The following is a 141,243-nucleotide window of genomic DNA, read 5'->3' on the forward strand; positions in this document are numbered from 1 at the left end:
ATCATGCAGATACACCAAACCTTTCATCAACCAATTTATAATTATTTTTTATAATACTTGATTAAGTTTATAAATGATAAAGCTTCCCTTTGGTAAAAGCTGAAAACATCTTTAAAGTCACTCTAAACTCTGCAGTTATAAGAAAAACAATGACATTTTTGAGCAAGTGCCTGTCGCTCATGTTGACACAAACACCATGCCACAAAGCTGCACAGTGTACTTCCTCCGGTTTAATAAAGGCAGAACATACAGAGTACAGAGGGACAGAGTCACAGGTTTACTGCTTCCACAGTGATATAAAGTTTTTTTTTCTTTGTTCTTCACCAGTGAAATGAAAGAAAGCACAACTCCACAATGAGATGATTATTATATGACCTGGCTTTTTTTTAAATACACATATATGGAGATGTGCAGTATTTCCCCACCACTTCCTCGAGGTGTGGGGTGGCGGTTCCTGCTTCAAAGAGTGCAGCAGAGCAAACAGGTGAAGACGTCACTGGACCCGGCAACAACGCTGTGCTCATTACTGTAAGTGCAAAGAAACCTGCTAATAGCAGTGAAGCTAGTCCTGACCAGAGCACTAGCAGCCGCTGATTACGTTACAGTTGCACCCACAGCAAGCACAGGACGGGCTTTGTCCTGCTGTTCCTGGCTCTGCAACACTAAGAAAACTCAAAGTTTTATCTGCACTGGACGTTGAAAGGAAAGAAAACAAAAAGATAAAAAGCAGAAATGAAAAATGACCGTCAGTCAAATGAAGGGAAACAGTGACACGCACACACTGGAGCAGAGTTTCTTCTGACATGCCCCAAACCAAAAGCAGATCTTCATGCAAGATGGATATCGTCCACACCTCAAAATTCGCTACAATTTTTTCCCTAAAATAATAATAATAATAAAAATCATATTCACATCATATAACTTCATGTGTGTTACGTGGTTGTCCATGCCATACCAGTGGGGCCCGCCCCACAGTTTGAGAACCACTGCACTATAGTCTCCAGAGATGTGAGCGTAATCTCAACCTCTGCTGTGGCCATGGGACAGTAAAACAATGAGGTGTGTTAAAAATAAAAATTCTAGCAGAAGTCTTTGCATCAAGTTAAAGAGGACCAAGAGCGCTGCGAGACAACCATCATCTGCGAGGTAGAACTTCATCTGACCCCAGCCTTGATGTCTGATGGTCTCATATTCCTCTTCCAAATTGGAGGGATCTGCATCACAGAGAGAAGAAATTATTTTTACGGATGCATTTCTCTGGATCAGTCCAGGGAAAGGTGTGCATAGTGTTACGCAGACTGGACTTTACAGGAACACATAACAAGGCACAGTGTCTGTGTATGCGTTTGCATTACTCGTGGGGGTACTGAAGTCTCTAGATGCCGTCCCAAAAATGATAAAAGTCGCCTCCATATCAGCCCACTGCCCAAGAACATGAAACCTGTTACCAGCCAGAAAGCGCGGGGGTCCTGTAGGAGAGACACACAGGCAGAGCAGTGCATAAATATCTGTTCATAAACATTAAGCACTAGTTACAACTATTAAAAGTATTGATCAGAAGTTGTCTCACATCTTCGAAAGCTGTTGTCAAATTCATTCCAAACGCCACACCTATTAGGCCAAATAAGGAAAGGGAGAAGGACCCCATGGTCAGCTGCAGATTCAGTCGCATCATCACGTTCCGGTGGCTGGAATAAAGCACACAGTGCTCTCAGTGGCTGCAAGAAATCATACAAAACAAGAGAACGCCTGATCTGGCAGAGAGGTGTGGGATGCCAGATCAGGCGCCCCCCTTCCGGCTCTCTTCTCTTTTGTCTTACTTCTCGCTATCACCTTTTCTATCCCTTTGAAGAAGTGAGGCTCTTTAAATATTAAAGAGGTAAGTATTACTTTTGTTTTGCAGTGAATTGATAGAAGAAAATAATTTAGAAAACTAAACAAAAGAAAGTAGAAATAACAGTGACACACTCCTGATCAACCCTCGCAGGGCCTCCTTGGATGAGGGTGTCTAGTGATAATGGCTGAAACACCCAATGAATCCAAGGTCCACCACTGATGATGGGTCCCAAGTTATATATTTCTGTAATTCAGACACACTGTTGAAATAGCACTTCAGTTTTGTCTCATTTTATTTATTTTGTAAAAATGTGTACTGAAACTTCTGTACTGTGGCAGAAAAGGTAGTTTTGCTGGTTTTCCTTATGAGAACAAAGTGGGTTGCATGTCGCCCTCGATATAAAATGAGTCTCACATTCCTAACCTAGACGATATCTGACATCTGGGGGAAAAAAAAAAAATGCTAATTAGTAACAAAACTGGGTATATATTAGAAAAAAAGAAAAAAAAAGGCATCCCACAGATGGTAAGTGTCTCTGAAATAACTTCTATTTTGAAATAATGGATGCCATCAGCTTATTATCAGCAGGCGTGCGTGCGTGCGTGCGTGTGTAACTGCACATGGCAGGAGTAACGAGCACGTTTGTGAAGGCGCCACTGTTTCTGAATCACATTTACAGTCCTGTGAAAGAGGAACATTCTGACAGGCGACTATCCAGTCGTGCGCCCAAAACTCTCCTTTCACATGACTGTACTTATTTTGGAGCAACATTTACTGCAATTCAGATAAAAATCTTTTAAATACGACCTTGCCTTCTTCAGGATGACAATACCAAACCGCAATCTGGACGTGTTAGAACATCCCCCTAGCTCACAAAATTCCACACGAGTACAAAGATGCATCAATTTTTAGTAAATTTAATTTTTCTTGTTAAATTGTAGATGGCAAAGCATTTTTTTTTGGGGGGGGGGGGGGGGGGGGGGGGGACTGAATAAGATCAAATTCAATCTTCAAAAATAATGGCTTGTTAAGCCTCATTATCAGTGTTTTGAGTTTGTTGCTTCTCAAAAACATCAGTCTATAGTGTGCATGTATACATAATGTATAGCCAATTTGTACGTACCTGTCCAGATTGATAAAGATTACACTCTCAGAGTCGTCTATCAGACCCTTCAGCTCTCTGGCTCTGTTCCCAAGTTCCTCGGCCTGTGTGAAGTATTTCACGGTCAATATGACAACAATTGTACAACCTACACCTTACTGACAGCCCATCACAACTGCCACAGGTAACATGTAAAGTGTTTCAGTGCTTCGGATATTAAACTAAAATAGAGGCAAAGAAATAAGTAATCACCATAGCAGAAGCATAAATGGGTATAAATGCTTAGATGAAAATAAAAAAATAAAAACATACGAAGTGGTCGTGGCTTGATGAAATCTATGACAAATGTGTCCTATACAATGTGTGAGCATGCAGCCTTTACCAAGACTTTTGCATAATTGCAATATTTGTTGATCATGTTAAAACTCGGGAATTTAAAGTACAGCTACCTGCATATAATAATTCTCCAATAAAAGCTCCATCTCCTCAGCGTGGTCAATACCCAAACTGCTCTCTTCACTAAAAAGGCAGACAGACATGAGGTTATATACAAAATAGAAGCACACAAGTTGAAGAGAATGGATAGATGGATGAAAAATAGAAGTACAGCTGGGCCTGGCAGTTTGGGCAGAATTAATTTAATTTGAAAAAACAAAACAAAAACCCACATACACAGAAAAAGGTTAACCTGTAACGTATGATCTGCAGGTGAGTGAAAACAGACTGGAAACAGACTTTGATCCTTGGGAACTCAACAAATTCGTGTCTTTCTTTTTCAACATGCTTCACCACTGACTGGAGATTTCCAACTATTTTTAAGATACTGTGTTCAGCACCCATATACATGTGTCTGAGTGCATGTGTGACATACAAAACTCTTGGGTCTGTCCATTTTGTGAGACAGAACTCTTCAACCGTCTCATCCTCATCCAAGACCTTCAGCATGGAGTCCTTAAACATTTTTATGTCTGTCTCCAACTCTGATAAGCTGTAACAGGCGTGAGAGAAGGGAAAACTTACAAGACTGTAAATCTTTAGGCTGAAAACTTCCATTTACATATATGCCAGATGCCATTAATGACTTCTTCAAATACAATTACATGTCTTGAGTGATTCATTACCTCTTGCTATTCTGCAGAAGTACATGTAGTTTACTTCTATCAGCAGAAAGGATTTTAGGGTCTACGAGGGATTCCAGCGTATCCAATATGACTGGTTCAACTTCATTCAAGCGGGCTTGCAGCGTGTTTACCTGTTGACACAGATAATACAAAGCTTCAGGTGTGTGTCCTTGACTTTCATTCAGGCTTTATCTAGGTTAGACCACGCTTAATTACACAAGCACTCTGTCTGGTCTGATCGGTTTCACCTTGTGCTGCAGGATGGCTTCCAGTGCTCTGAACTCGAAGGGCAGAGTGTGCGTCTGTGACGCTAGCTGGGGGGCGAGCTCCAGAACTAACCAGCGCTCCAGTCCAAGACCACGAAAATCCAAGACCATAAGAGACTCCGGGGTCAAGATGGCTTTCAAGGCCTGAAAAGACAGCGAGTGGAGGTTATGGGCTAGAGCTTAAACAAACAGACGAGGACAAAATTATTACCCTCCCTATTAAATATAACAGAAATTTTCTGTTATATTTAATAGGGAGGGATTTTCAGTATAACATTTCCAAATACACCAATTGTCTTTTTACTAAGTATTAATTATTACTAGCTCCACACAATAAATTATTTCAGAAAAAAAAAATATTAGTGTCAATATTATTAGTATTACACACAGAGGATGCTTCAGAGTGTGTGTGGAACTGGGAATTTCGTCAAGGTGGAAGGAATTAAGCAAAAACAGAAAGCCTCAAGCAGTCACCAGTAAACCTGGGTCTTCCAGCAAAACATACGTTCTCCTGGTGAAGAACAACCTCCAGAAGACTAAAGTGAACATTACTGACTGGCTTGTAAAAAGCTCCAACTTGAACGCTAACGAAAATCTGTGGGGTGAACTGAAGACAAGGGTCCATAGCAGAAGATCATTAAATCTGCAGGAGCTTAAGAGATTCTCTAAGGAAAAAAATGGGCTGTGAGACTTACTCACAGGACACAACTGACTATTAGCATCAGTGAGACTAGTAATTTTAATCCTGGTTTATGTCAATAGTTTTATTTCTTTGTGCAAATTAAAATAATGTAAGCAACCAAAATGAAACTAGGACGTTTCCCGTGTTGCAATTTCCTTGCTTTGTTTAACAGCCCTTGGGAAATGCTGAAAAATAATAATAAAATTTCCACAGGGAGGCCAAAAAAGTCTGTCCTCATCCACATACTCTGATCCAAAGAGTGAATGTTTAAAATATGCTTTTTTGTTAAAGACTCCATGGCTGAATTTCCTTTAAAGGCTTTGGAGACATGACATGGCGCCCGGTTAACGTTTTACTGTTAACATGTCAGTGCTCTGTTTGACTCTGAACTGTAAATATTTGTGGTTAGAGATTTGAAACTTGAGCACCAATCAGGATCTAGTTGTGCCTCCCTGGTCCTGAGTCCCACTTAGATACCGCCAACATACAACTGTGAATGGTCAGCATGTCACAGCCTGCAGAGACCTCACGACGACATAACAGAGCTGAAAACTTTTAGTTCTTCAGGTAATGAAGCATTCTGTGTGTGTACATTTGTTTATGTAGCACATAACTACAAGCTTGTATTGCAGTAACTGCAGTCTCAGTCACTTACTGATCACAGTCCTTGCTTATGTTTGCTTTACACTTTATTTCCTCTAATTTTAGACTGAAACATATCTTCTGTGGTTTCTACCCTTGTACAGTCAGGACTAACGATGGCTGTGAAGCTGTCCCATCTCTTCTTGCTGCTGGTTATGCCGAGTTTCAGTTTGACCAGTGGACAAAAATGCTCCACATCTGACTCCAGCTGCAATCAGTGCATCCAATCCGGCCCTGAGTGCGCTTGGTGCACTGCCCCCAACTCTAGCATTCACTGTCATACTGTGAAGGGGCTGCAGAGAGCTGGCTGTCATAAAGGTCATATATATAAACCTCAAAGCAGTGTGCAGGTCATCAGGAATGACAGCAGGTAAGCTGTTTTAAATACCTCTTTAGTCATTAAAGGACACCTGACAGTTTTTTAGTGTTCCATACAAAAAAAAAAAAAAAAAAAAAAAAAAAAGAAATTAACCTTCCAAAGTTTTCTTTTGTTTTTATTAATATGAAAGTTTCAGATTGGATTCAAATATATTTTGGAACAGAAAAGGGCCTTTGTTATGATTTAAAAAAAAAAAACTTACAATGTTATTTCTTGTGATTCTGAACTTCTGCAGAACAGACATAGCAGATGCCAAAACCATCTTCCTGCAGCCCCAGGAGCTCGCCATTCATTTGAGGCCAGGTGTGAGCCAGTCCTTTCCTCTGTCAATCTCTATGCCAAGTGATCATCCTACCACAGACCTGACTCTAGACACCAGCAACGTGCCAGCTGGTCTCAACATCACATTCAGTAGCATAACTACAGGAAACCCCTTACTCATGCAGGTCAGAAAAAGAAATCCTGTCCAACACAGTCTCTTGCAGAAAGAAAATGTTCCTTCTTGTTTGTCCCCCAAAAATCAAATTATTCGAACAACAGTTCCTCTGGCGCTGCAGGTAACTGTGGAAGCAGCACAATGTCCCAGTAAGAGTGACATCTCAAACCAGAACAGCACTGGACCCTGGTCTGTCCAGATCACACCCAGAGGCTTTGCAAAGAGTGTGGCGTTGGAGGTAACTTTGCAGTGTAAGTCTGCAGCAACCTAAAGCAAGTCTTCATGAGACTGTTAGAAAATTGAGAGTTCAATAATTCAGCTAATTTTTCTTCAGTGTGATAATAACATTAAAAATCTATTTGCTTCACCAGGTCAGTGTAGTTGCACTGAAAACAGAGAGGAAAACAGTCCCACCTGCAGCAGCCACGGGGCGCTCGTGTGTGGGCGTTGTGTGTGCTATCAGCCTTATGTTGGAAACCTTTGTCAGACTGACATAACTTCCTTTGAGTCAGAAAATGAAGACTCCTGTCGCTCACGCCCTGGCGCCCCGGTGTGCAGCGGCCGGGGTGTGTGTGTGTCGGGCATGTGTCACTGCAACCAGCGGGAAAATCCAGAAAAGATACGCGGACAATTCTGTGAGTGCACAAACTTTGACTGTCCATACCACGAGAACAGGTAAAAACAAAAAGTTGCCACGAGTTTGTATATAAAATATACCGATATAAAGTTATCACACAGCTTCACAGTTAAAACACTACATTTTTAATCTGACAGAATATGCGGAGGCAATGGGATATGCGAGTGTGGAATGTGCCGCTGTTATGCGAACTGGACAGGTAGTGACTGCAGCTGCAGCACGGAAACTGCTTCCTGTGTGGCAAAAAACCAGCAGCTGTGCAACGGTAGGGGGAACTGCGTCTGTGGAAAGTGCCAGTGTTTGCCACAGTACCAAGGGCCGACCTGTGAGGACTGCCCTGTTTGTGTAGCACATTAGAGATGGGAGCAAAGATGAACACGTGAGACTGGATATTTATTTACTTCTTATACCGTACGATGTTTTGCAGACACTATCATTACTACAAGAAAATGAAGATATAGAAACACACCATCATCTGAACACTTTATAGACAAGAGAAGCAAGACTGCTTTAACACCGTATCCTCTATTTGTCTTCCACAAACTCTTCACAGAGCCAACATTGTGAAACTTTAACTTTAGTTAAAACTGTTTGCTAGACTTTCTGTATCACTGCTGGTTATGATGAATGAGCAGAGTGTGCATCTCCTCCTCTGAGTATAGTTCTTGAACTGACTGTGCCTTCTCATTCGTCATCAGGTGTGACAGAAAGTGTGGCTACCTCATCGTGACAACGGTGGAGATAAAATACGATGTGCTGAGAGAACAGAATTCATTCATTCTGTAAAATGATGAACCATGATGGTTCCAGAGGATGATAGATTGTAGGTTGGACTAACATATATATGATAACAGGATTTTTACTTTTCAAAAACATGATAAAGATCATCTTATTTTGATTGAAAGCAACATCTGAAAAATTAAACTCCAGTTTTTCGGCTCAGGTGCGGCTCATGCTACGCCTCCTGTGGTGTAAGAGGAGCGTGGCAGACAAAGGAAAAAGAAATAAAACATACCGCCATTCGTAAAATAATGCAGTTATTTCTAGCAGTGAGGCTGGTAGTGTGTTGGAAGCGTAGGTCTCTGGCTTGAAGACTTAACTCCTGGCAAAGCTCCGTCTTCTTTTTTTCTTGAAGAGAAAAACAAAGAGGCACACATGTACATATAGTTGGGCCAATCTCTACACATGAAGTAGAGGTTGAAATACAACTGATTTTTACTCATGGATAACAGAAGTGAGTCACTGGTGGTAACACAACCCATTAGTGGCTGCTGCACAGGGGAAGTAACACAGAAACACAGCAGTGATGGACAAAAATGTGGTGCATGTCCAGTTCCACACATAATAAAAAGGATACGGAAGAGTACTTCAGGGACATGTTAAAAAAAAAGAAAGAAGAAAAGATCCCTATGCTCTGTCACAATGCCAGAGATAAGAGAATCATCAGTCTCAGTGCCAACAACATGTAAACATTAATGAGGTTAATTTCCTCACACTTACCAAATGACGTCACATTTCCCTCTTGGTCAAACTTCATCTGTCAAAGAAAGAAAACATGAAGCTGATTGGTTACATCAAGCAACCACATCTTCACTGCATTTTTGCACAGCGTTGAAACACAATTGTGTGAAATGTAAATAATAACAATAAATTACTTGAGCATTCCAAATGCTATGCTTATTTGTTTTTTTTAAATATCTATCCATCTCCACACACACGGCTGATCAAATGACAAGTTTGTTTGTTACTGTTGGGTTTTTTTGTTTTTTGTAACAAAACCTTATTTTTGATGCCAGCACCAAAATAATAAACAAATAAATAAATAAATAATGGTGTAAGCTGATGACAGGTCAGTAACCTCACAGGTGCTGAGTGTTTCTAAGGTAAAGATGGGGAGGATGTATGTTAAATTATAAACGTGTGAATGAAATCTACAGGTTTTGTAAACAAAATAATAAGATATTGTTTATTGCAGCAAGACAAAGTGACAAACCACATCCCAAAACCTTTCAAGTAGTATTAGCAACTATTAATTAATGACTGCTTAAATTAATTTCTCTCTTACCACTACAAATGCCGGAGCTACAGTGGAAGGAGGGGCGTCTGAGACTCTTCTGCAGATAAAGGACACTGTTCAAAGAAAAGACCAAGTTAAACCATGTGTGCAGGAAAGTATTTGACATGTAACGTTGAGCAGTACCTTGGACTACAGCAGAAAGACAATAGCTTGGTTCTCACCTGTATGTACAGAGCTTTGGGTCGGGATAATAAAGTTTAGAATTACAAACCTTAGCATACAATTCTTCATTATTCTAACTTAAAATGCAGTCAAGTGGAAAAGAAAATTTTAAAGGGAGACTATGTATTCCTGTGAAAAACTCACTACATCCCATGATGGGCAGCAACAGTTGCTTCTCTAAGATCAGTGCTAATGTGTTTTCTTCTTGGCACTGTGTTAATATGCATCTAAATGCTCCAAACCAGCAAACTACCATAACGTCTGCTTTTATAGGGATGCTCACGCTTGCTGATGATTAGCTAATCAAATACATTTGATTAGCAGCAGCTGGCTGCTCATTACCCTCCTAACTCATATGAAAGCAGTAAAGGTGTAATTAGTCTCTTTTTTTACATGCTGTAATAGATAAAACCTTAGAATTGAAAGAGACTATTTTTACCATGACTGTAAAGACAACTATAGGTCACGTGGAATACTTGTATACTGTGGTCAGTATGAGCCAAATTAACTACATCATCTTACCAGGCCACACTACGCCTCTCTGCAGCAGGTTTCTCTCAGTTCTCACTGCAGCACACTGAGGTCTTCTGGTCTGACATGTGGATAAAGGCAGTGCTTGACTGACCAGTGAATTCAAGCAGACATCACTGTAGTTCCTGCTGAATGATCCCAGTCTTACATTTCCCTGTGGCACAGAGTGTCCCGTTGGACAGAACTCTGCAGCTCTGCTATAATAGCTGAGGGTTCTTGTCCCACCAAGTCGTGAGGAAAAAGGACCAAGAGAGTTTAAAAACCACTTTGGATGAAAGTTCGCACAGCCGGCCAGCAGTAACTTGTGCATTTTGATCTCCACACCAACGCAACACAAAGCCTTTACGCAGACCGCCATACTGGCGCTGGAGAGCTGATGTTCACCACAGGCAAGGGATTATACCAGGCACAGCAGCAGGGAAGGGAGGAGGATGAAATTAAGACACGCTTTAACTTCCATAAGCAAAGAAAGCTGCAAGCACCAAGTGTTTACAATCCTCTCATTAGTGGTGCCTCGGTGCCCTCCAGATGTTTGCCAAGCTATGTGTTAGACGAGACAGTCCTGACCCACAGGTACAACAAGAGTGAAAACTTCCGTTACATACGTTACAGTAACTTCACAGTACACATAAGTATCTCTCACGCGTACATTGCCTCGCTTTCACCTGCTTTTATAACTTTCTTCAACTTCGTCTCGCGGCTGTTTGTTATGCTAACTATCTTAGCTGCTGCAGTATAACAAACATGCTTCACTCACAACAGCCGACAAGTTTTAACGTGACAGTAAACGCAGACACGAGTATCACAGACAGGTCACCTGCCGATGCCTGTAAAGTGTCCCGAGTCTACATGTGCGGCTGTGTTTCAACCTGAAAACACAGCTCCCCGGCTTAACGTGATGACAGGAGGACAGAAGAGCACGGGCTCTCTGGACCATAATGCACCGCGGCGGCAGCGCAGAGCGCCGAAGATCGTCCATGATTGAGGTGATCACTCCGACTGAGAACCTTTCCATCAAACACACCCGTGGCTGTAGAAAAAGGTCATTGAAACACACAAAGAGGATTAATAAATACTGAGGCCACGAGCGATCCCTTTGCATTACATATAAAAGCCAGTATCCGCCAGGGAGAGACAAGTATGGGAAGTAAATAAAGGAACTAAATGTATGGAAGCTTGTTTCTGGAGAAGAATTCAATAAAATACATAAAATAACAGGTCGACTTACTCTGTAAGTTTGTTTTGCGAAACAAACTATGGTACGTCAAAATGCTGAAATTAGTTAAATACTAATATATTGTATTTTTAATAAATTATTAAATTTAATAAATTCTAATTATAATAAACTAGTCAAAGGCTGCCACAAAACGATTTAAAGTTTATTTGTTGTTGTTTTTTTATTTGACCGTTGTCTTATTTGAAGTATCACATTAATACTTCTGTTTCATGTATTGCCAGCTGTAACAAAGGATTTCATGAACTTAGCTATACATTTAATTGTTTCCTAACTGTGGACTTCTCTGTTTTCATTTAAAGTGATCTTACCACTAACATGTTAATTAGCTAGGTGAAAAAGAGCTTTCGTATTTCCACCCTAATATTATTATTTCTGTTTCCTTTGGAGAAATTGTTTCCATGTAATCTCCCGGCATAAATGGCGCTTCGGTCCTCTAACGCAGTGAATAAAACTCTGAGTGTAAAAGCAGAAGAAAACATATTTTCTCGCTCTGCAGTGATTCTGCTTTTCGTGCATGTCTATAATAATGTTTTAATTAATTATTTTTCTCCTTGTGGGCTCAGTGGTAAAAGCGGTGTGGGCGCAGCCGCGGAGGTTTTTGTCAGCATCAGCATCTTCTGCTGGATGCGGATAACCGGAAGATGGTGAATCAGAGAGGAAGCGTGGGGATTGTATTGTTACAGTTACAATCCCGAACCAGACCGCGTCCATTTTAAAAAAAATAATTTCTTTAAATGTTCAGTATTTTGCGGGTGAAACTCTGAGTCGCTTGGCTGCCATGTTCCCGTCTTGTTACTCCAAACCTGCGGACAGCGGCAGTAAGAGGAGCTCCATCGCTAAGCTGCTGCTCGGGGTGTTTGTGGTTTACATGCTCCACACCGCCTGGCTGTTGTACGGTTTCCTAAACACCAAATCCTGCGATGGAGGCAGAGGAGAGCACTGCATCACCTCCTATCTGGCAGCCAGACCCAGACTACAGGTTAGAGCTTGTCTTATTCCTGATGGCAAATCTCTGAGATCCAGATCCATAGGTTTGAAAAAAAATCTGTCCATGTGCTGCTCAGCAAGAAGCCCTTATTGCTAAAGTGTACTGTCTACATGGTAGTTAGAGAAAAATATGATAAATTGTCATTTGGCATTTAGGTTTGTGTCGTTTTTGTGCACATCTACTTTAAAACTATGGCATTTTCATGCATTCTCTTCATGAAAATATTGATAGATCGTTTTGTTTGCAGGTGTTTACTTTGTGAAATCTGTAAAACAGACACACATTTGAAGCACAGTCAGGATTATCTCGTCGCTTTCATTTTGAAAGGAATCTCAAACTAAGATGGAAACCTTGTTTTAACATCTCGTCTTCTCCTTCATTCAGATGAGTGTTTTTACCTGTCTCGTGCCAGACAACAGCCCCCTCGAGCTCGCTGTAAAAATAGACCCGTTCGACCCTCACTCGAGATTTGAGAGGTGGGTTTGACATGTTGATAGCTGCACAGGAGCAGACCAACAATCTGAAAAATTATTTGTTTATTTTTTAACATAATGGTAGCAGCATCGCAGTTATTGCAACATAAATCTTTAGTCATATAAATATATAGTCATCAAAAGACTTTACCGACCACTGATCACAGTGACAGTCACAGTATGCTGCAAGTACTCAGTAATGATTAGCATATTTGATTGTTTATGAAGGCCTAAAACACGCAGTTTTTATTTTTTATGCCTATCTCTCTCTCCACAGAAAGGTGCATGTCTCTCTGCCAGGAGAGACTCGGGCTAATGGCACCCTCTTTGCAGTTGTTTATGTGCACAAGGCTGGCGTTTCACCTTTGGAGGACAGCAGAGAGGTCCACTATGCAGTCCAACTCACCACCTACATCACCCCCTCACGCACCGACGTCCAGAAAGACAAGGAGAAGGTACATCATCACTCAGGACTGCTTCATATTTCACCCAGCATGTTGCCTTTACATATATTCGATATAATGGGGCCTTTTTATGGGGCCCAGCTGCCTTGCACAGTGCATTATTTATTTATTTTTTTGGTTCCACCCAGAAGCCGAGATCTGAGAACCCTGTATCCCACTGGAGACCCCACCTGTCACTCACTGTCATGTCAGAGGACTTCACCTTCACAAAGGCTGGGCTTCCCAGTGACGTGCGCCGCTACATGAGAGTGTAAGTCAGATGAAGCTTTGGAGGTCAAAGCCAGGTGAGCTGTCAGCGTACTGCTGACTTCTGCTGTTTTGCTGCTGCAGTGGCACCGAAAGGCTGAGAGGAACAGATACTTCTGACAGAAAATCAAACACACTGGTGTTTTGTTGCAGGTGCTGTGTTATTATTCAAAGGGCGCAATACATATTGAAAAACATCTAGAAGAAAGTCCGCTTTAGATACAGTGTCTGGTGCAGTAAAAGTATCATCACAAGGGTACATAAATAAATAGCCCTTTGTCACTGCTCGCTAGCCAAACAATTCTTTAGTCTTTAGTAGATATTAATTTATATTAATTAAAGAAAAATAATGAAAATGGGGAAAAAAGTCTCTTATCTGTAAAAGATGATCCTCTAGATCTGGATCACAAGTTACAAACAGCCACTGGTAGACTCTGTAATCTCTCAGCAGGCTGGAATTTAAAGGCAAAGTAAACCTGTTAGACCTCTCAGCTGCTACCATTAAGGTGCCTCAGGGTAAGGTGTTTAAGTGTATGGATGTGTACTGTAAACGTGTTCACAAATTTCCCGGGGTGAAAACAAGGATCACTTTGAATTAAAGAACCTTCCTGCTTTTCTCTGCAGCTCTCAGGAAGGCAGACAGATGATGTACCTCCCTCTGCTGATGGTTAATGAGCTCAACTTCAGAGTCAGAGACCTCATGGTATAGGAAGCTTTTTCTAGTAAACTTTAACAGACACTTGCTTATTTTGATTATTACTATTTTTTTTTTTTGGCTGATTTAAAATGAACACATATCCGTTTATCCATTCACCGACAGGAGATCAGCAGCGGCACCGTTCAGCTCCCTCTCACTGTGTCCTATGAGGGAATCTCTCTGAGAGGATTCAGGTTTTGGGTCCACCTACAGGACATGGTTTATTCCCTGCAGCAATTCGGTGAACTATTTATATAACAGACATATGATTTAAGGCATTATAATGATTCATTAATCTTAATTATATCATATTAATTATATGTGGTAGCTTTTATTTGTACTCAAATACAACCCAAATAATACCTCAGCTCATCAAAATGAGCTCATCCATTGCTTCTTTGTGTCTCCAGGCTTCACAGACGAAAACATCGATGAAATTAAAGAAGCTCTGGTGGGATCCAACCTCTACCTGTTAGTGCTGACTGCTTTCATCACAGCTTTGCAAGTAAGAGAGCATATTAACACGGACTTTGTGGAAGGAAATGTAATTTCTTTTCTAAATGCTTTATTTCCTTTTTTTCAACAGCTGATCTGTGAGTTTCTGGCTCTTAAAAATGACATCAGCTCATGGAGGAAAAAGAAGAGCATGGCGGGGATATCGAGGAAGACAGGTGACCATAATCATGTTAGGAAAAAAAAATATGCGTGGCATCGGTCAGCTCAGAAAATGTTAAATTCCTTTTTTCGTTTTCAGTTCTGTGGCGTAGTCTCGGTACTTTGCTGATTTTCCTCTATCTTCTGGAGGAGACCAGCCTGCTGGTGCTCCTTCCTGTCGGACTGGGAGCGTGTGTGGAGGTAGTTATTAGTATATCTGGTGTTGCTCAGACAAATTAGAGTCAAATAAAGATCAAAACAGAGAGTTATAAACCAGTAATCGCTTATCCCACCAGGTGTGGAAGGTGTTTACAGTATTTAAGATCCAGATACAGTGTAAAGGCAACAAGCTTCATGTGAGTATGGAGCACTTGCACATCTGTGTTCACAGCAGTGTGGAAGAATGCATCATACAAGTTGTGATCTCTAAGTGATCCGTCTTACTCTATAGGTTAATAAACTGGATGAAGAGGAGAGAAAGACAGTGGAGTACGACACACAGGTATCAGTCTGTTTGTTTTATGGCTCCTTTAATATTCTCCCTCGGGCTTTCTTTCATTTTTACATTTTCATCTTTGGCTTTTCCCTCGAGGCGTCCAGATACTTGTCCTACTTGGTGTATCCCCTGTGCATCAGTGGAGCCGTTTTCTCTCTGGCCTACTTACGCCAAAAGAGGTGAGCCAATCATCAAATTCATCTCGTCGCTACTTAATTTGTCATTATTAAAGCGGTGCCAGACTTCACATTTGTGCCAACCTCCTTTAAAAAGTCACCTTTTAAAGATTCTCGTCAGATCTGAATGTTTCTTACATTTTAGTCTTATCCATAGCTGCCTGACATCCACGTTGTCTATTTTTAAAACTCATCTTAAACGCATTCTTTCTCTTTGGCCTTTGACCCAACATTAGACATTGATCTTGTTCATTTTTTATTGTGTTATAGCTGTTTTTACCTTTCATAGTTTAGAGTGTATTTATCTATTTTTGTGTATAGGACTTTGTGTCTGATGTAGCTTTTTTAAAAAGAGCTTAATGAATAAAGTTGGTATGGATTGGTTATTATGTATACCCTGAAAAGCCTCTGATTATTTCATTGACAGTTACTATTCCTGGCTGATCAGCACTCTGGTGACTGGTGAGTTTTCTTGCATCCATTCTCAAAGATTATCTATAATAAGTACAGTACTTAATTCTTAATAATCTTTCTTTAAAACTAACCTTACTACTCCCTATGGGCTCATTTAAAAAACAAAAACAAAAAAAAAAAACAAGGCATCTTATTTCATTGTTATGCTGACGACTCACAGATTTGCCTACCACTGAAAAGTAAATCTGTGAGTCCTCTGAAGGGTTTACTAGATTGTTTGGAGGATGTTAAGGCATGGGTGGTTTTAAACTTTCTTAACTTAAATGAACAGAAAACAGAAGTCATTTTGTTTGGTCCCTGTGACCACTACGACTTGGGCCCTTTAGAAGTTTATTAAAAAAAAAATCTTTGCGAGGAACGCAATCTAATGTTTGGTAAACAGATCAATGCTGTAATCAGGACCAGTTTCTTTCATCTCCGGCTACTTGCAAAAGTGAAGCCACTCCTCTGTTTTAGAGACTTTGAGAGAGCTATCCATGTCTTTATTCAGGTGTCAGTCTGTCATCAGTTAACCGACTGCAGCTGGTCCAAATCACTGCAGCACAGTCACTAAGGCTACGTTCACACTGCAGGCGAAAGTGCATCAAATCCGACTTTTTTGACCCTATGCGACCCATATCCGATCATGCTATGACAGTGTGAACGGCACAAATCCGATATTTTCAAATCCAACCTGGGTCACTTTCGTATGTGGTACTGAATCCGATACATATCCGATGTTTTAGAAAGCGACTGCTGTTTGAACGGTCATGTCGCATTAAATCCGTCTTTTACGTCACTGACACAAGACAGACGCCAATTATCAGCGCCGGAGAAGACATCACGAACACTTCCTGGCCATCCAGTGTAGATGTCAGTGAAACTGTTGGGAAGACAAAGTTGGAGAAACATGAACATTTTATTTGTACTGTATAATCTGCAGATTCTGACAGAAATCTGCAGCTATCCTTTGAAGCACCGCTCCTCTAAAACAGCAATAAGGATAATAATTAGGCCATATATAAATAACAAAATAACTTTATAACTTAAAGCAAAATTGGGAAACGTAAAGTCCGAAACAAGCCTTTATATTAAGGGCCATCAGTCAAACAATATTGTTTGCTCTGGGTCTAAACAGAGCGCGTTGTGTGTGACGTCTTCTTTTGTGCATGCGGGCCGCTTTGAGCGTTCACACTAGAGCGCGTTTGCTGTCGCATTTTATTTGTAGTGTGAACGAGCAGACAAAAAAATCGGATTTGATAAAAAAAATCGGAATTGAGCATTAAGACCTGCAGTTGCAGGACTACATATCTCTCATACTAGCATCCTCACACTGGCTGCCAGTTAGTTTTGGAATTTATTTTATTATTTGTTTTTAAGGCGGTTAGCACCCTCATACCTTTCTCATCTTTTGAATTGGCACACTCCTGCAAGATCACTGAGGTCTGCTGATCAAATGATCCTAGCTGTCCATTAAAGCACAGAGGAGACCGGGCCTTTGCTGTGACTGCTCCTAAACTGCGGAACAAACTGCCGCTTCACATCAGGACCTCTCCAACATTAGACACTTTCAAAACCCATCTGAAAACCCACTTTTATTCCTTAGCTTTAAATCAGCTGAGTTTGCACCACTTTTATTTGTCATATCTCCTCATTTTATTCTCCGCTTCTTAAATTTTATCATCTCTTCCTATGTTTTTATCTCTTTTGATTATCTTACATTTACAGAACCTTGGTCAAGAGTTGTTTTAAATGTGCTATATAGATACATTTGACTTTGACTTTTACTATTATTTACTTTTGTATTTATAATACCTGCCTCCTCGCCTCAGGAGTGTACGCCTTTGGCTTCCTGTCTATGGCCCCTCAGCTCTACATTAACCACAAGGTTTGTGTGGCAGCTAAACAGCAACACTTCAGAAATATTTTCTTTGGCTAAAATTTCTACGTTAAAAATGAAAACAAACCAAACCTCCTCCCCCTCCCTTGTTTGTTCACTTTCTACTGTGGGACAGCTGAAGTCTGTGAGTCACCTGCAGGGGACAGTGTTGATGTACAGGGTGAGTATTTCTTGAGCTCATTCACAAGCAGCATCAGCAGGTTTCCTTTGTGCTGCGTTTGGTGTTAAAGCGATTGAGTTCGGTCAGCTATCCTCTCTCGTCTCCAACAGGGAGTCAACACGCTGATTTCAGATCTGTGCTCCTGTGCCTCCTTTTTTTCCTCCTCTGGATCCTTCTCTTCCTCGCATCAACTTTCCTGCTTCAGAGATGAGCTTCTCTTCTTTCTCTACCTCTACCAGCGAAGGTACGATGACCCAAAAATAATACCACAGTCCCAAACACACATGGAGCAAAAACACTCACTGGCCTCTTTATTAGTTACACTTTGCTATTAAGTTGTTTTACCCTCTTTTTCCTTCAGAACTGTCTAAATTCTTTATGGCACAAATTCATTAAGTGCTGGGAACATTAATGTGATATTTCAGTCAATATTGATATGATAGCACCACAGATTTGCTGCAGATATGTCAGCTGCACATCCTTGATGTGAATCTCCCATTCCACCACAACCCAGTATATATATATTGAGTATATTGTAGGTACTCCAGTACAGCTGCTTTGCTGATTGTATGTCACAAATACAGATAATCAACACGACATTCAAATACTACAACAATATGCATACTTATATTCAAGATAATCCCAGTGACTTTAAGTTGTATTATTTTCAAGTACAAGCCATATTCTGACATTTTAGACACTCTTGAGCCTTTCTTCTTTTCTGTTTGTGTAAATCCATACTCACAAATCAATTTGTATTTCCAACATAACAGCAGTACTCTCTTGCTTTTGTCTCACTCATGTCTGCACCAGCCGTTTCGCCTCCAAACCCAGAAAACGAGAGCCCGTCCCTCACACCAAGAAAGTGAAGACTCAGTGAGGAGAGGACAAGCTCATCTTTTCAGAACTCAAAAGATCAGCTCAAAAAAAACAAAACAGAAGTGAACTAATGAGCCTTGGGGATGTAAAACAGAGACACAGGCAGGACACATGCCCACATGTGTGCCACAGCAGCTCCTGACCGATTCAGACTCTGCACTGCTGCATATTCGCGGCGCTGCTGCTGCTTTTTGCTTGGCATTGATGAAGCTTCCCCTTGACTGCTGCTTTGACTCGGCTCCTTCATCTATCAACATCTCTGCTGTACATTTTATGCTGGGTGACCTTTCACAAATGATTTCTGCAGCATCACATCAGCGCTTGTAACGTGGATTTATTTGCCGGATCCTTCTCTTTATACAAACACGAGGGAGCTGGAGTGTTTGGGTACGCTGCGAAGGATTAATCCTTCAACTCGGTGATTCAACAATTAGTCTTTCTGTCACTGAGCTTCACATGATTCACAGTTCAGAAGAATCCTTATGCATCTTGCAGGGACACATTGTCCCACATCAGCTCAATTTTAATCTCAAACAGGTTATTTTAGCCTTTTATCTCTCCTCATTAAAAGCCAACTTTCTGCAGAATGCAGTGCCTGTTAACCCCGCCTCATATGCCATCGGAGAAAGTCCCTGCCAGCTGGGCTGCTAGGAGGCACCAATTCTGGAAACATATTAATCAGACTACATAATGCAGCTTCAATCACAATATGGAAACAATGGGGTAAAATACAGAGAACTGGATCATTTAAACTGCTACACGGTGAGATGTGGACTTCTTTTTGCACATTTTTCCATAAACTAAACATTATTTTCCTTATCAACACACAATCTATCTTTATAACAACGATGAGAAGAATCGATCTGCAATGTTTGGCTATTTTTTATTTGAAGCATGATGCTGTGTTTTAGCCACACCCTGGATGCTGATTGGTCTGTGTTAGAGGTCAAGTCCAATACATCATAGGGCACTCTAAGTCACCTCCAGTGATGCTTCTTTTGTTCATCTTAAATGGCATGAGATAAAGTCTTCCTATTCACTATCAAGTTGTACATGCCGAGTTAGTTTTCCTGTCAGTTTACTGCAAACCGATTTGAAAAAGACTATCTTTGCCAAATTAGCACATAAAAAGAAATATAAAAGATAAAAGCATACAGCACATCTGCTTCATTAAAAGACGTCTATTCCTTCTCACACGGCACTGTCAGTCCATCTGAAGCTTTTTACTGTGCTCGCAGGCCCGCTGCATTAAACTCAGTGCTGATTTCTGACTGAACTGCTCGAACACAAACATTTACTTCAAAATTGCTGTTTTTTATGTTTTAGTAATGCACTCTGCCTGTTCATTGTTTTGTTTTGTTTCAAATAAACTGGAATTGTAAATGTAAATTGACTGATTAAGCCCTTTAATCGCCACTATCAATGTTACACATACATGCAGTAAAATAGGACCCCTTTCGACCGTACTTACATTGCACAAACATGACGTTGGTAAGACAGGTCAGAGTGAGGAAGGATGGTAAGAAAAACAATGAAATACACACTATATGAGGGAAGAGGAGGGGAAAAAAGAACTCCACCCACACTGAGCTCCTAATGGGAGAGCATTTTGAGAACAGGAAAAAAAACACTCAGCACAATGAACCACATGAATCTTCACACCTTACATTATGAAAAACAAAACACGGGACTGTATATCTGTGTCTGAGTACATGTTGAGTTGTAGTTCTCCAGCCCTTCTGAAGCTCTTCACTGCTTTTTTACTCGCCTTCAGTCCAGTCCTTGTTCCTGACCATTTTCAAGCCACTCAACACACGATTATGAACACAGAAAGGTACCATCAGATTTTGATCCACTATGTAATACCATCTGGAAACCATCTGATTGGCAACATCTTCATTGTTCGTCATGATGATGATTCCAAACACACTGTTAATGCAGTAAAAACATACCTGATAGAAAAACCCACAGTGAAACACCCGAACTGCAACATCATTGAAGCAGCGTGGAATCATTTTGACAGAGAATAGAACAAAAGGCAGCCAACAGCCAAAGAAGAGCTCTGTAGGTCCTATATTATGTTTCATCGTTATACCTATTAAATGTAAAGAAATCATAGCAGTACTGCATATTTTTAGCTTTATTAAATAAAATCCACAGGAATACTAGTGTACTGTTTTTCCTTAGTGGTAAGAACTCATATGTTTATAGATTAAACTTTGAAAGAGCAGGATTTAGAAGAAAGCCAAAAAATTGTGGGTAATGTATTCTGAACGATGCACTGTTTCTAAAATTGTGGTTTCAATGTAACCACACCTTCACTCATTAACTTATTAGGAGCTTATATTTACATTAGGTTGTTTCAACCGTTTCTCCTTTTCTATAGTTTGATAGAGGTGATTGTTCGAGAGAAATGAGAGTTTCCTCTTGGTGAAGGAAAAAAAGCCAACAAATCCTCAGACTGTACTTAAATTATGCCTCAGCCAGCAGAGACAAAGTTTCACTGCCTGACGTTAAGTTGGTGTCTGTGATTAACAAGAGAAAGATAAAGAAGATAAACAGAGCAAGTATCTGTGAAACCAGCAAAAACACCAACCCTAACCCACATAGCAACAAACAGTAACTTTTATTAAATGCTTCCTGTTTCATGTAATGATGGTGTTAATGTGGGTGGAACAGTTTCACCACACACACACACTTTTTGGCACGACAGCTTTAACTGCAGACTGCAAACATTCCGGTCGGGAACAGTTCAACACCAGTTAGGAAGATGCTGCTTGTGCTTGGGATCTTCTTCCTGCTCTTTTCTCCAGGTACGTAATAAACATCTGACTGCTCGAACTGTAGGTCAAAGGTCATGGGAAAAAAATTTTTTTTTTCAAAGTCAGGGTGACAGTTCAGTAAATCTGAAAAATACATATACATATATACTGAAATTGCCAGAATGACAAATAACTTACGAGCGTGCAGTGATGAGTTTCAAGCCTTCTCCTTATGAAAAACAAGTATCTCACGCTGTCGTTTCCAGACGTCTGTTTTTTCTCCGTCGACAATGTCACCTTTACCCAGAAATAAGAGGTTTGTAATCAGGTTGGCCGGCTGTGTTGCTGAAGGACATGTGGTAAATATCAGTGTTAGTCTCCGCTGATTTATCTTGATTAATAATTCACTAGTTTCAGACGTTTAACTCTAATGCCCTTCACCATTTCATTCCCACAGCAGGTTTATGGATTAACACCAGAACCGTACTCAACTGCCCTTCACAGTAACGCCTGATTGACAGAAACATTACTAGTCCTCAAACCAGTAGAAAAAGAAATCTGCCTTTCAATCAAGTTTCAGTTTTTGTTGTTCCTCACATCTGCAGCGCTGCCACTGAAGTGCTACGTGTGCAGCTCATCGGCAACCAATGAAGAATGCAACCAGAGTACCCAGGAGTGTAAAACACCTCTCAACACATGCATGACTGTCGTCGACACTTTCGGTAATTTATCTCACAACATCAACGTGCAATCAAGAAACCTGACAGAGGTTTAGTAGCACGTATAAATGAATCTAAACATTCTTCTAAAGTTCCTTTGTGCAGTAGGATTTTTATGAAGGGCACTTACTTATTAAACTCAGCTCTTGGTCAGTCTCAGTGTAGAAACTATAATCCCTGCTGTTTGTCTGTGTGCTGCTCAGATACAGCGACAGCCATAACAAAGCAGTGTGCCAGCCAGGCCACGTGCAGAGGAGCTGCCTCCACCGCCTCAGTCGACTCCAACGGAAACGGGAACGCCGTCAGCTGCTGCAGCAGCTATGACTTGTGTAACTTCAGCAAAGCCGACTCCATCAACAGAAACAACAAACTGCTGCTCCTGACTGTCGGTGTGGGATTTCTGCTGTCACGCTGAGCTCAGTGGGATGCGCAAACCGTACAAACTGCACCGCTACAGTCTCCGCACTACCTGCAATCTTATGCATCTTGTAAATACTGTTTATATTCGAAGCTGTTTAACAAAAAGCTTTTAAAATATCACTGTGTACTCCACATGCACAATTAGATATCGTAGGATTTATAATACTGACAGACAGGGCTAGTTGTTACACGTTAAAGGGTTCAAAAATTGACTTTAGCTTTTAATTCCACAAAAGGTAAAGGCAGTAAGCTTATATTAGCTTAATCTGACAGAAATCTGTGGATTTCTGGTTTTCCTGGATATTTGATCGTCAAAAATGTCTATTATGCTCAAGAAATGACGGCCCAGTTAAAAAAATGAATGAATATAGACATTAGTTGCTTAAAATGTTTATGATTTTCCTTAGTTTACTGTAGTTTCATTTTAATTGAGAGAGAGAGACAGAACAAGAAAATAAATATATTGATTTGCATGTCAGTGAGTGAAAGTATTTGATCCTAAAACATGACTTAGTACTTGATGGAGAAACCCATGTTGGCTGCACAGTGGTAAGATGTTTCTTGTAGTTGGTCACCAGGTTTGGACACATCTCAGGAGGGATTTTGGTCAGGCGGATGCCTGAGAGCTCATTTTGGTTTCATCTGACCAAAGCTTTTTCTCCCAGGGCTTCTCTGAATCATGTAGATGTTCACTGGTTGGTACATGCACCTTCCAGAGCAGGGATCTTTCAGGTGCTGTAAGATTTCAGCCATTTCCACCATCATATCTCCACTGAAACTTCAGCAGCCCATCCTTAACACTAAAATCCATGCTTGTGCAAGCAACAGCATTGTTGTACAACAGGTTATTATTGTTATATACAGTGCAATGTGTCCTTTCTTATTGTGAGAAAGTCTAATTCTCTTCTTTATGATTTTCTGAATGCTCTTTAAAAACATCTACGCCAACATTAACTTGAAATTATAAATATTAATCCTAAAAGGCACTTTAAATAAATCCCAATCAACTACAAAGTGGACAGACTTATTTCATTTCATAATTATTTTTATTCCATTGTTTTTTTGTTTCCTCCTATTTGACAAGATGGCTTAATTAGCCCAGAAGACAAAATAAATACCAGTGTTTACTAGTACGAGTTCTGTACAATTCACCAGTGATACACACCAGTATAGCTTACAATATACCAACATGAGCAGATTTACGCAACAACAAGGAAATAAAATAGATTGTTTCGTTTGGGGTCTTTTTCTCCTCCGTTTTACATTTATTTTATCCCTATAACACCCAGATTGATCGATCTGATAGTTTCGTTGCTGGCTAAACATGGAAATCACATCTGGATAAAACGGGTTTAAAAAATAATAATAATAATAATAATAAAAAACAAACAAACAAGAAACAAAAAAGGAAACAACTTAGGATGTGTTATTTTGGTGCTGTGCAAATATGCTCTTCTTTATACCAGTATATCATGCTATACCAGTACAGTCACCAGTATATTTCATATAGCAGTATGTGACACTCCACATGGGGTCAGTATTAACAAAGACAAATGTGATTTTCAGTTCAGTGTTTTGTGTCTGAGAAACAAGTTCCAGTCATGTGGCTCCACATTTCATGTGTTTGGTTCCATGGGGACTATTATTAAGTCAGGGAGGGGGGGAATTTTTAAAGTGTTACACCTGACAAGAGAATTGGAGTCATAAATGTGATATGAGGTTTGTTCAGGTCCCCGGGAAATATACTTTAAGTGTCACTAGTGGGTGATCGGACAGTTAATGTAATCTTATATTATGAACGTACGATTCATATTGGGACTATATGTGAGGAGACAAAAAAAGGAAAAGGAGACACGAACCTCACAAAATTAGCGACCACTCTGAGACGTGTCACTGTCTTCTTCCTCGTGAACCAATCGGAAGCATCCTGCCACTCACGCTGAACACATTTTTTCCAATTCTTTTTTTTTTTTTTTTTACACAGCAGTCAATTGCTGGGGTTGAAAGTTCAACATTTTTCAGTATAGAGGACGAAGATTCCTCAAAACAACACAAAAAACATGGAGCTGATCGATAAAAAGAGCAGACTGAACTGAGTGCGAGTAGGGGAGGTTTCTGTCTGCGGTGATTACCCGCACAGAGCTGGACTCTTCACATTTGGAGTCTTTAAAAGTGGCTCAGAGAGGAGCTGAGGAAGACTGTGGGAGTAGGGGAGCAGTAAGGGTGAAGGAAAGGAAAAGTGAGTGAAATAGAGAGAAGAGGGGAAGAGAGTGTTTTCTTTCCTCAGGCAGTAGAGTGTTACTAGACTGTCCTCGAGGCGTATTCTGCTTTTTTACGTTCCTGCCTCTGTTTCCTCCTCTGCAATTTGAGTCTATAAATAAAACATGGTGAGATGGAGGAAACAGAGAAAGAGAGATGGTAGGAGGCATGACGAGTCGGAGAAGACCAAACCGAGACTGTTGTTACTGTACCACCCCAGGCACCAAAAAAACAAAACATAACAAACATGTGATGTGTATGGCGATGTAGAGATATTTGATTGGAGAAAGGAGCTCCCATTCAGGAATCGGAACGTCAGCAAACGGGGGCGGCCGACGTCTAAGATCCCACAGTGAAGTTTCATGCAGATATGTTGCAGATCGGGTTGCAATCCGCCCGATCTCACCAGCTTTCATGATAGCGTTTCTGTCGGAAGTTTTGAATCCATTTAAAACTCTAACCTGCAGAATCTGGCTCATCCCAAATCCAGATTTACAGCTTAAAAAAAAAAAAAAAAAAAAAAAAATCACGAGTAGATTTCTTTCTTCCTCCTCTCGTCACTGTATTCCACTCTGAAGAGAGCGAAGCTGCCAAGTCCCTGATTCAGGAAGTGTTTCTGCGCTGTTCTCGTATACAGAAAGTCACAGTGGTGGAGATTTTAATCCCAGTTGAACTAATTACCTCGGCTATAGCGGGATTAAAAAATTCTAACGATTCATCGCGGACCATTATCAGATTATCAGAGCCACTGCTCTCGCCGTTGATTTGTAAAGCAGCCCCCTCCGTCAACACATCAGGACTGACGTCTGGAACCCAGGAGTCTTTAGAAGTCACGATGATGCCACCCTCTCCTGTTGGTCAGCTCGGACGACATGGGGCTAGTGTGGGCGGGACTGGGCCATCATCTTGAGCCGGGATTGGTCGATAACATCCAGCAAGTTCTTGGCATCAACAGCAAGAGCATGAGCCGCCGTCAACATCTGCTTCTTGTAGTCCTGCTGGAGGCTTGGAGCATCAATACAGAATATATGCAAGATCAGAGTTTTAATAGTTAGTGCAGTATTAATGATCATATGTGCAGACGTGACAGCATCAAGAACGTGAGCATGACACACACTCTCACTGGCCACTTTATCAGGCACATCTGTTCAACCTACTTGTTAGTGCAAATATCTAATCATCCAATCACATGACAGAAACTCAGTGCACTTAGGCTCATTAGTACCAACTAGAGATGGCACGATACCACTTTTTATGTCCGATACCGATACCGATATCATAAATTTGGATATCTGCTGATACCGATATGAATCCGATATAATGTTTTTTAATCAACAAAACTGTTTTTTAAATATCTTGCTGCATTTTGTATAAGTTCATACTCAAGTTTAAAACAACAACTACACTAAAGCTATTCTGTTATACCTGTATGCAAAAAAAATATTTCATAGTTCAGCAATACTGATCAATCTAATAAACTTAAACCTACACCATCCTCCCTATTCTGGTATTTTAAAGAGTACTTAGCATAAATATTAAGCAACCTAACTAATAGGGTTCCAACTCCCAGCAACAACAAAAATAAATAAATAAATAAAAAATAGGGAACCACCCCTCACGCTCCACCTCATGATGCTTAATCGACGTAATCAACCTTAATTTGATGCAGTGTGGAAAAAAATGCACAGAAATCAATTATTTTTCAAGAAATATTAAATAGATTCAACATCTTTCTTCAACAAAATTGCAGACTGCACAGATGGTACCTTCCCAAAGGAAAAAGTACTATAGCTTACTAGGGTATATATATTAGACTTAACAGTTACCATATGCAGTAATGGACTTCTATACATTTTACATCAGATTAAAACTTTGGGTGTAAGATTCAGATAAATATTAAATAATTAAAAGCTCAACATTTTAAATGAGAATAAGAAAGAAAAGTATGTCTTTGTGCCCCCTTTTCCCTGTTAATGCCCTATCGGCCCCCCTGGCTAAACTTTGCTAGATCCGCCCCTGCACAGTTACCAGCGTCAGCTACGTAGAAAAAGATCCTGGTGTAGAAAGTAATATTAAATAAATTCTAACAACAGCTGATCAAGCTTAAATGTGCTGCTGTTGTTCAGCCGCTGGTTTCCTCTTTCTGGTGCAAAGTGGGCCAAAAACAAACAAGAGACACGGACTTGCGACAGAAAAGCCGATCAGCAGTTTCATGATTGAAGTAGCAGCCGGAGAGCGAGAGGCAGTCGCTCGTTAAGCTTAACGCAGGAATGCTTTACAAACATTCAGAGATGGACTTACACACTTGCTTTACTTCTCTCGGGGATAACTTTGTCGGAGATGAAATGCCGGGTTGCTAGCGAAGCTCCAAATGCTCAACCATACCACCAACAGGTCCCGCATGCCACAGCCGCTCTATCACGTGATGCATACTGCTCCGACGTGCTAACGTTCTGAGGTGAGTTAGGGCGTGTTGCAAGTTTTGTGAGGTGCTTTCGTGATATTTAATGGATCGGATTACATTTTTTATTTTTCTCCGATATCCGATCCAGTAATTTAGGTCAGTATCGGACAGATACCGATACGTAATATCGGATCGGTCCATCTCTAGTACCAACTGAGCATTTTTTAAATGGCATAGCCCACCTAAGTGGCAGCATAATGCACCAAGTCACAAAGCTCAGATCCAGTTTGAGATGACTTCACTGTACTCAAATGACGTTCACAATCACAGTCTTAGTCCACTTTTGTAATGTGGTAGAAAAGCAGATTCACATCATGGATGCACAGCTGACAAACCTGCAGCAGCTGTGTAATGCTGTCATGTCACTAAGGACCAAAACCTCTGAGCAATGTTTCCAGAATTAAGGTAGGTAAGGTTTACCTAACAAAGTGATGCTTTTAGTTTGTGCACCTACCTGGTCATCACATATTGTTGGGCTAACTTCATCTTTGCAATCAGTTCTGCCAAGTCAGAGTTCAGCAGCTTCTGTGCCATCTCGATCTGGTGAAGAAAAGCGTAACCGTATAAAATAAAATACAAGCTGGAGCAGCTGTGTGATCAATAATGTGCTTTAACGTGATTTATTAACAATCATTAAACTGTTTAATAACATAAAGTGAATGCTTGTTAGTAAAAACGGTGTCTACCTCTCTGTGTGTACTGGCTGGAAGTTGAGGTAGAGTCTCATCTACTGTGGCCAATAATGTCCTCAGTGCCAGACCCACATCCTGAAACACATTTTTTTCACAACAGGACAGCTTACATGTGGTATCAATTAGGGCTGCCACGATTAGTCGACTAGTCACGATTATGTCGACTATTAAAATCGTCGACGACTAATTTAATAGTCGACGCATCGTTTGAAGCTTTGTAAGATCACAAAGGACGCAGGAATGAGTAGTAGGATTTAAGAGTGTAATAACGGACTGAAACAGAAGATGGCAGCACTGCATGTACAAGGATGCCAGCTGCCGTTAAACCCCGAAGAAGAAGAAGCTGTGTCCCAGAATTCATAGCGCAGCCCAGCGCAGTTGTCGACAATGGCGGCAGCTAGTTAGTTTTAACTTTACTCTTATTATTCTTTCTGGGTCACAAAATAAACGTTTAACATATTTTCAGGCGAGAATGTAGCTGTGTAAACCTCAAATATCTGCTCAGTTTATCAAGACACCGCATATTTTCAAAAGCGCTCCGACGTTTTCGGAGACGTCTGTTACCCACTAGCTCGATAGCTAGGCGGGGGCAAGGCTAACTAGAGCCGTGAGAACACCGGACTCCCGGCAAATAGTTTTCAAACCCACCGCTGTCTTTTGCTAGTCAGGTTAAACATATATATAAGTCACTTAGATAACTTAAAAATGTTAGTTTGGCTTTCTTTAGTATTTTATTTGTTCCTGAGTAAATCGGTTTGGCTGAGATTAAAGTTATAGTTTTTGCACAGCTAAAACTGTCAAGCAGACAGCTGATTATCAGAAGTGTGAGACGCTGGAGAATATACTCCGGTGTCCTGTTATATTTTAGAAAGCAAGGAGTTTATTAAACTTCACCGAAACAATCTGCAAATTTCATTAAAAATTAATAAACTACCATCTTGTCTTTATTTTTAGTTAGCACAAACACTTCAAGCTGTAAGCTAATGATAGTTATATAAGACCAGATGCTGCTGGTGCAATAAGCTGTACGCTGTACGTCCAATGGATGATGATCTGATTAGTCGACTAATCGCAAAAATAATCGGTGACTAGTCGACTATCAAAATAATCGTTTGTGGCAGCCCTAGTATCAATAATTCACATAGTTTGTTTTAAATAGTCTAAAATCTGAAATTTCTAATAGAGAAGACAGAAACGACACAGTGCTGTATTCCCTTCTTAAGGTTAGCAGCTTGGCTAAACATTCTGGAGTTAGGGATGAACACTCCAATGTTAGCTGTACGGGCTGTTTGCCCTGCTCTTCCCTTTCTACCAACGTGAAAAAACCCTTTGGAGAAATAAAATGAAATGTATTTTTGTCAAAAAGACTCACAGGAAAACTAATTATTAAATCCCTTTGGTGAAAAGCTGCTTAGGCTATCTGCAGAGTCAGGTTAATATATGAAGCAAAAATTATTCATGAAGGAGCAGAAGAAGTGTCGAAATTCCGTCCTTGGAAAGCTGCACCGGCCAATTAAACTGAAACAGTGCGTCACAGTGCTCAAGGACACAGCGGTTATTAAACTGCACAGAGCTGCTTTGATCTACTGTGCTGAGTTTTTAGCTCAAAGCCTGCAGCTCCACTTCAGAGAAATAACAAACTGCCGTTTGTGCCTCTGTTACCTTGACCATGGGCACGTACTCCTCGGGTGGAGCCGGCTGGATCTTGCTTGACATCTCGATCACAGCTTTGACCAATCCCGTCACGTTCTCGTACACTTTGTCGTTTGACCGATCCAGATTGGCGGTGGGAGGCGGGCTTATCTCCTGAGGCTGCAGCTAAACCACAGAAGAAGACAAAAAGCAGTGAGTGAGAGGTTCTTTGAGTGAATGTGTACCTGGGAAAGAAGTGTGGGAGACTGATGACAAAAACCAGCTGAAACAGTGTGGATGAAAAAACAAAACATTTGTTAAAACATTTACCTCCACAAATCCTGCTAGATTGTAAAGACGTTCATCCGCCTTACACACTAGATACATTTAAAGGTCCAAAGTAAAGTAATAATAATCAAGAGAGTTAAACAAGTAGATTAATGAGTGAATTAATATCTACTATGTTTCTACTTATGTTAAGTACATCTGATATACCCATGTTGTGATGCCATTGTTTTGCGACATGGAAACACCATCACACCATCGACCCTAACCATAACACCGTAACCATAGCCATAGCCCTAACCCTGACCCTCTCCACCCACTTATTTGCACTTTTTCCTGAGTGGACATCAGCAAGTCTTGTTTCCATGTCGACGATGACATCATAACAACATCATAACATTGATTTGTCACTTGCAATGTTGAACCTGGGCCAACATTAATTATGATGATCCAGGAACAACACTATGTCTAAATGTAGAGGTATTCTCTGGCCACTAGATGGCAGTGTCACACTACCATAACCTGTGCCGTAAACCTATCAGTTGAGGATTTTAATTGAATACAGATTCCCCGTAGGAGGTCACATCTTCCTGAACCTGCCATATAAACCAATCATCATCTTGCACTAACATAAAGCGCTTTCTCATTTCTGTCTTTCCATTTTCTTCACCATCTCTCTTGCTCAGTGACATCACCTGACTACTACCTGCAGGTATACTTCCCACATCTTGAATACAAAGACTTTCTCTCGCCCGCAGTCATGCATGCATGCATGTATAAACTCTAATCCTCTTTGCAATTTCACTTCATTTTGCACATTTTTTCTGCATTCCCCTTCACGCCCTCGCTTTTCCAGTCCTTACTGAATTCTGGGTAATCAGTAAATCACCGCCTACAGTGAAAACAATACAACGCTGTGCACACAATGACCTACTGAAACCACTTGAAGCATTTATCTAGAAAAAATAAGCATTTGAAAACTAGCTGCTTTATAATCTGTAAAAAATATGACCCTATTTTACTAGGATGAGGAAAACCTTTTAATTCTTAACCGGGGAAGAAAAAAAAGATTAAATCTTATTAAAGACTCACTTGTCTACTAATTACAAAGAGAAGCATATAATTAGTGCTCAAGTAAATAAAAAAAAAAATCTATAAAAGTTAAAAGCACTTAGATCTGAGAAAAGGAGAGAAGACAATATAAGCAGGAAAACAGACAAGGGGAAGTGCAGAGATGAAGTTAATACTACAACAGAATGTGATTTGTTGGACAAAGAAATCAAAGGGCTGATGGAGGAGTAGGACAACAATATGGAACAGGAGACAAGACGCACAGTAAACACACACAGACGGTGTGCTGCTTACCCGCCAGGGCTAGGGGTCAACAGTAAGGCAGAGTGCCGGAGAAGAATGGGGGTGAGGGGGAGGGGAGAGAGAGAGAGAGCCGGAGCAGCCAAAGGAAAGAAGATACAAGGGTAAATATTAATGCTCCAAGCATTCAAAACATGCACTGTGTCCACTCGGTAAATGTGTCCCTCCATGTGCTACTGGAGGAGCATTTCATTCATTCATTCATTCAGTGTGTATTTCTGCTTGTACTTTTGCTTCATGCATTCATGCACGTGTGTGTGTGTACCTTGACTCCATCATTGTAACTGTCTCCAGTATTTAGACAGGCCAGGCTGCTTACTTGGCACTGGGCCCCAGGTCGAGGGGGTTTCTTTGGCGGGGCCACATGCTCTGCAGGAAACAACATACGACAACGTGTGAAGTACAAAAATATTTCTACTCACAATTTATTCCTAAGAAGTGTGGGCAGATGCTTACTTTGGTTTCGCAGCAGCTCAGATTATAACACAGATTATAATTAACTCCAGGCTAATTTTTGCCAAACAAAGCGTCACCTCGTAAGATTTGGTTTTTATTTGAATTGTATCTATGCTTTCTACTTCTTTTCACACCTTTTAGCCTCTTTTTCTCTTCTGCATTTGATGATGTTCTGTAAAGAACATTCAATTGCAAAGTGGTATTAAAATTGTCGTATGAATAAAGTTTTGATTGATTTATAAAGTCTCCCACAAACTGTTTCAAGTATGAAACGTCTCTCTTCCTCTACATTAGTATCTATCAGGAATCAGGAAACATTAAATGGACAAAAACGATATTCCATCCTGGAAAATCATCCCCCAGCTGGCTACTATATGTTTCTGTTTTCTCTGTATATTAACGCTCTGAGCACTGAACATACTGAACATGACATGCTGTTTGAGTCCATATAACCAGAGGTTGGTGTTCTCACTAGCAGGCCAGCAGGTTCACAGCTGGATCTGTCTTACTGTGACCACAGACTAAACCCTGCAGACAGACGCTGACCTCAGAGATACACAGCGTGCTACACTGTGTGATGGTATATGTGTAAGTTACACATCTTGGGAGAAAGAGAAGACAGCATATAACAATAGTGGTTGCCCTCCTGTAATTGTGGCGGAGTTGAGGCCCCATCTATTACCTGGTTTGCCAACGGGCTGGTATATGTGCTGGTTTCCTGTCTGCGCAAACAAACAAACAACAAAACAAAGCACTGGGTTAGCGATTGCACAGACGCAGACATAATCAGAAGCTTTGCAGGAAATTAGAACTTCACAGCTTTAAACCACCAGCGGCCTCAGCACAGAATCCAATTTACTTTGTCATGTGACACCGAGCCTCAGCTCGCACACAGCTAGCTCACAGTCATTTGCGGCAGAGGAGCTGTGCCTGTTATTTTGTGCTGTGTGGTCCTGCGTTGGGTAACTTATGGTAACAAAAATATTCTGTTTGTTTTGTCATCCTCTTCCTGTCAAAGTGTTTCTTTTGTTAGAGCTAGCATTTTAAAACTGCAGCATGTTTACATGATGTGATGGTTGTAAGAACAAAATGCCAGGAATGTTACATATTTAAATTTATTGTATTTTTACTGCATCCCTGTTGTTTTGTGTGTGTGAGAAAACAGCACAGAAGGACTCAAAAGCCATGGTGCCATCATTGTGTTGTGGTCTGACAACCACCAACACCCAAAAATACTCCACCAAGGCACACACACACACACACACACACACACACACACACACACACACGAACGAGGGAGATTTTCCCACCACAAACCACAACCATTCAATGGGAGGAGGAGGAGGACAAGCAGTGAGATGAATTACAGAGACGGAAATATCTAACTCATGGCAACTTCAGACTGCTGAAACAACTTCTGCTGGCATTGGGGAAATAACATCAACATGCAACTCTGCGTTCAGCTGCAGAGATTCCAGCTTTGGGATACAGTTACACACACGCACACACACACTAGATATTACAACAGGAGGAAAGGGGAGAAGTTGCAAGATGCAAATATCTCAGCAACTCTGTGTTTTGTGTGCAACCAAAGGGCTGCCAGCAGTGCCCAGATCTTACATCCTTTACCAGTAACGTTGCTTCTCACACTCTGAAGTATTTATTTACAGATGGACAATCACTAAAATCGGCCACCAGGACACTCTGGGACTGAGTGCAAAACCCTTCCATTAATATTCAGTTTGTGAGAAACTGCTGACCCCACATTGCTGACTTTACCCTCAACAGGTCACTTCCTGTCCCTGAATCAGTCAGTTGAAAAGAAAACAAACACACGCCGCAGCAGTGAGTCTGACCATAACACGGACGTCCGTCAACATTCGTCTTCATCAGACATCCTCCGTGGTTAAAAACACAAACACTTCAGGAAAATAACTTCCCATTCATAAAGTGGCGGGGACAGCAAATTGGACAAGATTTGGACAGTGAAAGTTTAGAAAGAAAGAAACAGAGACAGTTCAACTCGCACCTGTAGGAATGTTTGTGAGTTATTGTCCTGATGTGAATGGGTATAACTAATTAATGAGAAACAAGAAGAAGGAACTTACCGGTGGCTGGAGTCCACTGTCTTCTCTGTCCAGACTACCTCTTGAACTTCTCGTGTCGGGTTTCTAAGCAATCACAAACAATCAAACATTACATCTCCATTTACCAAATCCATATACATATACTTCGATTTGCAGTAGGGATTTTTTCAAATAATCCAAATGTTTCACAAAAAAAAGAGATAGACTTCATGGATAAATGATGAAGCTGTGGCAGAAAAAAAAAGCACAACTGTCCAAACACAAAACCTCCTATGAAGACTGGAACGCAGGATACACAAAGGTGTAGTGTCCAAAAGGCTTTTTTGGATCCTCCACACAAAGTTAACTTAAGAAAAATGTTTCTATTGGTGCTGCCATGCAAACCGAAATAAAACCACACACAAAACAACCACAAAGTCCCACTCATTGCCCTCTCTGACACACACATATCCACTCATACCAGCTTTCCAAGACAGGACTTGAAGACCAGCATCGCCGCAGAGTTCATCAAAGAAGCCTGATGTGTGAACCGTTCGTGTGAGGCGTTTAGTCTCTGCTGTTATCTCGGGATCTTTCCAGTATCTCGCACTGTACCCTCTGTTACTGTCTGGTTTTCTCTGTAACCTTGTCAGTGCTGCAAGTTTCATCCAGAGAAGACTTCAGATTCAACTCCAGCCTCCACCACTCTTATGTCTGACGGTGACGCACAGAGAGAGGGAAGGAGAGGAGGAGGGAAGAAGCACGCTGCCAACAAGCTGTCAGTATGCGAGCGTGTCTACCCTTCTTTCCCAAAACCTCCTGCCTTTCTCCTCCCTTTCTTTCCCACCCCTTTCTAGTCCCTCGCTCAAGTGACAGTCTTATAAAAACCAGGCAGCCTATAAGAAACACCCCCCACCCACCCCTACACACACACTTTATACCTCCCCATCTTTTCAGTAATCTCGCGTGTTGTCATTTAGTGGTTGTGGGTCAAAGACAGACTGTTGACTGGGCTGTCAGATTCTGTAAGCCTATCATTAGCCTGGAATTTGCACAGGCCACACCTGCCTACAAACTCACTCTCTCTTACATGCACGCACACAAACACGCACTATAAAAGTCTTAAGCAAAAAACAAAAAAACCCAGACAGTTCCTTAATTCTGTGTTCACAGAAAAGTGCATCCTACATTAAAAAAAACCCTCTTTGCCAACCTCTTCTTGTCATGTCAAACCCTGCGCTCACTCATCTTCGTCTGGATGAGTCTTACCAGAAGAACTGAGTGGTATCCAGCTACCCATTACTAACAATCAGAGGAGACACGTTTTCTTCTTTGTAAATTCCAAACCAGAAAGTGACTCACAGGAAGTATAGATTAACTTTTTTTTTTAAACTGTGAAGACATGGACGTTATTGTCCACACACTTCACCCATATATGTCAGCACATGCTATGAATGAACACAATTGATGAGACTTATGTGATGCTTATGCATATCCTGTGCAAAAAAGCAAAGTGTAATTAATCTACATTTGCACATTGCTGCAGTGCCGAGGCTTCAGCAGCATGGTATTAAGGAGGAATGTAAGTTGATGAAATACTGCACAGTAACTGTTTAACAGGTCATTGTAAAACTCTTTTGAAGACGACAGTCATTTTTATAACCACATAGGAACTAGACTTTTGGAGGCATCCTAACTGATTCTTTCTCTAACCAGCACTGACTGCAGCACATCAGAGCAGGGTCACTGTAATAGCAGCCTTAAGGTTTCTAGCTCAAAGACGCCGCAGCAGACAACTCAAACTGCAGTGCTGTTAAAAAAAAATATAATCAGCTTGACACCACTGACACCTTCACCTCAAACTTCAAATGTCTGTGGCTGAATTCAGGCTGCAGAGAAAAGGGTTTCAACTCTGTTTTTCCCCCTTTTGCTCTTATGCGACTCTTAGTGAACTTTTTTTTATTACAATGTGAACAACACAAATCACATTTGACATCTAATATTCTCACGTAGCAGATTTTCATTTTTCCCACTTCTGTGTGTGGTTGTAAATCATATACAGGTCAGATTTTTCAGGAGTGTGACCACGTCACAGCGAAATCGAATACAGCTCATTTCCCATCACAGCTACGAGACTTCAGTAACTTCAAGGCAATATCAAACACGCTTCTGCACTTCTTAATGAGCATTTCCATTAAATTCCTTTCAGTATCTGGTGGCATTTTCTCACTTTGCAGCATTTTATTTGTCTTCGTGTTGCATACGTGCTAGGAAATTAGCGAGAATGGTTTCCTGTTGGTTTGATTCGCTTGTGTTTTCTTAAGTTGCAATGCACTGAGCTCTCAGGACCACGGTAAAAACACACATTTAAGTGCAATAGTGTTTTCAAATCAAATAATTTAAGAGCTTAAGTATATTTATGTGTGTTGACACAATGATAAACTTTTTAAAAAATGAGTCCAAACTAAGTGATTACACTTTCTGAATACGGAATTACGACAGCATGCAAAAAGACGGCAACTAAACAAGACATCTTTTCCTTACAGTGAGCACTGACACAATGCACCATACACAACCTCTCAGAAAAGCACAAAATAAATCCAACAAGAACACGTCAAACTTCCTTAAATGTAGCTGCTTTTCCTTTATTGCTGCAAAGAGGCATGTTCAGGGCTGCACAAATGCGCTAGTCTTTAGACATTTTTGTTTACCCCACACAGCTGCTTAAATCTAGCCAACCATACAGAAGCAAGACAAAGTAAATCTCAATTAAATGCACTGTGACAGCATCCGTAGTGTGCATGTGTCAGTTGTGCATGGGTGTGCTTTACCAGCAGCCTTTCCTCCTGCTCCAGCCACCTCTGATCCTCCTCCATCTGCTGCTGTTGTATGATCAGCTGTTCCTCCATTAACAGGCACTGCTGGCCTACACACTGCTGCATGTCTACTGCCCTGTCCTACACACACACATACACACACACAAACGTGCAACAGAAAGTCAAGCATAGCATAACAGACATGCACACCAGCACGGGGACACACAGCCAGACATGGAGATGAACACACATATACACCAGACTGATGAGAGGCTGAACTGAGGTGGTGGACGCAAATACTAAAAACAACTGAGGTGTCAGGGGGGTGTTTCTGTGAAAAAAAACTGGTGTGGAAACTGGAAAACTTTTGCAACCCATTAAAAAAAACAACAACAGTGTGACTGGTGTGTAACTGCCTCCACAGAAGAAACAATATGTTTGTCACACTTGAAAAGATGATTCGTGGCCACTAGTAGAGTTTCAGGTTGTCTAGGTAACCTTTTAATGTATTTATTAGCCTGTCAGGTGTTAATCAATGGTATCCTGTCCTCTCAGTGATTTCCACTTCAATTGCTTTTTTATTTTGGGACTCGCTTTACACTGAAAGCAGAGTTTTCTTGAAGTTGCTGAATTTGAATGCCTTTCTATGACCTCTGGTCACATGACTGCGTTTCACTTATTGTATACATGTAGCGTAACAGCCAGTGACCACAACCAACAAACAGCACAAAACTCACATCACAGCTTAAAATGCTTCTTTCCCTCAGCTATGAGACCACTGAACTCTCAAGGGGATAATTAGATGAATTTTTCTATGACTGTTGATTTTTGGACAAATGTCCTTGTTATTCTATTTGTTTATTATATAGGTTTTTTTGTTTTTTGACATCATAGTTTGCTAATTTGTGCCTGCGTCACATCTTAGTTGAGTTTGCAACTAAATTTCCCTTTTTGTGTATTAATAAAGTTGTCTGAGTCTGATTTCAGAGTGAGTGAGTGAGTGAGTGAGTGAGTGAGTGAGTGAGTGAGTGAGTGAGTGTGTGTGTGTGTGTGTGCGCGCATGTCTATAAGAGTGAAATTAGAGTCCTACCTCCATCATAGAGCCCCACAGCGCCATATCCTGTCCGTGAGGCTGGGGAAGGAGCTGTGCGTGTGAATGGGTGTGGACATGGTGGCGGGGGTGTGTGTGTGCGTGGTGGGTGTCCAGCATTGCCGCCTGAGGTGGGTACAAGGCGCTAGGCACAGAGGGGAGTGTGTGAGGGCCTGGATAGCCTGCCATCTGAAACCGAAGTGAAGACAGGGACAGAGACACAAGGTTGTCCTTAATGTTTTGATTCTGAAAAATCTCAAGACGTTGATGCAATTATAGCAAGTACACATGCAGTGACAGAGCTGTTGAGTTCGTCTACATACCTGATAGTGTCCAGGATGCTGGGGACTGGGGTAAAAACCTTCACTTGAGCGAGGACTGGGATAGCCAGGTCTACTTGGCTACAGAGGCGGAAAATGAGAAAAAAAGGAAGAGAAAGACAGAAAGAAAGATCAAGGAAAGGTATTTTGAGATACAGAAAGACAGGTGGGAAAAGCAAAGGTGCAGTTATAACACTTTATATTTGTAACAATTATATTTTCTCCAAAGAAATGTTAGAAGACACTTCATTCAGACAATCAACACACAAACCCCCCCAGGAGCTGTTTGTGTGGCCGGGTTAGCTGTCAATCAAAACAGGGAACACCCACTGGGCTGCAAGTACAGCAAGCTGTTAGTCGAACGACTACAAACCACGACACCCATGGAGAACTGCTAGACAACTATGAGACAATCTGCTGCTCACATGTTAGATGTGATGCAGGTGAGTTACATGTTCACCAAGACCTCTCTTTCAAGCACGCTTATGAACTATAAAAGCAAAAGGAGTTTAAAATATTCCCAATAAGCAGAACAATCATCTGCTCTGTGTTGTTGGCCAGAGGAGCAAAGTTTAGTAGAGATCAGCAGCTCTCTAACACAGGATACTCTTCCTCTCACTTGTAGTTTCAGCTATAAACAGAAGTGCTTGGTGAACCCACGGTGTTGTTTCCTCTGCTGCTGGTTGATGCACAGTTGATGAACTGTTTTCTGGACACATTTTTTTCTTAATGATTTGAACTTCTCTAACACATTGAGCTCGTTTCCAGCACGGCAGTGTTGTAACCTCTACCTTCCACAGTCTCTCATAGTAGCTTTCTCTGGACCACACCTCCGACAGCAAGACGAGAGACAACGACACATGAAGAGGGAGGCAGAATGCAAAGAAAGGCAAAGTGGGATAATAAGGAGACAAGGAAAGAAAATAAAAATGGGAAAAATAAACAGAAAGGGAGGGGGAGAAAGGACAAAGAGAAGCAGACAAGACAAAGACACTGAAGACGAGACAAAAACTGGCTTCAAATGTTCAGACACAGTCAGGGCAAACGATGGAAACGTTCAGCCTGTTTGTGGACAGGCTCACACATGGAAGGGTTTACATGAACAAAACTATATCTTGGAAGGTTAATTTTCCTTTGGCAGTCAATCCACAGGGAGGGACGTTTCCCTGGGAATACCCAAGATAAAAATAGGAAGATAAACACACAGGGACAGACAGATGGGAAATTAATCACACCGGCTAATAAAGCCAAACATTGGCTAATATCTGCAAAGCTTTGGGTGAATAACTGAATTTCATCATTAATAACCAAATAAAGAAAGGATTTTGGATTAACTGCACCACCTAATGTAAAAACATAATAGTTACAGGAGTTTAGACCATTTGAGAAACAAATAAGCTGATGCACTTCTGACGTTCATGCAGGTTCTGACCATTGCATCCATGTGCAACCAGCTAAGAGGTTTCTATGACCTTGCTCGAAGAGTTGCTTTGAATTGAAAAGGTTTATGTACATGAGCAGGAAATGCCTTCATAAACACCATAAACTTTTTTTGGTGTTTGAGGTAATTGTTACTACACAAAACTGCAATAGGCGCATGCGGATTTGGTTTGTTCTGTAAAATGGTGCTTGATATGCCTAGAAGCAATTTATCTTCATTTTTCAAACTACCTTTAGCATTTACAGGATACAGCACTTAGCGTTTATATGAGATATTCAACTCAAGCAGCATCAAATAAAGCACATAGAGTTAAAAGCTCATAGTGGGCCACCACCATGGTACAATCCAAATCTGTTCATCATGTTAGTGTTTGTGAGCCTGTCCCTCTGAAAGTGCTGAGGTGAGATTTGGTCAGGCCCATAAGTATTTGGACAGTGACACAATTTCTAATATGTGTCATAAACATTTACAGGAATATTTTGTTAAATCCCTTGAATTAAAACTGGATTTGAAATCAACTGTGTTCCAAAAATGTACAGATCGAGCACTCTTAGTGGAGTGTTCGGCTAGTGCGCCTTTCGTGCTATTTACCAAATTTATATGCACTCTTTTCATCTCAGCTCCGTATGATAGCCTGAAAACATTTTTGCTGCTCTTCTCTTTATTTTCTTTAATCTAAATGAAACAAAAAAGGAGAAGGGGGGATAGATGTGGTTGAAATGAAAGATTTTTTGGTTTGAGATGCTGCTGATGTACGGTTCAGAGGTTCTGAAATCCAGTTACTACACCTTTGAACAGAGTGTGTCATTTAAAAATACAATTTCTGCACAGCACAGTTTGGAAAAACAGTAAGTGGAATTTTTATTTATTTATTTTTGAATCAATTCAATAATTTTGAGAGACATGCATTGTTACAAGTGTGACGCCATGGCAAAGCTCCACAAGAAAGGAGTGATTAAAGCTTTTCTCAGTGTAGTGATTCACACATTACCTAATAAACAAAAGTTCCCCAGTTCGATCTCAGGAGGACATATAATCATGTCCAATAACAGGAGCTGATCCTGGTTGTGGTGAGGATTGAACTTTTCAGCAAAGAGCCAAACAGGCCAATGTGAAAGCTTGTTCCTCGCTGATTTCTCACCTTTAGAGAAATTGTAGCCATATATATTTATTTTACAAGAAGCCATACACTTCAAGACAGAAAATATGTGAATGGTGTTTGTGTGCTGCCATGAGACTGACCTTTTACCCTGAAAACAGGATTACCTAGAGCTTGTGTGTACTACTACTACTACTGGCTGCCACCCATAACCTGGTTCAAGGTGACAGAGTGTACACATGTGACACACGCAGGCCTTTTACCCTCATCTGGTATTTATAGTTACAGTCTTCACATGTTCATCTAAACACTAGTACTTTGAATATCTTTTCTGCATAGATCTCACTTGAAAAAGATCTCAGTGAGACAACCTGATTTAATAATATTATGCAATAAAGGAATGTGATATAGTACAATGCATAAGCAGGTCCATATGCTTAGAGGGTATTTAATCACAGTGTGTTACTGTGTTACATTTGCCTCTGGACCTCACCAAAACTGATCAGATATTTGTGTTTTTTGATTTAACATGCACTCCACAGAAGTGTTATGTTTGTTCGATTAGTCAGTGTTAGCCCACTGGATTAAGGATTCATTGAAGGCATTCCTGAGCAAGCCAGAAATAGGGTGCATTAATCCGAGGACACGTCAAAACTATGCCCGACAGACGCAAACACAAATATATGTGGCCGCATTCAATCACAGAGTGCAGAGGACGTTTCAACGGCCTGTCCTGCGAGAACAAAGCATGCAAGCAGTCTTAGCATAAACCCATGGAAAAAACTCCCTCCTGCACAGTAATTATGATAATGGTCTAAAGATTAGAGTTTTACTTCTCAGTGGAGAGTATTAAAAAATGCTGCAACTCTCATCCCACTTTATGTTGAAAATGGAATTTAGATTGTGAAAATCAATGTTCACATAAAATAATGTTAAAAAAAGTAACTATTTACTTATGTTGAGCTACCCAACATGCATCACTAATGGGACTGTTGCAGCGTTTTTATTTTTATTTTTTTAAATACGTGCACTCACATTTGTTCCTGTTAGTAGAAAAGCTTTAGTGTAGTTTAGCAGCACACCACCTGCCTTCAATGGTGTAGACTTGGGTCTTTCAGAGCAGAGGATGGAAAAAGGTACGTGGGTAGTTATGGGGAGGTTATGCATTTGGCTGGATGGGTGAAGGTGGGTAGAGGACAGATTACAGGCAGATGCTACTGTGTGTGGGGCAAGAGGGGGGAGCGGGGACTTCTCACATGACTGCACAGCAGGATGGCAGGTCTGGGCGTCAAAGTGCAGTTGGAGTGGAGTACTGCGATTAGTCTGACGGTGGGTATGAGAGCTGCTGTTTCTGTGCAACTGCAGGGTCTTAAGATCAAAATTTGACTCGGGCTGGATGCTATGGAGGGTGTGGGGACAAACATCTGACGTGCTGAAGGGCAGAGAGTTAAAGTTGGGACTGGACTGTGAAAGGAAAGGAGAGAAATGCCGGGGATGGAAGTGGGTGTTGTTTGACTTTGAATGGGAGGAAGGGAGCAGGTGGCTGTTAGTAGGTGGATTTGTCTTTCGTGGGCAGCTGCTGCTGGACAGGCTGTCCAAATGTGTGTGAAGTGGAAAAAAGACATTAGTTTGTTCTTGAACCAACAGGGAGGAGTAAGATTTGAATTCACTATTTAACTCTGGGTTGCAGGGAGACAAAGAGCTGCTGTAATAACTGCTGTTTTGAGGGGGTGACTCAGGCTGAGGGCTGGGAGAAGAGGAAAAATGCTGCAGACGTTTTAGAGATGATAAGTTGAGAGGATAAGTGGGAAGGTGAGGATGAGGGTTCCCAGTGCAGAGGGAAAGCTGCGAGGCAAAGCACTGTTTTTGATGGCAGTGAAGATGAGAAGGAGCAGAAACACAATCCATACTGAAGGTGGGCTGCAGGGAGGGACGGCGGCTGGGCTGCAAACAGAAACACAAAGGTAGAGGAGGGACATGTCGAAATAAAAGTGTCACAGTGTGACAGCCGGGAAGAGATAAAGCATAGACAGAGATGTACACAACTGTATCCTAAGTCATGCAGCAAATAAGCTTACAGATTGTACTCAAACCAATCCTAAAAAGTTGATTGTGTTCATCTGGACGTAGCGTTTTCAGTAGCAGAAACATTTTATTGCTCATCCAACTGACTTCTTCACTTCACTACGTCCAGATGAACAAAATAAACTTTTTAAGATTCCCTTACCTGAATGATTGAGCATGCATCAAGATTCCCAAACCAACAGCTTCAATTCATTATGTTGCCAATGAACCAGCTGTTTACTGGCAAACAAAACTAGCCTGACCCTAACCCTTTAAAAAAACATATCTCCATCTCATGAACTTCTGCTCGAGACATCTGGCTTTCATTGCAGTCGAAGGAAGCAGTTAAATCAGATGCTAACAGCAGGGTAGCATAAGGCCGTAAGTGAGGATAAAGCAACCAGCAGCTGAGGCAACAAGCTGTGAGGAGTAATGGTAGCAGTTGGGGGCTGGGTTTATGGATTAGCAAACAGAACAGTTAAAGAATTGTGCATTTGTGAGAAAAAATAAGAGACAAGTCTGGTTTTCAGATTGGATGATGACAAAGTAAAGGAAAAGAAGAAAGAAAAAAGTTTTCTCTTGCTCTTGTCTTGTGTAACAGGGTTTGGTTGTGGTCACGCATTTGCACAGTCATCACAATCATCATAGTGAAAAAGCATAATAGGAAACTCTGGCATCACTGAAATACAAACGGCGATTTGAATGCAGAAAGAAAAATCAAAAATCAAAGACTATATCAAGTTAATCCATTCCTTCCTTTTCAGTGTTAGCATTTTTACAAGGAGGGACGTGGTCACACACACACAGACACACACACAGACACACACGGCACTCCTTGAAAAGTCTGTATGAAAGAGCTTAAATCTTTTTGTTTTGACTTCTGCTATGACTCGTCTGACTGCATCACAAGGGTGCAAACTGACAAGTCATCATGTGAAAAGTGTTAACATAAACTTGCTGATTTCTCCTCTTTAGACTTAACAGTGCTTAACACTTAGATATTTGGGTAATACAACAAGTTGGAAACAAACCTATCACAAATCCAAAAGAAAGAATACTAAAAGTCTGTAATTGTGGCTATAAAGCACTCAGTGTTTGCAATGATCAGGGTGTCAACAGCACAGAAAACACCACTGTGCACTCGTACGAACACAAACGCACAGACACACAAACACATGTGGTGTGGTAGTGTCTTACTTTTGGTGGTGCTTCATCAGACCCTCCAGAATCCCACGAAACAGTGACCTGTCTCCTCATCTCCATCCTGTTTCTCTCCTTCTGCTGGACCTTCTCTTCCTCTAATATTGTGCTAAAAGAAAGAAAAACAAACAGCAGGGTACTTGCATACACTCATACTCAATGATGCATAAGCACATATGTAAATAGGCAGGGGTGACTCTGTCACAAATATGATAACAAACACTTGAGCCTGTTTATTAGAATGCAGTCCCGTGTTACAGAGGTCCCTGGTATTTAACTGTGAATAATGATGATGTCCATCCACGTGCAGCATCCAGAGGCACGTAAATGAAACAGTTACTCCCACTGCTGCAGAAAAAAGGCTTTTGCATTCAGTGTAGAAATTTTATCTCCGCTCATATAAACGCATGCTCTTAGACTAACACACAATTCCCACTTTTTAGGGTCTTTCCCCACTGGCGATTCTTTACAAGCACGCTGCTGGCTTAAGTGGTTTTCTGCCTCCCCCTGTAAATATGAAAACTTGCTGTGAACCCCATTTAAAAGGCACACACTGTCCTCAGTATTAGTTTTATTACACTGTGCTGTGTACCCACTAAAAGTCATGCATTCCTCGCACTCTGTTTGTACAGACTCTCCAAGCAAAAACTACTTAAGTGAGAGTAAAATCAAATATCATTTTGTTATGAAATGCCCTACTGCTGCTTCTTTTTGCCTCCACAGTTTATCCCACATAAATCACTCTCATGGGGCAGCTACTCTAACGCAACAAATTGAATTTATTAGAACTTTTGCCTAATAAAAATCATCACCGTCTCTCAATTTTCAGTCTTTGTCAGTTCTTTGCTGGCCAACTGTGCCAGCTCGCTAAAGCACTTAATCATTGACTCGCATTGCTTAAGAATGGACTGAATCACTCACAGTTTAAGAAACATCCCACGCCCCAAACCCAACATTTTTAGGTCTAGCGTAGCCAAAGATACCACATTGAATTTAAGCGATAAAATTACTGACCCGTTTCCTGGGAAAGCAGCAGTTAGATGAAGCCAAGCCCCGAATCCCAGAGGGAGAGCAGATGGTTTACTCTTTTTACAAAACAGAAAACTGAACTTCTATTGAACAATCCAGCACAGCACCCTCTCCGCACCGCCACGTGCTCTTTCTGCTCGCCTTGCCTCAACAAGGGCAGGCGCTATTTCTAGCAGCATCGTTACGCTGTTCCTGTTCTGTTGTCTCGTCGATTGTTTGCGTGTCCTTGCACCTGCCCGAGTCAGTCTCCAGTCTGCTCTGCTTTTCTATCACACTCGAGATCCCTCTGACACACTCAAACACGGCGTAAACATAGACTTGTGTGAACTGACAGTCAGCAGCTTGATTATTGAGCTTTAAAACCCATTATTAATTACAATTATCTAAACTTACAGTAGAGGCAATCCTTACTTTACTCAGCTAAAGACCTCAGATAAAGTTAAATCCTTTAGCACCAGTTTTTCAGCAGTACCTTTTACTTCATAATAATAAACAGTAGTAATCCCAGCATGAACAAATACAGATACAACACACACAATTACTTTGCTAAAACTAAACAAAACAACCTAACTGTTCGCGATTGATTTCCCAGTCTTTCTCTGATTATATATTTAATGTGTGTGCTTTCTTTTTTAATGTAAGCAGTCAGCAAATGAATCTGCCAGTCTTGCTTAGCAGTTGAACAGTAAATGACATCGCATACATGCAACAGCAATACCATCAACACCTGGCAACATCAACACAGACCGTCTCCTACCCCCACCTGCACTGCACCACCTGGAATAACAAGGCCTCCTCAGTTTATTTACGCAGGCCCTGCGGACTACATATTCTTAGGGTTTCGAGCAACACATTGCTCTTAATCTCACATACTCTAGTTCTCACCTGAGAGCTCCCAGTATGACCACGACTGAAGATTATCAGGATACTAACATACATATGGCATCATGATGACTTGATGAGTGTGAGACTTTGCTCAGTAAAGTCTATAGTCCATATTTAAATCCTCCATCAAAAAGGAGTCACTGCTGTCACAGCATATTTATGCTTTTGTGAACGAGCCAAGTTCTCTAAAAAACAAAATACTGGCAATAAGCCTTCAGACTGAAACTCTGAAGACAAAAACGTCAAAGAGCATCAAAGAGGAACGCCAGAAGAACAACTCTGGTCAAAGGGATACTAATACAAGCTCCTCTAATAGCTGATTATATGCTAAATGAAAAGAGTTCTTCAAAGCCTGACATCACAACACTTAGAAAAGTCAAATGAGATAGAAGTGCAAAGAGATCAGACAATACTCTACCTTAGGGAAAAAAAAAAGTGTCCACATCCGCCCGAGCACCTAGGAAGAATTAAAGCAGCCACTAGAGGGGTGATGGCCCGACAGCAGTCAGCACTAATACTTTACTGAAGGTCACCGTGAACTGCAGAGGATATTAGCATCACTAGAATCACAATGCCTACTTCTTCATATGGGATTGCATAAACCTGCTCTGTTGCAGCTCAGATACGTTTCGCTGCTGGGATAACGCGATCTGATCTTCGTAGGCTAGCTTTGACCGTGAGGAGTGCAGCGTTGCAGTAACTCTGCTCGGCTTTTTCCATTCTTCTTTAATTCTATCTGTCTTCTCTCTCCCTCACTCTCTCCCTCTGTTCTTTGGTAAACTGTGGCTCATGGCAGCTGCACACTGTGTAAACACACACACACGCGCACGCACACACACAGACACACACACACACTAGTAGTAGCTGAGAGTTGCATATTTGGCAGCAGGGACCTATAATTGATATTATGATATAAAAGCCAGCCAGACTGAAAGTAAACCAAATCGTATAACCTTATATGGCTCCACTTTCTCCTATTAATAGCCAGTGACCACGTCGAACATGGTCAATATTGACTTGGTAACCAAGACACTGGCTGAGGCCCACCGAGGGCTCCTTCGCTCTCAGCCATCCCAATTTGAATAAATGCACTTAATTTTGCCCACTTAGCAGCCACACTGCACATGCACTTTTCCACACTATGTTCTCACCCTGTTAAAACATACAACCGCAAACATATGGAAGCATGTGTCAAAGTAACGAGCGGATTTCTGCGACGTGAAGGCCTCCAACTTGCTCTGAGCCAAAAGGAGGAGATGGTAAAAAAAAAAAAAAAGCATAAGTCAAGGGGGGGGGGGGGGGGGGGGGGGGGGTGTGTGCTGGAAAAGGTGGTAAAGGGAGCCTAACAGAAGCAGAATTACAGGAGAAGCAGGAGAGCTGACACGTGAAAAGTGGAGGTGGAATGTGAGGTGTGAGTCATGCTGGTTTTAAGCAAAACTCATAAAACCACAGGAGTTAAATATGCGCCCTCATTTTCCTGTTTCTGTGTAAGAGAGTAAAAAAAGGTTAAGGTAGAGAGAGAATGTGCACGCTGAAGGAAACAATGATGGCATCTTGTTCCGCTGCTGCTGCATGCTCCACATGTTTCACACAGTAAGAATGTGACTTAAAATGTATAAGGTACACAAACTAAGTGCAATATGTTTTGTCAGGAGGGATTCAGTCAGTTGTGGAAGCTTAGCTGTCATGAAGAGTTCATGAAATGACTAAGGAGGGCCTGTCTAGACTAAATAACTGATAGCAGCGCTTGCAGACTCCTTTCATAGCTCTCTTAAAGACTAATTTCCTGTAGACTATATGCAAAGGACAAAAATAAAGGCGAAACAATGTTGACAAATTAACCTGAACTCTATCTGCAGCATGTTCTATTGTTAAGTGACACCTGGAGAACCAATGTCACGATTACGAGAAACAATGAGGATATTACTTCAATGAATATGTATACCAAGCATCGTCTTTATAGATTTTAGAGGTTCAGACTGCACTCTAATAAAAGTTTCATATCAGTCTTCCTAATCTCATAATCCATTTCTTTCATTTCCCATAAGGGGCAATGCTGAAACATCGCTTCCAAAAAACTGCAGGTCTGTTCATGCCAAAAGATTATGAACTGTTGAGTAATGACGGGTGGGTAAAGCATTGTCCTTACTAGCCTCTACCTAACCCCACTGTGTAGCACAATGAAAGAAAATATTCATAGTATATGTGGTAATAGAAGAGTCAGATTAAACTAAAGCTCCTGATCTGCTACACAACGCCGAGCAAGAGGTCTTAAAAAGTGCTGTAAAGCATGAACATACTGTAGCTTAAATAAATAATTTCAACTTGTTTGTGTGGCTGTTTTTCTGCATGTGATGGCTTATAAATTCAGTCTCTTTCTTTGACTGTACCTGAAGATGATGACAGCTGACATGGTGACCAGATTATAGGCACACCCCTCTACCTGAGACTGTGCAACTGTAATGTCTTGATAAATGATAAATGGTGAATATATTCGAGCCTTCCCATTAATAAGAGACACACTAGTCTGGGGCTCGGACTCGGGGAATTTTAAAATTACCAGCAGTGATGTCTGGTACTGCCTTATCTGATCGCAACACGCCCGGGATTTCGCAGAAAATGCGATCTATCCTTGCAAAACCATCTCCAGGCAAAATCTAGTAATGAAGCCGTGATGTATCATCTAACAAGGAAAGGCATGACTGAAGTTGCTTACTTGTCTCTGTCAACATCACAACTCTGTTACCATGGCAGCCATAAAGTCATCAGCCCAAACAGAATGCAAAGTGCACCCTGCTTCATACCTGAACAGGTTTGTGTTACATCCTGAGCAGTAAAGGACCCTTTTGTGTGCACTCAGTTAGGCTGTGAAGACTATTAATATTGTCAGTTGGATATCCTCTCACTGGTAAAAAAATAAAATAAAATAAAATAAAAATAGGTATCTGAAAATATGTAAACAGTATACTTTGTAACATATCAAGAGAAGTTGTAATACTTGCTAATACTAGCATTATCCTTAGTGCTGATTAGTTGCAGAAGCTGTCTGTGCATATATATAAACTCAGGGAAGGAGGACCATGGAGGCTCCCTCACTTTCATCAGCACCAGTATAATCATTCCGTTGCTTGTATGGGTTTACAGCTGGATCGTTTCATCCTCTTTGAGCCATGGATTTAGGGACTCTGACAGGTGGTCAAAATGACCTGCTCAAGATCAAACTGAGCATCAGAATAAGGAGGAAAGTTGATATGTAGGATCTTTTACTGACTTGTTGATGCCAGAGGTCAGAGGAGAATTGCCAGACACTTTGAGCTGAAAGGAAGGCAAACCTAACTCAAATAGGCACTCGTTACAACAAAAGCACAATATGTTGATGGGCTACAGCAGCAGAAGACCAGACTGGGACTTATGTTAGCAATTCACACAGGCTCACCAAAATCGGACAATAGAAGATTGAAAAATGTCACCTGGTCTGATGAATCTTGACTTCTGCCAACATTTGGATGGCAGGATCAGAATCTGCCGTAAACAACATGAAATCATGGATCCCTCCTTGTATCTATAGAGGCAACTCACTGTCAACTATATATATTCAACTTTGTGCAATGTACTGGAAGTTATTTGCACATATTAGAGCCATTTCATTATATTTTATTACTTTGTAACAGATTGTAATATGTCATTACTGTCTCTGGGATTTATAAAGTATTGTGATTCAGGCTGACTGTGATGTAATGATGTAATAGTGTGGGGAAGTTTTCTTGGCACACTTTGAGCCCCCTTGGTACCAATTGAGAAATTGTTGCCCATGTTGATCAAGATCAAGACAGTTTTGAAGCCAAACCAGCAGTACAGCATACCTAATGAAATGCCAGTGAGTGTGTGCTGGAATACAAATGTTACCTATAAAACAAGTCTACGAGACCTACAAACTTGTTTAAACAAGCCAGAAAAGAAATACCTAAGCTTGAATGAACAAAGAATCTTTCTTGGCACCCACAGACATTTTCACAAGTCAGACTGTCTGTGGTTAATATTTCATTTTGGTCTGATGTTAAGTCATCAAGAAAAACAGAAAACTACAAGACCACAGTATGTTTCAGACTTTCAAAAGTGCATCTACAGCGTTTCCTCGTTTGTCCCACTGCTAGTGACACTGCCGTGATTACAACAGACTGAGAGTGACACCTGCTGTCAAGCAAGTGTAAAAATACTGACGGCCCCAGTGGTGGTCCTCAGCCTCCTAGAAGGTGCAGCTATGGTAATCAAAGGTGCGTCTTGAGTTATAGCATTCAATAGATTCTCAGAAAACTTGACCTCTGATCTTGAGGTCACTGAGTTTTAAACGTTTCTAAAAATTTTAATAGATACACCTGTGGTATCAATTTGCAGAAAGTAGAACAGAAAAACATCCACTGGATTTCACAACACATTTTCACCTATAAATGACATAAAAGTACTTTTACCTTTTCAATGTATTCAGATTACCTATTGTTATTTTTTATAAATCCAGATGGCAATTGGCAATTTAAATGTACATAAAGGTTCTCTTTCTAATACGATAATGTAACAACTAAGTAAAATAAATGTGCCACTGCAGTCATTCTTCAGCTTTCTTCACCAATATCATTTAAACCAAAGCTTACTAAAAAGGACGTGGATGGTACACATGAAGTTGGGTAAAAAATACTGACGGATCTGAAATACAAATATTTGTGCTTCTTTGGATTCTGACCCTATATACATGCGTCCTGCCAGCTCACGTGCTGTAGGTGCCACCCTTTTTGTACAGCTGAGTCTACTCTAATAAGTACTACTCTAGTAAGAGTATTTAAGGCTAGAAAAAGGGGATCTGTAGAGCCGCAGAGCATTTTTGTTTCGCAGCTAGTGAGCTGTGTGTGGTGGCTGCTTACTCCTGCTCTGTGGGCAAGTGTGTGTGTTTTGGTGATTTAACCTTTTTGACTTTTCTGATTATTGACCAATTCCTGGGTTTGTTTGTTTGTTTTAACCTTTTTTTAAAGGTGACAGCAACTTGTCTGTTTCTTTCAGTTTAATTAGGAACAAAAATATTAATAAAACCTTTTAATTTAAGAATTCTGACTCCACATCTCCTTTTGTTTTGTTTTTAACCCGACACCTTTTGTGACTTTTTAACAAATGGAATATAACATGTTATCAGCATAACACCACGCCATCTTCAGACTTATTTACATCTGTCAGAAGTGGTGCCAGTGGTAAACCTGCATGCTGTTGGGCTCTGAGCACAGGTCCTGCTAAAGGACATTGAGCCCTCATGATACCATAACGGAGTCCAATCCTTTCATTCTGATTCAGATGGTCTGTTTAGGATTAGCCTGCTCAAGGTCATTGTAAGGTTCTGCTCCTCCTGTTCCTCCATGCATAAAGGAGCAGATACCGGTCCTGCTGCTGACGGTCCTGTAACAACCTCCCTCCTGGTATCTGCTCTAGATTTGAGACTGTGCTCAGAGACAAACCTTCTCAGAATGACACATATGGATGTGCCATGTCGCTAGAGCCGGACTACCTGTAACCTGAATGGTCTGTGGCCACCGCCACAGACCGCTTTGTTTTTGTTATCTCGATCTCTGAAGTTTAACTGACTATGTCATTGTCTTCATGACTGTTTCACTCGTTTCTTTAGGGTTTAATTGAGACGTGTCTATAAAGTAATGATGGTTTAAGGTTCCTGCAGCATAGTTCATTCAAGCATTCAAACAAAAAAAATCTATTTGCAGAAAATCCACACTCAAAGTGCCTCACACACAGTCACACACAGTCTCTCAGATCACACGCCACTGACCTCAGCTGTGTTTTAAGTTCATTAAAGCGTGGCCTCTTGCTGGGATCGTACGACCAACACTTTGTCATCAAGCTGTAGAGAGTAGGAGGACACTGAGGGGGCATAGCCAGTCGCTCGCCATTCTCTATCCTGCCTATGACATCGTTGTTCTTCACACCCTGGAAAGGCTTGATGCCATACATCAGAATCTCCCACATGCAGACACCTAAAGAAAGACAAATAACGTGAGTGAGAATGAGACAGCTACAGCCTACAGGGGTCGTAAAGCAAAGACACAAAGCAAGGGTAAAACAGAAGCAGACTGGAGCGGGACAAAACTGAAGCAGCACAGACTTAAAACATACCAAACATCCAGACATCACTGGCTGTAGTAAATCTTCTGAAGTTGATGGATTCTGGAGCCATCCATTTAATAGGCAATTTACCTTTAGATGCTGAAAAACAGAAATGAAGAAAACTGTGTCAGGTCTGCTGTGAATAATAATGGAGCTTCTCTCTGCCGGATCACAAAGAAAGTAAGACAAAGGTGGCGATGCTTTTTTACATACCTTTATAATAAGAGCTATCCTCCATGTATCGCGACAGCCCGAAGTCTCCCAGCTTCACACAGTCAACCGTTGATACCAGCACGTTCCGCGCTGCGATGTCTCTGGAGACGTCAAAAAGGAATTAGAGGAAGAGAAAAACTCACTGATATAATTTTTTCTATTCAAATTCAGTGGTCGCATTCATATCTAACATGCGTTTTCTTTTTTGACAGAACAACAGTGTTTCAGTCCAGTAGGTGACAACGCCACCTACTGGAATTATATTTATTTAGTAATTATGAATATTTTGCTATATTATTTCTGTATGGCTCTTTCCTACCTGTGTACAAATCGTTTGCTCTCTAGATACGCCAACGCTGTGCTGAGCTGGTAAGAGTACAAGATGAGAGTAGCCAGATCCAGACTGTATTTCCTCACCTGAAGAAACGACCGAAGCTGTGTAGAAAAACACAGGGAGATACTATATAAATAAAGCTGAAACGAAACACAATGAGAAAACAAACCAGAAAGCATATACATGAGTTAATGTATAACACCCATAATATTTAACCCTGGGGAATGTGAGGAAATAACTGACAGAAAAGTGTTTATCATCTGATCTGTTCTTAAACAAACACACAACAGGGTTACAGGTCACGTCTCAAAAACTCTGATCTAATTTATAGTTTCCAGTTTTTAAAGAAATATAGAAAACAGCAGGGCTCACATACCACATGCACAGGGATGTAACTGTGCTTTACACAGATGCAACTTATACATATTCTTATTAGTGTCATACCTCTCCAAATGTACAGAGCTCCATGATGATCCAGACTGGATTCTCAGTGATGACTCCCATCAGCTTCACTATGTGAGGATGATCAAACTGACGCATGGTCACTGTAAGAAACACAAGAGGGAGGAGTCAAACAATTCCCCAAAAAGAAACCTTTTTTAAAAACTATTTAGAGGGTACTATGATTTTACTGCTATGAGGTCAGCATCTTACGTGCTTCTTGGAGAAATTTTTCCCTGACACTGTCTGATGTTGAGTTTTTGCACGTCTTCACTGCCACAGACAGAGCTGGGTTCTCCTGCAGGAAACGCATCCAAACAAGCAAAATCAGCATCATTTCAACACCAACACGCAGCATATTCACTGTCTGCTCCACAGAAGTCACAATCAAACTCTAAACAGTTTGCAGTTTTCACTAAAGGGCCTTTAAAATAAATACTGTTACCTATTAAATTTGTTCTACAAGACCATCCCTTTATGCTTCTCTGGTACAAATGCTTTGACTGTGCTGTGTGTCGTTACTGTGATATGACTGAATCAGTTTAGCCTCTCTTGAAAGTGAGTGTGCAGAGAGAGCGCGAGAGAGCAAAGACAACAAACGTACCGGGCTGATGTAAATTCCTTGGTGGACGTCTCCGAACTGACCCTCGCCTATGCAGCGTCCCAACTCGATACGATCCCGCTGAATCTCATAGTCCCGCGCTGGATGCACAAAATAAACACGAACACACACACAGATGAAAATGAACAGAGTAAGCCTTCAGATCAAAACATACACAGATTAATGTCCACACACTGGGCTTGCATTAACCAAGCTTGTCAGAGCACTTTATAGTATTTTTACAGCCTGTCTAAACAATCTGTAGGTTAAACAGCTTAAATACGCATGTTTGAGGTTAGTTTCAGACCGCACCATGGAAATAAATTGAATTCTGTCAGATGCAATATTTCAAAAATCTGACCTACTCTGACAAGCTTGAATTTATAAACAAGCTCACCATCAACAGCATGCAACAAGAGCATCAGCAAACCACAGCCAGACATGCCATGTAACACAGACAAACAGGAGCCAATTACAATGAGCATGAATTTCTATGTTGATTCAAATGTAATATGGATAAAGTCAGGTGGTATATGGTGAAAACTCTCAAAAGGCTCACAGGCCAACAGAAAACCTGTTGCTTTTGCTCGGGACGCAGATCACTGGAACTGTAGCAGCTCAATATTCTTTGTGTTTTCTGTCCAAAGTGGTTGGTAAAAATGAGTTTTTTTAATCTTTTGTTTTAGGTTGGTCTGTGAGATGCAGGCTGTTGAAAGCTGACGTTTGCTCATGACACTGCTGACCTGACTTTGTCCATGTAATAAGCTTATGAATAAAGCACACGTGAAGCCATAAAGGTCACTTTACTGTATTCTCTGCACTTTTATGACAATCATGGCTGTTCAAGCACATGGGCGACTTTTAGAGACAAAAGTTTCTGGGCAGTAAAACGTAGCAGCGATGACCTCAATGTGGAAACAGGCTGCATGAAAAAGGGAACCCTAATTATTGCTTTTGCTCTGTTCTCTGCCTCTAAATGTCACCCGTGTGGCTGACGCTTTCAAAAGTCCAGTGTTAAATAATGCAGTAAGACTATCCTGTTTGTTAGTAGTCTGGGTTTAAAATGTTCCAGCGTATAAATGTATGCATCTATTTAAAGCCGTCCCTCTCACTGCACTTACTCCTCCAGGCAAAAATTGCAATAAGGAGGATGCTCTGAATCAACTTGCCTGGTTACAAAAATATTTCTGAACGCCTGCCATGTTTCTGTTACTCTGAGCAGTGAATAGTGTTTTAACAGCGGTTGACTGTTTATATTATTATTGATTTTTCTGCAGAGTAACCTAAGCTCATTCTCAATTTGTTCCACCTTTTAAACACAGACAAAAACAAGATCCAAGTCCATTTGGGTTGTCTCACTTCTGAAGCTACCACCAGTTTAGCAGAAAGTCACAGCACATCACACATGAGCAGAGGGGTGTTTGGTGGTGGGGGGAGGAGGAGGGGGGTCAAATCAACAGGGTAGAGGTACAGACAGAAACTTTTTTTTTTCAGTCACAAGCAAACGTAAAAGGGTCACAACAACCACCAAGTCAAAGTGCCATCACAGTACAACCAGAGTTATGGTACTTTTTCAATCATTACCTTGGTCTAGTCCATAGTATTCTGGGAAAATGGGTTAGTGATAAGAGACAGAAATAGCTAGCTGTGAGTACAGAGAGCCACATGTTGTTACTGGAGTCTCTACTAATTAGGTCAGTGTTACTTCAACAGCTGCAGCGAGTGTGAGTGTAACAGTGATGCTGATGGATTAGAGCTACTGTAAGTCAGAAACAGTGTTATCACATTAAATAACTAATAGGTAAGACAAATAGATAAAAACCTTCCACTGTATAACTGCTGCAGTGATTCATATGTTTTGGTGGTCGACAGGTTATTTAACTCTATTTAACCTTAACTGAGTAGCTTTTAATGTCTTAAGAAACCATATCAGAAAAAAACATCCCGGGGTCTTTAAAAAGCTGTTACTCAGTTTCAGGGTCAAGCTCCTTGCCTGCTTCAAGCAGATTATTAAAACTACTAAAACTGGGTTAAGAACTGTTCAACGGATTAAAACCTGGAAGGACAGCTGTGAAACATCACCAGAGGAATGTGGTCAGGAGAAAAAAAAATCTTGAATATGATGTTTAAAAGTGAAAGTAAGAGCATTTCCACACGCACAATGTGAAGAGAACTCAAGGGACCAGTGGTAGTGACTTGCCAGTGAAGCTAATTTGAAAAAAGGCTTCAGTTTGGTGGAGAGCACAAAGACTGGACTCTGGAGTAATGAAAAAAGGTCATGTGATCTAATAAGTCCAGGTTTACCCTGTTCCAGAGTGACGGGTGCATCAAGGTAAAAAGAGAGGCAGATGAAGTGATCCATCAATCACGTCATTGTTTTGCTTACTATAACAGTCCGTGGGCGCACTGTTATGATCTTGGGCTGCTTCAGTTGGTCAGGTGTAGGCTCTGCAACATTATGTGCCCAAACAATGAGGTTAGCTGGATCTACTGAACGACCTGACAATGTCAGGATTCACTGGGATCAAAGCGGGAAAGAGCAAGCCTAAACCCTGATAACAGTCTTTGGGATGTGCTGGAGAAGGCCAGTCCAACTCTTCCATCGTCAGTACAAGATCTTGGTGGATAATCAAAGGAACACTGGCTAGAAATAAATGCTGTGATATAGCATACAGGCCCGACAAGCCCACAGCACATGTCATCACTAGCTATATTAGAAAGGTGCAAGTTACAAAGCAAGCAACTTGCTAGCCAAATAGTGAACTGCTTGGAAACCTGCCGTTAACACAACCAAAATACTTATTAGCACACTCAAACTACCCAAGTACCAACATAAACAGCTGAACTTGACCTTTTTGGAGAAAAAAAACAAAAAAAGCTGAATGAGCCACTTGCAGTTCTGATGCAAACGAATGTTTCAATGCTTTTTGAGATTAGTAAAAAGCATTGCTGCTGTAGTTATTACTTTGGTACTGTGTTTACATGTGTAAGTCCAGAAGACTGAACTACAAAACTATAATTTATGAATGATCAAAAAGCAAAGCCATGTTGGGATTCAGCTGCATTCTGCTTACATGGAACGAGTGCTTACGATATTCAGGCAACATTTTATGGCAGCTTGAACAGGCAATTTGTCAAAACAGCTTAAAAAGAAAATACACTCCATCTTCCCATCCCACATTAAGCTGATACTGCCCGTCTACTCTGCCTTCTTATGCTGCCTATTCACCACAGCCACACAGCATCGAATTCAGCTTAACATGAGTCTTAAGCCTGGTTCACAGGCATCGCTCAGCAGCAACAGCAGCACAGCAGAACCTCTTCATATATATTTCTTATTTATTCAGCAATGTTTTAATTAATGCAAAGAACTGTTCAGCCTCCATGTATGACACACAAGGTCAGACAAATGCCTACGCTGATGTCTCATACTAAAAATATTACCAGCCTTTCACACTGAGTGCTATCACGGGAGGAATCAGTCATTTGTAAATGTTCACTAAAAATGCAGACAATGCGCGCATAATACGTCAAAAGAATCTGAGGAAGCTGCGGCTCTTGCCAAATCTTGTGGAAACTCGTGAAAATAAATATAGACTGCGAGTGTAAAAATACACACAGAATATGGTCGAAGTGGCTTCCCCCTTTTAAATAATAATAATAATGTGACCACGGAAAATGTGATCATTCACACAGGAGTCTGACCAGATCAAAAACCTCTTGGAACATATCTAACTGCACTCAAATTCATGCTTTAAAATTATGTCAAACAAAGGAATCTTTACATCAGGTCTGCAAGGTGACTTGATTTAATTTCAAGTGCTGGGTAAACTATTTAAGAATAAAATAGTGTGCAAACGTCTTGAGCTACCCATTTTTCTTTATATTGTGCTTCCAATGATCCAGACTTTCTTGTCTGGGTGATTTATTTATTTTTTATTTACTTTATTTTATTAAATTGTGGGCATTAGTTCTCCAGGCTTTTTGAAGGCCTGACCTATGAATGATTCAAGCATAAAAAGGCGCCCAACTAAAGGGATGAGCCAGTGTTGTGTTTACACAAAAACACAACTTGATCTATTACAAAAACACAAAATTTGTTCCCATTTTATTAGTTGAATCGATGAACGATAGTTGAACGATAACACAGTTTGAGAGGTATATAAAAAAGAGAGCTGTTAGCCAGAAACTTTGCATATATTGGTATGGTGTGCAGTGTGACTTCAAAAAATTTGAGGAAACTGGACAAGTTGATGACAAAAGAAGTGGCCTAAGCATATGCAGCTAATGAGCAGTTTTTTAAGAAAGCAAGCAAAGAACCTCAGAGATCCATGAGACCCTTGAGTTGAAGCCTCATGAGAAATGGTGTCAGTGGAAGGATGGCTGTAAAGATTCTTAAGGGAAACAGAAATAAGGGTGAGGTACGCCAAATTACTCAGAAAACTGACTGAAAATCTGTGACAACAGGTCTGATGGAGCGATGAATCTAAATGTGAATTGCTGTTGATTTTTTTGAGATAGTGTAGTAGTGAAGAGTAGACAGGAAAGCAGACAGAGAAGACGAGGAAGAATCCTGTATTCAGCCTTGCAGAATATATGGTCATCCTGAACTACATTAGCACCCAGTATTGCTAGAGTCTTTTTCACCATACAGCACCATCTGAAAACTTGTATTTCCATGTATGCATGTTTCAATAAATCACCGCTCCCATTTTCCAGTTTCAAATCACAGTATATACAAATGAAGGGGTGGCTCAAGACTTTTGCACAGTACCGTATACCAAGACAAATTAAATAAAATACAAAGATTTTCACAAGTGAACGTGTGCTACAGTAAAGAGGTTCCTGACTCCAATCTCATCCAAATTTAACTCCAAAATTCATCTAAAATGCCACCACACTCAGACAACATGCCTGTTCATGGCTTTTAATCTTCATCTATAATGAAATCAACAAAAAGAAACGGTGAAGTAGACAGAGTGTAAACAAAGTCCCTCTATAAAATGCCTCTGATACAAGTCTGACACGGTCCACTGATAGCGCAGACACAAACAGCTATCACTGCCTCGCCACTTGTCACTTTAGCTGCCCACAACATTTATGGGTATGTGTATCAGCGTATGTCTACTTACTCGAAGGCATGGTGTAGGTGTCCTCCTCGTCTATGATCTCAGCATAGTCGTCGGTTTCTGCAGAGCAAAGAAAAATCAGGATGAGAAAAAGAGCCGAGAACAAATCAACAAGTTCTGAGCTGATGACAAGCTTGCATCTAAAAATCACTACAAAGTTCTCGGTATCAATGATTTAACTGTATAACATGTCACCATGTCTAAGACCTTCCAACATCACTAAATAACTGAGTCCGGTGAGCACACCTTCACCGAGACAAAGACTGCAATTTGCAACATTAAGAGATGCACCATGATCAGAAAGAGCTACCTTGCCAAAAGCCCGTCACCATACCCGACTCCAAACACATGCACAACAACTGAAACGTTCGTGTACTACAGTGTGGCCTCACACAAGGAGTGACACGGAACAATTGAGAGGGAGAGAGAGAAGAGGAAAGGGGAGGGATGGAAATATTCTTTCTTTCCAGAGAAACAAGCTGGAGAAAAACAGGTTTAGTCATGGAGAGAACTAATACAGAGTCGAGCAGGGACAGAGAGAGTTAGAGAGATATTCTCCACACATACGGCAGCCTTAATGAAGATACAGAGCAGGAATTCCACTGTTACTAATGAAGGAGGTTTAAAGAAAATGCAGTTTACCATCGCCACTAATGTGACCTGCAGAAGCCACAAGCAGCATGAAACACAAACACCGGGGGAGAAACATGGAGAGAAGCATTAGTTTTACCGTTAATGGCTCTAAAAGGTCTTTTTTAAAATGTCATTTTAAGTACACGTGAATGAATCTGAAGTCAGTCGACAGCCTGAGCAGAGACAGAGTGACAGTGACTAAAGCTCTCCACCAAGACATCTGGCCAGACAAGGACTCTTCACTGCGCACACAGATGAGGCTTTATGTGGTAACAGCACTCGCACACATATCTGTGAACCCTTTATCTAACTCTTAGCCGTCACTGTCATTCATGACATTTAGAGCAGAGGACAGAGAAGCACAGTGACAGAGGAGAAATGGACTGGCTAGCAAGAGGAAACACGATGGGGGGGGGGGGTTATACCTGAGACGCAAACTGCTCGAGTTCGTACTCCGTCCATCCGCTTTTCCATCCGCTTCTCATGGTTTGAAACTCTGGACCAGAGAGAAGAGAATTATTTTGGGGATTTGGCTCACATTGTCTTAAGACAGAATGAGCTGCTATTTGCAGCTACGAAGACAGCGGCGCAACGAGGGAAACGAAGAATCCTCCCACATCCTGTCATGTGTGCTTCTTCAAGTGTCAAACATTAAAAACCAAAAAGTTTCTAAAGTTTACAGAGAATATTATATTTACCTTATAAGCAATTCAAGAATCCATGGATTTGAGACATGTTTATGCTCACTTTAGTTTCAGAGTCATAACAAAATGCGTGAAACCCATAATAACCACCCAATCAATCAAAGAAAAGATAACAGGCTCCACTGGTAAAAGAAGGAAGAAGATAGCTTGTTTTCACTTAACACAGCCCTGAACGAGCATAAAACAAATTAGTAGACTTACTTTGGTATAGATGGCAGAGCTCTGTCTCCCTCTGCAGAGACAAAATCCACAATTTAATTGGTCACAGAGCAGACTGACTTCATGCTAGAGCTACGATTTCACAATTTCTTTGTAGCCATAGCTATTTTTAGGAAACACTAGCCAGACACCATCTGGTTAATCAAAGCGACAAGCATAAAGCCTCACTAGTCACAATCAAGACTCCACCTCAGTCTGAGAGATGACTTGACAGCGATTTCAATGCGGTACTATTTACAGTGTTTTCTTTTTTTTTAAGCTACTGTTAGGATAGAAACAATAGAAACATGACCACAATCATCATCTTTGCACAATCTTACCGCTACAAAGCTACAAAAAACAAACAAACAAAACCCAAACAAACAACAACAACAAAAAAGTGAAACATTAGACTATAATATAAAATCTGCACAGCTGAACGTCATACCTTTGTGGACCCTGACGATGAAGGAGTGAGTAACTGAGGAGACGAGCCGACAGTAACCGTCAATCAAGTCGGCCATGTTTTCTGCCGTAGTCAGCAATGCTGTAGTGACAGTGAGGGGCTATACACACACACCCACAGAAGGATTAGTGTAAGAACGGGACAGAGAGCTACTTCACAGTGACACAACGAGGGCTTTATTAGGAAGAAGGCCTCCTATTAGTGCGTGCACACACACACATATAGTCCCATATAGACACATATCCCTGCTCCAATACTGTGGCAGTGACACGTTTTCTGTAAGCCTGCTGCAAACACACAGTCAATATGAAACTCAGGCTCCTCTCCTTTTTCCTGCAGCTCACCTAGTTTTTCATGCGTTTTAATATAACTTGAACTATTATGTTTAAGTAATTCTATACACAGTCTATTTTATAAAGTAAACAGTGACATTAGCATTCATCAGCTGGATGGAAATAATCTCTGTGACAAGTGTGATTTCATCAGCAGCCAACACAAGCAGGAAAACAACATCCACTTATTGGCACAGAGACTTTGCATTATATGCATTTTCAGTGAGAATGTACATGAGCCACATGTTTGAGAGGAAACGCATACAAATAAGTGTAACTCAAATTTAAACAGCAATAGGTTGTATTTCACATTGTAACACACACAGAGAGCCAGGTGAAGAGTATACAGGGTGTGTGTTTTTACCTCAGGAGCTCCGGCCACGTTCAGCTGCAGCATGCCTTTCCTGTCCTTCTCGTCCAAAGCAGAGTACTGGATGGACTGCACCTGGTTAAAGTTAGCTAAGTGTGTGGGCTGCAGAGACAAAGGCAGAGTCACAGTCATTAAATACATCTGGAAATAGTCAAAAAGAATCTTTAGATATTTAAAGCCTAAGAATTATAAGAAACTATTCTGCATTATATCCTGTAACGTTTCAAGCAAAAATGAAAATGGATGTCAGTCAGCTTGTAGCACTGGATTGTATTGTCTACCTCAAGTTTCTAACATTGCTTACTACGAAGCACAGCATCAGTGAAACACGTGGCATGTGAACTAAGTGAAAGCGTCAGAAATATGACTGCTGCACTAAGCAAAGAGGAGCTTTCTCAGCGTCAAACCATGTCTAGACAGAAGGTCTCTAAGGAGGCTGTGCACCGCACTCTAAAACACTTTACAGAAACTTTATCAGCTGTATCCAAAGTACAGGCAAAGTGACCACAACATCAGAAGATCAATACATCAAGTTTGGTTCACTGACAGATAGAAAAGCAACTTCATAACAGACATTGCCTTTAAAATATTTTTAAAAAATGCAAGACTCCAGTCAGAGGAGTAGTGCAGAAAGAAGATTATCTGGATCTCTTCTCATCTGCACGAGTTGAGGTCTATAAACCGTTTCTCAGGAGGGGAAACACAACAAACGCTTGGTTTGGCATTGGAAAAACTCCTACAGTATTTACTCAATAATCAAACGTTTGACATGACTGCAGTACCTCACTTTAGCTGCACAGCGTAGGCCTACTTACATGAAGGCATGGTGTAGTAAGGATGTGCTGAAGAGAGTTATTATAGTTGTGAATTTTCTAATTGGTTACTATTTTTATTAAGCTTTGACTTTCTGTCTGTAGTTTAGTTTCAGTTGATTGTTTGTTTAGTTTAGTTTTAGTTTCACTGTTTTAACAGTCTTTTTTTAAATATTACTGTATGTATAGAACACACCAGAGGTAGGATTTAGGAATATCAGTATAGGTATTAAAATAAAAAGACATAACTTTTTGAAAAAGGTTGACTCGCATTCTTGTAAATATCCAAAGTCTCAATAAACGTGTCCATTAAAGGCTCAAGACAAGTTGTAATAACAAATTAACAAGGACTAAAACTAAGTCTTTTGTTTCTATATTTTTATTTTATTTCAGTTTTCCCACTAACAAAAACATATTAGGTTGTTTTTGAAAAGTTTATTGTTGTTTTTATCTTTGTTAACTAGAATGCTAGTTTTAGTTTTAGTTTAGTTTTAGCTAAATATAAAAACATTGGTGCTAAAGCAAACAAAAATATAGAGAAGAACACCACAGAGTGTCAAAATTCAACTTTGAGGGTGTTTTACTGACTACCCTGTGAACAGGGCGAAGCGGCACTCCATTCCTCAGAGATATGCTAAACCTTCTGGTTTCAAAACAAACAGACATTTTCAGCGTGTGACCTCAACCCCATTAATAATTTAAGGGGTTCTGAGAGAGACAAGAACTTCTTAAAATAATAGAATTGGACGACCTTGAGTCCACATTAGCCAGAAAGCATCAAGTCATTAAAGCAAAAGAAGTGTAAATAAACTTTTTGCTTAAAATGTGAAGTTGATCATTTATGATTTATTTTAAAAAAAACAAACAAACATTAAAGTTAAATCTTCACTTGTGGTCTCAGATTGGTGCTTTTTAAAAATACATTTTCATTAGTTATATATTCTTCAATGACTGCCTATATTTTTACTTACTGCCAATAACAGTTAGTAATGTTATCACAGCTAGAGGTAGAGCAAGTCATCTACCAACTGGAAGGTTGGTGGATCAATTCCCCGGCTACCATAATCATGTCCTTGAGCAAGATACTTAACCCAATGCTGAAAACTGTTCTGTTTTCCTAATCCAACTGTGATCTGCATGCTGTTTCCCAGCTTTTTCCAATCTAACTGTCTTTTCCGACCTATTCTAACTTGGACAAGTGAGGAGATGAGAAAAGAATGAAAGAAAGGAGGCAAACCAGTAGAGGGCAGTATGGTGAACTGTTACTGTGACCTTACACCTAAGGCATACAGCAGTACACAGATGTGCTGGAAGCCTTCTAAAGAGGCAGGAAAAATACAGAAGTAATGCTAACTTTCTGTGGTGAGTTGTCTGTGTGTACACTCACCGTTGAGCCCTTATCTGTGAGGTAGCTGATTCCTTCCTCTGGTCCGATAGCTAACTCTACTGATATTACCCAGCTAGACTAGAGGGGGAGGAGAGACACAGTGCAGAAATGTAAATTTTGACACGTAGCTCATATTTCATCACATCATGTACTTACACAAATTTTATAAAAGCTCTAATATACTCCTTTGTTTTTGATGTCTAATGGCATTTATAACAGAGTTAGGTTTGAAGTTAAAGTAACTGCTGCAGAAAATAAAGTAATAAGAAGAAATACTGACTCTACAAGACCTGAAATAAGTAAGTGTGAAAGCGAACACTACCCCGTGCATGATAAAGAAGCTCTAGCCTCCCACCTCATGACTTTGGCTATATTTCAGTGTATGGCTAATACATTAAAACATGTCATTATTGATCTTTACATGTAACATTATCTCAATGTACCGAGAGTCCTACCCCTAAAGCGCATTTGAAGCACTCCTTGTCGAAGCGGTAGATGGGAGAAAGTATCTCAAAGAACTTGTGGATGCTCTGTTCATCATTGAGGTTAGCAAACTGCTTAAAGGTCTGCTGGATCTGCTTACGAAGAGCCTTCGGCTGATAGAGAGAGAGAAAAGGGGAAGGACAAAACACTTAAAAGAGTAAGGGCTTTCTGGGAAACAGCTGAGAACAAGCCAAGAAAAGCACAGCACACAACTGACAGGCCCCACTGTGAGTGACAACAGGAAGTTTAACTTAATTCCAGACAATCTGACTGATCAGACATTTAGCCAAATGTCCTTTCAGTCATCGGGTTTGTTTCCCTGCCAGTCACCCAAACAGCCTGTCAGCTCTAACTCAGCCGATACACAAAGCAGGAATCAGATGCAATTTGTGCTTTGACACCATTGTTACCAGGAAGTGGGTAGACAGTTAGTCACTAAGTGGGTTTAGATTATTATATTAGTTTAATCTCACCTTAAGGGAGTCAAGGAGGCTTTTGGGGAAAAACCTTCTCAAACCAACATCTTTCCTGAAATGAAAGAATAGTGCCACAACATTTTTCTTTGGACTAATTTACCTCAAAATAAAAACATTTTGGAAGCATACACTCAAGACAGCATGACATGACATAACACAATCTTACTCTAGTAGCTCGTAGTTTGATTTCTTATCCAGTGCGTTGCCTGGCATCTCTCTGAAGAACCGCCTATATAATTCACAGAAAAGATTAACATATGAACAGGATCAACAACTAGCCTCAAGTATTCAGGACAACTTCTACATATGGGATTTAGACAGATTTAGCAAACACACATGACACACTCAAGTTCATTGTGGTTTGAAGTGTATCAAATACCAAAACACCTGTAATGTGTGTGTGTCTGATGAGCGCGTTCTCACCTTATTTCCAAACAGCCCAGTTTCAGTGCAACATCTTGATCCACCTGGTCAGCTATGTGTTGCATGTAATCACTCTTTACCTGGAGAGACACATGGTGTGGCAGCAGATTTTTAATAAATATAATGAGCTAAGGACTGGAAATGTCTAATAACAGCATACATATTAGATACGACGGGCATCTTTTTACATGATTTAAAGACATGTCTGCCTCATTTGGACATAGCAGAAATGAGGCAATCATACAGAAGACAATAAATGACAGAAGTCACTTAAGAAAACCAGACTAGTTTTCTCTCATTCAGTATCCTGTTGTGTGGCCTCACCTGGTGATAGAGGTAGTTGAGAGAAGGTTTGTCTTCAGAAAAATGGCTGAGATAACCTTTAGGAAAGTACCGTATCCGCAACTCATACCTGAGAAAGACAGCAACAATGTTACCAAATACCAAATACACACACACATGCACAAACTCATAATCAAAAATGTGCAGTATCCAAGCTCAATAGTTGCCTGAGGACTAAAAACAGAAGGAATAAGCTCTCTCTCTCACTCACACACACACACACACACACACACACACACACACACACACACACACACACACACTTAAAAAAAAAAGTGTGTCTGGACAAACTACAGGATCATTAAAGCGATATTACTTGATTAAAAAGACGCACTGATTTCAAAGCATACAGTTTAAAATTTTAAAAATGAGGAACTTAACATGTCACATGACATCTACTGTGACAGATTGAGGCTAGCAATTTAACAGCGGTTTGTCTCTAATTGACTAATATCTGTTGACTTGGAAACTGCTGTGGTTTTACTAACTGATAAACACCAACGTTTTATAATGTACCTTACGGTGAAGTTAATTACAACTGTTATATTCATCAATGGGCTTTCAAAGAATCTGAAGATTTTTTTCAGGGATAATGCAGAAATATCTAAAAAAAAAATGCATATTTTGCATTATGTTTCATGCCATCAAAATGAACTTGAGTATTGCCTGATGATAGAGCGTTTTGAATTAGAAATTCTGCTTTCTGTGAAGATGGAGAGGTTAAAGTATATGTCAGTGACAAAGCAGCACTGATGCATCTGGTAGCTTGCTTGCTTTTCTCAGTCTCCGTCACTTCAACAGGATGGCTGTTTGCCAACATGTGCTTAAAACTGAGTCTCATATTTGAAATATGTAGCCTTCTGTACTCACTACATTATGTCTCGTGGACTCGTATGACCATAAAGAATAATGAGCTTCCTGCAGTTACACTTGCCAATAGCTATGTCACAGAAGCACCCAGATGAGCCATCATTGTTTATAGTGATATATTATCTAATGAGTGACATATTGCAGTGACTACAGGGGAGAGAAGTGGGTCAGGAGAGTAATGAGCTCCAAACTGCTCTGATGTTACAGGACTGTGGTTAGGTAGCAAAGAAAATCAAGGCTGAGGACTGAATGAATAAAACATGTTTGTTCTATAACAAAAAGGGAATATGACAGAGGAGATAAAATGGTGTGTTTAATAGAAAAAAGGGGAACGATGTGAAGGATGAGAGTGAACAGTGACTGAATGTAAGAGAGAGAATGAGATAAATCGCACAGGGAGTGAGAAAGGAGTGAGATAGTCGGTTCATCCCCTGGGCCACTGCTGCTGTTCTAACAATAGCTCGGCAGCAGAAACTCCTGTGGGCTTGCAGCTCTGCCGCCCTCCAAGGCAGAACTGCAACAACTGGCGGAGCTCCTCTGCTGTATGTCAGCAGTGTGAACAACTCGTTCTTGTTGAATTCATTTAAATTTAATGAGTGGGTGTAACACATCACAGCAGGACAAAGGACTGAGTCTTAAGGAGAGTTAGTAACAATATCTACATCATCCACCCAGCACCAGCATAGTTTGAATCCAGGCTATAATTGGACAGAGATGCCCTCAAATAAGCAGCGACACAGACCAAAATGTTAGGCAGGTGCATCAAATAAATGAGAAGAATAAGACTTTATTCATTTTAATATAATACTAGGAAACCACGAGTGCCAAAAACATATCCTCACTGCATGCAACAAATTCACCTTTAACAGCCCAATTTAAGTTTTTCCTTTTTTTACTGCTTGTATAAGTAGTTTAAATAGTGATTTAAGGTGCAGTGCCTAGTTTATTGAAACCATTAAGTGATTTAATGGAGCCCATGTGTTTGCAGCAGTCAGTTGCAGCTGTTTATTGCAATAACTCCCGTCAGAGACGAGGTGGTGTCATTTTACTTTGGTTTCTGACATTATCACAACATTAAAGAAGGAAGGTAGCTACTTATTAAACCTATGCATATTTATAGACAAGCTTAAACAACAGAGATACTTTCAACCACAAGTGAGTACTGGTGCTACTTTAGGTATCCATTGATCAATATATCCTCATGCAAGACTGACATTACTGGTCAATCACAGGTATATTGGAGTCACTGTACAGGCTGTACAATATGGATAGATAAATACTAAACGTTATGCAGAAAAAAAACATGCTTGGGTTAACTTAGAAATGTGTCATCACACTGCTCTGAGCAGAGCTGCTGAATAGAAACTGGAGCGGATTCAAGCAGTTACGTTGTTAACAAACTCTGAATATCTTAGCACGGTGTGCAGTTTGCCCTTAAAAAATTTTGAGGAAACGGGAAAAGTGAATGCCAAAAGAAGCAAATGAACAATATCTAAAAGCATTTCCTTAAGAAACGAAAGACTTGACACATCTCAACTGAAAATCAGCGGCAATTATCATATGAAGTGATGAATCCAAATTTGTTGTCAGTGTGTACAGATGAGATGAGGAGAGAGGTATGACAGTGACTGTTTACAGCCAACCAGTGAAACATGTTTAAAGCTCTGTCATGGTTTGAACCTCCATTTCAACCAGTGGTGTTCATGGAAAGATGACTGAAGAAAAGCACTGTTAGATATTGATCCACCATGGAGCACCATCCTCAGTGGGTGGGCAGGTGACCATATGCTGTGTGGCTGCAAAGCAGTAGGGCTGGGTTTGAGTCCGACCTGCTGCACTTTGTCTTGCCCTCTCTCTCCCTCCCTGCTTTCCTGTCTATCTACACTGTCTCTATTGAATAAAGGCCAAAAATAAATAAAATTAATAAAATGGCTCTTGCTTATGTATATTTAAATTTTACTCTATAGTATTTGTTAAAAAAAAAAAAGTTAGAATAGTCCGAATGAGCAGTGGGAGCTAAGCACAAAACACAGAATCTCATAGTTTTACCTCCACTCTTCTTGCGGGTGCTGTTTTTCATATTTCTCCCTCACATGAGACACACCTAAATCAGGGTGTAACCAATGGAGAGCGTCCGAGCGCAAGTGGGTCAGGCGGAGACCTAAAGAGGCAACACAGCGCAGTTTGTGGATCTCTGCTATCTTCTGGATTACACCCTGTGGAAACAAATGGTTTGATGAAGAAAAAGAAAAGCGAAAATCAGGGAAATAACAACAATACCGAACTATGCAGGTAAGAAACGTGTGCACGTTACCCTGACGTCTGTAGCATCTCCGTGCCTGATATTGCTAGCCCATGTACATGGTTCGCTGTTTGTCTCAAAGTAATGGAAGATCTTAAGAACGCGGTCCATGGAGCCCGGGGGTCTCTCTAGACCTCCAGCAGAGCCACTGGTGCTGGGTACACCAGGCATTCCAGACCGGGATTTAACCCCGCAACCACCCGCAGACGGGTGGTTGATGTTGGGTTCCAAGTAGGAAGACGATGCCATGCCTGACTCGGATGCTCCTGCTAGGGCTAACTGGCCATCATATTCTGAAAAGAAGACAGCAACACAGTAAGGACCCGGTACTCAAATGAACTGGTATTCTGATTTAAAACGAAGTTGGTTATCATATGAATGAAGAAAGCACTGCACACATTAAATGAAAAGGAAACTTTGGAATTTGGATTTAGAGTTGGAGCTAATGAAGTCACAGTTCTTCACATAAACATTTCTACTAAAAAATTCTCAACCAGGGGGAAATTAGGCAGCTATAGAGGACAACTGCTAAATCAACCAGGCGGACAGCTTTTAGACTGACTGACTGCAAGTGGCTTGGTCATTCAGTCCCACCTGCAGCATAGCATGGATGGAGTCTATGCTAAGCTGCCGTCTCTATTGTGGTGTTTCTTAAAATCTAAAAGCTGTATGAGGATAATTAAACGGTTCTGGAAAAACTGGTGCCAGCTAAAAATGGCTTTGGCTCATTTTACGGAAGATTTCTCAAGTAGTGGTGCACCAAATTGAGTTTCAATATCTCAGCATTGACAGCTCATTCTACACGATCACGATCCTGACAGTAACCATCATTTTTCCTTAAGTCCCATTTCTAATGACAAACATTAGAAAAAAAGATGTTTTTCAAGGATTTTAACTATAGATTTATCCAAAGTTAACAATAGCTGCCCTGATACCAATATATAAATCACAGAATATCACAATGCAGATTTCCCGTTTCCAAATTCAAAATGACAATATGAGCACAATAATAAACTTTATTATCAAAAGGAGGCAGACACAGTAATAAACCAGGCTACAATAAAAATGCTGGCTTGTCTAATAAACAAAAGTAAACAAGTTATTGTCTCTCACTCTTCTTTCACCCAATATCCTTTTTTATTAGTTGCCGATTTGTTTCTCGTTCGACTGTATTTTTGTGCATGACACCCCCACCCCCCGATGCTTCCTGTGTCACACTCTCACTTCCTGGACATCCCCGCAGGGTTTTGTCGAGTCATCACCACTGCAAGGACTGCCTTCAGCTGACTGTGATTTCTGGCTATCAGAAATCACAGTCATCAACAAATTAGGCACAAGTGGTGCGAATCAAAATTACTTCACGGCTCATTTCCAGTATTTAAAGTGTAATCTTTGACAAAATGTGAAAGTGATCTGTATCATTAACATCTACCAGATGCTGGATCACAGGCAGATTATTTCCTATCGATAAGAACCGAAGCAGAGACAGACTTATGGAGACTGAATGATGGAGATGCAAGACGTTTCAGCACTTAACCTGTTTGACCTGCAGCTGGATAGAAACATTTATTCTTCCCTCACTGTGAATCCAGGGTTTACCACAGCTAAAGAAAATTGGCTTTTTTGTGTTAAAATTTGTGTTTTTTTAAAAATCGTTTTTCAATGATAGGGGCTTTATTTGCTCAAGGATAACCTCTGTTCGCTCAGAAGATTGCTGTATTTTCTTTTGCACACATTCTTTCCATATTGGTGGTATTAAAATCAACCTTTCAGTGACCAAAGAAGTCCCAAAACTGATATGCTACCTAGATTACATCATGCTGTACGAGGTTATATTCTGAATAGCGAAAATGCTCATTGTGTCCTTGTAATACATATAGGTCAGTGTGAAATGGTCAACCAACAAATCCTCAAGGCACGAATAAAGTAGATTAGTAGATTAGATTATAAATGCCCCTCTTACTGTCATCATCCAATTATAATTTTACTTCTGGTATTAGGATTATTACATGGCCTGTCACAATCCTCAATAATCCCATTAATAATACCACCTTCTTTTCAATAACTGCTGAATTTATTTGATGAGATAAGTTAAAGGTAAAACATTTCGTTGCACATAATAAATATATTAGTGAGTTTTTGCAGCAAAGAACATTTATAATCCCTCCACTGTTACTCTGACAGCAGCTGAAATTTCAAGTTTCATAAGGCGATATATGCAAATCAGCTCTGCTTTATGCTTCAAAATTCCAGGCTTTCTGAACCATTCCTTGTAAAGTATCAACCCAGCACTTTAAAGTACAGGTATGACAAACCATTTGCTGACATTGCTCATGAAATGCTTTTGGCATATGAATCTTCTCAGTTTAGTTTACTGTGCATGTTCACTGACTGAAATCGCATTAGAATGGTTTGCTGGGGTTTTTTCTTTCCCCTTTGGTTGGATATTGTGTAACTGGGTGAGCAAAGCAATGTCTTTTGTATTTTTAGTTGTGGTAAATATACACTAAAAACACTCTCAGTGCAAACCCCTGTACAGACTGTGAGCGCAGAAAGAGTTGCAGATGCAGCTGCCCAGATTATCTTCAGTTGTTTTAACAGCACTAGCTCCAGCTTTCATGCCTTGTCTCAGAGGGACATGTTAAAAAATGTATTGGGGGCATTATTTTGACTGCGAATTCTTTTTACATGTAAGCAACTGCAGCATTTTAGCTACAGAATCACAAACCAAAGTCTGCGGTCTGCTGCTTTCACTTGGTCAGCCGGTAGTCAGATTAGATATTAAGTATTCGAGCATCGTAACACATAAAACACAGGAGCAAAAATCACCTACATGCACCGATAACCTAAATACTACATACAGCTTTGCTAAATCCTGTTAGAGAAGTAAGCATACCTTCATTTCAGTGCAGACATACAGCCACTTTATAATCCTCATACTCTTACATCACATGTAAGTAGGAAATTTAGTATGAGAAGACGTATATAATGCACGATAGGTTGGAAAAAAATACTATAATGTATTGTTACAATAATTATATTAGCACACGCATGCACACACACACACACGTATATACATACACACTCACTCAGTGACAATTAGGGCACTTTATAACACGTATGGCTCTAAATGCAAATTAATAACTGTTTTAAAATAGGTGCCCTACACAACATAAGGTAAATGACATCATCTCTCATTTCCACCAATCTCTGCTCAGTGCAATTGCACTAAATTCCCACATGCAAGCCCTCCCACACACACACAAGCGTGAAGACATGAATCAAATCAACTAGGCCAAGTAGACAGCCAGGAGGGGTGCGGGCAGCTTCCAGACCCACTGCCCGCGCTCTCAGTGGGGCTCCACTGACTGACAGTAAGCCTGTTGAACCACAGAAGGCTGGAGTTGAGCTCAGTCCCACAGCAGCAGCAGCTGGAGGATGGTTTATCTCCTTTTCTAACGGGTATCTGGGTTACTGGGGTTAGCACAACCCTGGGGAAGCAGAGGCTTGGCAGCAGTGGCTTGCCATCGCCATCTCTGTACCATTGCCTTTCTCTTTTCTTCCTCCTCACTTGTTCACATCTCTCACATCAAGCCTATCTTTCTGAAAATGTCACAATTTTTTCCGTTTACTTCCATTTCTCATGTATCAAAACTCCCAAAAGCTTCTTTCCCCATGCTTTCACTCTTCATCTGCTCTTTTCTTCTCATCCTCTTAAACACATCCCTTCTCTCTTCTCACATACTTACAGACCTTTTAGCCACTGCCTTCACAAGTCCATTTGATCCTCCTGTCCTATTGAACCACCTCTCCTCCTTCCTCCCTCTCATCTTCAATTTCCTCTGCTTCCCCCCTCTCCACGTATTTCTCTCGCTACTTCAAAGGATACGCATAATCTATATTAGACTGAGGAGCAGACATGTGAAGGCTAAACATTAGTTGCAAATATTTCAACAGTTTAATACTGACAAAAAAGCAACCATATATACTACTTTAACACTAAAAGCACTTTATACAACATGTCTCATTCACATAAGCACGTTTTTTAATCTGTTTCTATCTAACACTCACACTCCAATCAGTGCATCAGGAGCAACTTGTTGTGTCTTGCAAGTACAAATACAGCAACCGAGGTTTGACTCAAGTGCTGTAAACATGGACTGACATACACTCTTATTAGACAGCGTCGGCAACTAACTAAGTTAAGTTCAGCCATTGTTGCAACTGGACCTGACATGTAACAAATTCTGACAGCAAACAGAAACAGTACAGATCATTATGCCTGTAGCATACTGTGAAAACACCCAAAGCTCAGCGTGATGAAAAGTACAATTCATCTTGTTCAGGATACCTATATCCACTGGCAAACACAATCATTTACCATATGTGCACCTAATGAAAGAACAGTGCACTGCCTTCAAGATACTGCATCACCAATTATTATGGATTTAATGTTATAGTCATAAAGAGCGAGAATTAAGTGAAATAAACAGCAGAAAGTACTAACTAGACAATGTATAGTATACATCTCCAATTTCTCTACTGATGCTTCTTAATACCTACTTGGTAAGGGGTGCTGTGCATAAATGCACCCCCCCTTGGTCCAGCAGAGAGGGATGCAGCCGCTGCTCTCCATTTGTACTGTAGGGGGAGCAATTCCAGGTGTGGCCACGGGGCCCAGACAAAACTACTGGGCCCTAAAAACAGCATAGAGCCTATGACTAGGGCCAATTCCTCATTGGGCTTTATGCAACAATTTTAAAAAAAGATTCCAGGTAGATAAATCTGAAGACACCCGTTGAAAAAAAAAAATCAACAAGATGTGAAAAACAGTGGGAATTTGTTGTGCTGGTGACTGGAGTCTTTTTGGTAAAAAGCTTATTGATTGTAAAAAAAAAAAAATATCGTAGTAAAAAAAAAAAAAAAATCAATTAGCATCCCAGAATTGAAAGTAATGCCAGTAAAGGAAATAAACTAATAGGAGGAAATAAAGAGTGTCAAATATCTTTTGTACTGACGACACATCAAACAGAGAAAACACTGGCTGGCTTGCTGTCTATGCTGTAGCAGTCACTACATTAGACTAAAAGTGCAGCTGATAGAGAAGATCCAATAGCTTTTAAATAATACTGACACAGAGGTCCATCAGGGCTTCTTGTGCATAATAATCTAATTTATAAATATTTCATGTCTAATATTTGGTGAGAAAATCCAAGCTCCAATCACAAGACTGCAACTCATTTCTCCACAGCTTTTTGAAACATTACTCCACTTCAGGAGTCATCAACTTGGATTCCTGGTCTTAGTAATCAGCCGGTCTGACTCTTGCCATGTCCTTTCACACAGAAAATTTTGCAACGTAATATGTAACGATCCTCTGTCAGGAAGCTCTTTCACCCCAAGGAGACTGAGCCTCTGAGGGTAGAGATAATTCAGTAATTTGCTCAAGGACACTTCACTGGAAGCTTCCAGAAAAAGATTCTCATGACTGATGATTTCCTTCCCTATTAGGCCATCTTGTAGGCCAATAAATTCCCACAAAATATCAAATTCAGGTCATCGGTAGGGAGTTAGTGATCCAATATATCAATCCTTGATAATAAACTCAAAGGTTTCTTTCCTGCAGCCATAAATCTTCAGCCACCGGGGTTTGGCATTACACGTCAAATTTCCAGGATACAAAATAAAAGTGACAGCGCTCACTGGATACGTAGGACTCCATAAAATCACATCAAGCGATCATTTTCCAAAGGAAGGTAGCAGTTCTGTTCTGTAAATCCACAATGCTGTCCAGAGGGGATGGCAACGCAGATCACAGCAAGGAGACCAGAGAAACAGGCATCAGTGAAAAAGACACAAAAATGTAGGGCACAGAAAATAAGCCTAGTGAGGGAGAGGAAAATAAGAGTGACTGAAGCAAGGGGGATAAAGAAAGAGCAAAGACATAAAGCTGAAAGAAATAAAAATTAGAAAAATGAGATACAGTTAGAATTAAAGATGAGTGGAAAAGAACATTTTGAGATGGGGAAAAAAAGAGAAGAAATGAAGCGAGCGGAATGATGAAAGAGAAGCAGAGAAACCTCAGGGAGAAGCTGAGCCTCACGTCCTCCAAAGCTTTCCCACAATGCTCAGAGCCAGCAGGAGTTAACCAGGTCAGAGCAGGTATCTGACGCTAGAGCGGGACATAAGTGAATGAAGAAAAGAAAAAAAAAAAGAACAGCAGGATGGAAGCAGGACTAAAAAAAAAAAAAAAAGGGAAAAATATTTAGCAAGAGCAGGTTTGATGCTGTAAATCCATTTCGAAGTCAGGCAGCGGCGTGTTGCTTAGTCTTTCTTCTGTGGAGGCGGAAAAGAAGCGAGAGCAGTTACAACATAACTTCCAACCTCTCAGACATACACAGATACACCCAAACACACGCACGCGCACACACAGACTGCTCATCCAGCAAAATCTTTAGGGAGTCAAAATGAGTGCACCGAAAAGCATGAAGATCAGACTGAGTGTAAGCCAAAAAGGGTGTATTAGAGTTCCCATATGTGTGTGTGCGCGTCTGAGAGAGCGAGAGAGAGCGAAATGCATAGGAAATATGAAATCAAAGTGACTGCATGTGAGTGTCAGCAAAAAGTGAGAGTGCGCGTCTGTGAGCCAAGTGTTTCTCCTCTGCTGTGTTTTAGGTTTAAGCTGCTGCGACCACACTGCGAAAAAGCTGCTCGGATTGCTAACAGGCACAACCATGGAGGGGAGGGGGATGTTGGTGTGTTTGCAGAGGTGTGCGTGTGTGTAAGGCAGAAGGGGGGGGGGCACACGGAACAGAAGCAGGAAGAAAGATAGATATGAACATTGTAAATGAGACTTGATGCAGTGGAAAGTAGGTGCGCTGATTGGACAGAATGCTAAAAAGGACCCGGTGACTTTAATAAACAATTATATGAACACACAAACCTGTCACACACACACCCACGGTTTTACCAAGATTAGTGATTAGCCACTGAAAACACACATTCCACTCTCCTACCACTTACGACATTTGTTTGTCTACATTTCTCTACACCATCCCTCCCCCTTTTGACTCTGCAGCCCTCAGCAGGTCTACACTGCCCTCTGTCCACGCTCTCCTCCTCTCCACACATATTTCACCTGCTCCTGCAGCCTGCGAGCTTCACTGGCAGCAAAGCACTCCAACATTCAATCCCTCTAATGTGACAGCGCACAAGATGTTGTGAACGCTTTACAGCTAAGCTTCTAGTGGCTAAGCGCTGCAAGCAATTACTCACCGAGTATGCCCAGCCACACAGGAAACGTGTTTAAATGCTAGGATGTCTACTTTACTTTTTTATTGAACAAAAAAGTAAACCAAATAGAATAGCACAAACATTTTTAGTTAGTTAATTCTGCAAATATATCAAAAAGGCAACTTTTTGTGTTTAATATTCAGAAAATAAAATTATTACAATAAATTCGCCACTTTATTAGGTATACCTGATTAAGACTCTTAATTAATGTAATGTCAACAGAGGCTATGAAGTTATGAATTAAATCTGTGCGCATGCGCCAACCAGCGTGCAGCCTGTTACAGTCGCTCCTGCTTTTCTCTTAGTTTAGCTCTTTTTTCTTACGTATTCTTTTTTTTTCTGACTTGTATTTTCCTCCGTTTTCTATCTCTTACTCAATCATGTGGATTGAGAGAGTTTTTGTTCTTCTGGTGGCCGTGGAACTGTTACTTTTATCATGGAACGGGACCGCGGCACATCTCCTACACGCACGGACTGTTTACTCCAGAGATCAGCTGATCGCCCTGATGCCGGCCGGCTCGCTGGCCAGGCCCGCAGAAGTGCCCGCAGAAGTACCAGCTGAAATTTGGAGGAAAACACATCGGGGATGCAGAGGTCAAGGACAGAAGAGAAGAAAAAAGGTGACGGTGAGACAGCGGAGGCTCGAAGCGAGGAGGAGGTTTAAACCGTGTCTGCCGTCTATCGTGATGGGAAATGTGCGATCGTTGGCAAGTAAAATCGACGAGCTCTCAGCACTGGTACGGAGTCAGAGGGAATACCGAGAGTGTAGCCTGATGTGTTTCACCGAATCATGGCTGCACCAGGTCATTCCCGATGAGAATGCTTCCGTGGAAGGCTTCCACACTGTTCGGGCGGACAGGGACAGCATCGCTAGCGGTAAGCGTAAAGGAGGTGGGCTTGCTGTTTTAGTTAACAACCGGTGGTGTAACCCTGCCAACATAACAATCAAAGAAAGGATTTGTTGCCCGGACACTGAACTGTGTGCTGTTGGACTCAGGCCGTATTATTTACCCAGGGAATTCTCTCACGTCATCTTGGTGGCTGTTTATGTTCCCCCCTCTGCTAACCCCACAGCTGCATGTGACACTATCCACTCTGCCATAGCTCGGCTACAGACTCAGCACCCGAGTGCCTTTATTGTGATCTCGGGTGACTTCAACCATGTATCACTGGACAATACACTACCAACATTCAAACAATATGTGGACTGTCCCACCAGGGGAGAGAAAACTTTAGACTTACTGTATGCTAACGTCAAGGATGCATACAGCTCCTCCTCCCTCCCCCCACTTGGTAGGTCAGATCATAACCTGATTCACCTCACCCCCCGCTATGTGCCAATTGTGAGGAGGGAACCTGTGACCACCAGGACTGTTAGGAGGTGGTCAGAGGAGGCAATAGCGGAACTACAGGGCTGTTTCGAGGTGACCGACTGGGAAACACTCTGTGAGCCTCACGCCGAGGACATCAATGGGCTTACTGAGTGTATCACAGACTACATAACTTTCTGCACCGACTCCATTGTTCCAGCTCAGACTGTTCATTGTTACCCAAATAACAAGCCGTGGGTGACTAAGGACATCAAAGCCCTCCTCAACAACAAGAAGAGGGCTTTCAGAGGGGGCAACAAAGAGGAGGTGAGGAAGATCCAGGTGTTACTAAAGGACAAGATCAGAGAGGCTAAGGACAATTACAGGAGGAAGCTGGAGTGGAAACTCCAGCAGAACAGCATGAGAGAGGTGTGGAGGGGCATGAAGACCATCACTGGATTCAGGCCAACCAACAGCAGGGGAGCTGAGGGAGGTGAGAATAGAGCCGACGAGTTGAATCTGTTTTTCAATAGATTCGACACCACAGTGTCTGCTCCCACCCCCACAACCTCACCTGCAGTCAGCCTGGAATCCAGAGCCACACAACTGTGCCAGCCTCTCTCTTCACATGTTGCCTCCTGTGAGATTCCTGACACCCCTCCCCCACCCATCACCTTCACTCAATACCAGGTTGAGATGCAAATGAGGAGACTTCACTCAGGCAAGTCTGCTGGACCAGACGGAGTGAGTCCCCTTGTCCTCAAGGCCTGTGCCCCCCAGCTGTGTGGAGTCTTTCATAAACTGTTTATGCTGAGTCTGAGTCTGCAGAGGGTCCCGGTGATGTGGAAGACATCATGCCTCGTCCCTGTACCAAAGACGCCTCGTCCCAGTGGCCCCCAGGATTACAGGCCCGTGGCACTGACCTCCCACATCATGAAGACCCTGGAAAGGCTCATCCTGGACCAGCTGCGACCCATAGTAAGACCACATCTGGATCCCCTTCAGTTCGCTTATCAGCCTCGTCTCGGAACAGAGGACGCCATCATCTACCTGCTCAATCGTGTCTACACCCATCTGGACCAGCCGGCGAGCACTGTGAGGGTCATGTTTTTTGACTTTTCCAGTGCTTTCAACACCATCAGGCCGACCCTCCTGGGTGATAAGTTAGCAGCGATGCAGGTGGATGCTTCTCTGGTGTCCTGGATTGTTGATTACCTGACAGGAAGACCACAATATGTACGTCTCCCACAGTGTGTGTCTGACAAGGTGATTAGCAACACAGGGGCACCACAGGGGACTGTCCTCTCCCCCTTCCTCTTCACCCTCTACACCACAGACTTCAGCCACTGCACAGAGACCTGCCATCTTCAGAAGTTTTCTGATGACTCTGCGGTGGTTGGATGCATCAGCAGGGATGATGAGACAGAGTACCGGGCTGTGGTCGACTCCTTTGTCACGTGGTGTGAGCAGAATCATCTGCAGCTCAACGTGGCAAAGACCAAGGAACTGATCGTGGACTTTAGGAAGACCAGGAAACACTTGACCCCTGTTTCAATCCAGGGGGTCAGTGTTGACATTGTGGAGGACTATAAATACCTTGGAGTACACATTGACAATAAACTGGACTGGGCTAAAAACACCACAGCACTTTACAGGAAGGGCCAGAGTCGTCTCTATTTTTTGAGGCGACTGAGGTCCTTCAACATCTGCCAGAAAATGCTGAGGGTTTTCTATGAGTCTGTGGTGGCCAGTGCGATCCTCTATGCTGTTGCATGCTGGGGGAGCAGGCTGAGGGTCGCAGATGCCAACAGACTTAATAAACTGATCCGTAAGGCCAGCAATGTTGTGGGGATGGAGCTGGACTCCCTCAAGGTGGTGTCGGAGAGGCGGATGCTGTCCAAGATAAAGACAATGTTGGATAACACCTCCCACCCACTCCATGACATGTTGGTCAGTCACAGGAGCTCGTTCAGTGAGAGACTGAGATTACCGAAAAGCACCACTGAACGACACAGGAAATCATTCCTGCCTGTGGCCATCTCCCTGTACAACGCATCCACTTAACACACTGTTTGCTGCTACAACTACACATGTTTCTTTTCCAAATATTTATTTATAAGTGACTTATGTATGTATGTATGTATATATATGTATATATTGTACTATTCTTAGTTAGCGTATTGTCTGTCTTGTCTTAATGTTGGTTTAAAATGGAGCACTGTAACAAAAAATAATTTCCCCCAGGGATCAATAAAGTATTCTGATTCTGATTCTGATTCTGAAGTTCAAACTGTGCACCAGGATGGAAGAGGAAGCCCACATCGAATGCCACTCGTATCAGCTAAGAACAGGAAACTGAAGCTACAATTCACTCTCGCTCACCAAATTAAATAACAGAATAATGGAAAAAGAATTGTCTGAACTGACGAGCCTCTATTTTTGATGCAATATTCAGACGGCTAGGTCAAAATTTGGCGTACCCAGCATAAAAGCAGACATCCATCCTGCCGTGTATCACAGGTTCAGGCTGCTGGTTGTGGTGCACAGTAATGTTTGTCGTACCAACTGAGCAATGTTTAAAAACCACATCCGACCTGAGAATTGCTGCTGACCATGTGCATCCCTTTATGACCACAGTGTACCCATCTTCTGATGGCTGCTTCCTCAGATTAAGACATCACAAAGCTCAAATCATCTCAAACTGATTTCTCCATAACAGAAGTTCACTGGCCACCACAGTCACCAGATCTTAACCCAATAGAGTATCGTTGAGATGTACTAGAATGGGATATTCACACCATAGATGTCTGCAGCCACTGCGCCATTATGAACCAAAATCTCAGAGGAATGTTTCCAGCACCTTGTTGAATCTATGACACAAATTAAGCCAATTCTGGAAGCGAAAGGAGGTCCTAGCCAGCACTAGCAATGTGTGCATAACTAATGCAGTGGCCGGTGAGTGCATTTCTAAAACTTGGCTCTGGATACATGCTGTGCAAACAGAGAGGAGAAAGTGTAATGCTGCTACTGCAAAGAAATGACTCGGGATCTTTCTGTTTTATGTTTTTTGCATCATATCACTATTTGACTGTTACAGGACAGAAACTGTGTCCAGAAGGTGTTATAGAGGAAGTTTACCCTGTGCCATTATCAGCCACAAAGGTTACATTCTGCCAGTCTGCACGCTGGATGGTTTATTGTTGTCGTTTTCCAGCAAACTGAGGAAGCTTCATGTGATTACAGGTTTGTGCCAACTTCAACTTTGGCATTTGAGAACTCCCAGAGTTAAGAAATGTAAATTTTGTTTTGGTCTTTCTCAGCTCAGAATATTCAGCATCCTGCCTGTAGACATACAGTAGGATCAACAGTTACCTAGCAACAGCTATGGAGAGATACTGGTGCTAAGGGCTATAAAATGTCTCATCTATACCTTTAAAATTATTCCGCTCAACTTCAAACCGCTCTCAGTAACACTGGCCTTGTTTAAGTCTGCGATAATATCAAATAACATCTGATTTAAAAATAAAAAGGAAAAAGCAGAACAGCACCTCTGTACAAGTGCTCTAAACCAAACTATGTACAATATCCACTTTTATTCAACAAAAAGGTTGCAAAAGGAAAGTATATTCAAAATAAAGCTGATATAACCATTCATGTACTGTATACTTCACATATTAGCCTGCATTGTTTATACTGGCTTTAAACATTTTACATGATTTAAACAATGTTTAAAATAAAGCCTGCTGATATATTTTAGCCAAATAATGGTAAATCCTTACCAACATACACCAGTATGAAAATATCTTCTACAGAACAGAAAAAGATGTTTAGAGTAATTTACAAATCATGTCATAGTTTTTCCAGCAGCATATGCTACATCACAGCTGAGCAGGGCGACAAACACTAATTTGCTCACCAGTTTGTGAAATAAAAAGCTAGAAAGTTAATAAAGAAAGGGCTCCACGATTTTACTTTTTTTTGATAGAACACAAGTATGTATTTAAAAAAATACACATCTAGGAAATTTGACAATACCTTGATATTACAATTTTTTTTTAACTTTCACAGAATTGATTCATAAACTCAACTAAACTCAATAGTTTTTTAATTCCTATCATTAGTTGATAGAAAATAGACATAATACCTTCATATATTGAAAACAACTCAAATTGTACTCACCGGCATAGTATGATATTCTGGAAATGTCTGCGAAAAGAAAGAGGGAGAAAAAAAAAGTCTTAATTGATAAATTTGTGAAAACGACTCAGTGACTTACATCCTGCGTTATTCTCGCTACAGCACTCAGCTGTAAATGGGGTAGATATTCTCTAAAACTTGTCTGTGACCAAAACCACAAAATTAGCACATTTTAAAGCCATTTTTCTCTGCATCTCATTCAGTACCTGACAGAAGATGATTTTTCATGCATGGATAACTTGAAACTACTTTAACATTTCAGAGGTACTGTACAGCAGAGTAAAGAAAAATAAATTAAGAGACAAAGAAGACTTAATAAGAGCTTGACAGGTAAAAAATAAAACAACAGATAACATTACTACCAAAGGTTTCACCAGAGAGGATGCTGACTACTCCAAAAGTCCCAATTTAACTGAATAAAATTCCCATTTTAATTCTGAACACACAAAAATGAATTTCTAATCATGCTCATCACTTCACTTCTTTACACGTTTGTCAGCACTGAGCACACAGCAGCAGTGATGAATGAAGAGGATTTGATGTGAGCTGCGTTCCAGACGGATGGAGCGAGGCGAGAATCATGACTTGGCAGAATATATCTGCGCCGTCATGCTATAACAGCTTCACCTCCAGCTCACATTCAAATCTCAATCTGTCCCCTGACCTCTCTGCCTAACGCTCCTCTCTCCCATACTTTCACTCTCTAGATTCTCATACAACAATGAAACCAAACTGAACATTATGCAGAAATGTCCAACACTCTGAAGCTAAGCTGACATCGGTTACTAAGCAACAGACAACAGGCTGTGGTGCTAATAAGGATGCTGAGGCTTTGTCTTTATAATACGTGTAGGGAAAAAAAAGGTTAGTCCTAGTTCCGTACAGTTTTATGTTACTTTGTATCAACTTGAAGCACATCAGGGTTCAGGTATGTACTGTGTTACAGTCTCTCTAGAAAATTGTGTTGAGAAGCACGTCACCAACCTGCATTTAATAAAGCTATAACCAATTAGACTGGGATGAGTAATTGTTGGCTTCATTAATAATCATTTTTAAGCTGGAGGTGTGCACTGATTCAATATTAAGGACTCACTTTAGGCTGTGTACAAGCTAAATATTTTTTATTTTTATCAGTTGCACAAAGGAATTAGATGAAGTGGCCACAGATGGAAAACAGCTAAATCATTTTTGGTTGGTACGGCTTCTCAGTGAACACCTGAGACGAGATAGAATAAGTGTAAGAGACTGGTAACAGAAAAGGCATAATTTTAGAGTTTCATTCAAAGACAGATGCAAACACTGTCTGCTATTAGCAGAAGACAAATAAGTTCATTTTCAATAGGCAACAAACAACATGTAATACTGTGATAAGAACTTAATGTAATTAGTATGAATTTGGTACTGGAACATGTGTGAATATCTTCTTGCAATATGCTGTCAGACAACATAACTGTTTTACAACAAAATATTTCAAAATTAAATAAATGCAACACTAATAATACACTGTATATAGAACGTGGTAGATATAGCCATAAGTTCATGAAGTCTCATTTTGAAGCCCTGAAGCCTTCCACTGTCACAATCGCGCAGTTTTAAAACTGGAAATTTAAGACTACACTCATACAAAGCAGGCTCACCCTAAAGCATATCCTGCCTGATTATTCTTTTTATCTCTGATAAACACCATAATTTACCAAATAAGCATCATCTTTTATTTAATAAGACCTGAGCCTAGCAATTGCAAACATAAACTAATTAGGAAAGTGTTTACTGAGGTCAAACATCAGGGAAGCCAGAGTTGTTTTTCCCACCTACTTCTATAAAGCCTGACTTGTTTTTCCACTAGAGTCACCTCCTGAGGCTTTTCAGTGCTGGCTTTACTATTTAATCTATCATTTGAATACAATCTGTGGTATTAAAGCTAAGATCTTTAGTAAACTGCGCTTACTCACAATTCTGACATAAATAAAACTGCAGTATAGCATGTACTGTACTGCTATACAGTGGCAGAATGCTTTGGTGGCCTCAGGAATACCTTTTGTGGATTATGTAGATCTTTTGGCTTCATCAGACATCTACCTCTGGCTCACACTGGGGTAGTTTGCAGTCGAGTGTGAAATGGTGGGAAGGAGAGTTAGCACCTCCAAGTCTCGAGCCACGGTTTTCAGCCAGAAAGGGCGTGGAGTTCCCTTTCCAGGTCATAGAGCTGCTCTCCCAAATGGAGAAGTTTATTGGGGTCTCTTTCACAAGTGAGAGGAGAGTGGAGTGGGAGAATGATAGATGGATCAGTGTGGATTGGCAGCGATGCAGATGCTTTACTAATCTGCCGTGGTGAAGACAGAGCTGGGTGTGAAAGTGAAGCTGTCGATTTATCGGTCTATGTTCCCTTACCTCACCTACGGCCACAAGTTCTAGGTAGAGACTGAAAGAATGAGATTAGGGACACAGGCGGTGAAAATGAGCTTCCGCTGAAATAACGTTGTGCTCTCCCTTTAGGACAAGGTAGGGGATTTAATCATTCGGGAGGGGCTCAGTGCAGAACCGCTTCTTTTCCACATCGGGCATCTGAAAAGGGCATCACAGATGGGGTGTTTTCGGCATGTCCTACTAAAAGGAGTCTCTCATACAGTTCTAGGACATACTCTCGGCTGGCTTGGGAACACCTCAATGTCCTCCTGCGCTTGTCACCAGTTAAAGGGCAGAAAATAGGATGGATGGATGAATGGATACCGTGTAATAACTTACCGTGCGTGGATTCCAATAAGTTACATTTTATGGTGTGTTTTTATTACTTCTCATTGGTTCACTGATGCTCAGAGTATGCTCTACCACTTTACACACAGTAATTTCCTGTAAACACATAATCCTGTTTGTTCCTGACAGAGTTGAGTCCAAAGCGCTGGCTACAAGTAGCATGCTGTTACAAAAAGCAGCACAACTCCAATCCTGGCATTATTCTCCGCTGTACCTCACACCGAGTGTAATATTCAATACCGATAAATGCAACATGGAGGATTGTCGGCAATTTAAAGCTAGAACTGGCAGTACATTCAGCAAAGAACACCAAAGGATTAAGGATGTATCGAAATGTTTCTTGACATTTAAAAATATACATCAAAGAGTAATATCCCAAACCGCCACTGCTCTTTAAAATGTGATAAATACAGCTGCACATATTTTAAACATTTACCGTATGCATGGCAACATTAGTACAACACAGACACAAAACATCTTCATATGTAGTTCAACAGACTTGTCTTTGTCATGAGAAATGATTTAAATCCAAATCAAACTTTTAAAATCCACAAATAATGTCCCCAGACTAGAGCCTGTTAGAGAGGATACATCTGTCAATAGAGCCGCTGAAGACATTTTCAGTTGCATAAACACACTTCAGCGCTTCTCCTTCCTACTCTGTCATATTTGCTCCCTCATGCTCTCGGCCCCTATTCTTTTGCTTTCCCACTCAGAGTGAAAAAGCTATTGCCTCTGGCTGTAAATCGCAGAGGCTACACCAGTTGACACCATGCTAAGGGCATTGCACAACTCCATTCTCATCATGAAAACAACAACAGCCTTTTGCACTGATCAGCCTGTCAGAACACAGTACAACAGAATAGCAGGGAACAGAACTGAGTGCAGCATCAGAGCAGTCACCACAGTGGCAGCTAAGGCTTTAATGAGGTAGTTGTCCCTGTACGTAGCAGCTATAAAAAAAAAAAAAGGTTTATTGCAGTATTGAGACCACAAGGAAGGGAAGTTCTCATTTGCACCAGAGCAGTTTTTCACATCTGGATTTTTAAAAAATGAAAAAATGAAGATTTGCTGATGATACAAAGCTTAAGTTTTCTTCACCTGAAACACTTGTGTAGTAGCCTTTATAGCCTACTCACAATACACAGACCAACAGAAGCCAGAGTAGTTTCAGTATAGTGGTTTATGTATTCACCTAATCAGCAATATATAGCTGGTTCTATAGATCTCTCTGTTCCCCATCAGGAAGGTCATCGAGTGTTAGAAATAATAAGAAGAAAAAGCTGCCAAATTAATCAGCCCCTTGTGAATAAGGGAGCAGCCAAAAGTAAGCAGCTAATATGTTCACTGCTACACTTTCCAGTGCAGTCAGACGAACTCAATTCAGCAGAAGAATCAAAAAAATTCTTAGGACTTTATTTAATTACATTTTTACCGCTATAACATTAGAGAAGAAAAACAAAAATAAGAACCTGAAGACATTACAACTTAAACTCAAATGGACCTTTAAAGAACTAGGTATTAGGTATATCCTGTCAGTAGTAGGTTGGATTCCTTTTACTTTTTTATTTAGAATTGCCTGAATTCTTCATTGCATCCAACAAGGCGCTGAAAACATTCCTCTGAGATTTTGGCCGCATTGGTACGACATCATCAGATGGTAACCGTACAACTGTTGTCTGCACATCCACGATAGGAATGTCCCGTTCCACCACATTGCAAAGACGCTCCAGATAGGCCATTTGGAAACATTTTAGAACTCTGTCTTGTTCAAGAAGCCAGTCTAAGATTATCTGAGCATTGTGACATGGTGTGTTACACTGCTGGAGGTATCCATCAGATGATGGGCACACTGTGGCCATAAAGAGGTGGACATGGTGAGCAGCGATATCCAGGTAGGCTGTGGTTTTTGCTCCAAGGCTACCAAAATATTTTCAAACAACTCACACAGTGGATCAATGCCTGTTGGTCGATCATTCATGCATCACAGCAGAAATCAAGACTCATCAGATCAGACAATGTTTTTATAATTATCCGTTTTCCAATTTTGGAGAACCTGTGCAACGGTAACCTCAATTCATAGGTTACTTCGGCTGGTGTGGTCATCTGCTGCTGAAGCTAATCTGTATCTACGTTTGATGTGTTGTGTAAAAAACCATGCCATGTTCAAAGTCACTTAAAATCACTTTTCTTCCTCATTCTGAGGCTCAATTTGAACTTCAGCAGGTCATCTTCTATCTTACTTACTTATCTAACTTACTTCTATCTGATTGGCTAATTAGTTATTTGTATTAACAAGAAGTTGAACAGGTGTACCTAATAAAGTGACTGGTGAGACAGGTTTATTTTTTGAAACCAGTCAGCGCCTTGTGAAGTTGGATCATGTCTTCTCTCTGGCTGAACAAATTAATGATTAAATTTCAGATCACATTGTTTTCTTTATTATTTATTTTATTCAAATCTGTGATTTTACGAGGCACGTGTGCAGTATGCTCTCTCAGATACCCACTTTATTCCCTCCTGTTCTTGCAGGTTTTCCACCGATTTAATAGATTTATAGTTTCTTTCGTTTATAAGCCATTTTATGGCTCTACCTCAGTGTGCAGTACACTGCCCCAAAGTTAACATTTATAAACACATTAAACCAAACCACAGCAGCACCGGGGTCTAGCAGAACCTTCTCATCTTAGAATACTTTCAGGAACTGAGAAAAAGGGATTAGTTACCCAAAACGTTTGATCTAATATATGTATTACATAAAATACCTCCCAATCCATTTACTCTATAAAAAAAAATAAAAAATACTGTCTAGCATTAAATAGACCTATGAGCCAAGAACCTTCACAGCCAAGGTGACCGATCACAGATGACTATATCAAACCTAGTTTCAAAACACTTGAGGTTCATTTCATTTTCTTACACAAGCTTATAAGCAGAAACATTAATCTGTAATGTCAATGGCATACCTTTTTTAATCTCTTCTATAAATACATATTTGCTAATCATCTCACACCTTTTTATACAAGTCAGTGTGAGGTGAAGGACTTGACTTTTAACATATTATAACATAGCAGTCTGGACTGATTCTGGACTGAACACAGATATGGATACTAACTGACTGTCATGTAATTCTCTCTAAAATGTTCAGTTTGATTTCCCATTTAGTCTTTGCCATTTCAGTCTAATACTGCACGTTTGCAAGACATCCTGATGGCATAGAGTCATGTGAAAGTTTTCACAGTGAAAAAAATAAATACATCCCATGAATCAGTAGTTTGTACCATGTTACTTCAGTTCATTTGAGGTTAATTGGCATTTATTTATTTATTTGCATTTGTTTACAGCTCTAAGCTTTGCAACACCTTAATTCTTTTCTTTTTCAGCCATTGTTATAGATTTGGTGTTGTGTTAGGGATCATTGTCCTTTTGCATGACCCAGTTTCAGGCAAGCTTCAGGTGTCAGTCAGGCAACCTCACATTTGACTTCAGAATACTTTGATATACAGAGGAGCTCACGCTCAACTCAATGACTGCAAGATGTCCAGGTGCTGTGGCCGCCATCATCACGACTCCACCATCTTGATGACAGTTGCTATGAAGTGTTTGCTCTAGAATGGTGTGTTTCTGTTTCGCCAAACATGGTGCTGTGCACTCTGGCCAAACATCTACAGAAGTCTTGCAGTTTGCTCAGATGCAACTTTGCAAACCGAAGCTGTGCTGCCATGTTCTTTTTAGTGAGAAGTGGCTTTCTGCTGGCAACCCTTTGAAACAGGCCATACTTGTTCAGCAAACTGAGAACTACCCAACTATGGCAAAAAAGAGAAAGAAATGAAAAATCATGATCATAACCACTTTGCTAATAATGATATGATAGGTAATGGATTTTGGAATAACGTAACTGTTAAACTTTTTTGTGTGTGAAAATATCTTCACAGTGGACCTTCTTGAATTTCTAAAATATTCATGTGGATTGATCTAAACCTGCCACAGTGAGTCTGAGTTTAGATGGGGGCAAAAGCCACAGCTGTACAGGAAAGGAATGTGTTGTATTTACAACAAAACAAATGTACGACTGCAAAACAGAACGCAGAAGAAACAGGAATTTTATCTTCATTATAATTATTCTTGTTTGTATAATGTTAGGAAGGCAAAACTGTAATTGAAAAATAATTATCTAAATAATTACCTATTAATTACCTAAAGAAAAGCGCTGTCAGATACAGGCGATAGTCAGATGCACTGCGTATACATTTCCTTAGAAGAGGCTTTAAAACTATGAAAGCTAAACAGCAAAATTATGTTAGAATGAGGCCCTGAAATTGATTTGAACGTCTCACAGGCAGTCAGTGATGACCGACATGGAATAACTTAAGCAAAACAGTGAGCTGTGGATGCAAATAAGGGCAGACTGATGGTGACACATGAGCGCTCGCTTCCAGTCATACAGTCACTGATCTTTCAAGACAGCCTCCTTCTGTATTACCTGAAAATATGACAACAACTTCAACAAACCAACTGTAACACTGTCCTCCAAAATTTGTAGCAGAAATTAAACGTCTATATGGCTACAGTTAAGCATATTGTATATCCTATGACCTCATGTTTAATCTGTCACTTTACAAACTTGGAAAGTTTATGGATAGCTGCTTCAGCTAAGGAAGCGTTTAAAGCAAAAGCTACTTTTTATTTATGATTGTAAGCGTGAAAAATATGACACAAGCCATCAGGTATCTTAGTTATAGTTATTGGCGCAATAGCAGAAAACATGGCCTGGGGCACAGGATGGGTGTTGGAGCTCGAAGTGTCCTGGAATTCAATGCAGCACAATAAAGTAACCACATTTAAGGCAAGACATGAGACAACACAACTTAACTGAGATCATAAGCTGGAGTTTTATATCCTTTATAGATTCTACGGGTGTGTTTGTGTTTTATATGTAAGCTAATATTGCAGAAACAAACACACTGAATTCCCTTTTTTCTATAGGCGTAGGGACAATCTGATTTTCAGCTATAAAGGCAATATGAAAAACTGTTCAGCTACTTACAGTCCTCTGAACAAGAAAAAAGGGACATTTGATAACTGTGGGCAGTTGTTGGACAAAACAAGAAATCTGATGTTTAACTCTTTGCGGTGCAAGTATAACCAAATGTGGCTGAACAAAGAAGACTACAAGCTTGGACTCCAATATGCTTTTTAAACCACCTTAAAAAGCTGTCTGTATGAATAAAGACTTAGATACAGTTTTAACTTAGGAAAAGCTGGTTAGGATTTAAAAAAGAAAAGAAAAGTCAGGGTTACATGTGATCATCTCGCTAAGAGTTAAACCTACTCCTGTTTAGCTTTTGGATTTCATTGACATAGGTGCCAGTTCCTCTAAACTATGAGAGCAACGTTTAGGAACTATAATCACAGCAGTTTTTGTTATAATCGAACGTCAAGCTGAGGGGGTTTCAGAGTTGTTCCCAAGAAAAGTTTAAATACGCTTCGTGCAGACAGGACAGCGCACAGTCACGCTATGATTCATAAGTTACGTCGAGTCAGCAAAATAAGAAAAAGATTTTTTAATTTAGGCTTAAAGCTACAAACAAACAGATCTCTGCCACTTAATCTAAAAAAATGAGAAGGAACCAACCAGGTTTAACAAATAAAACACAATGGGCCGACACCTTATCAGTCCCCTAATCTTGTTTGTTTGTGTTCCACTCTTTACCTGTCTGTGAGGTTTTTCACATGCAACTGCTTGCACAGCAGTGCACAGAACAAATTCCTTTCCAGCTTTCTGCCTGCCAGACCCTCTCTACCTGCCTCGCACAGAGCACACACCGATCCAATCAACGGCAAGAAGATTCACAAAGCCATCAGTATAACCGCACACATACATACCTCCATTGGTGCAACCCAGGAAATCCCAGAACTGCATGTTGGCAGTCAGTACGCAGAGGCCCGGTCCACCGCTAAATCATGAATGTCTGTGCGTTCCTCTCCTCTCTCTCTGCACTTCCTAGTTGTACTGTATGCTGTCACTTATAGGAGAGTGAAAACACCCGCCCACTGAATGTTTAGGACTGACACACCTGGGGGGCTGAGTTTCATTTCCAAACTGTTGCCTCCTCCTTCTAAATGCTTGATTCTCATTCTTTCCCCAACTAACTCTCCCATCATATCCCACCATTCTGCCTGTCGAATTTGTGAGACCCATCATCACTAAAGAAAGGGATAAGGGAAAAAAATCAATCCAATATCCGAATTGTTGTTTCCCCATTCATGCATCTTCATCTCAGTGGAAGTAACAAGAGAAAAGGTGAGGAGACCAAGCAGCAGACACGGAAACAAAGCCATTCCTTTCCCTTTCAAGCATCACTTCTACAAATAAAAACTCATGCACGATCATCACATGTGCACAATTTTTCAGAATAATGAAAAATGTGCTTGATATGCAGTCAAAAACAGAGAAGTGAAAAACATCAACTGCTGCACTGGTGGGATGTGCACTCGAGCAAACATTAATGAGTGCTTTAATAGTATCTACACAGAAAGGCATCCGCTGGAAGGGAAATTGTACCAGAAACTGACATTTCTTGATAATTCACTAAGAAAAAAAAAAGTGGTCATATCCCTTTTTCAGGAGAGAAGTATATTCCATGTCAAGCATGGTTATTTTGTCCATGATCAGATCATAATATCTGCGAACACACTTTGGTTTCCTGACCCAGTGGTTTTTGCTGCTAGAGGATGTTTGCAGGGATGTGATCTGTGGTAACAGCCACATAAAGGCAGGAAACAAGACGGCAAAGCATCAGGAAAACAGACATCTGTAGGAGACAAATCAGGGCAGCTTGGATTTAAAAAAAACCCTGAAATCAAAAAAAGCAAATAACTGACAAACCTTCAACCACAGAGCTGCTGGGCACTAAGCTGTGAACCAGGTTTAATTCTGTCAGGTTTACCATTATGCATAGATTTCTGTTTAATCCCATCAAGCACGCTCACGAATGATTTGTGGCCCTAAAAAACACACAAAAAACCCCACAGGATCTGCTCAAATATTAATCCATTTCAATCGGCCTAGTTCAGTGATCAGTGTGCAATATTGAGGTTGACAAGGCAGCAAACAGCCCCCAAAACACTTGAGACATTCAGGTTTAAGTAAAGGCTGTCTCCCCCTTTTGTCTCCAAACCATTGCCTGCAAAAGATAAGTCTCAGTGTGAGCCACTCACTGCTCAACAAAACATAGCTGTTTTGCAAAGGCGTTGTTACTCCGCATGACAGAAATCCTGCCTGGTTTGGACCTTTGCACCCACCGGAGAAACACAGAGGGGTGGTTTCGGCCACTGCACCACTGTCTGTCTGTTAGGAATACAAATTACTCCGCCGTGTATAAAACGACTTGTAATTCACATCAGCTAATTCACTCTAAACCCTCATGCCAGCTCCTAAAAACACACCCACACCTAAGTGCATTGTCGTTAACCCCCATTGTCTGTGTGTGTGTATGTTACCCCCCTTTAATGCTAAGCTAGCTAAGCTAACCCAGGGCTATTCCCACTCAGTTCGCCCCCAAGAGGGATCAATACTCACCCGCTTCAGCCCTGGAGCCCGACCGCACCTACTTTCCGTAACCGGACACCTTATCCAGCCAGCGCGTCTGAATTTTATTAGCACATCCACTGATAATAGAAACCGGCTAGATGGATGTCTCTGTGCTCCAGGTCCCTCTCCCCTGTCTGTTTTTGTCCACAACAGCGCCGTGCCCGGTAGTCGGTGTCCACTGACGCTAGCTGTTAGCACTGCTGCTGCCTCTGCTGCTGCTGCTGCTGGAGGAGCCTGATCCTTTACAACATGGCTGCAGCTGGCAGGGCTCATTGACAGGAGGAGAGGGGCCCTACGTGTCCACGCCTGCATCAAGGGACCCCAAATCTTTCTGCATATGAGATCCAGATTTTGGAGAACTACACTATCCCCCTATTTATTTTGTCACATGAAGAAAAATGGCACAGGAGAGTAAAACCGCCTTATATTGTACACTAATCTTGGGGTCTTAAAAATCCACACATTTAACATACTATGGTGGTATTTTATTGTTTTACGTATTGATGACCAGTTAAAAAGGACGTTCTGTAGTGCCGTGAAGGGAAATCTATTTTGAGCCCATATTTTTGCCATATTAAGGAGAAAACACATTATGTTCTGAGGTTTTGATTCTTTCTTGCAGTTGGTTCTAGTTAATAGGGCATCCAAACAATAGCACTTCATGAAATTACTGTATATATGGTTGCTGACAGGCTCTAAATTATACATAAACATTAGAAATCAAACACTGAGTCCTCGCTAAATCTGGCTAAAGTATGTGCACACATTGAAGTACACCTTTATTTGATTTTAAGATTTAAGAGGTGCATGTGTCTGTGTGTGTGTCGGGAGGGACTGTCAGAGCAGGATGAAGTAAAGCTGTCATTGCCACTATCAAACTGCAACACCGTTTGTCTGTAACCATGCGTCTTTGCTTCTTCACTGAATAAAAAGATGTACAGTGAGTTTCACAAATGTATGTCAGTGCTGATGGAAGCTTTAAGTTTTCTGTATTTTCATAGTGGAACACACTACACAGAGGAACAGTAAAATAAAGGACACAGCGAACCTACAGCTGTGCTAGAGCTCATGTTTAAATTAAATCTTAAGAGATTTATGTCATACATTATTCATCATTGCTTTATGATGTAAGGCAAACAAAAGAGGTCTTGAAATAAAGATCCCCCCCCACACACACACACACACAATTATTGACTTTGATGCTGGCTGCTTTGTTTTCCTCTAACTGTGTATCGCCACTGTCTCGCAGCCAAAGCCCAAAACAATCCATCTACTCACACAGCTCCCCCCTCCTCACACATACAGTCCCACCTACACATCTACTACATTCATGCATGCAGCCAGCTTATGCCCATGCAAACACACATTCATGCAGGCACATTCTGAATACAGAGATTATTTTTATCCACGCACACGTGTGATGCAAATTATGATGCAAGAGACGGTGACACTTGGATTAACTCACAATGCCGTGATTACGTGGCAGCGCAGCCCACGTATGCACGTCACACACCGTGGCATCTACTGGGACAAAAACATTGTGCTTAATCTAAAAGGAATTGTAAGAAGGTTAAGGCTTTGTATAACACATACATTTCTGCTGTGTTATTGACTGGTAGAAAGTCAAATCACAGTTTAATTGACTGGTTTCAGAAAAAAAAACCCTGCTGCAGTGGCCAAATAAATGCATTTATATTGTATAAAATATTTGGCTTGTAAAATAATGACTGGCAGTTGTTTGAATAGAAATACATTTCATTACAATTTTTTACCAGATTTAAAAGGGTTATTTAAAAAGAATCACATTTAAAACTGTGTCCAATTCTTTCCAGCTTCCCCTCTTATTCACTTTAGCTCTGCTATTTTTCCTTGGCACATAATTTCTTGTGTAAACAATAAAAAATACCCCCCCCCCCCCCAACAAAAACAAAACAACAAAACAACAAAAGAAAACAAAGAAAACAAAAACCCAGCTATAACACTGAGATTGAAGAGTAATGTTAAAACCCAAGTATGTGATGAAGGATGACTCTATGTGACTGATTTCAGTGCAGCTCTTTTAGACAGTCTGTTAGGATTGCGTGTGGCTGCATAAACCTGAGTGGTGCCTGACTGCAGATGATATCAGAGTAAAAGAGGAGGTACAGGCTTCCATCTAGTGGTACATTTGAAGAAGCGCCATATAAAATATCATGAGTTTTTAGGATTTATTACAACCTTATAAATATCTTGTTATTTAGGCAACAAGCTGAATCACAGAAAAGACACATTTGGCATCAAAGGCATTCTTTTTTGTAACACATGCAATTTAAAATCCCCCCCAGTGTTTTTTTGTACTTAAATAGAGCAGTTTAGGTACCTAGAATTGCACATAGACAGTATTATCAGATTCTTGGTGAGGGATTTAAAAAGTACAAAATAAACCTTGTCAAAGTACTTGTCAAAACTCGCCGTGTAACTCGAGCTCAGACTGGATGTTTGTGATTCAGTTGTGTTATCACAAAAGTCACTAGGCTCACTTCTTTCTGTTTCCACACTCTCAGCTTTTTGCAGGCACAAACTTGTGACGTTCAGATTCAACCACCATGATTAATCAGATTTCAAGCTGCATTTTTTTTAGTAGTAGTCAAAGAGCAGTAAATAGAATTATAGTAACAGTTACCCTGAAATGCAACTGATGCTGTGAACAGTGATTCTTTACATAAATGGTCGACAGAGTGCAATATTTTATCAGTAATTGTATTGATTGTTGGTATCTGGCTGTACTTATTTCTGTTTTTGTATTTAGGGATTTCAATGTAATATTTTATAGTGTGCTTAGAGAAATAATTATTCACTGACACCACAAAAATGTTTAAATTGTGCTTTAATATTATAAATATAAAGTGCTGAACAAATGTAAAGTGCTTTAAATTTTGAACTTAATGTAAAACTTCTCACTAAAGCGTAAGCATTTTGTGAACTACAGTGAATATTCATGGTATTTTCCAATAGTTAATAATACACTGCTGTCATACCTGCATATAATCAACATACATTCCTGGTACTAAACATGCAACTGTTGCACCAGTTAATCCATATTTCTACATCTTTATTATCTCTATAGTGAATACACTTCAAGTTTTAGTGAATACATTCAGATTGTATGAACCTCTCATGCATTGTATTTGATAATAAATATCAGTAAATAAGGAACTCTTATCCAAACCAAGGACTCCTGCAGCAGAAATTGTGGTAAAAGGTCAGTCAGAGACATGAATAGAGACATGAATAGAGACAGAGTGAAATGGATGAAGGTAAAGAAAGAGAAATTGAAGGACAAAGAGACATGTAATAATAGTTCAGTGCAGTATACAGAGAAAGAGGCTTAGGAAATGAAAATGAAGTATGAGTGACTAGGAAAAGAGTAGAGTAGTGAAGGTTTAAGAACATACAGAGTGGAAATTTGAGAACGAATGGGGGGGATGGAGAAAGTCACACGGAAGCATATCCTGTGGCCTTTCAGGCAGAGATAGTGCAAATGAAAGGGCATAATTGGAAGATGATGGCCAGAGATGGGAAAGTTAAGAAGACTGTGAGATACACCTGGGTAGTTATGATGAGGTAAAAGTGCATGAGGCTTAGAAGTGCCTGTGCTCTAGCATGCCACTTCGGTGGTCTTTGAGACACTCTGGTTCACACTGGAAATACTATCCATGGAAACATCGGTGTGAGAGCGCACACGCTTCTCGTCGTTGCTGTGTGAACTTATTTGGCTACGTTGCAGCTCGTTGGTATGTGCTCGGCTTCGTGGGCCATCCAAGGACATAAGACTTGAACTGGACGTTGTCCGTGAGCGAAGTCTGGTCATGCTGGCACTGGACACTGTAGAGGAAGAAGAGCAGAGTCCTTTTATTATACTGTTTGAGCCTTTCAGTGAGCAGTAGTCTCATCCCCCCCCCCCCCACACACACACACATTCAGAGGTGGTTCTTGTTAATAAAGTGAGATTTCAGGAAAGTTATATGAATTAATTTTTTGCTCATTGCTATTTCAGAACATTGCCTTGACCTATATAAAATCCAGCTAGTAAATTAGTGACTTAATGAAATAAAGACCATCACGAACAGGAAATTGAGATATTGAATTAAATGCTGTCATCATTAATGGTTGGCGGTTCATTATCACTTACAATATCCCATGCCCTGGATGAAATATTTGAAGGCTTCAATCACTTTGGCTGGCTGTGGAGAGAAAGATCATAACTATTAGGAGAGAATTTGCATTATTCTCAAAGCAGCCAGTAAAATGTGTTTTCACACCTGATCCACTTGAGGAAGCCCTCCACAGTCCGACATCTAGAGGAGGACGAATGAGAAAGAAATATGCATAATTCACTCTAAGGTTATGAACTTATCAGCACCACAGTTTTAAATAAAATACATCAGATATTGCACGTGTGTTTATTTTTGAGTCAACCAGTTCTCCAGTTACCTTAAGCAGTGTGGTTTTGGTGGGGTTGAGCTTAGAGTTGCAGTCCACCACAGCTTCCACAGCTGGAGAATTATCGCCTACAATGAGCAGAGTGGAGCACCTACACACCAACAGGAAGATGAAACAGTCAGAGAGACTAAACATATGGTTGGGATTGACTTGGCCTGTTGCAAAGAAGCAAGCCTGTGATGGGCAAACGACAGAATTAAAAGAGGTGATTTTGTAGAAGGGTCATTAAATAAGTAAAAGATTCTGTATGAAGACAAATGGTTTTACTAACTTGAGAGTCCTGACGTTGATGTTTCCTCCAGGAACGGGTCTTTCCACCTCAAGAGCGTTGCGGTGGTTGTAGGAGCGGAAGAACTGACTGACATTGGCCTGGTTCATTGTTGTTGTGATGCGGTGGCGGTATGTGGCGATGAGGTCGTGATTGGTCAGGATTTCATCCTATAAGTCGGAGACAGATGTTCTGTATTTAGCAGTTGCTGTGTATATATCTTAAGTCATCTTCATATTTTAATTTAAATAAATATATTTAATATATATTATGTATTACTTCATCTTATGATGAGCATTTCAGTTTTTCTTCTGAGGCTAACTAAAATTGAACACTGTAGAAAAGGCTTGACAACTTGCCTTTCCAAACAAGTGTGCGATGACAGTGTCTGGTAGAGTCTGGGTCCATCCAGTGAGCTGTAACACAGTTTCACCAGGTGAAGCGACCTTCATTTAGTAATCTTTAATGCATTGACATTAGGGCTGTTTAAGAACAATTGAAAAAGGGAACAATGAAAAAATGTTTCATTGCAGCCGGTGTAAAAATGAATCAAATTTAGGTTGTATCTGACTACATATTGTCTACCTTGGTTGCAAACGTATCCATTAAGCCTTCAGCACTGGGGTTGATATTGATCAGAACCAATCCATCCACCAAATCAGGGTGATTCAGCTGCATGCACAGATGAAAAGATCTGACTCTGTTAGTCTACATCAGCCACAAAAGAATTTGAAGTACTCCCAACATCTCCGATTCAAGACATGTCTAACTGTATCTTTGTAACTTGACTCGAAGAGCAAAGATCCGCATAGAGAAGCCCAGAAGATCAACAACAAAAATGGCTTTATGCTTTATTTATTTTTAAAAGATTCAGACTCACAGCAAATCTAGCCAGGATGTATGCTCCCGCTCCCACTCCCAAACCAATTACACTACGCAACCTGCAAAACACACAGCCAAAGATTAACTGGTCCAGATTTAAATCAGAGGTGAATCCAAGTAAGGAGTGTCAGGTCTGTCTTACCCAAAGTGTTTGAGGACAGAAGGCAGTGCTTCAGACAGTTGGTCCATGGTAGGGTAGGTGTGACTGAGGGGTCAAAAGTCAGTTTTCCCATCAGCATTCACGGGATCTCATATCAAATAATTTTACAATCCCATCATTAATTCTTAAAATACACATGTGGTGTGAGAAATGGGTAACAAAGACCATCTACTAACCCAGCAGGCAGAGTTTTGGCTGCCTCATGCTGTCCTGGGGCTTCAACGTGACAAACAGGAAAATGTCTGATGATTTCGTACATGTCCTGATGGTTGAACAGAGTCTCAAAACAGGACTTGTCTGTGGCAAGAAAACACAAAAATGGAACTGTTAAGCAGTAAACATTTTAAATATAAGAAAAAATAAGAAGACAAGTAAACAATTTGTAGACACTTTAGAAAGTGTGAAACAGGCCCTTACATGATAAAGCCAACATGCTGTGTTCCAGATACAAAAATAGATTAGAAATGGAAACATGTTTGGACATCATTGCTCCAGGGATTTCCACCTTCATTTATTTCTGTCCTTTGGTATTTAGATCTATTCTATTTATTTAGAGGATATAGAGATCACAAAAACTGTATTGCTGGGGTTGAGAGCTGCTACTTACGGTTCAGTCCAACATCATGAAAGGTCAGGATGGCAGGGTGATTTCCCTTTAGTGTCCCGGTCATGATACAATGGACATTCCCATACTGAGTCTCTACATGCTCCTCCTGAAACAAAGATGCATCAAAGAAGAGTCCAAATCTGGAACTAGTATTCTGTATAAGTTACCCACAAATTAAAACATGTTAAATATAGCCAGGATCTCCTCAAAGTGCTTTACTAGTATAGCCTAAAAGCATATGATATCAATATAAAAGTCATTAAATTTGCACTGCAATCGCAACAGATTTACCCCTAGCCTCCTAAAACCCGAGCTCTTGTTTTGGCATGCATGGGATGCAGCAGATCTATGTTGAGCAGAATGAGGTATAATTTGCAGAAAAGCAAACAGGGTCTCAAGAAGTTGAAATTTCTCTATGATACTCACAGTGATTTGGGGGTTGAAGACAGAGTCATAGTCATTCTCCTCCAGAACCATGGCTGCTGTTGCAGAGGAACGTCCCTTAAACTCTTTATAATTTTTTTCTTTTTCCTTGTTAGTATATCTGGATATTTCTGTAGTCAGATACCATGTGAGAGTTGGAGCTCTTTGTGACACACTGTGTGTTTGAGCTGGTTTTTATATCCTCTGACTCTGATCTGTTTTTAAGCCCTGATCGCAATCTGGTTGACACGCGACCGAGTGGACCTTCCTTTTTTAATCTGACCTCAGGCTGCTGTGCTTCCAAAGAACCAGCACAGGATTTGTACAAGGAATTATCCCCAACAGTTGCCCTGCAAAATCAAAACTTATCTTATCTTTAAGTGTCATTGCATTGCAATCAGAAATATTGCATGCAAGCAAGTTGATCCTATGATTTTCAATTTTAATTGATTTTTTTCTGGGATTTTAGTACACCACTTTTTAAAACTTTAAATATGTGATTTACTTTTTGTACAATTGTAAGTGAAATGTAATAAAACAACTCTTAAATCTGACCCATAGGGAGCTTGATAGACTGAAATAAATTCATAACAAAGAAAAAATGCTGTGAGGCATCACTGGAATCACAGCACCTTCAGACGTGAGCTAAGCAGGTCAGCTGTTTAATCTCAGTGAGCCATCTGTTTCTCACAGCAAAGCAGTCTGCTCTCCGTCGCTAAGCTTGACCCTTCTGTTAATGCAGAGTGTTATGATTTAACGCCGATAGCTGCTCTGAACTCAGCATGTCATGTAGAACTTGCAGAGACCTGCAGCTAAAATGATCTCCAGTGGCCTATAATTTCAGTCCTCTCGACAAAAACATCCAACAAACATCTTTTACCAAAGCAATCCGTGCTAAGCTTGAAATATTTCGATAGCCTAAAGCCGCTGCAAGAGTTCATCTGAGAACAGTGCCTTTTAATTTAATCTCAGTGGAACTTTAAAGCACTTTATGAGAGATACTTTCAACCTCTCCTATATTCACAAAGAATCACCAGAGGAGAAGCTCCACATGTTCCTGGGATTGAACCAGGGATCTTTTGCTTGTTGGGCAAAAGTCTAAACCAAACATGAGGATAAAATCAGATGTGATCCTTCGAGAAAAACAGAGAAGACAAATGTGAAATTCTAAATTCCGTGAATATGTGCCTCCAATTTTACATATCAAATTTCTGGTTTTACAAAAACAGCAGCAAATTTAAAATCTGCTTAAAAATAAGTCTTCAAGTGAAGCAATGCCATCTTTTCAGGTCTGTTTCAGCAAATATTATTATTCTTAAAAGAAAATATTTACATATCAATGCTGCATGTACTATGAACCGTGTGTTTCTGAAGATGTAGATTAATAATCAATACTTTAAATATGCTATCCTTTTTTCTGTTTGGGTGTTTTGAGTGTTTGGGTGTTTTCTGGCGACCTAATGATTAAGACAAACTCTATCATTAAAAACGTTTTTGATGCTATGCATCAGATATCAGATATTTGTGCTGCAGCGTATTTTCTAACAATCTGAGCAGTTCGTTGAGAAAATGCAGTATCATATCTTGGCTTACAGCTGGTTTTAACAGTACTGTACATGATGTATTTTACTGGTACACATCAATCTTGACTTTCATACTACTATATGGTCCAGATAACAAATAATATTGTATTATATACTACTTCTTTTCTTTCAAGGAAAAAAAACCTTTATTATATTATAATGAACTGAAAATGTGAATTTTCTCATGATGGCAAAAAGTCAGAAGTTTCTGGATTAGCTTTAGAAAATCATTTCTGGCTAAAGACGAATTCTTTCATCTTGACTTTACAAACCATGACAAAGTGCATCACATTTGCAAAGTTGATAAAACTCAAATATGCAATTAGAGAACGACAGAGGAACAACATAGGTACCTGGGATACTTCCCAGACAGTAACAGCTGGTTGAACGGAAGTAGAACAGACTGTATCATGACTGCCTTCTTTAGGAGATATTACCACCACTGCTTTAACCATACACACAGAGCCAGATGAGAGCTGTGTGCACAGGAGATTTAATCCATTTAGTGGTGAGTGAAGAGTAGAAGGCAGCAGATGGGTCTTACCCAGCTTCACGTCACTGTGAAGTCAAAATATCAAAATGTGAACCCTGGCTAAGCTCTGCCCTGCTAGCCTATTTCTCCACTTGCCACTGGCACAGATACTAGTGCTTATCAAAACAGAGTAAGTGACTGTATAGGAACAACAATAACATGAAATTGTTTTAGCAGTTAACTATTCAAAAGTGGGTTGAAGAAGTAAATGAACATAGCTGGGTGAAACTACTGAAAAATGTAAACTACATTTCTTATTAGATGTACAGTAGTTCACTTTTCTTTGTTAGATATGCAACTTCAAAATCAAAAGATAAAGCAGATTTTACACAGTTTGCAGTGTATCCTGCAAATCAGATCATCATAATCTTTATTCCGTGCTATAAATACTGTCAGATTTCACGACGTTATTCAAAGTTTTCGGGCAATCAGGAGAAACATGCAGGGTAGGAGCTGGGGTATATCTCAGATAATGGCACAATGCCCAGCTGACTGAGTGAGCAGGCGAATGGCTGTATGTGACTGTAGCCACCGGTGCTGTTATTGCTACTTGCGATTCAAAAGAATATGTATAAACAAAAAAATATTTAAATAAAATATAATTAAATATTTCTAGCTATTTACAATGTCTATTCAGTGTTTTACAAATAACGCTTTTGCTGCTGCCAAATACATTAGATTATTAATTAAAATGAAATGTTTTTGCTGACTTGTGATTCTTTTAAAAGGTATTTGTTGAATTAGTTACGCAGTTTTAAAACATTATAGATCAGTGTTTTAACTTTAGACAAAAATACAATTTGTGTTTTTAAGCCAACTGTGGAAAACATAAAGTAGTTGTAGATATTGTTGTTTCTTATTTTTGTATATGTCATATGAAACTTGTTTTCATTCACTTTTAATGGAAAAAGGGGGGGGGGGGGGGGGGGGGGGGGAGTGCACTAGGGCTGTATCCCAATTCAGGGTCTGCAGCCTTAAAGTACGCAGCCTCAACGATCCTCAAGGGCCGCGTACTCAAAGACCGCTAAGGCCGGAAGTGCGAGGCTTATGAAATGGGACGGCCTAGCCTCCGTTGCGCTGCCCAGGTTGACTAGCAACCATGATACTAACAGCTGGAAACGTGTCATACAGCTTTGTTTGACAGAAATGAAGGAGAAAATCTTTTGTTCATTTGTTTGTTTGTTTCTACATGAGCTTTGATCATTCTCTGTAAGATTAAGCTCAGCTATTGAACGGCATATATTTTAAAGTAAAGGCTTTAAAACCAAGTTAGTACAAACGTCACTAATGTCACATAACTTTGCCGACATGTGGCAACAGTAATGTTTTAATGTTCTTCGTTATTAAACATTTGCACATAAATAAGTGACATAATATTCAGTACTTACTTAAAGTTTACTCTTCGGGAGCCCCCCATCCGCCGTTTGTTTTTCGGCAAAATTATCCACACCCACCGCCGCGCTATGCATTCTGGGATATGTTGGGCCACGAAGTCTACACTGCCACAGCCTTAAAATTCAGGGATATGAAGGACGCATTTCAGGGCCGCATTTCGAGCAGCCTTTGAATTGGGACAGCCTTCGGCGCGCCGCTGTGATGTAATCGGCCTTGAAATGCGTACTTTAAGGCTGCAGATCCTGAATTGGGATACAGCCTAGATCAGCCCTACAATCATCATTTCCCTGCAGAGTCCACTAGATGGAGTGCCATTACAATCTTCTGGATGCTGAGTCGTCGCATTATAAAGAAGGCCAGCTTCACCTTTCTTTATTTTTCACCTGATAAACCTCTAACACCCCATTCTCAATACCCTGTTATTAGTTTGTGTCGATGCTCTTAGTTCGTCTGTGTGACTTCTACACACTAACTGCCTTTAAATGTATTTTAAACGTTTGGGGAAGAAATTTGAATTTTTATTCGCTTTGATAATCACCCGTGGGCGTGTCTGCTAAAACACAGACGGGAGATGGAAACAGAGTTTATGAAAGGAGAGAAATCTCGGCATACGGTGAAGTAGCTGTTCAGTCATAAGTATCCCCACACTTCCATCTTCACTGCTTCGCCTCAGGGCACCAGTGTCACACGCAGAGACGCTAAATAAGCACATTAACGTCCTATTGCTGATAATTGGTTGTCACGGTAACCGTTAAGTCTGCAGGTGAAAGTCTTGCTGTCCGACTCTCAGCTTTCAAAACACTCTAATTATACACACAGCAGCTGCTGCCGCTTGCCACACGCTCAACTGCGTGTGCGCATGTGTGTTTTTCTTGTTTGACGTGATTGTGAGGGAGCACTCGGTGCGTTGATGTTTACGTGCAAAACCACACATTACCCTTTCCATGCATATATAGACCAGTTGTAAGAGTATATGTGGTAGGATTTCCATGACCAAACTTTTAAAACAAGCAGGAATGCTCTGAAAGATGGATCCAGCGTAATACGAATAAGAAATCATTTATTTAACCCATATTTAGGAAATTCTTTTGTGAAAGCGATTTAAATAGAAATATCAGTTTTGCAGTGTGTATATACTAATGTGTGTAATAAATTCTATACTTATAAAGTAATATAAGTAGGCTGTATCATGAGTTTATTAAAATATAAAGTCTGGCATGGTGTGGCTTTGCGCTATTTCAAAGTCATTAACACACACTTGTTATGTGTGAAATATGGAGACTGATTACAGTTTAAGAGCTACAACTAATGGATGAAAGTACACTTCCTTTTCATATCCAGTTGCTTTTTTTTAGCTGCCAACGGAATTGCATACGATTTCACACAGTGGTGTGCCTGAGAGACAGATTTACAAACAGCTCCAGAGCAGGGGACCCACTTTGTAATTGTGTATATGAAGATGGTAAATCAGTGTAAGCTTGCCTGCACTCCCAGTTCAGGCATTGATTATAAAAGAAGGATTAAGAACTAGACTTAATGGGACAGTCAAATAGTGCAAAAGTGTGTTTATGAAAGATTAAACTCTTAGTAATTTGCAGCTTCGCATGGGCTGATGTATGGATTTAACAGCTGTAAATATACTGCACGAACACGGTGGTATTGTGGTGCAATAACAGATGTCACATTAGTGGTAGTAAGTTTTTCATAAAATAATTTTATAGCTTGCCCCCCCTCCCCCGTTTTTTTATTTATTCATTTATTTCACCAGACACAACAACAACAAATACAACAGGGTGAAACCAGAAGCTCCTGAGCCAGATTAGAGCTCCTATGTGGAGGCCACACGAGATTTAAATGGAAACAAGTCATTGCGTAATTCCAAGAATGGCTTACCAGGAAAGATGTAGTGGAGCATTTACTCAAGCTTGTGAGGAATAACTAAGAAAAGCAACAACAACAACAACAACACTTCTTATTTAGGCACAGTCACCACTGTGATCACCACAAAACTGTTTTTCTTTTAACTCAAGCAAACCTTCCAGCAACTACCACCATAACAGCTAGAATTCATATTAAAATTGTAACTAGGTTAACATTTTTAACAAAGCCCCCATCAGTTCCCTCAGCTAACATATATAACTCTCTTGCACTAGTGTCTACAGACACCTTCGATGTATGCACACACACACACACACACACACACACACACACACACACACACACACACACACACACACACACACACACACACACACACACATTTTGAGCCTCAAAAAGGCCTTCAAACTTGTGAGGACCGTTGACTGTTGGTTCTCACAAGTATAGTAGAATGCAGATTTTGGTCCTCACAAAGATAGCTAGACAGGAACACACACACACACACACACACACACACACACACACACACACACACACACACACACTTATGAGATATTAAAAGTTGGATATGAGCAAAATAATAAATTATCTCCAGCCTGTGCATGGTGTACCCTCTTGCCCTATGACAGCAGGGGTGGGCTCCACCTTCCCAATGACCCTGAATTTGATAGGAGGTTAAGAAAATGGATGGATGCACACTTATTTATAATTACCTTGATCATGACCATCAGCAGTGCTTCTATTATTAAAGCAAGCCTTGAATACTTCCTTGTTATTTCCTTGTATCTTTGGGAAAGGAATTAGCACTGAAGTCTTAGCAGGTCAGTGCTTTAATGAAACCGGGAGAGCGGCCATGACCACTGCTCACAGTGTCCTTTGGGCTCCTCATAAAGCACAAGACTGTCAGGACTGACCTACTGAGTGTCAGCTCACATTTCCAGAAACCACTACATCAATGTCCATGCCAGCACACTCAGGTTTGTAGGATTAAAACAGATGGTCCCTGCAGAGCTGAATTTCCACAGGGTGATCTGACAGAGGAAGCCTTGAAAGCAGGACTATGTGGGTCTGAGAAACAATTAGAAGTGTCATCTCACAGGCACATTTTACTGTTATCACAAATGAACTGAATTAAAATATGTTTCAGTGGAGAGGGACTGGATCAAGCGATGCTATACATGGTTCATTGACTTTCTAAATTTCACAAATGATTTTAGAGTTATTTTGTATGGAACTGACGACTGTGATGATAATTTGCACTTGATTTTGAAAGAAATGTGTGGATCATAAGGCTCACAAAAAAGTAACAAAAAATATTTACAAAAACCAAAATATTTACTCCAAAAAGCTTCATAAAGATGTGTCCAGATGTACTCAATGCTCATTATTTTACATTAAACAGGGTAAAAGAGAAAAAGATATAAAATGTGGCGGACAAAGGCGTTATCGTAATTTACTAAGTATGATCTGGAATATTGTTTTCTGTGCATTGAAGATTTGGGCAAAGATTTGCCGGATAGCATTATGCTGCATGATTTCTTTGCATTTATAACAAAATCCGCATAAACAAAAAAGCATTTTGAGTATTTTGTCATATTTGATGCTGAATAATGAATCACTGAATCTGTTACTAAGTTAATTTTGCTGTATACACTGAGACTTAAACACTGTCTGTCAGGACTGGACTGGGACAAAAAAATCAACCGCGCATTTTGACTAGAGAACGGCCCACCAGGTATTATAGGAAAAGCCATAAAGCCTTTGAATGAAAACAAATGCTGTTGTGACATTGATGTACACTGTCTTGTTGGTATATATGTATCAACCTAATAAACTTAAACCTACACCATCCTCCCTATTCTGGTATTTTAAACAGTACTTACTGGAAATATCAAACAACCTAATCAATAATTACATATACCTAACTAGCAGGGTTGCCAACTCCCAGCAAAAAAATAGGGAACCACCTATTTCGCCTAATCGACATAATCGACTTTAATTTATTGCCAGGGTAAAACAAATGCACAGAAACCAATTATTTTTCTACAGTAATTAAATAGATTCAACATCTTTCTTCAACAGAATTGCAGACTGCACACATGGTACCTTCCCAAAGGAAAAAGTACTATAGCTTACTACTGTATATATTAGACTTAATATTTACTATATACTAGAGATGGACCGATCTGATATTACGTATCGGTATCAGTCCGATACTGACGTCAATTACTGGTTCGGATATCGGAGAGAAATAAAAAATGTAATCCGATCCATTAAATATCAAAAAAGCACCTCACAAAACTTGCGACATGGCGTAACTCGGTTCATAACCGTAGCACGTCGGAGCAGTGTACTCACGTGATAGAGCGGCTGTGTGTATTTGTAGCCTCCCTACCAAACCAGCATTTCATCTCCCAGGAAGTGATCCCAGAGAGAAGTAAAGCAAGTGTGTAAGTTCATCTCTGAATGTTTGTAAAGCATTCCCACATTAATCTTAACAACTAGTATATGGAGCGACTGCCTCTCTCTCCCTCCCTCTCCTGCTGCTACTTCAATCATGAAACTGATTAATGATCAGCTGATCGGCTTTTCTGTCCCCAGTCCGTCTCTCTTCTTTATTTTTGGCCCACTTTGCACCAGAAAGAGGAAACCACCGGCTAAACAACAGCAGCAAGTTTAAGCTTGATAAGCTGTTGTTAGAATTTATTTAATATTACTTTCTAGACCAGGATCCTTTTCTATGCAGCTGACGGCTGGTAACTGTGCAGGGGCGGATCTAGCAAAGTTTAGCCAGGGGGGCCGATAAGGCATGAACAGGGAAAAGGGGGCACAAAGACATACTTTTCTTTCTTATTCTCATTTAAAATGTCTAGCTTTTATTAAATAATTATCTGAATCTTACACCCAAAGTTTTAATCTTATGCAAAATATATAGAAGTCCATTACTGTATATAGTAACTGTTAAGTCTAATATACCCTAGTAAGCTAAAGTACTTTTTCCTTTGGGAAGATACCATCTGTGCAGTCTGCAATTCTGTAGAAGAAAGATGTTGAATCTATTTAATTATTCTTGAAAAAGAATTTATTTCTGTGCATTTTTTTTCACGCTGCATCAAATTAAAGTTGATTACGTCAATTAAGCATCATGAGGTGGAGGGTGGTTCCCTATTTTTTTTTTCTGGGAGTTTGCAACCCTATTAGTTAGGTTGCTTACTCTTTAAAATACCAGAATAGGAAGGATGGAGTAGGTTTAAGTTTATTAGATTGATCAGTATTGCTGAACTATGAAATATTTTGGGTGCAGTATATTTTTTACATACAGGTATAACAGAATAGCTTTAGTGTTGTTGTTTATTTAAGCTTGAGTATGAACTTATACAAAATGCAGCAAGATATTTAAAAAACTGTTTTATTGATTAAAAAACACACTATATCGGATTCATATCGGTATCCTCCAATATCCAAATTTATGATATCGGTATCGGACATAAAAAAGTGGTATCGTGCCATCTCTACTATATGCAATAATGAATTTTTATACATTTTACATCAGATAACCACTTTGGATTCGGTTGTATTTATTAAAACCTAGAGATTTTAAATGAGAATAAGAAAGAAAAGTATTTCTTTGTGCCCCCCTTTCCCTGTTAGTGCACTACCTGCCCCCTGGTAAAACTTTCCTATCCGCCCCTGCACAGTTACCAGCTGTCAGCCACGTAGAAAAGGATCCTGGTGTTATTTGTCTCTCAGAAACAGTTCATAACTTCCCTTCAACTCATTCATGTCAACTAAAAGGTAAACCTATTTCTCTATCACCTGTTCAGCTCTGATGATTCAGTAAGGACATCTCCTGGTTTAATCTTCATGTTTCCCTCTCACCAGATATCGGTTTGGATATCTGGTGAGAGGGAAACTGTATGTTGACTGTGTGTTGACCAGCACCTTTACGGCTGTGGCTCCAGCAAACATCAGCTGATACTAGAAAGTAATATTAAATAAATTCTAACAACAGCTGATCAAGCTTAAACGTGCTGCTGTTGTTTAGCGTGACATCCGCTGGTTTCGTCTTTCTGGCGCAAAGTGGGCGATAAACAAACGAGACGGGACTTAGGACAGCAAAGCCGATCAGCTGATCATTGATCAGTTTCATGATTGAAGTAGCAACAGGAGAGGGAGGGGGAGAGATTGAGAGAAGAAGAGGAAGCTATGCAGCGCAAAGACACAGAATAACTCCAGCTTTGTGTCTTTTTTTTTGCTGAAGTTCGGGACAAATTGCATTCCTTTACACCTAAATACAGAACTTTAAAGTTCGACCTCATCGGCTAATTGGTCCAGCCCAGAGTCGATCATGACCAATTGGCCAATCCACCGCCTTTTATTGTTTATATATGCTAAAAATCACCATCGGCCCACCGGGCAAATGCCCGGTATGCCCGATGGCCAGTCCAACTATGCTGTCTGTATAGTACAAGGCTACTTACACAGCTGCACACCTCTGATTTAACCTCTTGCACTTTGTATTTTCTCATATCTCCTCTGCTATATCTTCAACAAACTTCATTATCTAAAGAAGTCATCTACTTTTACTTTGACTAAAACGAATGAAGGATTTTGTGCCTTTCTGTTTCAGCTGCATTTGAGAATATTAAAAACATATTTGATAGTACCAGTGTTGCTGGGTCAATGTTTTTATAACCTGAGGTGTGACTGGAGGAAACAGGTTCTCTAATTCCACTCTGGGCTGGAAACAAGGAGCCTTGTTGCATTTCAAAACTTTACAGAGTGTCTCTTATCTGTAGAGTCATACTAGGTTTTGGGGTAAAAACTGCAAAATAAATTGGTTTGGTTTTGCCAGAGTTCGTGTTAAAAGGGAGTTTTTCCTTTCCACTGTTGCCAAGTGGTCAGTTGATTGTTGGGGTTGTCTCTCTATTATTGTAGGGTCTTTGGAATGTACAAATAGATGTTTGCAACACAAGCCCTGACTGAACAACAACCAGGTAAAAAAGTATTCTCCAGAACTGCTTGGGACCTTGTAATAAACATGTGGATGTGTTTATGCTATAATCGGGATCAAATCAAAAGTGAGATAACAGCAAACCATATTAAATAACAGATGACTACTTATCACCTTGATGCATGAAAAACAGCTCCAGCTCTGAGAAAACATTCACAACCCAAAAACTCATGCCCACTTTAACCACCAGGAACACTGAGATTTTTAATTTGACGAACTGGAAACAGTGTAAGGTGTGCTTTGGCTAATTTTAGCAAATAAATGGTGTTTTTTTTTAAGCTTTCTGTGTGGGTGAACAGTCATGTTAACCACCACTCAATATGATTGATAGTAAGGTGAGGCCCTGGCTTGTACTACAGGGTGGGCCATTTATATGGATACACTGTAATAACATGGGAATGGTTGGTGATATTAAAGTCCTGTTTGTGGCACATTAGTATATGTAAGGGGGCAAACTCCTCAAGATGGGTGGTGACCAAGTTGGCCATCTTGGATACAACTTTTGTTTTTTCAATAGGAAGAGCGCCATGTGACACATCAAACTTATTGGTAATGTCACAAGAAAAACAATGGTGTGCTTGGTTTCAACCTAACTTTATTCTTTCATGAGTTATTTACAAGTTTCTGACCACTTATAAAATGTGTTCAATGTGCTGCCCATTGTGTTGGATTGTCAATGCAACCCTCTTCTCCCAAAAAAGTCTAAGGGGGTCAGATCGGGAGACCTTGGGGGCCATTCAACTGGCCCACGACGACCAATCCACTTTCCAGGAAACTGTTCATCTAGGAATGCTCGGACCTGGCACCCATAATGTGGTGGTGCACCATCTTGCTGGAAAAACTCAGGGAACGTGCTAGCTTCAGTGCATAAAGAGGGAAACACATCATCATGTAGCAATTTCAAATAACCAGTGGCCTTGAGCTTTCCATTGATGAAGAATGGACCCACTATCGTTGTACCCCATATACCACACCAAACCATCTCTTTTGTTGTTCCAACAGTCTTGGAGGGATCCATCCAATGTGGGTTAGTGTCAGACCAATAGCGGTGGTTTTGTTTGTTAACTTCACCATTCACATAAAAGTTTGCCTCATCACTGAACAAAATCTTCTGCGTGACCTGAGGGTCCTGTTCCAATTTTTGTTTTGCCCATTCTGCAAATTCTGTGCGCCGATCTGGGTCATTCTCGTTGAGATGCTGCAGTAGCTGGAGTTTGTAAGGGTGCCATTTGTGAGTAGCTAATATCCACCGAAGGGATGTTCGACTAATGCCACTCTCCAGTAGAGATGGCACGATACCACATTTTTATGTCCGATACGATACCATAAATTTGGATATCGGCCAATACCGATATGAATCCGATAGTGTGTTTTTTAATCAATAAAACTGTTTTTTAAATATCTTGCTGCTTTTTCATACTCAAGTTAAAAAAAACCCCAAAAAACCCACTAAAGCTATTCTGTTATACCTGTATGCAAAAAATACACTGCACCCAAAATATTAAATAGTTCAGCAATACTGATCAATCTAATACACTTAAACCTACTCCATCATCCCTATTCTGGTATTTTAAAGAGTAAGAAACCTAACTAATAGGGTTCTAAAAAAATAAGGAACCACCCCCCCACCCTCCACCTCATGATGCTTAATTGACGTAATCAACTTTAATTTGATGCAGTGTTAAATAAAATGCCACTTTGGTTGTAAGATTCGGTTGTATTTATTAAAAGCGAGACATTTTAAATGAGAATAAGAAAGAAAAGTATGTCTTTGTGCCCCCTTTTCCCTATTCATGCCCTATCGGCCCCCCTGGCTAAACTTTGCTAGATCCGCCCCTGCACAGTTACCAGCCGTCAGTTGCATAGAAAAGGATCCTGGTCTAGAAAGTAATATTAAATAAATTCTAACAACAGCTTATCAAGCTTAAACTTGCTGCTGTTGTTCAGCCGCTGGTTTCCTCTTTCTGGTGCAAAGTGGACCAAAAACAAAGAAGAGAGACGGACTGGGGACAGAAAAGCCGATCAGCTGATCGTTAATCAGTTTCACAATTGAAGTAGTAGCAGGAGAGGGAGGGGGAGAGAAGAGGCAGTCGCTTCATATGTCGGTTATTAAGCTTAAGGTGGGAATGCTTTACAAACATTCAGAGATAAACTTACACACTTGCTTTACTTCTCTCTGGGATCACTTCCTGGGAGATGAAATGGTAGCGAGGCTACAAATACACACAGCCGCTCTATCACCTGAGGCATACTGCTGCAACGTGCTACGGTTATGAGCCGAGTTATGCCATGTCGCAAGTTTTGTGAGGTGCTTTTTTTGATATTTAATGGATCGGATTACATTTTTTATTTCTCTCCGATATCTGATCCAGTAATTTACGTCAGTATCGGACCGATACCGATACGTAATATCGGATCAGTCCATCGCTACTCTCCAGTGACATGCGGTGAGGCTGTGGGCTCTTGCTGAATGAAGCTAGGACAGCCACTGATGTTTCTTCATTAGTGAGAGTTTTCTTGCGTCCACATTTTAGCAAATCCAACTCTGAACCAGTTTCACGAAACTTAGCAAGCAGTTTGCTAACTGTAGCATGGGAGATGGGTGGTCTCATAGGGTGTCTTGCATTGAAATCTGCTGCAATGACCCGGCTACTGCGTTCACCAGATATCAACACAATTTCGATCCGCTTGTCACGTGTTAACCTCTTCGACATGTCAATGGCTGTGAACAAAGAGAAACCTGTAAATAACTCATGAAAGAATAAAGTTACGTTGAAACCAAGCACACCATTGTTTTTCTTGTGACATTACCAATAAGTTTGATGTGTCACATGGCCCTCTTCCTATTGAAAAAACAAAAGTTGTATCCAAGATGGCCAACTTCTAAATGGCCACCATGGTCACCCCCCATCTTGAGGAGTTTGCCCCCTCACATATACTAATGTGCCACAAACAGGACTTTAATATCACCAACCATTCCCATTTTATTACAGTGTATCCATATAAATGGCCCACCCTGTACTTTTAAAAAGTATGGACCTGTGACTGCCTTGTGACTCTTTGGACTCACATTCTACACCTTGTAAACACAATTATCAATTTTTTCTCTTTTTGTGTGTATTTTTTCTGGGCAAACACAGTGATGTGCTGACTTCACACTGTAGGCTGGCTGCAAGAAAACAATTCTTGGACTATTGTAACCCCAAAGAGAAAGTTAATTCCTACAAATGGGATCCACAGGTTGACTTGGGCAATCTGTCTGGTAGCTTAAAAGACCGTCTATTTTTAGATGGTTCAGGGAGGGGAAGGCGGGGGGTCGATGAAGGGAGGGAGAACAAGAAAAAGTCCTGACAGATGTGACACTGCAGCAAATATTCATGAGACCACTCGTTTTATTTTTTTTTAGGAGCATGATGTGAAAAAACTGTGACCATGGACTTCCCTGGTTGAAACAAGTAATCTTCAGCCACATTGAAAAGTTAGGAGCTGAACTCTCACCCAGTGCCTTCCAGGCGAGTGGGAGAGAAAGGAGTAGAGTGGATGAAGAAGTGGAAGAGCTGGAGGAGGGGGAGTGAGGCTCTTCTCCTGTGGCTCTAAGAGCATTAACTGTAGTGCGTTCTGCTGGTGACAGGGCTGTCAGGGTCAGATGACTGCTCAGCCTGATTAGACCAGCTCATAGCAGATCCTAAGCCCAACACACACTGCACCTTTATACTAAGGTGGATCTACGAGCTGGCACATTCAGTACGTCGCAGTTGAGGAGGCCAGAAGGGACACGAGGTGGATAGTTTAGTGTTATAGTGGGGCAGAGCTAAAGGTTATCAAGGAAACATTTAACCTTCTGCTGCTGCTCCTTCCTGCTTGACTACCAGGACCAAAGACTGAAAGAGGTGTTGTTTTACTGTAACAAGAAGGCAGAAGAACTGGTGTTTAGCCAGTGTTTGGAGATGACGCTGAAAAGCTAAGCGGTAAGAACTAAAGCACTCTGCATTTGTTTTGTTGCTATATAAATAGGATAATTATATAGTGTTTCCCAATGCTGTCACAAAGCCAGAAGTGCAACACCCTGCATTCTGGATACGTGATGCAGAGAATTATAGAAAATCTCCATAAACATTTTTATCCGTGCTATATTGCTGCCACAGACGGTGAGAGAGAGTAAAGCAGAAGGGTACTGTTGTTCCTACAAAAATCTGATGTGTCATAGAATCACACACTAGTACAGATGGAGCTAAAAATACAGCTGCAGGTATTTAGAGTCTACAGGGGTTTACTATAACAGGCAGTCAGCTGGCTGTATGTCAGCATTCAAACTGTTGTAGAACTGCTGCTGCTGCTTCTGCAGGACTTTGGTGTAACTGCCAGTCAGAGCCCTGTGGATTTCCCCTGTTCAGCAGACAAGCTGTCCTCTGAGGTAAGAGGGAAGTTAAGCTTCCAGAAAATAAGTAAAAACGTAGTTATTTAGCACAACTTCTTTTTCTGAGTGATTTGAGTGATTGAATCTGATGCTCTTATCAGCTAACTGGAAGTCAGTAAACGAATGTGTAATCTAATCTGTTTAAAGACCACTACTATCCGTTTCATTCAGCTTTACATTTCAGACCTTGTGAAGAAGTAGCCATAAGGTGGCTCTAAAATAATACTGAGATTCATTTTAGCCTCTCTGTGTCCTGATCCACCATGTGACAGTGAAACAGCTAGGCAGCCAGTCTGGAGACATGCCTATTTTTACAAACCAAACTACACTCTAAGGTAAAAGTGCCAATTGGCTTTAAGGTTTAACTGGAATTACTTCTGTCTGTTTCTGTATGTTACCCTCATATGAAATCATTCTACTTCAGATGTTTGCTAAAATTGTGAACAGTTGACCTTTTAGTTAAGTTTAGATGCCTTAAAACAGGTTTCTGTGTACTCACAGAGTGTCTGTGACAGTGCCAGCTATGCTGCTTTGCAAATTAGCTTTTATCCTGTGTCTCCGTTGCAACTTTGGTGCCCTCGGGTCGCACAAGGCTTCAAGTGAAATGAATGTTCACTTTTAACCAGCTCAGTGGAAAATAAGCGACCTCTATCCCGATTAGCGGTGACACAGGATAAAATCCTAAATATAGATTGTCAACAACTTGGAACTGACTACCCTCTTCTGGAAGAGTGAGTGTGTAAGTCTGTGAGTGATTATGTGTGTGTGTGTGTCTGCGTGTGTTGTCAGTGCAGAGGCCAAAAGGTGACCAGAGATTACCTCTGGACCTTCCTTTGTTGTTTATTTGATTGCCTTGTTTGAGTGGTAGGTAGAATTATTTGGAAAGCTAAAAGTATGCTGCATTTTTATGAGAAATATTATTAAGATGATTCAGTGCTTTGTTTTGAATCATACATTAAGAAGAGCCTAACACAACTTATATCTGTACTTTAGAGAAACCGCATTATAACTAACAAGCAGTGTTCATCCTAAATGCTTTCATAACTCTGTATGTGCTGAACTGCTGAACAGAGCCTTTTTTCCTGAAAATATATTAAACTGATATGCATGTGGGGTTAAGGTTCAGAATAAATCAAAGCAAGTTACTTCAGATTCTCCACAGTTTCACAAAATATTTTTATCTTGTCTTTTTTTGTGCCGAGCCACAACAAAAAACACCTAGGCTAGATTAATCAGAGCATCACTTTATATGAGAATTTCTGCTCATTTTTTTCTTCAAAGCTAACTTAATTTTGTTGATATTGTACAAATGTCATTATCATCATCAAACAATATCATATGGGTTATATTGAATGTCTATGTTGGTATGTCTTCTTAAATAAAGTTGAATTATATGTTTCTTGAAAGTATTAGTGTCGTTGAACATGTAATTGAGTTGTGATCTTAGTATATGGCAACCTTGATCTTGTTGTTAATTTAACATTAACGAATTAAGTTTTTACAGGGACTAGTAGTAACTAGTAACTACTCCCACATTTTTCATTCATTTTCATTCTAATGCCCCACGATTATCTTTAGTGTTTCTTATATCTTAATAAATACACACCCTGTGTATTTAATTGGTGTGTCTGTTCTTAATGTGTCATCCACTAACTAATCAAAAGGTGTTTTATCCCCTCTGTCTAATAGAAGGTCTGTATTATCATACTGTATGAGTAAGAATATTTATAATATGTGTGAATGCTTATATGTGTCTTTTAGATCCAGTGTAATTGGGTGTAACTGTGATGCACATGTAATAAAATAGTTTGATTAGTGTATATATGGCAGCATAATATAACTGGGTTATATGGAACTGCAAAAAACTGAATATGTGCTAAATTACTAAAAGGACCACGATCAGTGTCATTTCAGTGGAAGCTGACTTTTAATATATTTTGTATTTCAGAATTGCTGGTTGATGGAGTTTGTGAGGCGAAGTGGTGACTACTGCCACGCCCAACACATTTAAACCCCATCTGGGATAATGCTGCACCATGTAGTCCTAGGGTTATGAACCCTACAAGACCACTGGCCTTTGACCTCTGAACCTGTCAGCTCATGGGGTAACAAGCGGAGCCTTGACACTGAAAGCTAACAGGAGAAAGACGGAAAGAGAGCGTGACTAAAACTGAGTGTGGTCAAAGAAATAAAAACACAGAGAAAGTCGACACACTGTAACCTTCTGGACTATAGCAGACTGTTAACTGATGGGATAACAATCAAGACTATAGGACGTCAGACCTGGGAAAATATCTGAAAATAGGAGTTCTGGCTCACCTGGAGATCAAATATAAACTGAAGACATAGCTGCTAAACGCAACAGCTGGAGCTAAAGGTGAGGAGTCAATGACCTAAATCTAGTAATGCATCAACACTTTAATATTTCATGACATTTCATTGGTTGTATGATTCAGTAGAAATTTCTTTAAGGCAGTCAGTATGAGATTAAATGATTTGCCTTTCTTGGAGAGTAGGTTTTACTAACAATGATGCCTTTAACTTCTAGGTCTTACATGGAAAAAATGACTTCTCTGTTTTCAGTGTTATTGAATTTCACCTAAGATCAAAGTCACATATTTCCTTCTCTTGCTCAAAGTGCTACTTTACACATCAACAATGTTTTGGTGTCTTAGTCTAAGTTGCCGTATTTTGTTGCTGACACTTACCTGATACTCCTGGAAGAAAATGAAGAAGAAATTTGAAAAAAAAAATGAGAAAGAAATGTCACTTTCCAGAACTCACTCACTAGCTTCTGAGAAAAAGAAAGAAAAAGTCTCCAAACCCTGCTGTGAACAGTTACATGCATTAACTATTTTTCACTGTTTTCAGGAAGTGTTAGGTAAGCATACATTATGGTACAGCTAAAAACTCAGGAAGCCATTTCACTTCCTGTTAATCCTATTAACCATCAGTCAGAGGCAGCAGAGAATACTTGCGAGCTAAGGCTCTGTCAGTTGGAATGAATGGAGCTAAACTGCTTAAATGACTCTACACCAGCTTCTAGTATTAGTATTCACGGATTAAAATTCTCTTATTGGGTTATTTTACTCATTTCCTTTCATTATACTTACCAGAAAGCGAATGCTGCCGGTATAAAGCTGGAATTCTGATAATGCATGCTGATTGGTCAATTAACAAGAGTTTATAGTCTGCTGATGGCACTAGTTTCCAAATGACAGACATTAGAAACATAGTTAAGCTTAAGATGTGATGGTTGATGTTGAGTGCTGCTAGAAATTCTTTGCAGCTTGTCAAATGTGTGAAATCAAATGTCATAAAATGCCTTATGGTGTTGGGACCTCCCTTAATATTTTTAAGTATTAAGTATTGTAATTGTAATTGTAATAAGTATTTTATTACATTTACAATCCAACGCAATCTAAAAATGGAAGTATATCTATTGATTTTGCTATTGCAGTTCTGCTCAGTGTTAATAACTCTTTTTATAAACTACCAGTGATGAGAGGAGATGTTACAATCACTATTTAATCAACATTTTCAAACAGCTGTGAAGAAAATGTGCATGTTTTGCAAAGTTTTGAAGACCTTTAGCTTAGTACAAAGTGGTATTTTACTTGTAATTTAATTACTTCATCTCCAGTTTTTCAGTTTTCTTTCCTGTTCATGAGGGAAGTCCAGTTTTGAGCTTGACCAAGTGCATTAAAATGAGGTTCAGCATCTGGGGTGGAAATGCAAAGGAGAGACCCATTAACCGCAAATGCATCCGAGAGCTCTGGAATATCTTTGCCTTTCTTCTCACAAAGCTCTTAATTTTTCTCTCAGGTCCCATGCAGTACTCTTCAGCACTTTACCCAGGCTGAGCTACCCAGCAGCTGTGTGGTAGCCTATGTCACCATATTCAGCTTCATGCTCCTGCAGAAGTACAACAAACTGTCTTTGATTCAGTCCTCTTGCCCCAATGAAGTTAGCTATTTTAGCTACATCAACAATGTGGTTAATTTTCAGCGCTGCGTTTACACTGCCAATTTGTGTCATTTAAGCCCCGGCCTATCCAGACATACAGTTACCTGTGTGAATAAATCATTCTCTATCGTAGTCCCTCTGCGAGAAATCACAAAGCTGGTCTTGACTGCTCCATCCCTGGATGTGTAAAGCTTGGTTGCTTTTGCACCTTTACTAGCAAAGCATCTAGTGTCTGTCTTCGTTCTGCATCAGTCAGTTTCCTGTGTTTTTCTGCATGTTTAGGCTCATAATGACAATTTAAATTGTTATCCTTCAACCCAGCAATCTGCTAACCACAAACTAAGAACACAACTTTATCTCTGATTTTAGTAAATAAATACTTTTTTCTTTTTCCGCCCCAAACACACATCTCATAAATGTTTGCTCTGTGAAGTTTCATTCACATACACACACATATGTACAAATGTAAATAAAGAAACAAACAAAAAATGTAGCAATCACCTTTCAAATAGAAGCAACAAAACTGTAATGTGATTTCCAATAAAATAATTTTTTTTAAATGGGAGAAAATGAATGACGTATACCTATTTATATCTTAATTCTAATTTCCCATTGACCACATGGGGTGGATCGGGGAAACCAAAGGGCCCAGGTCTGCATTAATAATACATTCTACTGATCACATTATGACAGACCTACAACATGGACTAAAGCTGCATAGGGTCCTATTCTTTCTGGATTACCTTGTGGGAAACCCCAGTGAAACCCAAAGTTGAGCTTTAGTATTTTGAAAGTCTTTATTACAGTTCAGCCATTAATATTTACATCTTATCATACTATTACTGGTGTTTTTTCTTGCTTTTACTAGCAAGAAAAAGCACATAACACATAACATTACATAACCAGTCATTTCTTGGCATTTTTTATCCATATTCTACAAAAACAAAATGTGAAAAAGATGACTTCTGGTTTTTACAGGGGTTACACACGCAACAATTCTTCACACTGGTCAACATGAATCGCCCAGCTCCAGTCGAACTGTGCCACAAGAACATGAGATTTCTTATTACACACAACCCAACAGATGGCACACTCAGCTCCTTCATAGAGGTGAGAAATATATGTGAGTATGTGTGTCCTGCAAGGGTAGACAATATTATAATGACAAGCGTAATAAAATTAGGATATTACCTGCATGCTTGTTTCCCTCTGTGATGTCAGCTTGTGTATTGTGACTTCAAAAAAAGTTTTTTCCTCACTTTACCACTTCCAGGACTTGAAGCGATATGGTGCCACAACAGTGGTCCGAGTTTGTGATGTCACTTATGACAAAACACGGCTTGAGAAAGATGGCATTACAGTGGTGGTAAGTTCAGAAACACACACCTTTAATATGAATATTTACTCATTCTATGATCAAATACAGTACACCAGACAGCACCTGTTTGGACTCTCTTTTAGGACTGGCCATTTGATGATGGAGCCCCGCCACCCAGTAAGCTGGTCGATGATTGGTTGAATCTGCTAAAGAAGACATTTCAGGAGGATCCAGGAAGCTGTGTGGCTGTTCACTGTGTGGCTGGATTAGGGAGGTAGGAGACATTTAAAGTAAAAATTTAATTTAAAAATACAGAGGAAGACAGGTGTGTGTGCACACATATAAGTTAGCATCACTGGACAATAACTCATATGTTTGATTTGGAGTGCTTATACTAAAAACTATGACTTAAAGATTTGCCAAGAAACAGATAAGCAGAATTGATTGGACATGTATAGCCTAAAACATGGATTGTGTTGTATTTATACGTGCACACAGGGCTCCTGTGCTTGTTGCTTTGGCTCTGATAGAAAGTGGGATGAAATATGAGGATGCTATTCAACTCATCAGACAGTAAGTATATCCTGTGTCATATTGAGGATAGTTTTTCTTTCCTTTTTTTCACTTAATGAAACTATTTCAGAAACCAGAGTGGTCTTATATACTCTATATCAGGGGTGTCAAACATGAGGATGGGACCAGAATCGCAAGTAGTGCATCAGGCCCACTACACGGATTTAAAAAAATGTGAAGAAGGGCGTCAATTCTGGAATCTTTTTACTCTATTTTCAGAAGTTTTACAGCTTTTGTTTTTGACAAAGACCCCCCCCCCATTCTGCTACAGTAAATTACTACATACCAAACTTAGAAAGTCTGCTTTGATGGTGGACTTTATCATCTTTTAACTCCTGGTTTGAGAACTAATATGCGGAAATGATTTTGCTCTGTGATTTGTTTTACTGCATCATGGGAGGGTTAACTGTTTTGAGGGCTGAAATTGACCACAGAAGGCAAAACATTTTCTGTTCCGTGCTGTAAAAATGCTTTTATTGCTATAAGTTGGGCATTTTAACACGGGAGCCTATGCTGATTGAAAGTAGCTATAGAAAACAAGAACTGGTAGGATTAAGTACACTTTTTCTATCATAACCTAGAGAGGAACACAATGAGAAATGGAACACAAAAAGGTGACAGAAAAAGACTATTATACTTGAAAGTACAGCGTGCAGTGGAAGATAAAAGGTGTCTGTGAGCTCTCTGTATTTAATGAACCTCTAAAAGCTTTTAAAAGTTCACAGCATTGTGTTTGTGTTTCAGGAAGCGTCGTGGAGCCATCAACAGCAAACAGCTAACCTACCTGGAGAAATATCGATCTAAGCATAGGCTCCGTTTCAAAGACTCCCGCAAACACAAGAACAAATGCTGCATCGTATGAACACATGCACCATGCACACACACACGCAGGCACACACACAGAGACATTTCTCAGGAATTCAGCAGTACAAGGCTTCAGTCATTGTCACAAATACTAAAAACAGAGGCGTCAGTGCCCATGTTGAATCTTAAAAAGTTTTTCTTCTTTGTTTCCCTTTCTTTTCTTTTAATATGTTTTTTTTTTATTTTTGCTTATTTGCTGTAAACAAACAGCTGCAGGATGGATAAAGGACAGGAAATCATTTTAAAAAGTGTTATAGAGGATTGTTTTTACAATATAATTCTGCAGGGAATTTAGCTATGAGGTGCATGAGCCACATTCAAATGTTCAACCGAACAAGTCCTGAAACTTATACAGATGTGGGGTGAAACTTTGATTCTGTTGTCCCTGGTGACTGGTTTTCAGCACCTTAAGTCTGACCTGACTTTAATGAATGTTTAACACTATCAGGATATAAAATTATAAACAGTTAAATTTGTGTTTCTCTTATTTTTTCTTTCTTTTTGGGCTTAAAAACCCTTAAAAACATGTTTTTAACAATTTGGAGAGACTAAAATTTTACACTCCAACAAATCAGGTTTAATCCAAGGGTAATCTTAGCCTGAGGTATTAGTCTCATCCTAGCGCAAATGTTGCTGTGCATTATTAAATTATCCAGTCTAGTTTAAAGTTTTATTATTTTCATATGTATTGGTGTGGAGTTTATTTCAGTTGTATTTTACCTGAATGATGCATGTAAACAATCACTTTGAAAAAATCATTTAAAAATCTGTTTTTGATGATGATGATAACAGAGCATGCACTTTTTATGCAAAAAATAGAGTCCTTATGACAGTCTCTTTTATTGTAAAAGCATCTTCAACCTGAATTGATATACATACATTAAAATGCATGAAAAACTAAATGGACAATGAAATAGGCAGAGGGTGTAAAACTGAAGTTAGGAGAAGGGAAAATGTTAATAGGATCTAGCAACCCTTTGATTTACAATCTTTACCTGAAAGCATTTTAAAGCAAATGGCAAATATTTTCTTGTTCACATGACGTGTGTGCATATTTGTTTGCTTGTGTGCGTGTGTGGGTGTGGGTATATGGGGCGGCCTCTATACATTGTTTACTACTGGGGCAGGCCTGAGCTGACACTTTTTTATGTAAAAAAACAAACAAAAAAACAAGCTGTAAATGATAGTCTGTAAATTTTTTGCATTGTTTAATAAATGTTATGCCATTATCTTTGTATGTAGTGCGTGGTGTTTGTTGTCAGTGTTTGATTACATCATGTAATAATTCAAAGATTCGCTCTTCCTGGCAATTTAGCTGTTGCTAATAAACGAAATATATTGCAGACAAATTCAAAACACCAGAAACATTTTTGTCAAATATTCCTTAAATTCCTGAAATTATTAATTAGTCTGCACTTTTGATCTACTTTGACTATGAGTGCGTTAATGAGTCCTAAATAGTAAAAACAACCACCTTTAATTGCTATGAGCTCTTTATGATTGACTTAACTCTCACTTAGAGCTTCTTCTATTCTTACATATTATTATGTTCAGTGTCTCTTTATATAATATCCATACCTGTAAACAACATGATGGCTTACTAGGGATATGTTGTGAAACACGTTTTTTTCTTTGACAAATATTTTAAAAGAAGAAAATGAAGAAATAAGGAAACCTAAGTATATTTACTGTTTTTGTACAATGACACATTTCTGACTATATTTGTATAAGTATATGATAAATAGCACAGAATCTGTAACACGTTCGGTTTTTTTTTTTTTTTTATCTCTAGTCTTTTCGAGGCCCGAATGTGCAAGCGAACAGCCAGGGGTGCTTTTTGGTCGCTTCTATCGCCTAAACGCGCTGCTTTGCGCTGCAGTGCGGTCCTCCTGCCACAGAGGGCGATGTCTGTTACAGTGCTGCAGCTCCAGCAAACTTCCGCTGGCCTGAAGGATTTGTGCCGCAGATTCGACAGAAATGTGTGTCTTTATTCAGTAAAAAATAGACTCTAAATCACGATTTAGTGAATAAATTTATTCTCATATAGGTTCTGGCCTGTATATAAATTAGTATTACTTCGCTCGTTGGTCGCAGAGGGAAATGGATGGACAAAAAGCAGGTAAGAAATTTGGCTAGCTTCAACTCGAATATGTTTTTCGGGTCTTCATGTTAACTCGGGCCAAATCAAAATAAACAGACGTGCATGGTTAAAAAAAAGGGCACCGTTTCATTTGGCGTTTTTTAATATTATGCTCAAACTATGGACACTATACAGAAAGAAAAGTACAAATAAGCTACAAACCGTAACCTGTTACGTTAACACACAGTGTCACCTGACTCCACGGTCAATGTAGTTCCCACACTTAAATCAGCATTAAATGACAAATTATACACGTGTACTTTACTATAGCAATAATTATCATAGAAGTTAACAATGTCTGGTTAGACGATCTGGTTAGTTTGGGAGTGGCTTTTAAGCTATTGTTCCTGTAATAATATGTTTCATTTGAGGTGGATTGGGAGTTGAGAGAAAACCGATTACTTGTTTGTTATTAATCTTTTTACATTTTCCAGCAGATTACATACATGCAGTATATAACACGGTAAAATTAGCCAATATCCACCCCACAGTTTCTCATATTGCCGCAAAATGTATCTTCTCTGTGCTACAAATATTAGTTGATTAACGCATAAACCTCTACGGTACAAGAAAAAAAAAACCACGACGAGATCAACTTATTTAACAAAAGGCTCTGGATATGCCACCTTTTCTCTCTGTGTCCCCAGCTGGTTCTGTGTTTATGTGTCGCCTGTGCAACGTCTTTTCTCCAAGTCGCTCCCAGCTACTTGCACATTGCTCCCAGCTGCACCCTCAGCAGGAGCCTCTAGATGACATCATTATTGCGCTGCAGCCTCTTGTGGCAGATCCTGTGGAGAAGCTGGCAGGTCAGAGCACCACCACATCACCACTATTACTATCACAAAAAAAGACCTTACTCAGGTCTGTAAATGTTTTGGCTACACAGACAATGATTGCAGAATAATGTCTTTGTTGATGCTGTTCTCTTAGGTGGATGTGTTGCAAGAAATGAAAAAACAAACAAACAGTGCTGCCTTTTTTTAACTGTTCTGTTGGATTATTGGCCCACAGAGACCCCGGTGAAGCGAAAACGAGGAAGACCAAAGGGCTCTACGAAGAAGATACGCACAGATTTGACAGAGGGCACGGCCATTTCCAGCCATTCTCCAGAGAATAACTCCAGAGAAGAAAAGAGAAAAAAGGAGGAAATTCAACAATTTAGTTCAGCAGAAGGTGGTATTGTTGCCTTATACAGTGTAAATCAATCTTTTGTTACCTGGTAGTACTGGTCTGCAGACTGCTGACTGATTATATTAGTTGGATAGCTGGTTCTTGTTTTGTATTCCTGATTAGTAATGTAGCTTTGCTGTTACTAATCTGTGGTACATATGTTTTTGTAATAATGTTTTTTTAGCACAAAAAAATGATGGGATATCAGGCCTGGAATGTAGACACTGCCATCGCTCATTCAGCAACAGGCGTCAAATCCTTAAACACATCTGCCTAAGAGAAGAGGATGAAGATGCAGATGAGGAGGAAAATGGTGAGGAATCAAAGGGCACAAATGTGAAATAATTTATCAGCAGGAAAGTCAATGCCTGCCGCAGATGATTTCAAAGAACAGTTAGTTGGAGAGCATGCTAGAAATGTTGCTTGAAGACTGTTAAATCTTTTCACACACACACTGAAGATGTTAAAGTAGATCTAGTTACTGTACCTAACATTTGAAGTTTATCAATTTAATACACACAATAATTTTCAGGGAGCATCTCTGGTACAGCAGAAGGTGAGGGAACGGAAAATGTGGATCCCGGAGGAGTTGATCCAAACCAGAATAAACACAACCAGACACAATCAGGACTTGATCGAGAAAGCAGTAAGATCATGAATATGGTTTCTTAAAATTAATCATTATTGGAAGAATAATGATCTGATCTATCTTTTGTTCTCTGTTTATAGAAGGGGGAAACTCTAGATCCTTAAAAACCAACCACAGTTGCATCTCCAAGGAAGGAGGCCAAGCAACAGGAAACAAAAAATCTGTTATCAGTGTTGTTCTGACAGAATATGAAACACTTCCAGGTTGGCATTAAAGCGGTATTTAAGCCTGCTTTTACTTTCTGGCTAAAAATGCAGTTTTATGAATAACTATAATACTTCACTTTTAATTCAAAAGGTGTTTTTAAAATGGTTCCTGTAGAGGAAGGTTCAGCAGAAGCAGAATCTGGTTCTATCAAACCTCAATCTCAACCTCAGGTAAGTGCTGAAATGCTGTGGAACAGCAAAGAGTCAGTTCACACAGATTTTAACCCCTTAAAGCCTGAACCATGGAATTGCCCAAATCAGTTTCTTAAATGGAGTGTTTATCGAACCTTCTGACAAATAAAAAAATAAAATATAGTAATTTGCATATATTAATTTTAATTTGTATCATGTTTGCCACATCCAGCTATTTTTGTAATTTATTCCTAAAAAATGTAACGTGCAATTTATTTTGTTTATCTGGGGGTAAAACTATTACACTGATTATGTTTCTAGGAGTCCTAAAAACTTATGTATTAAATACATTACATTTGGCTTTAAAGGGTTAAAATATGTTTTTTTTATGTACAACAAAGTCTTCTAACAAAGTTACACAGTTTAATTTACACATGGTTTGAGACCTCTTCCTTTTGTAACCATGTTAGCCACGTGGTGTTTTGATTTTATGTTGCTCATAAAACTCGAAATTACACAGAAGTAAAATTCAATTCTGTCCTTTAGAAACACAGGATTGTGCACAGTGTTTACATTATACTTACTTTCTGCTGACATCTCTATAACTTGTTAACAGTGTTTTTGTTGCAGTGAAGAAAGTTTTAGTAGTTCAGCTGAATTTGAACTCGTGATTCTGTCCTAAAAAAGATACCGTGTTTGTTGTCCAAAAGTATTTTGTGACATTATTATATTGATCTTTCTGGACATTCAGCACTCTGCAGTCGTCCAGAATGAGTCACATGATGTTGCAAGTGAAGCCATCACAGATAACCCTCAAACAGACCAGGAGCCAAGGTAATTAATAAATTATTAAACCAGAAGATTTCTTGTAAGTAATTAGAAGTCAGTGTAATTGATTTTAGGTGAAATAGTTGGTTTGTGAACATTAACAATCTTTTACAAGATTTTTAAGTTTCTGGTTGTCGCTGTGTGACCTGTCAATGTTTTGTTTTGTTTTCTATTCCTAGTTCTAATCCTACCACAACAACAACGACAAACAGCAGGGGCTTCCAGGAATGTTCTATCAAACAAGATGCTTCCAAGTACTTTTTGAATATTTTAATATTTGTAGTTGTATTTTCACTCAAATGTTGTTTCTTCATATGTGCATCATGTGAAAAAATAAGCGCACCCTTACTGCCTTTACAGAAATTAAGAAAGTAAGTAGCATCCAGGTGCTGCTAATCAAATTCACTTGACTGTTCCAGAGCAGCTGAGAATAGTTTTAAGGCCAATTCCAAACAATTTGTCCATCATTCTACAGAGAGAAAGATTATTTACAAGTATACAAGACAGTTATTAATCTAAGCAGGAGTGGGCGTCCCACTAAATTATCCTAGTATTAGACCACTACATATAATACCTTGCAGGCCTCAGTTAGCATGTATAATATTAAAGTTCATGAAAGAACTTAAAAAAATGGAAGCATGGATTAGGTTACATCTTTTGTAATAAAGTCCTTAGGACAGACAAAACCAGATGCAACATATTATCAACACACACACAGCTCATAGCATGGTGGTGGCACTATGATGATTAGAGCTTCTTTACAGCTGCATGACTTTGCAGTCATTGAGTGGACTCCTCTGTATACCAGAGTATTGTAGAGGCCATCTGCCCAAAAGCTAAAATGTGCAACAGATTAATGATCCCAAGCACAACAGCAAATCTATAACAGAATGGCTGAAAAAAAAGAATCAAGGTGTTGTAATGGCCCAGTCAAAGTCCAGACATCATCAGCCCGACTAAAATGCTTTGACCGGATCTTAAAAGCACTGGGCATAAATGAATGCCCGCAAAACCTCAATAAACTAAAGTAACGCTGTAAAGAAAAAGAGGGAAGAATTCCTTTACAGTGATGTGAGAGACTGTTAAAGTCCTACAGAAAACCTACTTCAAAAATTACTTCAAGTTATTGCAGCTAATGCTAACTACAAAATGCTGGCTCATGGGGTGCACTTAATTTTTCACACGGCAGTATAGACACGACTGTATGTGGATTTTATTTTACACAGTTTTTAGATTTGGGGCTACAGTGTAGCTAAAAGCTTCTTCTTATGTAATATGACAGGTTAGGTCCACCCTGTTTCACCATGATATCAACAGGAGTGAAACTGATCAGCTATGAGAAATGTAATATTGTCACCTGCTGTCTTACAGTTTGCCTCAGAGCCACCTGAAAATTTTTGCCTGTGAGTTCTGTAACAAAATCTTTAAGTTCAGACACTCACTGGTTGCTCACCTGAGGACACACACCCAAGAAAAACCGTTTCAGTGTCTGCACTGTGACTACGCATCGGCCATCAAAGGTAAATTAGTCTATAGATTTCAGGATGGCTGCGTAAATGAATACAAAGTTGAAGTTGTAGCATTAACTGGAAAAGGAAGAGTTGCACTACTTACTAGATTTGTCCTTTAAAGCAAACCTGAATGTTCACCTGAGGAAGCACACTGGAGAGAAGTTCAGCTGTCAGCACTGTCCTTTCACCTGCCTCAGCCCAGGACACCTCAAGGTGCTGGCATACTGCTCTCAGTAGTCATATTGTTACATGCTGAGTATTATTAGCATTAACACACAGGCTTCAAGATATTAAAGTTCTCTTTTGACCGTGTTAGATATACTGAATATATTTTCAGTGTGAAGCTGCATGGTTTGTAATTTGTGTCTCTGTGGATGCAGGTCCATATAGAGCGTGTCCATATGAAGGTGAAGCAGCACTGCGGCTTCTGTGAGAAAAAGTACTCTGATGTCAAGAACCTGCTGAAACACATGGAGAAACGACATAATCTAAAAGATCTCACTGTTTACCAGAGCTACCAACAACTGAGGTTTGTCCTGCTGAAGAGGTTTTCAAACTGTGAGGTGCTCCTCCAGGGAGGTGGTGCGTGAAGTGTTGAATGGGGTTTATAGCCAAAGACAGAGGGAAGAGTTCCTGATGCAACAATACGTTAATGTAGCTCATTGTAGATACACTATATTGCAAACGTATTTGCTAGAGGGACATCCCGTTCTTAATCCACAGAGTTTAACATGATGTCGGCCCACCCTTTGCTGGTATAACAGCTTCAACTCTTCTCTGAATGTTTTCCACAAGGTTTAGGAGTGTTTATGGGAATTTTTGACCAGAAGTCCTGGCTCGCAGTCTCCACTCTAATTCATCCCAAGGGTGTTCTATCAGGTTGATGTCAGGACTCCATTCAAGTGCTTTCACATCAAACGTGATCTTCATAGATCTTTCTTTGTAAAAGCTTGATTTTATACGCCTGTTGCCATGGAAGTGATTGGCACAGCTGAATTCAATGATTTGGATGGGTGAAGGAATACTGTGGGCAATATAGTGTTGTTTTTTTTTTTTTTTTTTTTTTTTTTTTTTTACTAATTTGGCTTGTAATTAATTGCAAATGATCTTTGCGAGTCACAACACATGCATTTTTTTTTTTTTAAATTTGGGTGAAAAGGGGGAAAATTACTTAATTTTGTCACTGTCAGATTTGGAAACTCTGATCTTTGCTGATATCTCTGACTGTTTCCTGTGACCCTGCCTTTGTAATCTGTTCCGTTTGTCTATATAATCCAGGTTAAAAACTCGCCAGGGCCTCAGACAGCTCCTTTACCACTGTCACATATGTAACCGACGCTTCAAAAACCACCTAGAGCGAGAGCGCCACATGTTAGTCCATGGGCCTAAGCGTCCCTACGCTTGCCTGCTCTGTGACCATGCCGTGACCAAGATGGTTGCCCTCTCTGCTCATGTCAGGAAGCACCTCTTCCTGTACGTGTGCTCCGTGTGTAACGAGAAGTTTGTCAGCTCACAGAGGCTGAAGAGTCACTTGACAGAGTGTCACCCAGGACTAGATCAAGAGCAGACCTTCACTGACTCCATCAACAGCAGCTACTATTTGGCTCAGCCTGGAGGAGACATGCTGGGGAGTGAGGCGAGCATGGACACACAGGAGTGCCGGATACCACAGGAGAGAGAAGAAGACAGAATACGAGAAGAGGACGGACAACATGGCACAGGGGGGAAGGAATGGGAAGATGTGGAAAGAGAACAGCTGAGAGAAGAGAGAGAGCAAGAGAATGAAGAAGAACAGGCTAATAAAAATCCCGCTGAAAGTTTAGAGGCAGTGCCGCTGATAGATGGAGAGATGGGAAAGGAAGTAGGAATAGAAGAGAGAGAAGCACAGCCAACCTTTAAAGACGGACAAGAAGAAGCAGCAGCAGAGAAGATGTCACACATTAACACGCCAGACTCATGCAGCTCTGCAGCTGAAAGACTCAAAGAGGACTCGCACACCTTGTTATCACAAGAGAGCATTCAAAGTCCACACTTAGAGGCTGGGACTCAAAAAAATGGACACGCACCTGCTGAGAACACACGCACATCATCTTCATCATCATCATCAGGAACTATAACCCCGTCTGATGCCAGCGCATGCACACATTTGTCTGCAGGTCCAGACAACAGCCAGGCTGCACAATCAGAGGAGGTAAATGCAAAATTATAATATGATTTAATTCCTAATGAAAATATTTCTTCTTTAGATGTTACCTCGTTTATGTTTTATATTTACACAAACGAGGAAGCACCTCCACATTAGCTGTATTATTCTTTAAGATCACAAACCAATATTACCAAGAGAAAAAAACACATTTTGTATTTTTTTTTTTTTTTTAAATGGTGAAAACAAGTGTAGTTTTACTGGGATTAGATTCCTTAATCTGGTCGTATCCTTCTTCCTATTTGTATGACTTTAAATATGTAGATAGTCCTGCTTAATTTGCCAATGCAGAGATTCAGTTTGAAGTAGCGTCCTCTGCATGAGTGCTGAGCAATAACTATTTTATAGTAAGTTTAGTTCTCACGATAAATCATCTCCGATAAATCACTCATGGTAAGAAGACAAGCATTTTTATCCAGTCTTATACTGAGGTTGCATTTGTCCATTTCTGCTGGTAGGTTTCAGAGGGTTCCCATCACAATGCATTCGAGCAGGTGTTTTCATCCCTTCAGAAGACTCAGCTCAATATGGAGACTTTCCAGCGGCTTAGGAAAATTTATGGAGAACTAGAATGTCAATACTGCGGTAAGACAAATAAAAAAACAAAACTCTTTGAGTAGATTGGATTTGCTTTGTCCTGCTTTTTTTAATATTCACTTAACTGTAATTTACTGTTAAATACTGTGTGCAGCTCCTAATCACAGTTTTGTGCCGCACAGGTAAACTGTTCTGGTACAGAGTCCACTATAACAGCCATGTGCGCACACACACCAAGGAGCACCTGCATTACTGCTCAAAGTGCAGCTACTCTTCCATCACCAAAAGCTCTTTAAAGCGACACCAGATCCAGAAGCACAGTGGCTTGCTGCTGACTTGTTCGAATCCTGACTGCAAATACAGCACGCCTGACAAATACAAACTTCAAGCACATATGAGAACACACAAAGAGCAGGTAACTAGCCTGAGCAGACCAGTTCCTAGTGATAGGTTCTTAATATGTGGTGCTGTTGAATTTATACACTGAGGCTTAAACAACTAAAAATGATTGCTCCTTCAGCCTTTCCTTGTGTCTTCTCTTCAATTACAGGGGAGGAGTGAGACGTGTCCTGTCTGCCATCGTAATTATCCAGAGCACAGACTAAAGCACCACATTAAAACATCACACCCTGGTAAAGAACACACAAGCATTGCTGTGTCACTACAAAAAAACTATATAACTCATTCTTGTTTGTTTTTATTTTAAAGCAGATTCAGATCTGTCTTTTTAAAACTGCCAGTATTACCTTTTGCTCCTGCCTCACTAAATCCAAATTATATTATTATATAATTATATATATTATATTATTATTATAACTTTTTATTGGGCACGTATTGTGAGCACAGTCAGTCAGGTAATTTTATATAAAAATAATGTTGCTTTCATAAATACACAGTGTAGAATGGTCTTCCAGCAAACTGATGTGATTTCATAAACTTAGTTTTAATCTATTAAAAATACACGCGGAACTGATTTGTGGAAGCTGCCATGTTGGCCCACCATCTTGAAGTGGCTGAGATGGACTGGCGATGTTCCACCTACTTGAGTTTTATGTGTCTGGCTAGAGACTGTCCACAGACTGTCCACAGACTGTCCACAGACTGTCCACATACGTAGTACGGCAAAGATGGAGGAGAAGAGCTCGTACGCATTTCTGTCCCATGGTGGCAAATTTTAAGTAGTGCCTCCACCATCAGACTCAGGATATGTAGGATGATGCTTCTGTTTAATCATCCGAGAACCCGTCCCCTTCACCAAAAAGTAAAACAACTCAACTGGGATCTGGATAAAAACCTCATCCTCCCCTTCCGCACGTTAAGCCACATTTTACAAACTCAATTCAGAGCTCTAACACACAAAATATCCCTAAACACGCTTATTTATTCCAGATATTAATTGTTATCAGCAGATTAAACATGTGGCCGCCCCGTCTCCAGAGAGCTTTCAAAACGAGCCAACTAAACAACAACAACAACAGCTAAGCTATGCGTCATAAACTAAGTTATGCCAGCTAATGTTAGGCTCGAGTCTCTTAAAAATCACACTTTCCCTCTGATAAATAGTTTGATTATACTGAACAAGAACTTTTTCACTAAGTGTCCGAGTCCAACAATGTTAGATCCACTTCCAAGAAACTTTCCCTGATGCTGCTTAACAGCAACAATTGACTGCAATCTGCTGACATCTACTGGTTAGATTTTACACCCCGGACCTTTAAATGATCAAAGTGTTGCAGTTGCTTTCAGCCAAAGCTGTCGCACAAGGCTAAAATAAATAAATAGCAAAGCTAGTTTCTGTTGCTAACTTTCACAATATTTTGATGCCCATTAGAAATTTGCCATCTTGTACATTTACTGCATGTTTCTTTGTTTGCATGGATGTTTTGGACAGACACTCTTCCTATACAAGGTAAAGGACTGATGGTGCAGCGTGCGGAGAAGTGCCCTTACTGTGACTCCTACTTCCTAAAGAACAGCAGTGACTTTCAGCAGCACATCTGGGCCCATCAAGGTCTGATAACACTCTGCTCTTTAAAGCTGCCGACACGCACACAGCACAAGTCCTCAGCACATGTGGGCGAGCACCTCTGCACAGAGTTTTACTGTATCATTATTTTTGAAAGCTGAGTTACCATCTGTCCCTCTTCCTCCTGGCCGTCGTCCAGAAGAATGAAGCAGACTGCAAATACACATGCAGATGTTGTTGAGGGAAATTGGCCCATTAGTCAAGTTACTCTTAAAATGATGAAAACAAAAACAAGCAAAATTGTCCATGTGTAATGCTGGCAAAAGAAACACTTTAATGGCTATTTTTCTTTTGCACTGGTCTCTGCAGCAGGACTTTTTGTTCTGCAGATGTTTTTTTTAAAGGTGAATGAGATTGCTAAAATTACTTTAAGACTGAAGAATATGTCCCTGCTCGGCTGAAGCTGCTTAATATATACAGCCTGTTCATATCTGCTGTAGAGTACAACATTTTGTCTTGAGGAAGCAAATTGCTGTACTCGCTTGATTTGATAAGTTTTTTCACCTCGTCAGTTTATAAAACAACAATTTTCAAAAAAGTTTATCTGGCTTTATTTTCTTTTTCTTTCTATTCTAATACTTGGCTGACTCTAATCCAGATCACCGATGGCTGCACCTTTTCAACAGTCACTCGTAAATACAATTGGCACCAAGTATCCATAAAATATCCACTTTAGTCGCGTATCTCTTAAAAGTTCAGGAGTAAAAACATTTTCCTGCTGAGATTTGCTGTTTATGGCTTAAATATAATTTGATTGCATTTGGAAACGAAGATTTCCATGTTCAAAATGTCTATTTATTTTTTGCTTAATAATTTAATTTAATTGCTTAATAATCTTTTCTGCTGGCAGCTTGTTAAGTGTGTGTTTGTATGTTGTTGTCTGTGTGGGTAGGTTTGAAGCCATACGTCTGCAACGTGTGTGACTATGCAGGTCGCAGTAAAAGCAACCTGAAGACTCACATGAACCGACATAATACGGAGAGACGTCACCTCTGTGATCTGTGTGGGAAAAAGTTCAAATCTAAAGTCACGCTGAAAAGCCACAGACTGAGCCACACAGATGAAGGTATGCACTTTGTTAAAATTACATTATGTATTTCTTTAATATTATAATTTAGAATTAATGATAACTTTGCATATGTCACAAATGCTCTTAATGACCAGTGATGATAAATGTCACAGTGTTTACTTTGCGTCTGTCCAGGGAAGCGGTTTCAATGTTCAGAGTGCGACTTCACCTCGGTCTCTAAACCTTCCTTACTCAGACACATGGAGCAGCACGCTAAATTTAAGGTCAGATTACATCTAACCTTACCATCCTCAGTTTTATTATTATTTATCTTTTAACAGAATATAAATAGAGCGACAAACCATCAGGGTCCGTGATTCCATCTCAAATCAACACGGGCCTTTTATGATACAAAGTTTCAACACCTATAATGATTACTGTGAGATTTTAGCATCATTTATCAAATATAAAAAAAGAGTAGAATAAAGAAATACAGATGACTGAAAATAGTGTAGCAGCCGTAATCCTTACACCAAACTCCTTGAACCACAAAACTTTCATGCAAATCTCAAACGGTCGAGCAGAAAATGTTCTAAAAGTTGGTTGATTTCAAATGAAATGACCCATCAGCATTCTGTATTTAAAAAAAACTTGCTTTAGATATGCTGCAAAATTTTACCCAACAAGAGAAAACTAGAATTAAACAGCAGCACTAACATGTGTTTGTCTCTGTAGCCGTTTCGTTGTGCTCACTGTCACTACTCCTGCAACATTGCTGGCGCTCTGAAGCGGCACTACAATGTGAAGCACCCGGATCAGAGATACGAGAATGCCGGACCCGGATTGCCAAACCCTGACGCCCTGAAACAGCAAGGTCCTAACTCTGCTCTCCCTCCACTATGTCCAGGCACCTTGATTATTATTAATTAATATATAATTTCACTGCAGCTAGACATTTGTAAAACATTTGAATACAGCGTTGACATTTGTTTTCTCTTGGCAAGCTCTGGTTACTACATTGTCTGACCTCTGTCGTAGCTGTAATTGTTGTCTGACTTAGAGTATGTAGGGTTTCAAACAAAGTGTAATATAGCTCTTTGTGTGTGCTTATGTTTAGGAGGTATGAAGTGTCCCGAATGTGAATTTGTTTATGGCACAAAGTGGGAGCTGAATCGTCACCTGAAGAGCAAACACAGTCTGAAAGTGGTAGAAGGCCCTTGGGAGGTAAACAAATACACAAGATACAATGATAATAAAATAAAGCTAGCTGGGTGTGAACGCTGAAGTGTGTGGACTGGTAGCCTAGAAAGGGTATTCTGTTTATCCGGATGTAGAGTTTACTGTAGAGAAACGGGGCCCGGCGAGCTACTGTAGCTCTTCTGTGTTGTGCCATCTGCTTGATCCAGAAGAGAAGACTAACTGCTCCATTAGTAAGACTCTTTGGTTATTGTTTTGGTATCAGGAATATTGGAACAGATCATTTTCTCTAAAAATCACGTCTCTGTGGCTTTCAAACCCAAAAACATACTACGCCAAAGAACTGGTCTACCCCAAGGATTGGGTCCCCCGGCACAAAGAGAGTAATGTAGTGCAGGTAGTGAAGTACCTGGAGGATTGCTGTGAATTATACATTGGGGAAAACAAACAGCCTCTGGCTAAGAGCTGCTACTTTCACCCAATTTATGCTTCAGCAGGAAATCTACTACGTAACTTGATCTGACACTGAAGAGATTACTTAAATGAATGAGAAAACATTTCTCCCACATCCAGATGAACAGGATTTCTATACATGAATGATTGAGCATGCATCCAAACATAGAATGAAATTTTATCACTTATTTACCGCTGTCCTGTTTGGCTAAGTAAAGAAGGTAAACATTGTATCCACACCATGTCATCCATACCATGTTAGCACCTTAGTATCCCATAGCTGTAGAATGTTACCATTGGGTTTATTTGTAGTAACTAGAAACTAACTTAATATAATCTCTTCCTTGTGTATGAATACGTAGGTGGGAGAGGAAGTAGAGGCGCAGTATGTGTCTGTGGAGGATGAACAGCACCTGTCAGAGGCAGCATTAGCAACCCTGCAGGACAACGGTAAAACCTTCAAGAAGCATCAACAGCTTCAGGATAACTGAAGCTGTTTTATGTGCTTATAATGTGCGTTTACCTATGTCCTATATAACACTGAATTCATTTAGTGCCTTTTCTGTTCAGTTAACATCCAGCAGATCACTGAGCTCAGTTCAGAGACTCAGGATGCTGTCACCTCCATGGTCGCCATGGCTCCAGGCACTGTAGCTGTTGTACAGCAGGTGAGCGACAAAACATCACCATGTAAGGAGGTGAGATTTTACAAAATGGCAAAAAGTTTATGTTGAGCTGTCTCTGAAGTTGCAGGTGGCCGACGAGCAGGAAGTCGGTAACTGCAGCAACCAGCTGATGGTGGTAAACACAGAGGGGGCCCTAAATGGTGACCAGGTGATGGTGTTAGAGGAGGGACACAGCCTGGAGGCACTGACAGTCCTTACTCAGGGAGACGACACACACCACTATATTGTCTACGTACAGGAACACACTGTAGAAATCAACTAGTGTTTTGCTACCATTTTACCATAATGTACCAATAAACAGTAAAATATGGATTTAGCAACATTTTCAACACTTAGTTACATATATTTTTCAGACAGTAATGAAATTAAGTGCAATACGCCTGTGATAATGTGGTATATTTTGTACTAACAAAGTATATTTTAATAAAATCTCTTCCCTTGAATGTGCTTGCTTCATTTCATCAAATTTAATGACAGGCTCATAACATGGTGCAATATACTGTATTAGAAATACCACAAAGCAGACTTCCCAGTAAACACCAGGTAAGAAGAAGGTGGAAGTTAAAACCACAGATACCATTCTAAAATGAAAATAGTACCATGCAAACTGATTCATGTGTAATTTATTCGCACATTTATTTGTCGCTGAACCGCATTAAATATTATTAATTTACCTAGAACGGCTCTAATACAAATGATGTAGTTCCGTCTCAGTCCAATAGATGGCGGTGAAGAGCCTTTTGAGTGCTAACAGTGCATGTTAGTTTGCGCAGAAGAAGATGAACTGGTGGGAAATTTGACGCGAGTGTTTTTCTATTAACCGAAAGAGCCCAATAAACAAACAGCAATCCTATATTTACTAATATTTACTGGAGATGGACCGGTATGTTTTAGTTATATCTTTTTGCCGAACTGATGACGAGTCGCCGGATGGTTTTAAATGTAAGTTTTCATTTAACTTGGAAACATGTAATACTTCCTCTGCCAGTACCTTAAAAGTGTGCAGACTTAGCCCGTGTTAGCTTTGTAACTGTAAACTTCGTCTGGCTGAGCTCTTAATATCGTCCTGACTTTGTTAACCTTTGTTCGTATACGTTTGTGTTTCACATTTTGTTTGTAATCACGATGGTTATCCGGTCAAAGAATTTGAAGAGTGAACTATGCTAGCAGCTTTTAACAAATTTGCTACTTGTTGTTCTTTTCAGTCTTAAATAAATCAGAAATCTGCTTGTAATGAATCCTGACAGCTCAGTTTTCACTGATCGCAGGTTTGGAGCCACTAAAGCAGATATATGGCAGACTCGTGGACATCTCCACTCAGGAGTCAGAGAAGGTTTCTGTGTTTCCAGGTACAGTAACAGATAGATAACTTAGATAGTTGCTCTATCTATTGGTTCTAGATACTGCACATTAATCACTAATCAGCATCACTGTAAATGTTCAATTTTCAGTGGTCATTTCTTGGCCAGATGCTAAATTGGTCATCAAATCAGTCATAAAGGAACACCGTTTAAACCTATTTACGAATACACGAGGCAAAAATAAGATAAGAAGTAGTAGTTTGCAAAATAAAACATATACAAAGCAAACAGTTTTTGTAAGACACTGTTGCATTGTCAGAGCTTCTGTATAGCAAAGTATTCTAGAGTCAAATGTGAATCCATCTATCTGACAGCTGAAGTTTGGCTCAAATTGGCTAATGCAACAGGACAATGATCCCAGGCACAGCATCAAATCTGCTTCCTCAGAATGGTTGAAAAAGAAAAGAATCAAGATGTTGCAGTGGCCCAATCAAAGTTCAGACCTCAGCCTGGCAGAAATCCTGTGGCAAAAACTTAAGAGAGCTGTGCATGAAAAATCAGTGAACTGAAGCAACATTGTAAATAAGAGTGGTACAAAATTTCTCAACAACCATGTGAGAAAAGATGAAGTTATTGCTATTAAAAGTGGTTCTACAAGTTATTGAATCGTGCGTTGTACTTAGTGTTTTACAGCTGTATATACTTTAGTGTTGTATCAGTGTTAAGACAGACCAAGTTATTTCCCTTCCTTACATCTTTCTCACTGCATGTTTTCCCAGCTTGTTCTCTCAGTGGCAGCCCGTCAGCTCGGAGGTGGTACGTTGCTGTTCAGGCTTGTCACGGAGGTGCACAGGTGAGACACTTGGAAGATTCAAGAGCATAGATATGGTGCCTGTATATACAGCTTTTTTATGTGTGATGCTTTAAATTGTCACAAGTTGTCAAAGTCTGCACCAACGTAGCTATTGTGTCATTTCCTTTCTTACTTCTTACTTATTAAATACAATATCAGCTTTACAACAGTTTTATTCATCTTTGCAATGGCAAGTTAGGAATTGGTACAGAATGCCGTTATTAAAACTGCAAAAGCACTTTATGCTTCATACTTAACCACATTGACACACATTTGACAAGGAAACAATGCAGAATTTTACCTTTCAAACTGTTAAGTTGTGAATAAAGAATTCTGGATTTAGTTTAGTAATTGTCTCTTGTTTGGCAGTTTTGCACCTCTAAATGGGAAGAGTTGAGCCTTCACAGATGTGACGGTGAGGAGGAGAAACCCACTTCTTTGGAAGCTTGTTTGGGTTCTCTGAAGAACCAGGAGGCACCGGACCAAAAGGCTGATGAGCTGACACTGACAGAGTGAGATGATAATAATGATAATGTCTGCAGTTATTGTCCGTAACAGGGATTTGCTCCATCTATCCATTCAAGAATCTGCGTGACAGTGACATGTCAGCTCATCTGTTCTCAACTTTTAACAGGCTGATGGAGGAGGCTGCAGAGGGACTGCATGTGCTGTCAGACAAGCTTCCACCTCCAGGTACTGTTATCCAGTTAACATTGGTTACTTTCTATACTTATATATCTTCCGCCTTATAATTTTTATATAATTTGCCCGCAGTTTTGAAGCTGTTAACTTGGATCTTATAAGGCTTTTACTAAAAAAAAAAAAAAAAAAATCTAGTTTGAGGATTTTTAATCCACAATGCTTCCACACAGCACTTCTCAGGTGACTTCGATGATTACCTTTAGGGCGCAGTTCGCCACTTCAGTTTCTTCCATTCTGCATTAAGAAAAAAAAAACGAAGATTGGCTTGTTTTACTGATGGGAAAAAAGAACAAGAAGTTTGCTACACAAAATAATTTCTCATGGGGCGATTGTGTCTTAGCCAAATCAAGGAATTAAAACTTCTTCTTAAAAGAGTGCTGTCGAATTTTAAGCAGTTAGATTCTAAAAATCTGCCTGCTGCAACCTTGTGGAAAAGGTTGCCTGCTGTACTGCATAAATCTGTGTTCACCAATGCTCTGACTTCTTTGCAAATCTCCCTCGTGAAGTGTTTTCTTTTTTGTTTTGTTTTTTTAAGAGAAGGTTTTTTGGCACACAGTCTCCGCAGGAGTTCAGAAACAGTTACCCTCTAACTTTAGTTACCCTGAGGAGCCAGAGTCACTACAATTCTTGTAATTTGGTTTTGATAACAAGCGATTCTGCCTACTTTTTAAAAGCTCACGACTTGCCTTGATACGTCCTACCAAGAGATGGATGGATGGAAAGAAAAAATTAATAAATAAAAGAAGGAAACACTGTGTCCTTTTGTTTCCTATGTTTTTCAATCAGGTAAAGCCTTGCTGGATGTTCTGGTGCTGGGCTCTGCTGAGCAGTCCCCTCCTGTTAAAGACCTCCTGCCTCTGCTGGGAGCCGTCAAACACATGTCCTCCTGGCATGCTGCAAAGATCAGTGTCATCACACAGCACACACCTGGGTGAGAAGATGAAAAATACCCATGCATTACACTCTATTAGGGGTGGGTTTTGATAATCGATTTATCGATTAAACCTCACAAAATTTCAACAACCACCAAACAGCTAAAACAATGAATGAGAGCAGGTACACGGATTCTGCACATAAATGTAAACATAAAGCGCGGAGCCGCTGACGGATCAGAATCAGTGAGATGTCGTCTTTCTCACCCGGTCGGGGCTGAAAGCCAACAGCTCGCTGATTCTGATGTTTCGGCAGGTCCGCGCTTTGTGTTTACGCCCTTTTCTAAAGCTGTTAGTTTGATCTCTCTCCAAACAATATTGACCGAACCAGCAGCAAAAGAAGATCCAAACTACGCTTCACATAAACATCGTCATGGATTCCCTCTGACTTTTGCTGTTTTGCTTCCAACACGATAAAATCACACTTCATGCACAGCTCTCTCTCTCTCTCTCTCTCTCTCTCTCTCTCTCTCTCTCTCTCTCTCTCTCTCTCTCTCTCTGTCACAAGTCTACCGTTGTTTACAGCGCTGTCGGCCGCTGTTGTTGTTGTTTTTTTTTTTTTGTTTTTTTTTTCTTTTACTTCTGAAAAGAAAACCTAATTTCTGCTGTTCAATAGACTTCTGAACAAATTTAAACTTTTTAAAATTATGCAAAATGCAAAACGCTTAGCCGTGTCTAATCAAACCGCTGTAACTTCAGAGGCAATGTTCATATGTTGATTAATGGTTTTCTTTCGTTTTTGATCTACTGCAGAATATTTTTATAAAATCCCAGGCCAGGAAAATCACCTTCATGTTTTTCTGTGTTTTATCTTCAGCTCCTACACACAAAGGCATCTTCTGTGATGCTCACACCTTTGATAAAGTCTTGCGAGTAAGATAAGATAAGATAAGATAAGATAAGATAAGATAACTCTTTATTGTCATTGCACAGTCATACATAGTACAGTAGTACAATGAAATTGGAAAAAACTGTCCTACGTCGGCACTACATATAACACAACACGACACGATATGACACATCACAACGTAACAAACAACACAACACAGTATATTAACTTAGTATAAAAAAGAAGAATAAGTGTATGTGTATTGCACACTGTTATTATTGCACATTAATTATTATTGCACCTTGTTATAAATATAAATATTATTGTTATCGTTTTAAACATTGTTACCTCCCCCTAAAAAGTCCAGGGAGGTATCCAGTCAGGTCAGCTATTTGCATTGATCAGGGCTATTGCCCTGTTGTAAAAGCTGTCCTTGAGTCTATTTGTTCGGGACCTCAGCAGCCTGAACCTCCTGCCAGACGGCAGCTTCCTTTTTATAGATACAAAAATATGTAAATGTACTGATCTGAATTATAATATTTCTGACTGTCTGAGGCAAAATTTCCCAGATACAAATCGAATTGAATCGAATCCTTTCGGGACCTTGTGAATCGGAATCGAATCGATTCTAGAAATCAGTGACGATACCCAGCCCTGCACATTCCCTCTTACTGAAGAATGCCAAATAGGCCTTCACTTAAACTCTTTAACAGCAATGCAACCTATGAAAAATGGGCTTTTTTGTAATGTCCTTTAATTCTTAGATTTTATTTTGTAACTTTGAAAGGAGCCTTGTTTTTACTGTAGGAAACTTTTCAAATAGTGCTATTTGTGAACTTAAGAGCTTGAAAAAAAGAAAAGTTTCACCTCTCATCCAAGAGGCTTCTTCAGTTCTAAAAACAAAAGGTGGAGAGTCCCAGGGATTTAGGCTACAGCCACACTAGACCGGATAGATTTGAAAACGGCGTTTTTGTCTGAAAACGCTCCGTGTCCACACTAGCGTTTTCAGTCGTTTTCACAGAGTTGTGGGTCCACATTGAAACGGCCGAAAACGCTTACGTTCCAGTACTGCGCATGCGTGAAACGCAAGATGATTCGGCCTGCCTAATTTCTGTCTGCCGTTTATTTACTTTCCGGCTCGTTGAAACGTGTCGGCAAAATGTTGAGGAAAAGCACCGAGTTTTTTAAATGGACTAACAATGAGGTGGAGTTGTTGCTGCGAGTAACACAAAAGTACAAAGTTGCAAAAGCAAGTGAGAATTAAAGAATTTGAAGAAAGCATGTACAAACTGATATTAATCTTTAATAGGGCTGTCAAAATTGAGAGCAAACAAAACAACTGCTGTATAATGCCCTCCACTATCTTAGTTTAATTTGTCACATGACTGACTAAAATGTGTCATCGTTTTCGAAAGTCTCCGTTTTCGCTGTCCACACTGCAACGCGAAAGCACCATCTTCAAATGTATTTGTTTTTGAGAGCGTTTTCCTTCGGGGAAGAAATTCGCCGTCTCAGTGTGGACGGGAGGCCAAAACGGAGAGAAAACGATGCGTTTTCAAACAAAAACACATTAGTGTGGACGTAGCCTTAATCCCTAGTATGGGCTTTCCCCTTAGAAGGAGGTCGTTGGGACCACTGTTGATTATGTGTGTCATTCCACGAGCCAAGGTGTGACAAAAGGTGTAGGTCATTATCATTACTTGGGGTTAAAGGTGAAATCAGTGTGAGTACATGGCCCATCTTATCATGTGACTTGTTGAGGTCACCTAAAGTGAGGTGTGAGTGGATTGTAGGTGGCAGACAGCTGATGGCCTCTTTCACTCCTCCAAAACCATTGGTCTTCCCGGTCCAGTATGTGAACATTGGCATCATTCAAAGAGTGACATTCATCTTTTAGCTGCAGATGTACCGTCGAGGTGACTCTCCTGT

General features: G+C 40.2%; 9 protein-coding genes and 1 long non-coding RNA gene across 32 annotated transcripts in view; 6 read left to right on the forward strand and 4 right to left on the reverse strand.

Annotated features, from left to right (window-relative positions):
* Positions 1-210: 210 nt before the first annotated feature.
* mrs2 (magnesium transporter MRS2) lies at positions 211-10,852 on the reverse strand. Of its 4 annotated transcripts, XM_076889758.1 has the most exons (14): positions 10,690-10,852; positions 10,021-10,245; positions 9,864-9,933; positions 9,168-9,232; positions 8,603-8,639; positions 8,118-8,230; positions 4,309-4,470; positions 4,061-4,191; positions 3,811-3,927; positions 3,389-3,458; positions 2,961-3,043; positions 1,571-1,688; positions 1,356-1,469; positions 211-1,214 (listed from the first exon to the last, which is right to left on the reverse strand). In XM_076889758.1, exons 1-14 carry the CDS (start codon positions 10,849-10,851, stop codon positions 1,155-1,157), a joined length of 1,527 nt encoding a protein of 508 aa, XP_076745873.1. In that variant the 5' UTR covers position 10,852; the 3' UTR covers positions 211-1,154. The 4 variants fall into 4 exon arrangements, with proteins under 4 accessions (XP_076745873.1, XP_076745872.1, XP_004565226.2 ...); XM_076889757.1 differs by having other exon boundaries at positions 9,864-10,245; XM_004565169.4 differs by lacking the exons at positions 9,864-9,933; positions 10,021-10,245; positions 10,690-10,852 and adding exons at positions 9,341-9,354; positions 9,486-9,505.
* Positions 5,473-8,123, forward strand: LOC101484829 (integrin beta-1-B-like). 3 transcript variants are annotated; one of them, XM_012922963.3, is made up of 7 exons: positions 5,473-5,575; positions 5,755-6,020; positions 6,265-6,475; positions 6,587-6,716; positions 6,837-7,140; positions 7,240-7,481; positions 7,801-8,123. In XM_012922963.3, the coding sequence occupies exons 2-6, from the start codon at positions 5,767-5,769 to the stop codon at positions 7,457-7,459; spliced, it is 1,119 nt and encodes a 372-aa protein (XP_012778417.1). In that variant the 5' UTR covers positions 5,473-5,575; positions 5,755-5,766; the 3' UTR covers positions 7,460-7,481; positions 7,801-8,123. The 3 variants fall into 3 exon arrangements, with proteins under 3 accessions (XP_012778417.1, XP_076745875.1, XP_076745874.1); XM_076889760.1 differs by having other exon boundaries at positions 7,240-7,367; XM_076889759.1 differs by lacking the exon at positions 5,473-5,575 and having other exon boundaries at positions 5,752-6,020.
* Positions 10,853-11,684: 832 nt separating the features above from the next.
* On the forward strand, positions 11,685-20,064 carry LOC101484181 (lipid scramblase CLPTM1L). Of its 3 annotated transcripts, none has more exons than XM_004565163.4 (17): positions 11,685-12,088; positions 12,482-12,573; positions 12,848-13,025; positions 13,166-13,284; positions 13,905-13,983; positions 14,101-14,218; positions 14,388-14,482; positions 14,564-14,648; positions 14,732-14,832; positions 14,928-14,987; positions 15,083-15,133; positions 15,224-15,306; positions 15,731-15,765; positions 17,589-17,644; positions 17,772-17,816; positions 17,927-18,060; positions 18,630-20,064. In XM_004565163.4, the coding sequence occupies exons 1-17, from the start codon at positions 11,888-11,890 to the stop codon at positions 18,694-18,696; spliced, it is 1,599 nt and encodes a 532-aa protein (XP_004565220.2). In that variant the 5' UTR covers positions 11,685-11,887; the 3' UTR covers positions 18,697-20,064. The 3 variants fall into 3 exon arrangements, with proteins under 3 accessions (XP_004565220.2, XP_004565221.1, XP_076745887.1); XM_004565164.3 differs by having other exon boundaries at positions 11,686-12,088; positions 13,163-13,284; positions 18,630-20,063; XM_076889772.1 differs by lacking the exon at positions 12,482-12,573 and having other exon boundaries at positions 11,917-12,088; positions 13,163-13,284; positions 18,630-20,063.
* A 122-nt stretch (positions 20,065-20,186) lies between these two features.
* LOC143421043 (uncharacterized) lies at positions 20,187-22,528 on the reverse strand. The gene is made up of 3 exons (XR_013100766.1): positions 22,307-22,528; positions 21,656-21,754; positions 20,187-21,536 (listed from the first exon to the last, which is right to left on the reverse strand). It is a non-coding gene; the product is annotated as an uncharacterized LOC143421043 (long non-coding RNA).
* On the forward strand, positions 21,395-23,557 carry LOC101483909 (uncharacterized). The gene is made up of 3 exons (XM_004565161.6): positions 21,395-21,508; positions 22,063-22,179; positions 22,380-23,557. Exons 1-3 carry the CDS (start codon positions 21,466-21,468, stop codon positions 22,589-22,591), a joined length of 372 nt encoding a protein of 123 aa, XP_004565218.1. The 5' UTR covers positions 21,395-21,465; the 3' UTR covers positions 22,592-23,557.
* Positions 23,558-23,611: 54 nt separating this feature from the next.
* Positions 23,612-91,830, reverse strand: ptk2ab (protein tyrosine kinase 2ab). Of its 11 annotated transcripts, none has more exons than XM_076889766.1 (35): positions 91,577-91,830; positions 81,223-81,249; positions 68,453-68,733; positions 68,188-68,354; positions 65,251-65,338; positions 64,927-65,006; positions 64,670-64,732; positions 64,501-64,555; positions 64,000-64,140; positions 63,545-63,622; positions 61,340-61,447; positions 60,626-60,743; positions 60,181-60,211; positions 59,701-59,771; positions 59,285-59,302; positions 58,646-58,702; positions 55,098-55,118; positions 53,517-53,614; positions 53,126-53,210; positions 52,916-53,016; positions 52,457-52,572; positions 52,138-52,238; positions 51,934-52,023; positions 51,590-51,794; positions 43,849-43,960; positions 38,051-38,128; positions 37,728-37,916; positions 36,653-36,778; positions 33,864-33,926; positions 32,438-32,477; positions 31,565-31,668; positions 29,674-29,829; positions 28,006-28,086; positions 27,774-27,859; positions 23,612-25,860 (listed from the first exon to the last, which is right to left on the reverse strand). In XM_076889766.1, exons 3-35 carry the CDS (start codon positions 68,687-68,689, stop codon positions 25,734-25,736), a joined length of 3,291 nt encoding a protein of 1,096 aa, XP_076745881.1. In that variant the 5' UTR covers positions 68,690-68,733; positions 81,223-81,249; positions 91,577-91,830; the 3' UTR covers positions 23,612-25,733. The 11 variants fall into 11 exon arrangements, with proteins under 11 accessions (XP_076745881.1, XP_076745877.1, XP_076745882.1 ...); XM_076889762.1 differs by lacking the exon at positions 91,577-91,830 and adding an exon at positions 89,881-89,991; XM_076889767.1 differs by lacking the exon at positions 91,577-91,830 and adding an exon at positions 83,276-83,297.
* Positions 91,831-94,437: 2,607 nt separating this feature from the next.
* LOC101483424 (protein NDRG1) lies at positions 94,438-106,245 on the reverse strand. Of its 3 annotated transcripts, none has more exons than XM_012922957.3 (12): positions 106,157-106,245; positions 97,988-98,093; positions 97,557-97,677; positions 97,363-97,425; positions 97,219-97,279; positions 96,924-97,010; positions 96,698-96,754; positions 96,342-96,508; positions 96,062-96,161; positions 95,890-95,925; positions 95,760-95,811; positions 94,438-95,452 (listed from the first exon to the last, which is right to left on the reverse strand). In XM_012922957.3, the coding sequence occupies exons 2-12, from the start codon at positions 98,049-98,051 to the stop codon at positions 95,226-95,228; spliced, it is 1,035 nt and encodes a 344-aa protein (XP_012778411.1). In that variant the 5' UTR covers positions 98,052-98,093; positions 106,157-106,245; the 3' UTR covers positions 94,438-95,225. The 3 variants fall into 3 exon arrangements, with proteins under 3 accessions (XP_012778411.1, XP_004565217.1, XP_004565216.2); XM_004565160.5 differs by lacking the exon at positions 106,157-106,245 and adding an exon at positions 101,914-102,199; XM_004565159.5 differs by lacking the exon at positions 106,157-106,245 and adding an exon at positions 98,414-100,957.
* Positions 106,246-112,442: 6,197 nt separating this feature from the next.
* Positions 112,443-121,179, forward strand: LOC101482955 (protein tyrosine phosphatase type IVA 3). 2 transcript variants are annotated; one of them, XM_012922968.5, is made up of 8 exons: positions 112,443-112,780; positions 113,158-113,226; positions 115,178-115,606; positions 118,174-118,305; positions 118,469-118,561; positions 118,657-118,787; positions 119,012-119,086; positions 119,831-121,179. In XM_012922968.5, the coding sequence occupies exons 4-8, from the start codon at positions 118,210-118,212 to the stop codon at positions 119,946-119,948; spliced, it is 513 nt and encodes a 170-aa protein (XP_012778422.1). In that variant the 5' UTR covers positions 112,443-112,780; positions 113,158-113,226; positions 115,178-115,606; positions 118,174-118,209; the 3' UTR covers positions 119,949-121,179. The 2 variants fall into 2 exon arrangements, with proteins under 2 accessions (XP_012778422.1, XP_004565214.1); XM_004565157.6 differs by lacking the exon at positions 113,158-113,226.
* Positions 121,180-121,814: 635 nt separating this feature from the next.
* Positions 121,815-135,140, forward strand: zfat (zinc finger and AT hook domain containing). Of its 3 annotated transcripts, none has more exons than XM_004565156.6 (24): positions 121,815-122,069; positions 122,738-122,896; positions 123,102-123,263; positions 123,445-123,573; positions 123,793-123,906; positions 123,990-124,112; positions 124,207-124,286; positions 124,999-125,081; positions 125,255-125,329; positions 126,447-126,595; positions 126,708-126,799; positions 126,967-127,115; positions 127,865-128,777; positions 129,248-129,374; positions 129,509-129,741; positions 129,877-129,958; positions 131,218-131,337; positions 132,245-132,418; positions 132,557-132,645; positions 133,097-133,235; positions 133,479-133,585; positions 134,374-134,461; positions 134,582-134,679; positions 134,759-135,140. In XM_004565156.6, exons 1-24 carry the CDS (start codon positions 122,051-122,053, stop codon positions 134,957-134,959), a joined length of 3,705 nt encoding a protein of 1,234 aa, XP_004565213.4. In that variant the 5' UTR covers positions 121,815-122,050; the 3' UTR covers positions 134,960-135,140. The 3 variants fall into 3 exon arrangements, with proteins under 3 accessions (XP_004565213.4, XP_012778407.3, XP_012778408.3); XM_012922953.4 differs by having other exon boundaries at positions 134,765-135,140; XM_012922954.5 differs by having other exon boundaries at positions 124,231-124,286.
* A 160-nt stretch (positions 135,141-135,300) lies between these two features.
* Positions 135,301-141,243, forward strand: part of mtbp (MDM2 binding protein) — a 40,098-nt gene continuing 34,155 nt past the window's right edge. Inside the window, exons 1-6 of the mRNA XM_012922955.3 lie at positions 135,301-135,639; positions 135,966-136,046; positions 136,778-136,851; positions 137,221-137,363; positions 137,486-137,544; positions 138,340-138,484. Of these exons, the coding sequence (XP_012778409.1) occupies positions 135,573-135,639; positions 135,966-136,046; positions 136,778-136,851; positions 137,221-137,363; positions 137,486-137,544; positions 138,340-138,484 (569 nt within the window). The 5' untranslated portion in view covers positions 135,301-135,572. The remainder of the gene's footprint in view (positions 135,640-135,965; positions 136,047-136,777; positions 136,852-137,220; positions 137,364-137,485; positions 137,545-138,339; positions 138,485-141,243) is intronic.

Source organism: Maylandia zebra, linkage group LG11, assembly GCF_041146795.1.
Source record: "Maylandia zebra isolate NMK-2024a linkage group LG11, Mzebra_GT3a, whole genome shotgun sequence".
NCBI classification, from domain to species: Eukaryota; Metazoa; Chordata; class Actinopteri; order Cichliformes; family Cichlidae; genus Maylandia; species Maylandia zebra.

Excerpts from the sequence above, each read along its gene's own strand:
- LOC101482955 (XM_012922968.5), top strand. The coding sequence starts at position 118,210 with ATGAATCGCCCAGCTCCAGTCGAACTGTGCCACAAGAACATGAGATTT. Across the intron at positions 118,306-118,468 it reads CACTCAGCTCCTTCATAGAG|GACTTGAAGCGATATGGTGC; the intron begins GTGAGAAATATA and ends TACCACTTCCAG. Across the intron at positions 118,788-119,011 it reads TGTGTGGCTGGATTAGGGAG|GGCTCCTGTGCTTGTTGCTT; the intron begins GTAGGAGACATT and ends ACGTGCACACAG.
- zfat (XM_004565156.6), top strand. Across the intron at positions 124,113-124,206 it reads AGAATATGAAACACTTCCAG|GTGTTTTTAAAATGGTTCCT; the intron begins GTTGGCATTAAA and ends TTAATTCAAAAG. Across the intron at positions 126,800-126,966 it reads TCAGCCCAGGACACCTCAAG|GTCCATATAGAGCGTGTCCA; the intron begins GTGCTGGCATAC and ends CTGTGGATGCAG.
- ptk2ab (XM_076889761.1), bottom strand. The coding sequence starts at position 73,076 with ATGGAGAGCAGCGGCTGCATCCCTCTCTGCTGGACCAAGGGGGGGTGC. Across the intron at positions 55,119-58,645 it reads CACCTACACCATGCCTTCGA|AATACTATGGACTAGACCAA; the intron begins GTAAGTAGACAT and ends CCATTTTCCCAG. Across the intron at positions 29,830-31,564 it reads GTTACAATGATGGAGTCAAG|CTGCAGCCTCAGGAGATAAG; the intron begins GTACACACACAC and ends TCTGTGGTTTAG.
- LOC101483909 (XM_004565161.6), top strand. The coding sequence starts at position 21,466 with ATGCTGCTTGTGCTTGGGATCTTCTTCCTGCTCTTTTCTCCAG. Across the intron at positions 21,509-22,062 it reads CTTCCTGCTCTTTTCTCCAG|CGCTGCCACTGAAGTGCTAC; the intron begins GTACGTAATAAA and ends TCACATCTGCAG. Across the intron at positions 22,180-22,379 it reads GACTGTCGTCGACACTTTCG|ATACAGCGACAGCCATAACA; the intron begins GTAATTTATCTC and ends TGTGCTGCTCAG.
- LOC101483424 (XM_004565159.5), bottom strand. The coding sequence starts at position 98,464 with ATGGTTCTGGAGGAGAATGACTATGACTCTGTCTTCAACCCCCAAATC. Across the intron at positions 98,094-98,413 it reads TCTTCAACCCCCAAATCACT|GAGGAGCATGTAGAGACTCA; the intron begins GTGAGTATCATA and ends TCTTTGTTTCAG. Across the intron at positions 96,162-96,341 it reads ATCAACGTCAGGACTCTCAA|GTGCTCCACTCTGCTCATTG; the intron begins GTTAGTAAAACC and ends GTTGGTGTGTAG.
- LOC101484181 (XM_004565164.3), top strand. The coding sequence starts at position 11,888 with ATGTTCCCGTCTTGTTACTCCAAACCTGCGGACAGCGGCAGTAAGAGG. Across the intron at positions 14,483-14,563 it reads CTTTCATCACAGCTTTGCAA|CTGATCTGTGAGTTTCTGGC; the intron begins GTAAGAGAGCAT and ends TTTTTTCAACAG. Across the intron at positions 18,061-18,629 it reads CTCTACCTCTACCAGCGAAG|CCGTTTCGCCTCCAAACCCA; the intron begins GTACGATGACCC and ends TGTCTGCACCAG.
- LOC101484829 (XM_012922963.3), top strand. The coding sequence starts at position 5,767 with ATGGCTGTGAAGCTGTCCCATCTCTTCTTGCTGCTGGTTATGCCGAGT. Across the intron at positions 6,021-6,264 it reads GTCATCAGGAATGACAGCAG|AACAGACATAGCAGATGCCA; the intron begins GTAAGCTGTTTT and ends GAACTTCTGCAG. Across the intron at positions 7,141-7,239 it reads TGTCCATACCACGAGAACAG|AATATGCGGAGGCAATGGGA; the intron begins GTAAAAACAAAA and ends TTAATCTGACAG.
- mrs2 (XM_076889757.1), bottom strand. The coding sequence starts at position 10,851 with ATGGACGATCTTCGGCGCTCTGCGCTGCCGCCGCGGTGCATTATGGTC. Across the intron at positions 9,233-9,863 it reads GAGAGGCGTAGTGTGGCCTG|TGTCCTTTATCTGCAGAAGA; the intron begins GTAAGATGATGT and ends TTCTTTGAACAG. Across the intron at positions 8,640-9,167 it reads TAGCTCCGGCATTTGTAGTG|ATGAAGTTTGACCAAGAGGG; the intron begins GTAAGAGAGAAA and ends TTTCTTTGACAG.